A 122,559-nucleotide genomic window follows, 5' to 3' on the forward strand; every position below is an offset into this window, starting at 1 on the left:
TTGGTTAAGGTGTGATGTGTATACCTTTTTTTGAAGCTTCCCAACCTAGAAGCCTTTGGTCTTTCTCTTTGGCCCACCTTCATCAGCTTGTCCTCTATCATGGGTATCACAAACGCCCTTCTTTAGGAATTCAGTATCCTCATTAAGGTTTGCCCCAACATCGTACTGCATGAGTCTGACTCCGATATTGTTAAACTTTGGACATTCAAATTTCATCTTCGTTGTTAGTTGAACTTTCCAACTTATCTAATGATCATCTAGACACTTTAACTTACCACATGTATATATCATGAACACCCGATTCCCGTAAACCTCACATGAAATTTCAATCCTAGGTGACATGTCAAAGTTGAAAAATTGGAAAAGGCTCAAATATGTACGTCATCGAACTTTGAGAAAAGGCTCATTTAAGTCATCCATTAAAAGTTTGGCTCATCTATACCATTTTCGTTTGAGAAAAGGCTCATTGTGTCATTATTTGCTAATTGAAAACAGTTTCGTTTTGCAAAATCATTTTTTATACGTGATCAATTATGATTCGGTCACGTCATTAATTGTAGCATTTTGTAAAGGGAAAAGGCTCAATATGTCATCGAGCTTTGAGAAAAGGCTCATCTATATTATCCGTAAAAAGTTTGGCTCATCTATGTCATTTCAGTTAACAAGTAATGACATGGATGAGTTGTTAACGTCAAAATGCTCAAATATGTCAGTATCGAATATCTACGTGACACAGTAAAAATGAATTAAAATGGTTAGATGATTATTTGATAAGTTAAAATATTCGATTAATAGTTAATGTCAAATTTAAATGTCTATCTATATATTCTGCCTAATTAAAAAGTTGGATACCATTTCGTAGGAGAAGATGAAATTTTTTATTCCTATTTGATCATGGGAAGCTATGCTCTTTAAAAATTGAATTTATTGGATATGAAACCAATTTCTACTGTTGAAAGGAACATCTAGCTAATTTACCACCCTGGCTAGCATCAAATAATTAGAAATATTATTATTTGCTCTGTTATACTCAATGGACGATGTAATAGTTAAATTCAACTAATACTACAAAACTATTGGACATCAATATTGGTATCGAAGTGTGCCTCTTCACAATAATGATTAAAAAGCAACAACATGTTTTAATTAAAGATAAATATAATAATTCGCGGAGTATCTAGGTTACTCATCTTATTCATTCAAACACAATCAGATAGGAATTGTTGACAACCTAATTAAATAAAGACAACCTTAAATAAAAGATTCATCTAAATTGATGCATACTAATATATAAAGAGAGTAATTAATTAGAAGTTCCGAATTTGAGTCTGACCGCAATTATAAAATGTTTTCATATATGAGAAAACGAAATAACGAGATCCATTGAGGTATAGCTATAAAGTTTTCTTCTTAAATTATGTAATTGTCCTTGTGCACAAACACAAAGATGCCTAGAAAACATTCTCTAGCCAAATGGAAACTATACTTCAAATGATGTTAACATATGGAATTTTAATTCCCACAAGAAAGTGTGTGGTTCATTTACAACTCAATATGTTCATGCATTGTGGTGGAGCAATAAGTATTCCTTCATTTTTTAATCAGAGGTATTGGGTTCGAGTTTCTTTGGATAAGGAATTGTCTTTGTTAGAAAGAGTTTTACCCTCTAATGTAGGATTTTTTGGCGCAAATTTGAATCTAGTCGAACTCTAATATAAATATCGAACACCAAACAGCAAAAAAAAAAAAGGAGAATCTAATTGAAGTGTGACACTTTCTGTCCTTTTCGTAGGTACAACTAAGATGTTTGTGGTGATGAATATTTCACAAAAGAAATACTATTATATACTCCTCCGTTTTAATTTATTATTTTAAATTGACATGAATTTTGAATATCACACCATCCCTAGATATAATTTATTACACTTCTTTTGAGCTAAGGCATATTATTATTATTATAAATTATGAATTTAAGTGCATAAAGGGTAAGTTATTCCCTATCCCATATGCTTTAATTTATGTCAGCATATTTTTTAAATTTGTTTAATTTGGAAAAGAATAACTCATTTTAAAATTTAGAAATAATTTTTATGTAGAAAATTTCATTTTACTCTTAATGATTTGTTTTATATTCATTTAAATGTTATAATATATTTAGATTATAAGCTTCAGAAATTTTACAATCAGAGAGCGAAGTTATGGTGGTAATAAATTCGACAGAACCTAAATTGTGCAAGTTATGTATTTGTGTTAAAAATTATCTACAAATAATCTACTTAGAAATTAGTATGTAAAAAAAATTGTGATTTGAAATCCATTAAATAAAAATCCTGTCTTAATTCACCCTCTACATTTTTAACATATGAATAATACACAATATTATATCATGACTCCTCTCCATTTTCTCAAATTCCAACTTGAAAAAGAGACAAGTGTCATAATTACAAATTAAATGTAAAATCTTAACTATCCAAAATAAGATTATAACCATAGTTAAATTAACAAATATTTCTTTTATTTATTCTAATGTTTTTCTCTAGTAATTCCACAATTCGAGCTAAAAATTATCTCATTTATAAATCTATATATTCAAAAAAAAAAAAAAATCCTTTATTTTCCTACTTTATGTTTGTGGCTTATAATATGTGAAACTTTTGAAGAAAATGGATATATGTATTTAAAACAGAATAATATAAACTAATGAAGTATGAACAATCAATTTAAAGCAAATGAATAAATTTCAAATCAATTATCTGTTATTTGTTCCCCATATGCCATATGAAGCATCATTTTCTTTGAATATATACTTTTTTTTCTTGATTATTAATTTGAACCAAACAATTACTTTCTCCGTTCATTTTTATTTGTTATATTTGGATTGGACACATACATTAAGAAAATAATTATTATTTATCATACGATCCATATTAATTGATGTTTAGTATTACATCTTGAAAATAATTTGGGAAATAAGTAATTAATGTTAAGAATAAAACGTAAATTTTTTTCCATTTATGAAATATTAAAAAAAAAATATTGATGAAACAGGTTCAGTTAAACCCTCTAACCCTATGTCTCTATCCTAGGACTATATATATATATATCATTATCATATAAATAATGTATAACTATGTATCGAAGATGAATATACATCTATATACATTGTTGATACAATAAAATATACATTGCGGACCAATTTTTTCTATCCCAACCAACTAAATCATCCTCTAAACCATCTTAAAATTTCAATATGAGCTCATATCAATATTTTGGATCTTTTAATATATTATTCACTCAAAACAATTCATATTTACGGTAGATCAAATTTTAAAATCGAGCTTTGAACATGAAAGGAGGAGGAGGAAGGAAGAAGGAAAGCAGTAAACAAACAAGGAAGAAGAAGGATGGAAGGGAAGAAGTTATTAAAATTGGTCGAATGACCATTTTATGTAATATTTAATGATAATTAAGTTATTTGTGTAAGAAATTTTGACTCAATGAACATTTTACCTAATTTTCTTTTAAGTAATATTCCTCTTTATTTGTAAAAAAAAATAACAATTAAACACCTAAAAATAATCTTTATAATCAAGACAAGATAAAAAGTAGGATGCTCCCACAGTAAAAAATACTTTTGCGGCTGAATTTTAATTATCATTCATTATATGCGGCTATCTAGCACGACTTTTTTGTTCCTGTCTCATCCTTTTGAGAAAAAAAAACATCCGCTTTCTATTTTTTTATTTTTTTTTCATATTCCATTTTCGATATTTGTTTTGGAGTGCTGACTGAATTCGAATCTTTCACTATAAGGTTTATTCTAAGGTTGACACTTTCAACATGATTTTTTTCATATTCAAAACTCAAACTCGTGACCTCTGATTAAGGATGGAGTAGGTATCATTAAAATTTATCATCATAGTTTCTTTATTTTAAAGATATGATGATGTTTGATACATCTTACTTTTATGCACCATTCATGACTTTTAAATTTATTAAACTATTCAAATTTTAAAGTGATGGTTTATTCTCTATCAATATAATTAACCATTTTATATATATTCCCAACACCATTATAAAATATATATATATATATATATAAAATTAAGTTGACTTCTTAAGTAAATTGATACACTTTATTGACTAAATATAAATAATTATGCTTGATTATCGAAAAGCAAAAAGGAATAATATATTTTGAAGTGCATCAAATGGGTGGCATAGTGATTTAATAAGTGAGTGAAAATTATGAGAGATTTATGATTTAAAATCGATTTAAAACAAAATCTTTTTTCATCTATCAAGATCTTCGTAGGCCAAATTATTATTGCATATCCAAATATTGGTAAGCATAATTAAAATAGAATATTTAGAGTGTAAGTTTTAAGATAAATGTGAAAGTGATGTTTGATATATAAGTCATTTTGAGGAAGTTTTAAGTACCTTAGATCTATCATTGAAGGTAATGATGAGATTGACGAAGATATTACACATTGTATTAAACTAGAGTGGGTTAAATGAAACCTCGTTTTTGTCAAACTACATTGAATATATTATTGCTATTATGTATAGCATCTCTCATTTTATATGGGCTAAATGTCTTAATTCCTTTGACGTTGCTCGTCAAGACATGGCAAAGGAGTGTTACGATTTGATCGATTATTTTATAAAATTTATGTAATGAAATTTTTTGAATTATTCTATTTTGAATAATCAAAGTTATAATTTAAAATCATCCTATCATCTTGATTTTCTTCGATATTGATATAATTCAGTTAGTTTTCAATACTTTCAAAAACATCAATTTAGAAACTCAAATAAAATTTAGAACACGATATCGCACATACTTGTATATGATTTTAATATTTTACCCAAATAGCAAATTGAGGCACTACTATTTCAAAAGCAAATATATGCACCATTCCATTCCAAAATACTCTTTATTTTTCTTGCAATACATACATCTATTAGATCTATTAGACCACGACCTAAAGATTCCTTTTCAGCAAAAACTAAAAATTTATGAATAAACATCAAATCATGATTGGAAAAATTAAACAGCATTGTCTGTAAGGTTAAGCAATATATGACCCAAGGATGCGACCTAATAGTCAATGAAGTGGTTCAGAACCCTTAAGGTCTCAAGTTCAAAACTCCACGAAGACAAAAAAAAAACACTAAGGGATGCTTTCCATTTGTCCTAGTCTTGGTGGACAAAGTTACCTTGTACCTGGTTCTAGTGAGAGGCATGTATCTCGTGAAATTAGTCAAGGTGCACGAAAACTGGCCGAAACACCGTGGTCATAAAAAAAGGTTGAGCAATATATGAGCAAACACTAGACCAAGTCGAACATTGTCTGGGAGAATAATTTCCCAAATGATATATTTGGACAATGTTTAAAAATAGGGATACAATCTAGGTGGATGCCTTAAAACAGGCACATCTGCATAAATCAGCCTTCTGAATGTTATATAACAGCAGGCAGGTTTTACTCACTCAGAATATAGCAGACATTATCATACAATTTCACTTGAGATCAAACTAGTAATGAAGACTCAAAATTGATCAACAAGTTGTAAAGTTCAAAAAAGACACTACACTTGACCCTTTTTTTAATGCTCTTCTGGTAAGACTTAACACAAGCAAAACAGTTGACACATTTAGTGCTTCAGGTTAACCGGGAAATAGCGTTATCACCTTCCAACAAAAAAGGAATAGCATATGCTTCACCAAAACAATCATGAAAAAGCGGGGACATTTCCAGCTTGATCACCTGAAGCATAGTGGCTATAATTCCCATCACCACGGCTACCCCTACCACCCCTTCCCCGATAATTAGGATAATTCCTGGGGTAATAATTACCAGGTTGATCATAGTATGGGTTGTGGTCATCATAGTAAGACCGTCCTCTGCCACGGCCTCCACGGCCATTGTTGTATCCACGACGGCCTCCACCACGATTACCCCTGAAATGCTGATTGGACCTCCGGGGAACCGATTGTTGATTATCAACATTTGCATCCTTCGGATCCTCAACACCTTCTCCCTCATGTCCAACTTCTTCTGGTTCAGCACGTTGCTCGGACAAGTTCTCCTCCTGTTCCCCATCAAAGTAATTTTTATATTGGAAAAAATTAACATTTATAGCCTTTTAGGGTATCTTGTGAATAACAACATTCAACTTGCGAAAGCATTCTCCAAGAAGTACACATGCATACCTGGGGGAGATCTTTTGCAGAGCTATCGTGAATTTCGCTAGATTTATCAGCTTGAGAATTTACATGTTCCCCTTCCTGGGAAACAAATAAATATTTGAAGTTGGATTATGCAGGAACATAAGCTACAGCTAGGACTTCTAAAATGACAAGAAAAAACAGAAAAGAAGTGCTAAAAATGTGTACCTATGCATAGTCAATTGACGAGTTACTACCATTACTAAAACACACAAGTGTCCCATCATATTTCAAGACAAGAAATTAAAAGCACAACTATTGATTAAATTCTAGCATTTACACATTAATACATCAGATGTAGTGAATACATGAAAAACAACATAAGACATCAAAATTTTCTCCAAACACATGGGGAAAGACTATAATATTCTGTTTTCAGATAGTGCTGCCCAAAAGATGGTCAAGAGTCGATACATTATTCTTCTCTGATGGTGAAGTGGTTTGGAGAAGAGACAATGTGTAGTTTACCTTCTACCTCATACAAATAAACCTTCAAAAAGAAGCTGGTAAAGATAGAATATTCAGCATTGACGGTTAATAAGCTTTTCTTACTTTTTGCAGATGGTGAAATCAGTGTTTTCAGAGAAGATAGTAAACAACAAACAACAACAGCATACCAGTGTCAATTCCACAAGTGGGATCTAGGGAGGGTAGTGTTTGTGCAGTCCTTACCTCTACCTTGGATGATAGAGAGGTTGTTTCCGATAGACTCTCAGCTCAAGTAAAAGCATTTCGAAAAGAGAAAACAATAGGAGAGAAGACAAGACAAAATGCTGAAGAAAGCATGACAAAGCATACTAAAAAAAGGAACAGTCCCTACAACAGAATAATATGATAGTCGAAGTGCAAGAAACACTAAATAGTAACAGAAATGGAATAACAAAAAACACAAGTTTGTTTATTTAGTTTTGTTATTTGTTTAAGGAGGAGAGGGGGGGGATCAAGGCACAACATCATTCAATTCAAAATAGAGTATTACACTTCAGGGAAATGATTAAAGAAGGTGAAACTGAACTAAAAACAAAGGAATGTATCTATCAATGATCAAAGACATTTGTCTCGGTGCGTGCGCACGCATGTGTGTGTGCATGAGAGATCCACAACCTTAAACCTTATTGCAGCTAATCAGAAACAGATCCCAGCAAATGCAGCTAGTTAAACTATAGCTTAAGTTGTAATCACTTCAGGAACTGTATTCCAAAAACAAATGCAAAGAGGATAAGCTAATTGTCTAGAAAGAGAGACAAAATAAACTTCAAACCAAGTTCAGGTTGCTTCAGGATTTGCATCAAAAATCCACACTTTCTTGATAAATTTGAGAAGAACTCCAAAGGGGCCAAATTTAAAGGCCAATTAAACAAAATAGAAACAAGAAAATGACCCTTCTCCAAAAGTTGAGAACCAAGAAATGTAGAAAAGGGATAGCTTCTTTCTAAGAAACTCAAAAAGAAGGAAAGATCTCAGAATAATACAATCCAGAATCCCGAATTCACTGTTTCACGAGAACCCAAAAGGCAAATTCCTAAATAAAGCTAATTGCCCACATATATCAAAACACCAAGCATATTCTAATATTCCCAACAAATTATTAAAGCAAGAAAGAGAAAGAAAAGGAAAGAAAAATACATACTAGCTGAAACTCAAAATGTGTTTTGGCCTAGATAAAGATGAAGAAGGAACAGGGAAGTCTCACAGACAGCCTTTGGTGTCTTGTTGGGTTAGAAAGATTGATCACAGCAGAAGATAATAAACAACTAACTTATATCTTTTATAAAGGAACACCAATTAAGGAGGCAGGAAAAAGAAAAGCATTCTCAGCAGTGAATGTAAATAAGTTTTTGTTTCCTTCTCATGAAATACTCTGATCACTTGCAACCCAAGGGTTTGGTCTAGTAGTTGATGATGTGGGAAAAGCAGTGGCGTAGCCACATGTAGTGACAACACTCAGGTGGCCAGTCAAACAACCTTGGTCGAAAAATTATATTATGTAACACCCTTAATGAATTTTTTTACTTCGCCACTAGGGAGAAGAATCATGAGGTCCAAGGTCAAATCCAAGTGGAGGCAAGAAAACACTAGATGATTCTTCTCAATTAGTAGGAGGTACCAGGTATCGGTGCCTGATGGAATAGTTGAAGTGCTTACAAGCTGATCCAGACTCCACATTATAAGAAGACACTAGGATTTACTCTCTTACAAATATATAGATTGATTTTAGCAAAAAGCGAGCATACTTGAAGCAACTTTAGGTTCAACTTATGAGCAATTTATCTATTTATGAAACTTTAGAGTTGTCTTATTGAGGACTTCCCAAGTTTATGATGTGTCCGGATAATAGAAATTGTGCATAGTGGGTATCATCCTTCTTTAGAACAGGAATGCATCCATTGTTTATCTGGAATCCTATTTTCTCATCATTTCATGCATTTGCATGCTTTTATCTAGATCTTATTTTGTAACGCACTTGTGGGAATCGAACCACAAATTTTCATTTGGTCCCTTCTACAACCTCGGTAATGTACTAATTTCCCCCCTTTGCAACAAATAACTACAATGTTTCCTAATGACAGAAGAAAAATGTGATAACCCGAACCACCCCAGAGGATCTCGAAACAAGCCTTAGAATACTATTAACTCCTATTCTAAAATTATTAAAGGGAATATAGAAAGGGTATACAGATATGAAGACAACACATCAGGGTGTAGGATAGTTAATTTAGGGCAAAGAGAGTAGCACATAAACCAAAAGGAAAAATTCAATTAGTCCATAATTGGTAAACCCACATGGCTGGAGCAGATATGCTCACCTAATTTATTTAAGCTAGAATCCAAAACTGGAGCAGATATGACTTGCGTCATTGTAGGACATAATTCATTTTCCTCTTCTACCAACTTCACTCTTAATCCATGTCATTTGCTATGATCCATTAAGAATGTTGATACAATTATCACCAAGACACCACTCACAAGCCTTAAGACTTACCTTTATACACAGCCAAACACCAAAACCGATCTAGAACAAAAAATGGAACATTTTCCACAAAAGCATCTTGCATGAAAATACATTATATATCTTACCAAATGCAGTCCGAGCTACCAACCCAGTCATTTACAACCCTCGTCCATGTCACCCCGAAAATATGGCTACCTTTTGTTAATACACTGGGTTATTTGGTTTAGTTGATGGTATCAAATAATTCCTATACTTAACAAAAATAGTGTTTAATAATCACTTCTAATTAGTAACTACAGTAATCATTTTTATTTCACTAGATATCTATTATTGTTCAAGATAGTGCTCTTGGTATCTAAACTAACAAAAGCCTCAATTTTTCACACACAATAAAGTTCAGCAGAAAAATCCACACCACTCACCAATAAAGTTCATGAACTCTTTATCACACAAATAATAACACAAACAACCATTATTTTAGCAAAATAAAGGGAAGGTGTGTTCTGTTAAGGTATAAGTCCTAAATCCCAACCCCAAATAAAACCAAAAAGGGGAGAAGCACGCAATCTAATAGCAAGGATCAGGTCCCAAAAACCTGACCAGTCAAAAGATTGACCTAAATAAAGCCACATAAAAGTATATTCTATTTCCACAAACCAAAAAGAAGTGAAGGTTTGGGCTTTTGAAGTACAAATTTTAGCATTGATCTGAAGTGTGTTTCGGAGTAAGCAGAATCAGTATAGGGCCTAATTCAACAAATACCTAACTGCTATGTTTACTATAATACTATAGGGAAATAGCAAAAGCAAACATGAGTAATCATCGAAAAAGTCAACAAGTTACAACTTCTTGGATATTCTATCTTAGAGGTAGCCCAAAGTAGCAAGTACCTTCTCTTGATAGCGCTCAACTGGACTCTCCACCTGCCCAGTTGCATTGACAGGCAAACCCGTCTCTTCTACTGGCACCTGATAAGACTCATACTCAGCAACAGCCTGTTCCACTCGAAAAACAGGTTCTGTTGTAAAATACAACGAAGACATGATCTTGTTCAACTTGGATCTCAAACCAGCATCTGCAACGAAACAAAAATATAAGTATCTACAAACGATCACCTCAATCTTAACTAAAAAGGGGATATTGCTATTAGTATACTCCCTCCTTTTCAATCTATACCACATTCGTTTTCATGTTCCAAAATGACTCACATTATCTCATTTCTATACAACTTTCAAGAATACAAATATATTATTGTAAACTGATAAGAAGTTCAAAACTTTGATGAAGTATTAAACTTTTTCACTATCAAGCTATCCTTTCACTCATAAATAACAACAACATACCTAGTGTAATCCTACAAGTGGAGTTTGGACTCTAGAGAGTGTAGGGCATACGCAAACCTTACCCTACCTCCTACCTCGTGGACATAGAGAGGCACAGCTCAAGTGCAGCAAGTCAAAGTATTTACGAAAACAGTAACAACAACATATAAAATGGGACGAAAGGAGTAAACTTTGCACTCACAAGTAGCATCTGATTCTGGTGCAATGTGCTGATCAGACTTTGTTATCCACAGCTTGGCATGCTCAAAGCAAGCTTGAAGGGCGTGCTTGTGCGACAAAGTAGAGTTAACAGGACGACAAATGAGTAGCTCACTAAGCATGGAGATCAAATCCAAATCCTTCTCCGACAACATATCCATCACATCCGTCGACTCATCTTCCGGCATGCAATCATAGTTCAAACAACAAGCCCTCTCATGCATAGCCCTTTTCCACATAGTTGAAACAAAATCATTTTTCCCCCAATTCGCATGAGCAAACATGCTACCAAAATAAATAATGTTAAGCAAATCCTCAACCTCAACACAACTGTTATCGTCTTTTCCAGCTAATTTCTCATCTGGGGAATCCGCAGCAGAAACGAGATGGTGTTGAGTAGCAAGGTTGATTTCTTCCGTTACAGCAGCAGCTAGTGGCTGACGAAGCTTCTCGAGCTCGTCTATGGCAGCAACAACGCTGGTTTTTGAGCGGAAAGTTTCTTCTTGCTCCTTGTTAAGGGTTTTTCCATTAGCGAGAGATTCTTCCATCTGGAGAATGCGGTTGTGTTTCTTGCGGAGGGCACGGATGCGCTTGTTGATCACGTTCAAGACAGGTCCATCGGAGGTTTCAGACGCCGCCGTGGCCTCCATCGGAAGATGAGATTAGAGCGGAGGAAAGGAGGAAGAGGATAAACTGAAGGGATTATGCCGCCGCCGTGAACGGTGGTGTTGTGGAGGGTTTGAGAAGTGAAGTGAAGTGAAGCGGCGGGAAGACTTGGAGTTTAAGGAGAGGAATTGGGGTTCTTGACAGAGTGGACTGGTTTTTCCACTTTCCTCGAAGTAACAAAAAGATTTATTTATTTTTTTGGTAGGAATAAAATGAAAATGGGCCAAAACAACGCGGACGGTAAAATTAGCCCATAAAAATATAGTTCGTCTAATAGATTTAAGTTTGAATGGGTCATTAATCTGTTTACTTATTAGCTTAGTCCAACTTATTGCAGCTCGTCTAAAAATTGAACAAATATGATATTGTATACAATAATAACATACTCAATAAAATCTCATAAAGTGGGGTTTGAGAAAGCTAGAGTATATGCAGGTCTTACCACTACCTAAATGAGATAGAGAAGTTGTTTTTGAAAGACCTCGATTCAAGTAACTAAAGGAAAAACATAATAGCTAATAGCAAAGTAGTACGAAGCAAATATGTAAGGAACCACAACAACAACAACAACAAAGTGTGGTCACCAAAATACAATAAACCACAGATGAAATCAAATACCAAAAGTCAAACACTATATGTATATGTTGATACTACGACCGACATGTAGTTCTATACTTCCACCCAGTCAAAGACATGCATGGGCTAGTAATAAGACAACTCTCAACTACGTACTAACCTTTTACCCTTATTGACAACCTTCATATCCTCATATATAAGGTTATGTCCTCGATAAATTGAAGATGTGGCATATCCTGCCTAATCACATCTCCTCAATACTTCTTCGGCATACCTCTAGTTTTATCAATCCCCCTATATCCAACCTCTTTACTGAGGCATTTGCACATTTGCTTTTCACATGTTCAAACTATCTTAGTCTTCCTTCCTCATTGTGTCCAACACGACATTCACTCACACTTCGTTCCAGATCCTCTCATTCCTAGTATGCCTGCACATCCATCTCAACATCCTCATTTTGCCACTTGCATTTTTTGAACTTGGAGTTCTTGATTGGTCAGCACTTCACTTCACCAACAAAGTCGTCTAACCACCACTCTATAAAACTTAGTTTCAAGTTTTAGTGGTACCTTATTTTCACACAAGACTCCAGAAGCAAGCTTCTACTTCATTCATACCGCATCAATATGACATCATCATAGATCTCCCCATTACCTTGGATCAAAGATCCGGGATACTTAAATATCTCTCTCTTGGTGATAATTTGAGTATCAAATTTCACTTTATGCATGTCTCATGTGTCACATCATTAGATTTACACTTCAAATATTTTATCTCTACACCTACAATTTGTCGTTAACTCTTTGCGAGTCTCTTTAATCAAAACAATGTCATATGCAAATAACAAAAACCAAGGCACCTCACCCTTAATGTGCCATGTCAATTTATTCATCACAAAGGCAAATTGATACAGGCTCAACGTAGATCCTTGGTGCAACCTCATCTTGACTGGAAAGTGTTTAGAGTCTCCACTACTTCCCTAAGTCTCAATCGCCTCTAACTTCTCTCCCATTTCCAGGTTCAGGGGTCAAGCCACCCATTTGATCCTCGATCGGTCATACAACGTCTTCTTCTTCCCCTCCCTCTTAATTCCCATGTCCACCACCTGTTTATGTTGAATAGTAAGATTCCCACTTAGGATAGTCTTACGTTCCTTACAAAGACCTATATCACCCTTCAAAATGAGTAAGCAATCAATATGAGTTCTGACCACGCGCTATAAAGATAATCAAGTTGTCCTCTTTTTCTTTTGGAAAGCATGAATTTGTTATAACCAACTCAACAACTTTAGCAAAATCTAGAAGTGACGCTGCTCCTCCACTCCTAACCCCAAAATCTAAACCTTGATGCACACTATCAAAATCACTAGTGATTGACACAATGTGATCATTGAAATTTCTGGCAATGAATAGCTTCTCGAAATGTGGTATATTCCTCACCACCTCGTCCAAATCCTCCTAGAGGCGTTTTTTAACTCCTCCTCTAAATCCACTTGCAACGCATAAGCACTAATCATGTTCAAAGTAGTGCTACGTGAATATATATATATATATGATCCTCCAACACTTGTTTTTTTTTAAATTATTTAATTTAGGTTTAAAAACCTATGTTTTTTCAGTAAACCAAAAATAATCCCATTCTTTTTTTTTTCATCACCTGTTTTTAGCCTCTCGTCAATGATTCTTTCATTTTTTTAACCGGTTAATCACAGTATATTTTCTTTTTGGAACTAACTCTTTTTTTGGTGCTTTGTACACAGACATTAATTTCTTGGTAGATGTTAATGAAAGGAAAAAGGATAGATATTCTAGAGATGTATCCTAGCTATGGTATTGTCTTTTTTTAAAATGATGTGTTGTCTTTACAAAATTTTTTCGACTTAGTTTTCTTTTTTCATACTTTTTTTAATTAGTGAAAATTCCAACTTCTAACACTACTTACTCTGGAATTGCAACTCACATTAACGCAATGTGGATGCTAAATACTACAATGAAAGAGAATAAAAAGCATAATGGTTCAACAAGACATTATTGGATAAAGGTTGCTTCAGCTAGTATAAACCTGGTGTTATTACTACAAGAATATTGCAGCAATGAGCCAGTTACATTCTTATGATTTTGCCTAAACCTCCACCAAGTGAAGATTTAGTACAACTAGAAATGAAGGCACTAAATTTGCACCATGATGGTGAGCAGACCTGTAAAAACAAACATGCTTCCACCGAGGCATAAATTAACCAGCAATATTTAACTCTGTTCTTAAACCTCGCCACTTCAGGAGCCTTATATCTGGATATCTGTGCAAGCAAATGATAACAGTGAGCAACGTCAACACACTACTCGTCATTCTTTTTGGGAACAATTAGTGAAAAACAAGGATGGTACCTGAATCATGATGTTTCCCCAGTGAGGATACAGATTGTTGATGCCATTTTGATCAATGTTCTACATCTTCAGGAAGGATTGTTTTTCCTCTGTAAACATACTGCATCTCTTCCTTCCATGTCTGCAGTATATCAGACGTCATTTTATAGATTTTCTACGAGTAACTTTCAGAGTTCCAACAACATTAACATCTTGCAAGTTATCATCCTAGCAGGATAAAAGATAAAAGGGAGCACAAGCAAAGCTTACCTCATGTCTGAAGGAAATCCTCGTATTGGGTACATTTGATTTGTGAATATCGTTTCCTTGAGGGCCTCTCTTGTAGTATTTATTGCCAAGCCAATGTCTCTGCAACATTTACCATAGGAAGTAAAATTAGAATTAGGGTTACTAACTGCTCAACAGAATACCCCTTTAACCATGAATAAGCTAAACCTCCTTCTCATCATCATATGTAAGGATGCAGTAAGTTGCATCTCAAGCACTTCCATTAACCTCTAAACCTATGTTACTTGAATTTCAATCACCGTCAACTTCCGGGCTAGGTAAATAAAATACAAGTTTCTCAGAGATATGAAATTAGACAAAAGTGGAAACAAAATGAAGTCATCAATACCACTGTAGAAGTTCACAAACAACGAAGTTCAAGAACCAGAATTATGAGAAACCACGGCTATAAAGTTATAATTAGCAGTAAATTTGTGATTTTTCAACCAAAGAAACAGTAATTAGGCCACACAAAAGATTTCTAAGAGAGTTGCATATAAATTTGGCATGAATGCTGTAATCGATCACCTTGTCTGCATGATTGAATCCTGACTGATAGACTGAATTCCTAGCTATCTCACAAAGGTCACAAGAACTCAGCTTCCATACCTGAAAAATATAAGTTGGTTAAGGACATGTTGATATTTTACTGATTGGAAAAAAAAAATGGACTGACCTTAGCTGCAACACTGTATTCTTCCACAAGGGGCTCTTTTGTCAAGTGGATTTGCAAGGGATCATCAGTAGAGAGTGAGACGTTCATGCCACGGTGGAAGAACATAAGGAATGGATTCCGATTATAGTCAAGGAAAAGTGAATTATTGCTCAGGGGAGACATTGCCAGTCCAACCTGAATAATTTTACAGAAACAGTGACAATAAAGTGAATAGACAGGGGAATGGGAAAAAAAAAGGGGGGGAGGGGGAGTAGTAAAATATGATTGCATCTCTGCATAGCTCAACATTACAAATGTAACATGATAATGAATCAAATCGTCAGATGGACCAAATTTATGGGAAGTTAATTGTACATATAAAACACGCTGCATATTGAATAAATAAAATGTAGTTGAATTGCACACCTACCGCTACCTTAGTAACAACAACATACCCAGTGAAATCCCACTAGGTGGGGTCTGGGGAGGGTAGAGTGTACGCAGACCTTGCCACTACCTCGTGGAGGTAGAGAGGTTGTTTCCGAAAGACCCTCATACCGCTATCTTAGTGTATATCAATAAAAAAAAATTATTAGATTTGTTCAAGAAAGTAGAGAAATAAGATGAAGAAAGGTCCCAGGCCAAAGCTAGATGCAAAACTGCTGGTGAATGTGCAACAAAGTGGACATGCAATACAGCAAGAACAGTTGGGAGCTATTCTAGAGAAACATTTTCTTTTTCAAGTCTATGGATAAACTTGCTTACTCTTTATAATTTGACACCTCGATTGACAGCTTGTATAAAATACTAGTACGTTAAGTTGCCCGTACGTTTTTCTTATCCTTTTTCCTCATGATGGTTCTCATTCCAGTGTGTGAATCCCTCTTTTACACCCTCTATATTTTGAAATTAATCATATTAGCAATGTTTCATAAACTTCAACAAGCACCCAATAGGTCATTACAGCCCTTCCACTGTACGCATGTGTAATACAATCTTCCTTAGACCACCCTAAATGATTTAGTAATGTCATCTAATTGCAAGTAATTCAAAAATAGATCTAAACAAAGCTCACTGGCATAAATCAGTTAATGAGGTAAAGGTAATGAGAAGTACCTGAGCAAGGTAGTAAAGATAATGCAGTACAGGGGTCTTCCGCAAATTGATTCCATGAGAAATGTTATGACATAAAAGAAATCCGGCAGCTAAATGATCAACATCACCCGCCTGTATGAACTTGAGAGCATAAATTTGGGGCACTTGTCTGTAGCTAACTAAAAAAATCAGCTGAAGCGAACACTAACCTCCCCACAGTGTGGTCTTAATCTGATTGTTGGCAACCCTTTTGATTCGCGAAGCTAAGGACATAAGAAATAATTACATAAGATATAATCTTGCTCTGGAAAGAAAGACAACAGTCCACACAATCTTTTAGAAAAGATGTTCTCTACCTTACACGGAGAAAAGGGCGATGGTAGACAGGAAGAAGCTCAATGTATGCTAGCAAACATAAATACTAAAAGAGGTTGATAAACATCACACGATAAAGTTGTAAAATTTCCTTCAAAAGTGGAGTTGTTTATTTTTTCAGCTTCTAGCTAAAATTGTTAAGGGAATAGTTGCACACAAACGAATTCTGTGGGTCTGGGCAGTAAAATTTCTTTTAGAACTCATGTGGGGGAAGTGGGAACTTCAATCCATGTGTGGTTGAAGCAAAGAAAGCCTCAAGGCTCTTGGTTATGAGCTTGACCTAAACTCCTAGTCTTTGTTAAGTTACTGAACAACCAACTTTAATTTGAAAGAACTTGATTGGAATTCTTTATCATGAAAATGTCCAGAAAATAAAATAATTTAAACATCTCTTGCACTATCAATTTAATGACAAGATTTATTCTATTTTTATTTTATTTTTATGACCAAGAAATCACTGAGGGCGACTGGCCACGGTCCAAAACCTGGTGGATAATTGATAGCCCCACTTCTACCCTTCTCCACTTAAATATCAAGCTTTGGTCAGCAGGATTCAAACCCGTCACATCTTGAACATTTCTTCTTTTTATTGAGAAGGAATGAATAACACAGAATGTAGTTTGCTCATGGACAAATTTGAAACAGAGAGAAAGAAGAATGAGAAAAGAGATGAAAAGAAAAAGAGGATAGTAAAATAGGACAAAGGATGCAGCCATGCAGGTAATGTAGAGTGACCATCTGGGTATAGAAATGTTCTGTACATGCATTCACTAAATGTCTTAGTCAAATTGGATTCAAATTTCTCACTTATTTCTTGAGTTTTCAACAAGAAGTAGTTTTGGTATTAACTAAATTTATTCAATAGATTAAATCTGCATATGCTCCATCGTCATCGCTAGGACAGTCACTTTCTTCAGTTCTGACTTTTGATTTTAAGGTACTTCAATTAAACCAACTACTGCTATAGATAATTTTTCTGGAACAAAATTAGGCAGCAAAGGAGGACAAAATTTGATAAGTACATTGCAGATGTAAGTCCTGCTAATATTTGGGATCATGAAGCACCACTGACCTTGTTGAGTGTATACAAGTTCGCATAACAGTAATAAGCATAATAAGAAAATGCTGGATTGAATTGATTTGTCCATTCATCGGGCTTCGGCATGTGCTTGGTAGGACGTCTCTCTGGTTTACTTTCATCATCTACCATGTCAAAACCTACTACCTGTCCCCGAAATAATAGAACTTTAGGCTACTTCAATTGGCTAAAATTTTCTAATACTATGCATGCACAGAATGTATTGAATAAATTGGTTCCTGTATGATGGCATTCTAGCAGTGAATAACAAGAAACATAGAAAAGGATGGCCGCCTTCATTAGAAAGAATAATCTACACACAAATGAAGTTATAGACATTAAAAACTAAAGTAGATTCAACTTGTTTCCTAGAACAAGAAAACTACTGAAACTCAAAGCAAATGGTACCTATAATAATAATTATTGACGAGAAGATGACAGATAAATAGTTTAAGATGACTAGGGATAATGCATTCAGAATAGTCGGGCCTCAAAGTTTCAGGGGACCCAGTCAGAGTTGGCAAATACTGGCACTTAAAAGCTAGCTTGCATTTAGCCTCACATCTGATAGGTGCATAAAACCCAAATAACAAAATAATATTGGTCTATCTCCAATATAACTCGACAAATATGGCCATCAGTAAAACTTTCGGTTATCAGAGAATATCAATCTGTTTTTCTTAACACATAGCGTATACAACTGTGTCTATAGAGGCATAGAGGCATAGAGGCAAATATTCATAGGCACTGCACAACCATAAGCACATTGCAGGGACACCTCGCTGACATCGGATAATTGCCCTCAGAAAAGTGAAAGTAGACTCTGAAGGGAACTAAGCTAATTCCAAACGGGTTGCAACTTTAGTTACAGAGGAATGATGAATGAAAAACAGTATCAGGAGAAGAACCTAATAAGATGCACCAATGAGGATGCATTTATCTTCTTTCATATCCCTTGAAGGAAGACTCGGCAACAAGAACTGCCAATTATCAACATCAATTATTACTTGTCAAACATTCTGTGGTCTGAAGAATTTCTAGACTCCAACAATGGACCTTTTGCCTAAAGCAGCTATGGAGGAAAAGGATGAATATAATACCTAGCTCTTCTACACACACCTTGCTTATGATTTGTATCATAATTAGGGGAGAACTTCTTGGTTACAAGGTGTCAATCTAAGTGAGGGTGGATGGATGTTTTAAGGTATCTCATTTAATGATATTGTCAATAAAAGAGGTAAAAGTTCAAAAATAATGGCATTGAAGTGAGCTTTGAAGCAAAAACGTTCCATCCAATTGAAAACAGTGTAGGGAAATGGTAATAGATTCTTTATGGACACTATGTAAAACCTTTGCCCAATTTTGAGGCATGAGAGACTATCAAAAACTTAAAATCAAAATGCAGAAAAAGATTTATTCAATGTTTCTGTTAGCAATAGCTGGCAGTGGGAGTGTTCACAGTTCAGTTTTTATTTTTTTAAAAAGAAAATCAATTAAGTCGTTTATTCAATCGTTAAACCAAACCAATTAAATTGATGTTTTCTCGCTTTGGTTTTCTAAAACACATTGCAGCCTCATCAAATTTCTCAGTCATAACTCCTACAGAGCCCATGAATCATGGTATTGTAGGTAAACACAATGGGCAACTGCCCATTGACAATCATGTCAGTAAATAGTTCCTTAGCTTTAACAAGTTCCCCAGCCACAACATATCACTAAATCAAAAGAACTAATAGTAAACTGGAATACATCCAGAATGGTCAAAACAAAATATGGTCTTACAGTGCATGTCACAGACTCCAGACAACAATTACAAGCTTATTTTAGTTTAAGGGTGGAGGTCCTATAAGACAACAAAGGCAAATTAGATGAAGAAGTTTCTGAAAAGTTTGTTAGACAGGAACAACATCTAATCTAACTTTGAATTACTTGATCGACCAACAATGCATCCTATTTAATATTTATAGGACTGTTAAACATTGCCGACCTCCGTAAAAGAAAGTGTCACCTGAAAGTCAAAAGTAGTTTCACTTTTCAGACCTTCTCTAAAGGACCCAATAGTAATTATTCTAATTGATGCATCATGGATGATGTCATGGTGATATTAAACTAACCACTTTACTAATGCAGTTTAGCTGTTAAGCAAGCAATTGCCACAACATTCATTTGGGAACATGAGATGCATGTATACTTATCCCAAGAAATAGAAATCACAGAGACCACATAAGTCATATAGAAAAACCAAAAATACATATATGTACTTCCATAGCTGCACTCACTAAAACTCTTGTTCCCAAGATTCATACTGAAAGGCTGCAGTAAGCCCTAATGGGTTTCTTTAAGGTCCATATCAAATGTTATCTTGGACAAACTTCATGGAAAGCAATTTGTAGCATAAGAACAAAATTTTTTTAGATAAAAGTAAGAAATGAGGGGCAAAGGAGATGCTGTTTATTGGCTGCAGTGCACAAAATTGAAATCGACAGATTATAAAAGAGAAATCAGAAATTTTCAAAATATAGCTTTGGTGTTTAGGGTAAACAACGCAACTATAAAAGATTAGAAAGGAAACATACCTGCATTAAGAACAGATGCAAATGAGGATGAGACTTTGGATCAACGGTGACCTCAAATAGTGGAATGAACACATTATCTAGAATATTCTGGAAGGACGTGACAGTTCCCATACTCCTGTACACATTGTATAACCGAGGGAGCTGCAAAGTGTAAAAGTGAAATGCATCATATATCCATAAGCAAATATACCGACATAATCACTGAAAGGATCTAAATTAACTAGGAGAACTGATTTTGTGATTAACTATTACATTCAAGTAGAACTTAGAACTTGCTGCACTAAGACGTAAACTAGAAGCACAGGGGCAGAGCAGCAGCCCCATCATTTATCCACCAAACATCCGCTTACTTTCCTCCTTACCTCTTCCTCTTTCCCTCATCCAGATTCCCATATGGGGAAGGGAAAGTTTGTCTCATTCAGCATTTCAAGTCTATTTTGGTGCTCACTTTATCAAGCAAATTCCTAAATATTCCAACATCATGTCTGAACCAATCAAACCGACACCAAATACTAAGCTAACCATGCTCTCGGTTAGTCACCATTACCAAGCTACCAGGATCAACCATTGGGTCCTCCACTTAAGCACTTCAAAAATAGTTTATACTTTAAAAAAATATCAATGCCCTCTAGAAAAACTTCTAGAACATCCCCACCCACCTAACACATTTCTATATTGAAACGTGAGGACAGAAATGTGTAACAAATAGGAGAGTCTTCAAACCAAGGGATGGGTCTGGCAGTGATATGGAGAGCAATGTGTCCGCAAGGCAAAATAGGAAAGAAAAAGTGATGGGAGGTCCTATACATGTTTATGCAAGTATTTGTAGCTAAGAATTCTCTAACTTTTTAGAAATGTGTAATCCTCATATAATTTATCATATTTGTGTAGATGATGAAGTCGGTAAGGACAGTAGCCCAAAAGAAAAGCAAACCAAGTTAACATAGTAGCGATAGGGTGCTATCAATTTTACAATTTATTCTCCAGCCATCAATCTCTTTTTCATGTGATAGCAATAAGCATTCAGTGGTATACACAGAATTTTTAGGAAGCAGTGTCGACTTTTAGGGAAGGAATGATAAAAGTTCATTTATCATCATAGATATAAGTAGGTTATATTATTAAGTTGGAAGAGCTCTTGAGTTCAATTCTATTTAACCACAATTTTAAGCTTAAGTATGATATATTTTGCAAAAAATATGCTTTGATTGGGGTTTGAACCCCCAACCTCAATCAAAAAAATCTGCCAGCAAACCAACGCGCCAGCGGATAAGTTTTATCACATAGGGTCATTTTGTTATATACTTAGTAAGATTTTCCGAGGAAGGGGTGTCGCTTGACACCCCTTCGCTCAACGTGGATCCGCTCTTGTAGGCATTAGCACGTGATGAAATGGGCCAGAAACGGAAGAGAATCACTAATATAATACTGTGATAACGATAAACATGCACCAATATAACAGAGAACACAAGCCTATTGCAACCACAATACTCAGCCAGCTACACTTGGAAATGGAAGTGGAGAAGAATGGCCAATAGTGGATAGTGATGTATCATAAAAAAAGAAGCTTCTGAAATTAAATTGTCTTGGTAATGAGGAGCAAGTCAAGAAAGTTTGAATTTCGGGTTAAAGACATCATATTCGATCAAGTAGATCGTGACCTAACTTCAAAGGTGTCAAACTCTAAATCTATGGTGAATAATATTGTTCTATACAACTTTCAAAAATTCTGACAATTCAAATTTAAAATTGTGAACTAATATTTTCACTATAAAATAAGTATTCAATATTCATCCATTACTTCAATATACTGCTAGTAGAATAAAAAGGTCAACATCTTAAGCTCTGTGTCCAGTCAAATACGAGAATATAAAATGAAAAAAAGTGCTTAATTTACACAAATATTACATGATCAGCATAACACCCACCTGAATCAACCATACTGCATTTTGGCTATAAAGTTCATTGTTCACAAACCAGCTAGCCAGCGTATCCCATTCACTTTGTTTCCTTCCATAGATGGAGATTCTGTATTCAGCCAACTGTTCAAGAAGAAAGGATTGCCATACATTATAACGGCAAATTGTCCCCATACTGAACTATGAAAGAAGTACTCCGCAAATAAGGTGTGTATTAACAATCAGAGCCTAGAATAAAAAAACAGGAGACAAATGCTAATGCGACAGCTACATGTTATATCTTAAGTATTATTAAGTACCCATAGGTCATATTGGAAGAAGTTTTCACTCTTGAGGGCTACAAACTGCCTAAGCCAATCAAACGGCATTCTCACAAGTTGCAAGAACTACAGTCACATGCAGCAAGCAATTTAAAGATATAAAAAGTAGCCGAGCGTGTTCCCAGTGGTCAATGAAACTGGGATGGACCATGAGAGACTGGAACTCATACCCCAGTAGATGCAAAAGAGGGGGGAAAAAAAGAGGAGAAGAAAGAAGTAGTAGTTTGGTAGTTTTTCTATTCATATTTCTAAACCTTGGTGGATAGAGTTATTTGTGAGGTAGAAGGTAACCTGAACACCCCGTAATCAAAAAAATCTTAAGGTACAAACAAAAACTAAAGATTTTTCTAATCACAAAAAACAAACAATAATTTCCAATCAGCATGAAGCTCCAGGAAAATTCCCGGATAAACAAGAAGTTGCACATCAACAGATTGACAATTATGGATCTGGTACTTCTGAGTACAGCAACAAAATTAGACTTCGATAACAGAACCAATTTCTCATGAACAGCTTGTCATGGCAAAGAGATAAAGATTGGAGCAAATATTCAGTCAGCAGAAGTCATATATTTGCAAACAACAGTTGAATCATACACCATTCCAGAAAAGAAGCCATTTGCGTCAAATTCTCCCTGTCCCTGGTTAATTATCCTAATCTAACTTTGACAGCCAACTTGTTTTCAAGTTTGGTCATCCAATCCGTTCAACAAGTTGTTGTTAGATGTGGGAATCACACTTCAATGAGGCATAATTGCAGCAGTTTGGGCTCTTGCAAATGGTATGCTCTTATTAGGTCAAGTTCAAATCAAGGTAATCAGAGCACAAATGATATTGACAATTGGCAGTATCCTTTCAAAATCAATGACAGTAAGCTCTCCCATATACAAGGTCAAGCAAAGTAAAGATTTTTAGTAGTCTCACAGCATTTAATGTAATATTCTTCTATTTATCAAGAAGTATGTAAAGTTGATCAATGTTCAGTAATTTCAGGAAAACTGGGGCAACAACTGAATGAGTAAAATGGAATTATATTCAGTTTTTAAGAAAATATACACATTTCTTGTTAGGAAAAAAGAGTTGCACATGCTTAAGTCGTCACAATACTGATTAAGGTATGTTGTTGTACCTGGTATTTGCTTGCTTCAAGATCTTGCAAGACTTCCTTAGTGACTTCAGCCAAGAAGCGTCCTGAATAAGACAATATTTTGAAAACGAAGAAATTTATTGTGGACTGTTACCGAAAGAATAATTAGGTGTCATCAAGCAACTGTCAACAAAAAAGAAAGTGCAGCTTTAACAGTATGGTAACAGTTGCCTTGATGGAGGTTCCAAATAAAATTACTCGCTGCAGAGATTTTTAATTGAACAAAATTTTAAGTTAACTGCTGCAGAATGTGTTCAATGGAAACTAAATAAAATTCATATCATATGCTTTATTTATGACAGTTGTGTTACAGGAGCTTCAGGATAAAATTGAAGAAAATAAGTTCGAACTGTGATGTCAAATGACAACTCTGTAGGATAGGTAATTCACTGTTAGAAGTTGTGTTTTCAAGGAACGCACCTTGGATAAGGTTGTCTTGCTTTAGAAAGATTTCTCTGAGTCTGCTTTGTCCGCAAGGATTATATTTGAGATTGAATTTGTCAAACCGGTGAAATGTACTCTTATCAGCATGTACGTCCAACAGATCAACATTCATATCATACCTGCAAATAAAGTGCTTAGAAGAGAAAGAATAAATAGTGGACCTCCCACCCTGGGCACAGATAGCAGAATATTAGAACTTATGCAGAAAAAAAAAGAGAGCAGGGAAGGTTGATGCAAACCCTGTCAAGTCCAAACTTTCAAAGACTTCCTTCAGTGTAAGATATTGTCCATCCCGAAATATGACTACCTGTTTAGCGAAGACTCCTATGATTAAGACCAAAAGAATAGGCATGCCTATATACCCACAGAAATCTGCAAGTGAAAGCATATTCCCTGGAAGCAATAATTTTCCTACCTCATCAGGTTCTTTTCTCAGTTTCGACTTGATGAACCGCAGAAGATGCTTCTGATTCATGCAAGCAGAATGATGCACATGAGTATCAACCTTTCTGATATTGTAAAAATCACGATGAGGTGCACTTTTTTGAGCCAGAAATTCCCGGTCAGCATTTACGAGCAAATGGAGGCGAAATTTCTGTACCATATCAAGAAAATGCTATGAAAAAAACAAGAGAATTAACAGGTGGTACAATATCAAGAAAATGTACAATATCAACAAAATTGGACAAAGGGGGGAAATTAAAGAGAATTGCCAAACCCATCACCTCCTCGAGAAATCTCAACCGATGATGACAATAAGAACGAACGTTTCCTACAGCCATTACTTTGAGGACATGGTGCATATCAGTGAAAAATGTTGTTGCGCTAGCAACAGGGAACAGCTCTTCCGTATCTACAACATGCAAGGTAGGACGTGAAGATCCCATGAAGAAGGCAGACAAGAATAAATGATGAAACAATGTCAAACTACTGCATCCAATCAAATGTGCTCCACTTTTGAAACCAAACATACCGTTTTCACTAGCATAAACACGTACAACTCCGTCCTCCATCTTAAAATGGTGCTGTGTGCAATCCAAGAATTATTATTATTAGAAATTGTGCTTGAGACAGCATCCATACTTTGAGATACTGAGAATACGGCAACCTAAAATCAAACCCTTAACGGTCATAAATGAGTTGAGGATCACAACTCACAGAAGATGCTTCAAAGTGGCCAAAGCTAAATGGATCATGTTTCTTATCCGACGCTTTTGATTCACTTATTGTCTCTTTCATCCATGGAGCAATTTCTTCCCTGTAAACATACTTCTCTCTCAAATCTAAACATTCCCGGATCAACTTCAGTACTTCTTCCTCCTCGACGTTTCCAGGATCTGCAAAAGAAATGATAGCAATTGAAAGAATAATATTAAGTATGAATAAGATCACAATAACACAAAAACTTTCTTAAATTTGAGAGATCTCACTAATAGTAGTTGACACATCCCTCATTAGTTTACCACATAATATTGCATGAGAATACATCATAACAACCGACCATCCCCTCCCAATTTATGTTTTTGTGCACCAAGCCATGTAACAAATGCATTTATATGTTGCCTAAATTGTTTATGACTTGTTGGTATGAGTCCCGAGGGGGTTCGGGCATGTTCGGATCAGTTTAGAATTGGACATGGTACAACAGTGATCACAGAGAGCAAGGCCACAAACACGGAAAAGAGGAATCTGAGGAATCGAGGATGCAGGATTGACAACTTCGTTATCGCAATGTAAGACCTTGGCTTACAGCCTCATCCATAATTGCGAAGCAGGGGCTTTGATGGCGACAAGAGCCCGGCTCATCTGGCTCCACAGTAGTAGCAGGGGTTCCGCGATCACATAAACCCTGGTATGTATATTAAGAGTAATGAGACAGACAACTTCTCTTCACAAATCAGAGTTCTGAGCTACGAATTTGAGTTATTCTAAGAGAGGTAATCACTAATTAGCCAAAGGTAACAATGCTAATTCATTTCTAGAGCTCATTACATGATCTGTGTGGATTTTTGCATCCAAATCAAGAGGATTAATGGGTGAAATTCTGGTATTGAGCTCCAAGGGTCATTTGGTGGCTGGTTAGAGTTATGCGGTGATCAGTAATGCAGGTATTAATTATGCGGGGTTAGTTATTTCATCTTTTACCCAGCATAAAATGATATATAAATTCCCTCGTACATGTATTAGTAATGCAGAAAAAAAAAAACATGAACCAAATATTGTGACACCAATGCTATATTTTGTGTGGAAAAAACCAACCAAACATCATATAACTTATGCTAGATTCTATGTGGGGATCATTTTTTTTCTTTTGATGAAGAAATAAATTTCATTAGAGAAGGGCAAAAGCTAGCCCGTACACAGAAGTATACCAAAAAATAAAAAACCTTACAAGAGGGCATCGTTTTCTATATATAACACCCACCCATCTGTACATGTAGGAATCCTATGGGTGCACCAAACAGAAACAAGGGGAAATAGGCTATCCCTCAAAAGCTCTTCTATTCCTCTCTCGCCATATGATCCACGTGCTAGAGCAGCGACATCCCATTCCCTACATCTTCTCCTACTTCTTCTAAATGCCCGATTTCCTTGGCAACATATAAAGTTTTGTTAGTTTTATTACATGAATAACTCCTCTCTAACCTGCAACCAACCGACTCCTAAATTCCTGAAGTAGAAAACTAAGGATTTGAACCAGTTACTACGAATTGAAACATTATCATATATTTGGACTCACTGGACTACTCGTAATCTGTAAACTATTGGGTCACGGGGTTTGACCAAGTTTGCTAATTGGGTTGACTTTGACCGTGGACTATATTTTGAAAATGGGTCCAATAGATTGGTATAACACTAACATCCTTTTGCATAGATCGGGACACTTTGGGATAAACAACGTGGAAAAGAGCTCATGGTAAGTTAAGATTTGACTTCTAAAGGGGTTTTGTCCTTAAAATATAAGCATATAGGGATTACCTGAACTATTTGTTATGACTATGGGGGGTCACATGCCACAGTTCAGTTATTCATTCACATTGTATATGCAAATATGACTATTGAGCATGTCTAATAAATGGTTCCAATTTCCAACATAGTTATTGGGCATTTTATTACATGGCTTGAGATCAATATTTTAGTATGATAGATACATGGCTCCATTGCGTGTGGACGGGATCCTCCCTCATGAGTCAATAACCATGGAGGACCCTTTGGGAGTGACACGCCTTTGATGCATTTTTTAAATGTACCCCTGCAGTGCTCATTTCAGTTCATGATGTTAATTATTATATTAGCGTTTGATGTTACCTGACATGACTAATATGATTTGTGAGTTTCAATGTATGATGTTATATACTGTAGGATGCAAATTCGTTATGCATTGTACTATTCACTATTTTGTAAAGTCTCGCCACAGCCCTTTTTGGTGGTGGGATATATGACTCTGCTCTTATCCTTCTTTTGTTTCAAAGACATATCGAGTACCAGTGGGCTACGTGCTTGATCATAATCAAGACTTGATAGTGCATGATGTTTTGATGGGATCTCAACTCCAACCACTTTCATAGGGGTCGTTTGGTTGGGAACAAGTTATCCTGGAATTAATTATCCCGGGATAAGTTATCCCACACATGGTGGGATAACTTATCCCATCACTATGGTATAATTAATGGGATGAATAATCCAAGGACTACCTAATACCTCCAACCAAATGCAGGATAAAATAATCCTACATTTTATCCCAAGATTATTATACCTTATACCTCACACCAAACGACTCCTTAAGGCTAAATGTTTACTTATGATGTTCAGTTGGGTTAATTTAACCCCTGTATTTAGCACTGGACAATTTCTAGACTTATACTAGTTTGAAGATTGTACAGGAGCTAACAACTTTTGCTTATGCTCTCTGCAATCCCTGTTGCCTATTCTGTAATTCTGCATCTGCTTGATGCTTTTTAATGAAATGCCTTGCTTCATCAAAAAATAAATAAAAAATCAAGACTTGATAGTTGTTCCAGTGGTGAACCAACCATTATCGCTCTAAGATACCTAGGATATCTTCAGGTTGTCCTTTCTATTTCAGGTTGTCGGGTTATGACCCATTTGTACTTTTAGATACTCACAAGTAGTTGCAGCAAGTTGGTGTCAGCTATGGATTATTGGGATTTCGGGTTGAGACAATGATAGTTGTGCATTGGATAATCACACGTATTACGAATTATACATGTTTCACCTTGATTATCAAGGAAAATAATTTATTATGAGATATTCATAAGCAACACTTGCTAGAGGATATAGTCTTCTAAAACCCGTAGAGAACAAGAAGATGAGAATACCATGTGTTGTAGCAGGCAAGGGCAAAATGTTGTTGAAGAAACTGGGATCATTTTCCACAATGTGTATAGATGTTTTGTCTACCTCTCCAACATCATGATCTATGTTAGATCTTGCCTCAGGTACGGCCATTTTATGCTGAAGATGAATATGACTTTCAGTCAAGGCAGAAACAGAAAATTCTTCTTCGGTTGGACCGATATCCTACAAAGTAATGGGAGCAAACGAAGTAACTTCATGAGAGATTTCAGTTTTAATATATCTAATTGTCCTAATCTTAAAACCATAGTGGCTGGTGGGAGGATAGCAATCCGATGCAGCTGAACTACCTTAAGTCAATAAACTGAAAAAAATAATCATCAAATGTTTGTGAAACTAATGACATGCAATTTAACATTTGATCAGTCGAGATGAGAGACTCTAAATATCCACGGCAGGAAGAAATAATAAGTAGAATGCTCAGAAGCTTTGAAAAATTGGAGACAATGCTAGGTTGATTGGAAGCAGCACATATGTCAATTTGGTCAGTATGACAATATACCATATGCAGTCTTTTCTTTATCTTCCTCTTGTATTCTTTTAGCAAATACATTAAACAATTCTCATCATCATGCACTGATGCACACATGCCACACAATATCGAGAATGATTTGACATTCTTATTTTCTCCCTTATTTTAACCACATGAAACACACACCTGAGAGAATACCTAAATTCAGAGAGTCAGAAACAAACTTAACACTTTGGTACAACACCAATGATATACTACTTGAATACACTCAGTGCCTCATTGGCATTGTGGTTCTTTGTGAATATAATTACTTAACCTATAAAAAACACTACTCCTACAAATCCAGTGAAGTGTAACTTCACATTCATATACCTAGAACTTCAGGCTTTATAAATCAACATTAAATGTCAGAAATTAAATATTTAAACGCTAAAACACCATTGGGTGTAAGGAAGAGAAAGTTAGATGAGATTATACTTAGATATGCATATATGTCCATAAATATGGCAAAAGCTTGTCAGAATTCACATTTGAGCAGTTCAAAAATTTTACATTTTCGTAAGAGTAAACAACATCCTCTGCAGCAACATCAAACTCGCCTTTGTCGTCATTAGAGTTGCCAACACCTTCAACTACAGAATCAGCTGAAAGTTTCGAAGTCATTGGCTTCCCAACAGATTCCACTCGCATTGTCGGATTCAAGCTACTCACAACTCTTTCTTCACCTGCAATATGACAAAGTATGGAATATATAATGAATACTCACAAATCTATCTTCACCTCAAATATGACCTGTCTCAATCCATCTCATCCCAACATATTCTCATAATATTACGTATTGTGATTATTGTAAAAAATCCATCATAAATTAACTAATCTTATACTGGCTATCAATCACACAAATAAAATTCAAAAACTCTTGAGTTCAAAGCACGTACCACTCTTGCTTTTGTTTCGAGGAGAAAATGAAGTCGAAGGAACCAAATTAAGTCTCCCCATGGAATTCGACGATAGTATCTTATCAGTCCGATTTAAACTCGAATCCTCATTCATCCACTCATTCGATACACGAACATTAGGCATTGACGACGAAACTCTGTAACTTCCCAACACATTACCATCATTATCATCATAATCATCATCATCATCAATATTATCAATCGAAGTCGATAAGTTACTGGTGTAAACATTCCTAGTGTTAACATTTTCAATCTCATCTTCATTGAAATCAAACTCTTCCGGTTCGGAATCGGAAACAGGGAGACTGTGTCGACGTTTCTGGCGAAGCTTGATGAGGCGGTCGAGAACTTCGTCGACGCTGTATTTATGGAGGTAGACGGCGGCGATAGCCATTACGGAAGCTCCGAAGAATGCTGCTATGGCGAGGTGCATTTGAGAAGCTGATGGGCCTAACATTTTTTGGTTTGTTGAAGCAAGCAAGTGAGAATTTGTGGGAGTGATTAGCGTTTTGGGTTTTATAGGGTTTCACTTCCTGAGGTTTATGTTAAGTTAACCCTGGCTTTATTGTAAGTTCTAATATTGGCCGCATACCATATATACTATATACGATACATTTCAAATTTCCAGATATAAAAAAATATATTACTATAATCTTTTTATATATCTTTTAAATATTTGTAATACATAAAAATAAAAAAAAGGATGTTTGATTTATCGTCAAAATTGAACAGTTTAACTTGTAAAATTTGAATATGTCACATAAACTAAGACAAATGAAAGTGTTTTTATATTTTATAATGTTTAATGGGTAAGTGAAATATTATTCAAAGAATATTTATATATATTCTAGTAAAATATTATAAAAATAAAATACGTAAACGGCTCCGAAGGTGGCGATTGGTGAGGGATGAGATGGTCAAAGCCTCAGGGATGTGGAATGGGGTATGAGGTTCGATGGTTTATAAGGAAGAAATTTTGTAGAGTTGCTATTGGCAGGATTTGTTTTTCTTTTTTTAAGTGGAAGTCCGCATTAGAGTTTCGACTAAATTTGAATCGCGTATTGCAAGGCTTATTCGAGGGTGGCGCTCTCAACAAGATTTTCCTCATATTCAAGATTCGAACCTGAAACCTCTGATTAATGATAGAATAATTTCATCACTACACCATGATCCATTGATAGCGAAATTTGTTTTAAAAGACGCCAAGATTTGTGTTAGGATTTTGCAAACTTAGGTGTTGCATACTATATGGAAAGGCCAATCAACTTTGCACAAATAGTTTTGTCAATAAAAAAATTCAGTGGGTGTCACGGCCTCACGAGCCTGATGTGGTAATGGTATTCACGTGTCTTTTCGGTGCGGGTGTTTATGGTTCGTTTTGAATTGGATTTTGATATAAAAAATTAAAATTAAATTAATCTAACTAGTTTTTAAGTATTAAAATTAAAGTAAATCAAATATAATTTATATCCATTGATTTGGTTTAGTTTTTAAGAAACATAATTATATTATTTTTTTACAATTAAAAATAAATTCTCATCAGTTTTCAACTTATAATTAGTTATTAACATTTAATTGTGTTAAAAAAAATAAAACTTTAAATATAGTGGCTATAATTTTCTTCATTATGGAGAAAATATTTTAAGATTTATAGGCTTTAATTGAATAAAGTTGTTAAGAAATATATGGAGCTTAAGGTGTAACGTTCATTAGCCTATTAAACGGCATTCATTACTCTCTTTTTATTTACGAAATTCTTGAGGAAATTCTCTGCAGTCTAAGGTCCATTTCTTGATTATTATTATTATTTTGTTTACTTACTTTTAATGACATAATAGAATTGTTTGATCTTCCTGCAAATTGCTATCCGATTCATGATTTGAAGTTTATGTTTTATATGAAATATTCACAGAATCACAGTCAAATATTTATAGATATTTAGTGAATATTTTAATATATAGAGAGAGGTTGAGCAAAAGTTATTGTGTTCCCGTGAATCCACACTCAACCTATGTTGCTCGGACGACTCTCCAAATATGTACGTTGGATCCTCCAAGAATACACTGTTTTTGAAGAATTTCCGTCAGCATTTTTGAAGAGTGCGAGCAACATGTTGGATCCGCGCCATACTTATTTTGTTTGGGGTTTGTGGCAGTTATTTGACCAAATTGATTTTGTGTTACGGATTTGGGAGAATGTGAATGATTCTAGGTTTGTTGAATTTGTAACATGATTTGTTTAGGGCATAGCGATTTTAGTGTAGTCCAATTTAATTATGGAATTTAGGCTTCTTCGAGTCTGTTATGTCTCTAGATTTGACAAAATTATGAGTTTTATTTACTTTGTTGGGATACTTTATCGTTTATCAGTAGGTAAGATTTGCATAGACACTACACTTCTTATACCTCATTGTGCGGGAATACACTGAGTATGTAGTTGTTTGGATACTTTATGATAGCTCTATAGTATTCATTCTTTTAAAGACTCCCAATCCATATAAATAGAAGAATCTTTTTAGTTTAAGTGTCTATTGGGCTATATCATGTTTTGAACTTTTGATCATCATTTGTTAAGTTGTTGAGTAACAAAAGTAATGTAGTGCATTCATTGTTGTTCATGGGATGTAGATTGATGTTTTAAGTTCCTCGTTGTTTGGTTTTTTCGACTTCATTACAACAGGGAGATGGAAAGAGTTCTCAAAAAATTGAGGGGATTTGCAATTACTACCATAAAAAGATCAACGAAAAGTATTCAGAATAGACGACAGAGGAAGAAGCATGGGCGTGAGGAAGTACTTGGTACTACGATCATTGAGGAAACAATACCTAACCCCGATTTGAAGTTACAAGTTGGAAATGACATAGTGAAGGAGAATCATGATTTAAGGGTTCATGTTGGAGATGACATAGTATTCGAGATACTAACGTGGCTCCCTTACAAGTCTATCATGCGATTCAAGTGTATTTCTAAAGCTTGGAATACTTTGGCACAACATGATCCCAACTTTATCAAGTTACATATTGTTCGTTCTCATGCGTATTTCCTCAGCCACCCACCTCTTCTTTGACCTAGGTATTCATCACCAAAAAATACCTTAACACATATGAAAAATGCTCTTTGATATCAGATGGTGATGTTGCTATCATTTAGTTTTATGATTGTAATTTGCAAAATGGTGTGAGAAGGCAGACTTTGTTTTAGCAACAACGAACTTGTGTAATGCATACCTCTTTTTTTGTATCGTTGTGTTTATGTGAAGTCCCCAGACCATACGCGTGGGATTACACTGGATATGTTGTTGTTGTGTTTATGTGAAGTTCATGAAGCACTTGATGCAGCTAAGTGACAACTGTTCAGCAAAAATTTGCAGAATGAATTCCCCTGCCTCTTCGAAACTCATAATGCAGACTTATTAAAGCTTCAGGATGTAATATGCTTGATTCTAGTTCAAGGTCATATATGTATATTGTTAGAACAAGAATGATAATAGTACAAGGAATTCAAAATAAAAAAACTTGTTCGGCTTAGAGGCACGTTAATATGTTTCTTGAAGATAGTAGGAGTCTCTCTCACGAGCAAACGAAGAATAAATAACAACTCTATATGTGGGATTCAACTAAGCCACAAAACATGTAGCATTCAAGAATGTTGTTCTTCCATTCTTGACTTGGTGATTTCACCTTTTGATTAACGTCTCACAAATATTTCTCAAGGGAAAGTAGTTATGACTTCTGAGTGCTTATCTTTTCAAACAAAAGAACCTCTATTTTTGGACAAAAGTTTTGAAAGAGAAGACTTTTAATTATATTATATTTATAATGTAAAACTAAACCAAAGATGATTGTTACAATTCACATTCATGTATTTTGTATGTTTTTCGGTAAAAAAGTTTTACAAGATGAATTTGTTTCAAAATTAATTGAAATACTAAGTCTTACATATAACAATACTTGTCTTGCCCCCAAATCTAAACATGTCTATTTTTGCAACATATACAAAAATAGAGAAAAATAAATGAAGGGATAATTATCTAACTAAACAAACTTAAACACTACATTTACCAAACTTAACAAAAGTTTTAAAAATTACCAAATGCAACAAGAGTTTTTTTAAATTCGCTATGTATCAATGATCTATATACCAGAGATATAATAATTTGCTTTGTATCACTGATATAGAGTGAATTTTAAAGACAAGGGGTGTACATTGAGAGAGCTACATCATTCCTATGCCCTAAGAAGTTGTCGCTACGTTTGATAATTAATATACAAACTAAATCGCTATTTTGGTAATTAGGCCTCAAACAATCTCTATTTACGAAAATTCCAAAAGTATGAAGGTGACACTTACATTTTTACGCTTGGAGCTTATGCCCCAAATTCTAGGACTTACTCTCTATGAATCTACGTCTTTAATTTGCACCCTGAAGCATTTTTTGGTACGCCTGCCCCGAGACTCGCCCCAAAAAACGTTTTTGAAAACACTGGGTGACACCTTGAGCAATTTCTTGCTTGGATTGAGGCAAATACATCTCATTTGGGCCTAGATTCCTTTTTGTGGGCTTTCTTCTTAGTTGCTCTAGGCCTTTGTCATCTCTGGCCTACCAGAAATGGTTTTTTTTTTCTAAACAAAAACACTGGTAACCCAAACATCACTTTAGCTACTATTAACCTTTATAATTTCATCTTCTCAATAGAAAAATACTTTAATCTTTTTCTCGTAAGAAAATAATGTGATAAGTATTTATGCATTTTTAATTAGAAGTCTCATATTCAAATTTTGGGTATGAATAGCCCTTGTTAAGGAACATGACTCCTAATCTAATCGAGTTTCAATGCAGATATTGACCTAGAAAAAAAAATGCCGAGAAATTAAGTATAGATTCTTCATTAATATATGGGTCCATTAAGTAATTATAATTTAATGCTAATAAAATTAGATTGGTTTTTAAAAAAATTGAAAATTTGATATATACACTCCCCTAAAACCCCGTGACAAATAATCAATTGTTTTTTTGCACCCTAAATTATGGTCGATATTACTATCACAATTCTAGGGCCCATTGTTATAGGGTTTGTCTCTTTCAAACAAATGACACTTTCCCTTTAAGTACACAAACAAGAAAAAGATAATTTTCTATTATGAGTTTAATTATATTGACTGCTTAAACTTGTAGACGTCTATAATGTTACCAGTCAATTATAGATGTCTAAAAGTGTGTGGCGGGATGAATAAAATCATTATATTTTTAATCAAATATTTCATATTCAAGTCATTCTAATGAAGAAACTTTAATAAGGAGCATTTTCTTTCTTAGTAAATTTTATGTGATATAAATTGTAAATGAAAAAATAAAAATAAAAACAAGTATAATATGTTACAACCCGGTCAAAGAAATCTCCATTTAATTAACTTGATTTCATACGCAAAATACAAACAAGAAATTCATCTTTTATGGTGTAGCTCTTGGGTGTCTGATCAAACGTTTCGAATGTGAGTTTATGTAAATTTAAATTAATTGAACCACTAAATTATTATACAATAGTCTATTTATCAATTTACTTTTTTTAAAAAAAAGCTCTATTACCGGAAGACAAATCACTATTTAATTAACTTGACCACTCATATACACAATCTAGAGTCAAAATTTGAAGTTTATGAGAAAATTCTAATTCTTTAAAATTAATGAGACGTTCTAAATTAATAATATGTACATATTCAATTGCTTACTACAAATTCAAAATTTGAATCAAAATTATTAAATTCATCAAAATTGTAACCAACATACTAACTCCGCCCCTCACACTATATACCAAAAAGATGTTATGTAACATCAATCTTTGTCATTATAATTGGAAAACAGCGTAGCAATTATAAGTGTCATCATGTGCAGGCCTTATTAACCCAATCATATATATATATATATATATGATTGCCAATTTTTCAAGAAAATTAAAATACACAATAACAGTTAAAAACCTCCTACTGGAATTTGATATTTTGACATATAAATATATATATATTCTAAAAACAAGTAAATAATGACAAAAAAAGTCAAAGATTTCATTTTCAGTGGTCCAAATTTAATGGAACTATGAAAGCTAATTAAGCCACTAGAAAAAAATAATTCCATTTTTATTGGTTAGTTCATAAAGTGGGGTGGTATGAGAATTCTAAGTGAAAAACTTAGTGGGAAGAATATATTTGGAATTACTAACAATGCCAAATACAATAAACAAAAGTACATCTTTCCTTTAAGTCAAAGCATTATGATTTTAGACGATACGTGTTAGGATCAAATGCTTATTATTATTATGTCAAAAACTATACTCTAGTTGATAGTAAGAATGTAACTTTTTAATTTTTAATTAAATTAACCAAGCAAACACTATGTTCGATCACGATTTCGACTTGGGATACTTCCAACCCCCCTTATGCAGAGGTTGATATTACCCAACAATTCTCCTCCCAACACCTATCTCATGCAATATGTTTCTTTGGGAATCGAACTCATAACATTCTGTCAAAATTAAGCTATAGCTTATAGTTCAAATTACTACAAAGTACACCTTTACACTCAAATTATTTATCGTTTTAGATGCGTTTTAAAAAATATTAATTAATTTGTTTTTTGATATTTTACTTTTACTTTTGTCTTAAAATATGGTTTTTCTTCATTAAATATTTTTTTTTGTTTATATGTCATCATCCTATCATTAAAATATTTGTAGACTTGGGGAACAATTAAGATCAAAGATAAAATGGGAAAATAATAACTAATTTCATCTTAACCTTTTTAAATGAAAAATACTTTGAAATAACTATTTTAAAAAATCACGACGAATAATTTGAGACAAAGAAATTAAATTATAAATTATATGTTGATGAGATGTAAAAAAAAAATGCCGATAATTTTATTATTTTTATATTTCACTTGAGTGTTCAATACCCTCCTTAAGACTTTAAACAATTTACATTTGTATCGTATAAAATTTATTAAAGAAAGAAAGCATTCTTCTTAAAAAAAAATCATTTTCAAAATTCGAAATCGAGCCCCTAATTTAAAATGGAAGAATTGTATAAAATAGCAAACTATTAATTCAAATTAAATGATATAACCACAATTTCATTTAATTGTAATCCATAGCAAACACTTGCCATTTGCCTCTCTCCCCAGAGAATCTCGCTCGCCACTCTCCCAGATTCGCTCGCCTCTCTCACTTTATACAAACACAAATGTATAAAATGTGTTTGAATAAAGCGAGAGAAAATTGTATATACAAATATAAATACATATATTTTCGTCCTATACACTTATAATTATACAAATTATACAGATCTTTCTCTACCAGTTCTCTTTTGCCTTTCTCTCTTTCTCGCTTTATACAAACACAAATTATACAAATTACAATGTTAATTTGTGTTGTATAAAGCGAGAGAGAGATTTGATATACAAATATTTTATTTCGATTTAATTATATACAAATTCAAATTTTATGCAGATATACAAACACAATCATTGATACATATACATAGTAGGTTCATATATACAATTATCTAACCGATATACATATACAATCGCTGCGCTTTTATACAAATGAGAGGTCTGCCAGCGATTTATACAAATTTGATGCTTCATAGCAAACATAAAATTTGCTATGAAGCGCAATTATGCAAACTATAAATATAGCATACAAATATGATTTTTATGTTTCTAAACCTAAAATTTACTCATGAAAAATTGAGCATTATATCCATCCTACCACATTTTCATCTTAACATTGTACCGTAAACGTAAACAAACAAATTATTGTATAGTGATAGTCTCATTCATGTAAAATTTGGTTTGGATACACGTCACGATATCATCTAAATTTACTACTAGTATTAATCATTTAAATGTGAACATGATATTGTTTGATCTCTTTTCTCTTTTCTTTTTTTCCAATATTTGTTATGGTATCATTATCAATACTTTTTGTTCTTCTGTCTTGATATCAAAAAGAAGGATGTTGTTTAGTGGATGACACTTTTTTTTTTTAATTTAGTTTTGTGTATGAAAAAAAAAAATTGACACCAAATGCTTCCCTCGGCTCTACATGATGCAAATCTAAATTAATAAAACTTTAATAGATACTGAACATCGAATGAAAAATTAAAAATGTTCTTAGTTAATGTTTATATTATTACTATTACTTAACATCTAAGCTTCTTGCATCTGTGTACTGATAATTTGTATCTAAAATAATATTTATATGATTTTTTAGGAGTAAATTAAAGCTTTCTTCATTAAAATTCAATCCCTTAAAAACAGGAAAATCTTTAGAATTCCTACGTAACTGATTGATTAGCTTTCATTTCGTCTCTATTAATCATCAAATAAAAATGTGATTAATTCGTTATCTTTTCCTTAAATTACAATTTTCAAATAGAAATTAATTAAGTGGGAATTTCCTTACGTTAAAATATTACTTCCTTGAAAATTAAAAAAGCATTTGGCAAGTTGTTTCTTCCCAAGATTTGTGAGTTGTCGAGTCATGTTCGATTGGTCAATATATTTAATTTTTTCTTTTTTATGATAATACAAAAATAAGTAAAAATCTCACGTATTTTGTTAGAATTTTTTAAGTTAGTACTTATTAAGTCATAAAACTTAGTAAAGTTAATTTTTCTACACTCAATTCTTATCCTAAGTGAGTCGTGTGAAATGAGTGATCAGCACTGTAAAGCAAAAATACCAAATCAATCAATTGTTGTGGCCATTACTAAAAATAAAAAATATTTCTTGTTAGAAATTTCCTGAAAAGTATTTAGTGATTATTTTTATAGATATTTTAATTGAATAGGTGATGGAAAAAAATAGTAGTGTTTTTGTACGTTGAAAAAATTAGGAAGCTTTTCAGTATTTCGGTGAGAATCTATTTTGCTATTACTATTGTTTTCTTCTTCATTATTTTCAGTATGACTTTTTTGTCACCATATACATTTGCTTTACATACTTGATTTTTTATATGTTTTACTTGAGCCGAATATATCCCTTCTACATTCACAACGGAAGAGTAAAGCTACGTACACACTATCTCTCTTAAACCCCACTCGTAAAATGTTACTCTAGTTCATACATTTTTTTGGAAATGTTTTTTCTGTGTTCGGTAGCATTTTCGAACTATAGTCTAAAGTTTAGAGTAGAAAAAAAAAACAATAAACACAAATCCAATAAAAAGAAAAAAAAAAACATATCTTACTTTTCATTAAGTAGATTAATAATTTCCCTCCTTTATTCTCATATTTATACATACATCTCTTATCTATAATCAAGTAAGTACCACTAATATATGCTAATCAAATACTAGTTACAAATTATGAACTTAATTAAGCACAAATTCCTTAATACTTCATGTCATGAAGTTCATGAACATCAGCATAACCCTTGATTCCATCATCAACAACTATTCTAGTCTTATACTGATATCGACGAGCAACGTATAGAAAATAGAACAAATTCAACACACCTAACCCCGCGATAAGATAGTAGTAATTGTCTACCCGACCCTCATTAATATCATTCGTTAACCAATCTGGATGTCCATGCCCTCCTGTAGTATTATGCAAAAGGTTCACTAGTAAACTGCTTATATAACTTGCACCAGCAACTGTGCAAGAAAACAGAGAATTAGCCACACTGCTCATATTTTCAGGGAATTCCTTATTGTAAAACTCAATCTGTCCAAGTATGTTAAAAGCCTCGGCGAATCCCATTAATACTAGTTGTGGAGCTAACCACATGACTGTAACAGGTGCAATCCCATCAGGACTATTATGAGTTATCGCGGAATTTCTTCTTGCCTTTTCAGTTATCCCTGCTACAACCATTGATAAAATTGAAAAAACCATCCCAATTCCAATTCTCTGTAACAATGTGATCCCACCTTCGATTCGTGTTATTTTTGTAACAGATGGCATGATGAATCGATCGTAGACTGGTAACCATATTCCTACTGTGATCATCGATATTACAGAAAGGGAACCTGGTGGGATCTGGAAATTAGGGCCGAGGTGACGATCCATTTTTAGAGCTCGTGAGATTGTGAATGTGCCCTGTTGTCCAATCGCTGTGAAACATATAATTCCTGCTGACCAAATTGGGATTATTTTGAGTATGCATTTCAATTCTTCGATTTGCTGGATACTGCATAGTCTCCATTTGTTTGAACAAGTACCATCTGTGTTCACTTCATCCTCCATCACTATAGCTGCTTTGTTCAACCACCTGGTTGATCAATAGAACAATAGTATTAACTGCTGCTAATGTGCATGGAGCGGCTCAATAGAATGAGTGACCTAAAGTCAAAATTGTGTAAAGTATATTTATTATTACCTGTACTTATGGGTTAGAGGGAGTTTCTTCACAATGGACCATTCAGGTAGCAACGGATCATAAAAGACCCCGTTACTCTCACATTCATCAGGAAGCATCAGCTTGCGTTTCTTGTAAGACGCGACAAAAACTTGAATGAAGCTCGAGAAAATGCTTCCTTGAGGCTTGACATAAACGTACACTTTTGTCCCGATGAAAAATAAAATGATAGACAGGAAAATGAGTATCGTAGGGATACCGAATCCGAGTACCCAGCTCACAGAATCTTGAATATACACCACAACTGTAACTGCAATTATCAAAACCAATGTAAATGAAGTGTAATACCAGTTAAAGAAACTAGCAATTCCTTTTCTTCCTTCATCTGTTGTTGAATCAAATTGGTCTACACCAAATGGGATACTACAAGGCCTTATTCCAGCAGATCCAATGGATAAACATCCTAGGCCCATTACTAGAAAGCCCATTTGTGAATTGTTGGGCTTCTTGCATTCATGTTGGCCCATTTTGCAAGGAGGAGGGTGTAGCTTAGGTAACCAAGGTATCATGGTTAATGCCAACATTCCCTGTCAAATAATCAAAAAGAAAATTAATTACATATAATGTCGAATGGATACTATGTTGTCTACGCTAGTCTCCTTATGTAATGACTCTTAATTATTAATTACTAAAAATAAATAAATATTTACATAATTAAACTAATATTAATTGATAATAATAATAATAACAGCTAACTTGTAATTGCATATTAAATTTAATAATAATTCTAGTGTCATGTCTCAACCTAACTGAAAAGTATATACTTTTAATAATTGCAAAGTTTCTTTTCTTTTTTTGGGGGGGAAATGGACACTTTGTGCATGAATTGAGTGGTACATACCCTTATCTTCTGGTGAAAGCGCATAAAAAAGCAAGATATTATTTGAGAAATAATATAAAGTAAATATTGTTTCACTTTATATATCCTGGTTGTTATTTAAAGAGTCAAAAAATATTTTTTAAAATATTGGAATTGCTTGTTAATTATTATTATTTATAGTACATATTATGTAGGTTTTAAGTGGGCATTTGAAAATAAAAATATGAAAATTTAAGAAAATAATAATATCTGTTAAGACTTTTTTTATAGTTCAAAACAAAAAAATTATTGAGACTTTTTATCATGTTTACCTTTTATTTAATGAGGCTCGCTCTTAACTACTCTAGAATAATTTAAAAATAATCAGAAGGATAATACCAGAGAAACGTAATATACCAACAATTCATTTAATATGGACTAAAAGGAGCACTAGAGAAAATGTAACGTACCAATTCATTTAAAATGGACTAAAAAGGAGCACTAAAGAAAACGTAACGTACCAACAACAACAATCATACCAGTAGAATTCTAGTGAGGTCTGAAAGGGACAGAAAACGTGACGTACCATCATTTCGAAAACGGAGGCAAAAGCAATAGTCCAAAATCGACCAATATATGCATCGCAAATAAAAGCACCAAGTAATGGTATGAAATTAGTAACGCCACCCCATATATTAAGAACATTGGAGGCAGAAACTTGGTCCAAATGAAACACTTCTAATAAAAATTGCATAAAATTTGCCAACAACCCTATTGATGCCAATCTCTCAAATGTCTCATTTCCTACCAAAAATAATAAAAACGTATTAATAACTCAACATTAACTTCACCTACAAATGAACTAACAACTTAGTCAAATATGTCCACATAAAAAAACGTATACACTTAAATAAACATTTTATTAGCTGTCATTTTGAAAATTTTCTATGTATGCATTAAAAACAAACTTAGATATTTAGGTGTATGAATTATGAATTATGATTAATTTGAGCTTAATTATCATAAATCATATCGATATAAATAGTGTGATCAAGATTCACAAAGAGTTTTTGAAAGCTTCAAGCTTAACAAATAGATTATTTTTTTCATCTATTTAAACTTCGATGGATAAAGTACTTATCGCTACTCTACACTGAAGTCATAAATTTTAATTAAAAAGTTAAAAGACAAAAAAAATGCAAAACTTGTGTAATGAGAGTGTTAATACACCTAACTATTCAAGTGAATCAATAATTTCTATAAACAGAAAAAAAATTATTAATTATTTATATAGTATAACTTTTCGACAAAAGAATTTATTTGAGCTATGTATATATTGACACTATCCATACTTGAGTGGATGAGAAATAATAGGCATCAAATAACCAAAAAATGTGCAAGTTAAATAATTGAGCGTCTAAGTTGATTCGAATATCAGAATTATTATAAAAAGAAAAAGATAGAAGCTTTTGAAAGAAAGATCAATAATAATCACCTAGAACATAAGGCATAGCTCTCCATCCACCGGGCTTTCTCCGGCGTGTTTTGGACGGAGAATCACTACCGGAGGTCTGTTTTTCCTCATCGGAGACACCATTTTCCGGCAAGGGAGAGGACATTGAAGACTTGTTATTTTTTTTGTCCTCCATAATGATATAATATATAGTACTATATCTTTATTTTCTTCTTATTGTGTGTTTTTTTTTCTTATAACTAGCTAGGAGTTATATAAATATATATATAACTACACTAGTACAATATTTTCTTTTAATTGATGACTACTTCATCTCTTGGTATTTATAGACAAAACTTTATTTGATGAGACAATTACATGCATTATTGTGAGAATTAAATGGCGTGTATGATTTTTAGACTTCTGGGAAGGTACAAGATAAATGATTGTGTGGCTTACGTATGTTGAGTAAGGTAGACTGATATTTATGACCACTTTTTCTTTGTATTAATAATAAATTGGTAGAGCGGTGTTGGGTTTAAGTAGGAAAGAAAAAAAAATCTCTCATTAATAGAAGAAAGAAAAAAAATTGTGTTATTATATTAGAAAACACTTGAAAGTTGGCTTTTAAAGGGTTAAGTAGAGGGTATCACCCCTCGTGCCGTCGTCGTTCACTTGGTTTCATTTTGATTTTGACAAATGATGTGATTGACTGAAGGGTTAAGTAGAGGTTTTGTGTGATTTCATTGTTGAGTTTTGAGTTCACTAAAGTTATTGAAGTGTGAGGTATTGTTACTTCGTTAATAGGGATATTTGTTTTATCCTTGGAGGAAATAATCCACAACCCCAGGTTGAGGGGATTGAATTTCTTAAGGACGTGCACACAGTGAATTCTCTAGACTCGGATGATTTTTTTCTTTTCATCCTAAAAATATTTTTGGTTTACTATTATGAAAATAGGAGATTATAGAAACTAATTTTTATATGGTAAGATTGCAACAGTCTATTAAAAACAACTTTTTTATTTTTAAATAAAATTGCATACATATATTATTTTTTAAAAATTTTAGTGAATATATTATTATTATTGTTATTATAGTTGTTATAGAGGGATTTACTATTATACATCTATATAACATCATTCCTTGATATTCTTGTTTCAAGAAAGACGGACGGCATGATTAGAACTAAAGGACTTGAATCAAAAAGTTAATTATGAAATAAAGAATAAAAGCACAAAGAAAGTGACAATAATAAAGTAGAGAATTCATGAACTAATACTATTTTCTCGGTCCCATTTTATGTGAGGTAGTTTGACATGGATTTAAGGAAAAAAATGAAGATTTTTAAAATTTGTGGTCCAAAATGAATGATATAAATTTGTGTTGCTGTAAATCATTTCACTAAAGGTAAAATAGATATTTTATAATTAAATTGTTATTTAAAATAGAAATATTTCATTCTTTTTTAGATTAACTAAAAAAAATAAAAATAAGTCACATAAATTGTCTAAGGAGACCAATTATTAGTGAAGATTGGTTTTAGCCTTTTAGGAATCACGAGAGCAAACTAAAATCAAGAAAAAAAACTAAGGAGTTGGAACTTGAATTAGTCATTTAAATATTTTCAAAAATGAAAATTCCTTCCGTCTCATATTAATTAATCGCATGCATATTAAGAAATCATAAACAAGAAGATAATTTTATTAATTCATCCCTTAAAAAATTTCTTAGAATTTTTACAAACAAATGTGAACACTTTTAAAAGGAATTAATTGCAAGGATAATATAGGAAAAATATAATTAATATTTTCTTAATTCGGTAAGGTGGTCAATTAATATGGGAAAATTATATTTTTAGAAAGATGATCAATTAATATGGGACGGAGGGAGTAGTATGTAACAGTAAGGATAAAATAGATATAATTGATAAATTATCTCTTAATTTTCTAAACTGAACAAATAAAATTGAACATACTATATTTAATATTTTGGAGAAGTAAAATGAACAGAGAAAATATATAATAAAAACATGCACAAAATTTAGTATTTCATTTTTAATATTATAGAAAATACTAACAAAAGATATGCATACTAACTACGAAAATCAAAATTATTTGATATTTTTGGTGGTTGTAACTTAAATCATTTATTTATTTGAAGGGGTGCATATATCACTAAATGCATTTTGCCATTTGAAATTGGAAATTGGAAAATGCTGTTACAACTAAATACATTCCCTTCGCTCATTTTTATTAATTAGTATTTTATATATTTTACACGTTTTTAAAAATATTATACTAATATAAGTATTTTATCATAGTATTTATATCAATTGGTATGTTGTTTCTAGTTCTTAAAAAATGATTTGATAAATAAGTAATATTGAAGGTAAAATAAGAAAAAAAATTATTTTTTTTCTAATATGTTGATGAAGATAAATAAAAGTAAAAATCCAACTTCCAAATACTGAAAAAATAAAAATGAATTAAGGAATATAAATAAATAGTTCGTGTAATAATAACAAATAAAACATTTTTTATTTTACTCGTGCAAACTCAATTAATCATCACCCAATTTGGGGGGGGGGGGGGATAATTACCACAATTTAATAAATACTACTATTAAATTTATATTTTTTTAAATACCTAAATTATACTACTCGAACTACGGTAACATATGACTACCCAACTATCCTAATCGTCGATCAACCTCCATACTTTCCTATCTAGGATTATATCATCAGTCAGTTAAAATTGTGTCATATCCCCCCCTCCCCCCTCCCCCCCCCCCCAACTCGACATACTTTTACATGTTCTAACTCGTGTTATAGTTAGCCTCTTACACTTTTTCACTAACATATTCTCGTATCTCCTTTTCACATGTCTGAATCATTTTAATCTCGCTTTTCTGTTCGACGCGAAGGACATATGCTAATGCCAGACATCCATCTGAAACGATATTTGTCCCATTACATCAACTTTGGAACGACACTAAAACATGCTAACATTTGGATTTTGTTCCATATACTTACTATTAATATAGCTGGCATGCATATATATCTAGAAAGTAGAAATTATATAATATAATATACTGTGGTCCACTTCACATTCCATCTTTCATTCATGATATAATTAATTAATATTCAAAGCAAATATCTTCAAAATGAAATAATGTATAGTTCAAATCTTGAGCAGAATAATTTGAGAATATTATGTATATTATATTTTAATGGAAAGAGCTAACATGTATCAATTGAATACTGATTATTAAGTTAAATTTAGAGTTTTTGCCTAAAATCATTTCTGAAGTATGATCTAAACCTAAAGTACATCCTTGTGTTATATAAGTGAACAAAAAATATTCTTGCACTATTCAAAAAGTTGCAAGATTCATCCTTTTGTCTATTTTTTTTAAGGAACTCATGCCACCAACAAAAAATGTGTCAGGTCGAATGAATATATGTATACATGGTTAAGATAGTCAAGTTGGGTGGTTTTTTTAATCTTTAGAAATTGAGGGCTTAAATCATATTCAGACAAAATATATTCAAATTCTAAATATTCTTTGTAAAAAATATGTCCAAATACAACTCCAACTTCAAAAATTTCAAATAAAGTAAATTATTATTTAATTTTCACAACAAAACGCCTACATAATTTCACTAAATTTTCAGTATTTTTATATATTGTATAAAATGTGAATTGCATTGTATATATAGTATATATGTGCTATATATATTTTTTATTAAAGAGAATCTCTAAATAGTTGCACATAATATTTTTAAAATGAATTTTTCTCATAATCTTTCTAATCATCGGAACCTACTGTATAATAATTCAAAACTTATGTATTGTTGCAAGTCAAATTACTTGATGATGCTAAAAACATATAAACTAACAACACACAAAATTTAAATTATGAGAATAAAATATTTATTTTCTATCCATATCCTTATTCTTTGCAGGTAACATTGATCTTCTCGTCGTAATTAAGACATGATCAAATTAAAAAAATATTTTTTTGATTCAATCAGTTTCTTAATAAAAATAGACTGAAGGATGATTCTTGTTATTTTTTAGATAGTATAAAAATATTTTTTGCTCACTTAGATAATATAAAAATGTACATTATATTTGAATCATAATTGAAGAATAACTTTAGCTAAAAAACTCTTAAATTTACGTAGTATGCAAGTGTAATAAGTAGCCCACAATGTCATTGAATTTGTGATATTTCCCATGCATACATATTATCCAAATTAGGCACACCAGTCAAGGCTTAAAAAAAAAACTATATAGTATTATTATTTGTTATTCATATATGATGTATCACAATCAAAGTTTATCTCTATATGTAAAATCTTTTTTCCTTTCTCTTTTTATAATTTCAAAGAGTTATCTAGAGATTTTGCTCTATAGTATTTACATCGTTGGTGGTTTATGATATTACACGTATCTCTCTTACTTTGGTTTCTGTTTTGTAATCATATTTCTTTAAATCTATTAGAAATCAATATAAAATAATTATGATTTGATAAATATGAAAAAATTGATATAAAGAAGGGTAAATTTGTTAAGTCGTAATTGATTTATATTTATTTTCAAAATGTTTAAAGAATAATTACAAAAAATATCAAAATAATGAAAATAGACGTAATATCGTAAATCATAGAAAAAATAAATATTATAAAGTGTAACCGAAAGAAAGGTCTACGAGATTATCCTTTTAAAAATAAAATAAAAAACTAATTAATTTAACATATTTGGAGTAGTACGTAGTTGACTTACAGTATATTTTATTTTTGAAAAAAAGTCAATTTTAATTGTAAGACATCCAACAAAATAATACACCACAAAAGTATATTAATTCTTTATATATACATATGTATATACATATGATATGCACATGTTATACATAATTTATGTATATTTTTTTGTATACGTGGTTAGCGGTTGTAATTATTTTTGACGAACGCTGTTATTTTTCTAATTTTAAATTACTATACCACGATGTTGAATGCCACGTCGGAACACTTGGAACTTCACTACCCAAATTAGAGAAATTACAATTAACAAATCCATAATCCCATTGACATAATAGTGAATTGGTGATCAACATTCAATCAACATATAGTGGGCTGCTTTTTTAGTAGTCGAAGAAAAAATTTTGCACTAAAATTGCTAATATGTGTTGTTTTGTTGTATTTTCGTAACGTAGGAGTAAGACTGCGTACATTCCACTAATATATTGTTATTATATATATCTTCAAAGGTCAGAGTCAGAGCTACATATATTTAAGGGGTGTCGATTAACACTTCTTTGTCGGGAAATTTTTCTGTGTAGCAAGTTTAATTTATTTTATATATATATATTGCATATTGACACTCCTTGACTTTATGCGATTCTACCTTTTATATTTTAACACCCCTTAATTGAAATGTAGCTAATTACATTGTATCCATGTGTATCAATGATTAATCATAATTGAAATCGCGTGAATATATTGGTCGATTTTGGACTATCGCTTTTGCCTCCATCTTTGAAATGATATTATCTCCGTCTTCATACTTCCTATGTCCCAATTTACATGATTCACTAATTTTTTTGCTTTTTCATAATGGTCTTAAAACTTTATTTGTTGTTTTATTTGATAGGGAATGCTGGCATTGACCATGATACCTTAGTTACCTAAGTTTCACCCTCCTCCTTGCAAAATGGGCCAACAATGCAAGAGGCCCAACAAGTCACAAATGGGCTTTCTAGTAATGGGCCTAGGAATTTTGTCCATTGGGTGTGGTGGAATTGGGCCTTGTAGCATCCCATTTGGTGTGGACCAATTTGATTCAACAAGTCACATATGGGCTTTCATTGGTATTACACTTCATTTATAGTAATTTTGAAGGTGCTTTGTAGTACTGTGCTCATGTTCTTATCTCTCATTTTATTTTTCATCGGGACGAAAGTGCATGTTTATGTGAAGCCTGAAGGAAGTACTTTCATGTGCATCGTTAAAGTTTTTGTCGCGACTCACAAAAAGATGTACACTTAAGCTTTCAGATGAGCGTGAGAGTAATGAGGTCTTTTATGCAATTTGATTAGTATATTGTTCCTTGTTAATTCTAGGGATATGCTTAAGTTGATTTCTTAGAGTAAAAGAAGTTAACAATGTTAAATAAAAGTCATATTTCTTATTTGTATCTGTTGAGATTTTCAATTTAATTCAATTTAAGTAGAAAATTCTCTTTATGAACTTGTAAAAATCACCCCCCCCCCCCCCCCCCCCCCCCCCCATGAAAGTTATCTACATGAGAGATAATTTTCTTTGATAACATAGTCCAAAAACATTTACCAACTTTAGTTAATTAATAAATAAAAGAAATGAAAGTATTTGATCCACGCATTAAATTTGGTATACACTTTTTTTCTTTACAAACATTATCCTCTTAAGTAAAAATATCACATGAGAATGCAGGAATCACACAACACTACACTTCTGATCAATAAAATAAAATAAAATAAATTGAGGTAAAATATTTTTTTTAATGTGAAACTCTATAGAAAATTATAATACATTTTTCCTAAAAAAAAGTTAATCTTTAAACTTATATCTATGTGATATTTTAAATCCTTACATGGCTTGATCAAAAAAGGTAATATTTGTATATTATTTCATTTGACTCCACATTCGTTATTATTCCAATGGCGAGGAAAAGCAGGAGTGGTGCACGAATCCAATATTTATTTATAATTTGTTTTAAAGTGAGGTTCATCAAATAATTTTAAAATTTTAATCTAAAACAAGTTATATATATATTCGTGTGATATTAAATGATTTCATTGACATTAAAATAACTACTTGATAAATATAATTAATATTCGTAAAAATAATTTTAAGAACAATGCCGTTTAATATTAACAATTAATGCAAACCTATGTGTTAGTGAAAAACTTACAAGATAACAAAAATACAAGATTACAATTGAAAATGAAATGAAGAAATAAAAAATTTCTTCAGGTTGAGGTGCGGATATCTCGTTCTCTTTAAGGAGATCCAAGCCCACTGCAACAAATGTTTTTCCCCGATCCAGCAGTAGTCCTCTTTGACTTGTCCCCTCCAGGATACAACAACCTTCACAAAGTATAACTCAACAACTCTGGACAAGAGCTGAGTCCAAAGCTCTACAAAAAAGAACACCTCCCTTCAACTAATAAGAACTCTCTTTTTGACTAATTACTCTTTCACTCTATATTTTTTCTTGCGTGTTGTATGTACCAAACCAAATGAAGAACACCATTATTTATACTAGAAGAAGTCTTCCTAGGAATAAATAGGAAGATAATGGAATGGTAAATAGTGAAGATAAATGGCATTAGGAGTTACATATGTTACATAGGTTACAAAGAATAATGGAGGAATAAAAAATAGATAATGAGAGGGGTAACTAATGTCATCAATAGCTGATGAACATGCTGCCAAGGTTCCAACGTTCACTGGAACGTTTCTGCCAACATTATATGACCACAAAGTCAATGGCCAAATGCAGGAGTAATTAGGCAACATTAAGACACCAAAATAATGAGCAAATTTAATATAAAAAATAATATTAAAATGCTCAATAACCAACCATCCCCCACTCATTTTAATATTAGCCAAGAGAGTCTATCAGTTGAAGAAAGACTACTATGCATAATGAAGGTATGCTCAGCATTGAACCTCCACTTAGTGACACAGTAATTTCTACTCCAGAGTTGTAGTGGTTTCAGACTTGAACTATGACTGCTTAAGGGAAATAAAATATCACTGCTCACACATAATAATCAAGGTGTTGACATAAGCTTTAAAGCCAACACGTTATGGCCATGTGCTATTCCGGTTTCATGAGTGCTTTTGAGAATAAGCCAAATTCTCATAAGAAGCGACCTACTTCCACACGTCACATAGGTGAAATCTATTGAGAGTGCTCCTGTAAGCTTAACACTCCACCCATACGGGCTACATATATTCATTAAGAGTTTTACCAACTCAACCTTCACAAACTACAAGAAACAATGCACTCACATCATAGGGAGGAAAATAAAAAGATAGTGCATTTTTCACAACAAGTCATTATATGATTAGTTTTTCCCTTTGAACCTAGTTATAGGATCTCTAGTCCCCAGGTTGGGTTTCCTTATATATGACTCAAGGATTTGTAGGCTTCAATCCCATCCCCTTCGATGTGCTCCAGACCTTTTTTATTGTTAAGGCCTTAGTAAGAGGATCTGCAAGATTATCACAAGATTTGACATAATCAACATTAATGATACTATTTGTCAAATATGATCTTACATTACTGTGTTTCCTCCTTATAGGTCTGGATTTACCGTTGTAATAACGATTTTGAACTCTACCAATCGCAGCGGTGTTACTACTATCACAATGAATTAAAATAGGAGGAATTGGTTTTTCAAAATAAGGTATTTGAAATAATAAATCTCTTAACCAATTCGCTTCCTCACTAGCTGAAGCTAAAACAATTAGTTCAGCCTCTATGATAGAGTTAGCAATTATAGTTTGCTTTTTTGATCTCCAACAAATAGCACCACCACCTAAAGTAAAGACATAACCGGTGGTAGAACAGGAATTACCTGATAAAGTGTTCCAATCTGCATCACAAAAGCCTTTAAGTACAGCGGTATATTTTTTATAGAACAAACCACAATTTTTTGTTCCAATTAAATATCTCATAACTCTTGTTATAGCATGCCAATGTTCATTACCTGGCTTGCTTGTAAACCTGCCAAGTACTCCTACTGCATATGCAATATCAGGCCTAGTGCAATCAGTCACATATCTCAAACTTCCGATTATTCTAGCATATTCCTTTTGATTTATTACATCATTTTCACTTTCAACAGGAAATAAGTGAACACTTGAATCAAAAGGAGTAGCAACATGCTTGCAATCATGAAAGTTATATTTTTTCAAAATTTTCTCAACATAATGTGACTGGTCAAGGAAAATTCCATCACTTGTTCTTGTTATTTTTATTCCAAGAATAAAATTTGCCTCACCAAGATCTTTTATATCAAAATGGCTTCTAAGAATATTTTTAGCTTCATCAATAACATTTATGTTAGAGCCAAAGATCAATAAATCATCAACATATAGACAAATAATCACATGTGAATTATTCCAAGACTTATGATATATGCACTTATCACACTTATTTGTTTTAAAATCATTTTCAATCATGCAGGAATCAGATTTTTAATGCCATTGCGTATGTGCATGTTTCAAGCCATATAGAGATTTAGTAAGTTTACATACTTTGCTTTCTTGGCCTGCTTCAACAAAAGACTCGGGTTGATCCATATAAATTTCCTCATTTAGATCTCCATTAAAAAAAACAGTTTTTACATCCATTTGATGAATGCAAATAAAAAATTGCAGCCATAACAATTAAAAGTCTTATAGATGTAATTCTTGTTACCGGAGAAAAAGTATCAAAAAATTCTAGACCTTCTAGTTGTTTAAAACCTTTTGCAACTAGTCTAGCCTTATATTTATCAATAGATCTATCCGATTTCAGCTTTTTTCTTAAGACCCATTTGCAACCAATAGTTTTACAACCCGATGGTAAATCAACTAACTTCCAAGTTTTATTAGAAATTAGTGATTCCATTTCATCATTTACAACCTCTTTCCAAAAAATAGAATCATGTGAAGATAATGCTTCTTTCAAAGTGAGAGGGCCATCTCCAACATTAAATACACAAAAATCAGGACCAAAATCTTTTTCTACTCTAGCTCTTTTACTTCTTCTTAACTCAAAATCATTTACTTCTTTATTTTTCAAAGTAAAAGTAGAAGAACTAGATAGTGACAGAACATTTTGTTCAATCCTTTGACCCCCACTATTTTTAGAATCAAAAGGAAACTTATTTTCATGAAAAATAGCATCACCTGATTCTATCACAATATTATCTTTAAGATTAAAAAATTCTATAGGCTGTACTATTTGAAGCATAACCAAGAAAAGCACAAGCAGTAACTTTCTTACCCAATTTTGTAATCTTGGGATCCATTAGCCTCACAAAGGCTAGACAACCCCAAACTCTTAGATATTCCAAACTTGGCTTGTAATTTTTTCACAATTAAAAATGTGTCAATTTAGACTTTTTTATGAGGCACACGATTCAACACATAACAAGCAGTTAAAATAGCTTCATCCCAAAAATTTAAAGGTGCATGTGACTCAATAAGCATGACATTAGTCAATTCAACCAAAATTATATTTTTCCTTTCCGCTACTCCATTAGATGAAGGAGAGTAAGGAGGAGTAGTTTCATGAATTATCCCAATGATCTAACAAAAGAATTAAACTCATTTGACTCATATTCATGGCCTCTATCACTTCTAATTCTTTTTATTTTTCTTCTGAACTGATTTTCAACTTCATGGAGATAAACTTTAAAGTTTTCAAAAGCATCACTTTTATTTTTCATGAAGTAAACATATGTAAACTTAGAAAAATCATCAATGAAAGTGATAAAATATCTATTACCTCCACGTGTTAAAATTCCACCAAGTTCACAAATATCAATATGAACTAATTCTAACAAATCAGTTTTTCTTTCAACTTGAAAATGAGGCCTTTTAGTGATTTTGGCTTTACTACAAGCCTCACACTTTTCAAAATTCTTTTTAACCATTGGATTAATCCTAAACTACTCATGATTCCAACAGAACGGTCATTAATATGACACAAATGAGCATGCCCAAAATTGGTAGAAGAAAGCATGTAAACAAAAGTAGAAGCTTTATTCATTTCAACATTCAGTTTGAACATCCCATCACATGCATACCCCTTTCCCACAAAAGTACCCTTCTTCACTATTACATATTGATCAGATTCAATAATCTGTTTAAAGCCTGCTTTATTAAGAAGAAAACTAGACATCAAATTTTTCCTCATAGAAGGAGTATAAAGTACATCTTTCAAAGTTAATACCCTTCCATAAGTAAAACACAATTCGACATCTCCCGTTCCAAGCACTTGAGTTGTGTGAGAATCACCAAGCATGATGGTTTTGGGCTCCTCAAAATGAGTGTATTTTTTAAACCAGTCTTTGTCATAACAGACATGACGGTTTGCACCAGAATCAGCCCACCATCCATCAAAAATCTCAACCATGTTTATGTCGAAAATCACCACCACAAAAGGTTCTTCGATAACGTTTGCCTGAAGGTTAGGATCACGTTTCCGAAATCTGCAAAATCGAGCAATATGCCCACTCTTGCCACAAACAAAGCACGGCCCCTTATCTTGAACTTGTTGATTTTGTGCTTGGTTATTTTCACCATTATTTTTCTTGGGGGGTCTACCATTATTTTTCTTGAACTTTTTCTTCTTAGGCTTCAAAGAAGTATTTTTGTGAGTTTCAGGAGTAGCATTATTTGAAGTAATTAAATTTACTTTCGTTGTGATGTTGTTCTCTTTTGTTTGTAAAAGTGCTTCTTGGCCTCTTGCCTCTTCTTCCATGCGGATTTTCATTATCAAGGTTTCAAGGTCGGTTTTCTTTTGCTTGTGGCGCATAGTTTTTGAAAATCCTTCCAAGAAAGTGGAAGTTTATCCACTATGCCACAAATAATAAGGTTATCTCCAATTTTAACCTCCTCGGACCTAAGCTCTCCAACAATCATTATAAAGTCTTGAGCTTGGTCTACCACTGATTTATTGTTCACCATTTGGAAATGAAAAAATTTATTGTTGAAGAAGAATGAAGCTGACGATTGGAACATGTCAAAGGAACAGGTCCAACGCAGCTGACTGACGTGTCTACAACAAGTGTTGATGAAGAAGGAAGTTGACATGATGAAGAAGGAAGCTGACGATTGGAACATGTCAAAGGAATAGGTCCAACGAAGCTGACTGACGAGTTTACAACACTGCTGTAGAATTAAAGTCGTACTAGGATTAGACTACTTATATTAATTAGGATTATATTACGACTAGGATTAGATTATGATTAGGATTATAGTACAACTAGGATTAGATTATTTATATTTGCATTATTATTATTATATAGTAATAATAGGTATTGTAGTAGGACTCTAAGTATAGTTAACTTAGGACTCTACAATTCTGTCCTATATAAGGAGGTTGTAACTCAACATTATTTTTATCAATACAATCCTTGATTTCTCTAATCCTAGACGTAAGATTTCTACATCTACTAGCCGCATATTTTTTCGCTCCCGCCTCTTCAGTATCATACTTACTCTGCAATGGTTTCCAAATTTTCTTTGCACTAGAGTAAGTTCTATCATAATAATCATAAAAATTATCAGATTGACAATTAAAAAGATAATACCGACACTTATAGGAATCACCATCATACTTTTCCACTTTCTCATGATGAGAAATAAGTTTATCATCATCCATAGAAGTATCATCAACTTTATTAGGATTCTTCTCAGTTAACACATAAGAAACATTGAGCAGACTTAAGTAGAAAAGTACTTTACCCTTCCATCTTTTGAAATGGTTACCATTGAACCGAAATGGCTTGTTAAGGTCTCCCATCTTGACATCCGCAATTTTTTCAATTGTAGCCATTAGTGAATCTCCTTAAAATTGTTAGTGAAAAACTTACAAGATAACAAAAATACAAGATTACAACTGAAAATGAAATGAAGAAATAAAAATCTCTTCAGGTTGAGGTGCAGATATCTCGCTCTCTTTAAGGAGATTCAAGCCCACTGCAGAAAATGTTTTTCACCGGTCCAACAGTAGTCCTCTTTGACTTGTCCCCTCCAGGATACAACAACCTTCACAAAATATAACTCAACAACTCTAGACAAGAGTTGAGTCCAAAGCTCCACCAAAAAAGAACACCTCCCTTCAACTAATAAGAACTCTCTTTTTGACTAACCCTTTCACTCTATATTTTTTCTTGTGTGTTGTATGTACCAAACCAAATGAAGAACACCACTATTTATACTAGAAGAAGTCTTCCTAATAATAAATAGGAAGATAATAGAGTGGTAAAAAGTGAAGATAAATGATATTAGGAGTAACATAGATTACAAAGAATAATGGAGGAATAAAGAATGAGATAATGAGAGGGGTAACTAATGTCATCAATGACTGATGAACATGTGCCATGCTGCCAAGGTTCCAACGTTCACTGGAACGTTTCTGCCAACATTATGTGACCACAAAGTCAATGGCCAAACGCAGGAGTAATTAGGCAACATTAAGACACCAAAATAATGAGCAAATTTAATATAAAAAATAATATTAAAATGCTCAATAACCAACAATATGTTGCACATAAACTTCATGCGAGACCGATGCCATAGAGTATTCGAATGATTCTCAGAAATACACATGTCGTGTCTTTGGTCCTTAACCTATCGAGGTGATCGAGAAAAACTTTAATCTATTTTTTTTTGGTTGTCTCTTTGATATTTTGCAACATGACAAGTAAATCGATAAAGTTTCCATATATTTCATATTGCCACTCTCTTTCTACTAACCCACTACAAGCCTATTTGGATTGATTTAAACGTTGGTCAAATCTCTTTTAAGTTATTTTTAACTTTTGGAAGTGTTTGACAAAGTTAAAAATAACTTAAAATAAGTTAAAATAAAAAGTAAGACTCTTACTTTTTATTTTTTAATTTAAAAGTCATTAAAATTTGAATTTTTATTTTTTTACTTAAAAATTACCTTTTTTAAGCCAATTCAAACGGCGTCTACTATATGATTGAGTTTTTTCCCCCAAATTGATTGTTATTGTTCATCACAAAAAAATTTGGCAAAGTGCCCCCCAACAAAAGAAAAACAAAAACAAATAAGGAATATAATATTGCTATGTAGTTGGGTTTGGCATAGGAAACACCAAACGTTAAATATGATGTTCATTATTCATGTGAGTTGTGACTATGAGATTGTTTGAATTGACTTAAAAGTTGGTTAAATTTATTTTTAAGTTAATTTTGGGCTTTTGAAAGTGTTTGTCAAATATAAAAAATAACTTAAAATAAGTTAAAAAATATTTGACGAGGTAAAAAATGACTTAACATAAGTCAGAAACCAAAAATAGGTACCCCTACTTTTTATTTTTTGACTTAAAAATCATTTCACTTTCTATTTTTGACTTAAAAGCTACTACCTCCGTCCCTAATTACTTGTCCATATTGACAAATCAAGAAAGGACAATTTTTTCTTTACCGATTATACCCTCAGTTAATTACTTTGAAAAAGGTAGAATTTTTTAAAATATTAGTAAGTTTTTAATTCACCCACTTCATAATTAATAGGGGTAAAATGGTAAACTCATTGTCAATAATTATTTTCTTAATAAGTGTGTCAATTCAAAAGTGGACAAGTAATTAGGGACAGAGAGACTACTTTTTTAAGCCAATCCAAACGGGCACTATATCATAGACAAAAAAAAATTTCCGTTCTTTCATATTTTATAAGTTTTTTCAGGATGAGAGGTGGAGTAGGTGATAGAGATAAAGAATGAAGAAGATGAAAAAAAAAAGCGCTCCTCACGCACTAAAAATCGGTGTAGCACACAAAATGTGTTAAGTCAACACAAAATATCAAAGTGACACAACAAAACTCTAATTGAAATGTTTAAGTGAAAGTTGATGCTAACTTTAAGGGATTACAGATGAATTCTGTCATTTATTTATATTGAACTAAAGAGAATATTAAGTATATACTATTTTTTCAAGGCACACATGTTTTTTTTATTTTTATGACCGAGGTATTCAGGCTAGCTTTCACACATCTCGATTAATTCTACGAGATATTTATCACTTGCATCAAGTAATTATGTCCACTTGTTTGTTTCCATTGATAATTCTTGCCATCTAATACCTTCAAATTCCAATGTTCATAATTTGTGAAATTATAAAGATGCAAATAGTAATCACATGTAATTTAGTGAAATCACTTTTTACTTTTAAAGTGTGAACGAATTTCTTAAGAAATACGATGTCAAAGCTAAAAATACTACATATAATATGGATAGAAAGGAATATTATTTACGTGAAATTTAATTAGAATATTAACTCTAGGCACCAAATAATATACATTGGAGTAGTGATTAGGGGTGTCAAAAATGAACCCAAACATAGGTAACCCGTCCAAAATTTTAAGGGTTGGGCTCAATATAATTTGAATTGGGTTCAATCTCAACTCATTCAAGCCTAACCCATTTTAAGAGAATCCTCAATTGAGCCTAATTCAATCTCCAATTTCAACTAGTTTTAAAATTCTTTACTAAAATATGTTCCTATATTTTAAAGGTATTAATTATTATTTATTTAACATCTTTTAGGATTTTATCTATCCATTTGTTACTTTTTTAAAAAAAAATCGTGAGCTGAAATTCGAATTGTGATTATAAAAGTTAAATATCACTATGTTAAAATTATTGAGATTAATCGGGTCAAATTGGACGGGTCAAGACCCAACCTGCTTTTTAGCCCATTTGAACCCAACCCATTTTAGCCCAAAGTAAACTTGGGCTGATCAAGACCCAACATGATTTCAATTTCAACTCATTTTAATATCTCCAATTTCAACCCAACACACATATCTGACACCCCTCGTAGTGATCTTGGCTGAAAAAAAACTCCTAAATAATACTCCTCCATATAAATTATTACGTGAATATGATTATGATACACTCCTTAAAACAAAATATGTAAGGTTATACTTTAAAGATTACTTTCCACTCAGAGCGTATTCATGATTTTGAGATGATGGACGTACTATTACGAAAAAGTGGATCTAAGATATAAATTTGATCAGTTTAACATTTAGGTTCTTATCACTAAAAATCATTAAAAATTTAAAATTATAGGTCCAAAATTATTCTTTATCTATCCAAACCACTTAGAGAGGCGTTTCCCAATTTTAGAAAGGAAAATAAAACAAGATAAATAAAAGATTTAAATTTCTAGCCTCACTTAGAGAGGTGCACAAAATCATCATCGCACGACATTATATGATGCTTTCAGTGTGGTTCACACATCTATGTTTAAATATTTTTAAAAATATAACACTACTATTTATGATTTCAAGAGGAGAGCATGGTAATAAGTGAACCCGATGACCCCCTCCTGGATACGCCTCTGTTTCCACTATTATATTTTTGATTAATTTCAAATAATTTAAAAAAAATGTAAAATAGTTAAGAAGCTCATTAAATCAAGAATAAATATGAAGAAAAAAAGTCCAATTTTTTTTTAAAACTTCACATAATTCACTTATTTTGAACTATAAAAAAATAATCTCAATAATTCACTTAATATAAACTAAAAAGAATAATCTTGAAAAAATGATAAAAAGAGAAATACAATCAATAATTTAAAACGGAGAATATAACTTTATATGGAGTGCTATCAAACAAGAAACAACTAAAAACAAAAATAGCCATATCATAGAACGTGTTTTCATTGAAAATCATCCACTAAATTACGTTAAATATAAATATTCTTATTAAGACAAAATGGGAAAGTCCCTGCCACTAAATTATTAATTCCAATAAATATTTATTTTAACCTTTTGTGTTGAAAAAACAAAACAATATACTGTACTTGTGTTCTCAACTATTTAATGGACATTGATATAGATGATAAAACTTCCCTTTTTAACTTTGGAGTCTATAAGCAAAATGAGATAATTTGTTGTTGTCAAATATTTTACTTTAAAAAGTAGATTAGAGACCTTCAATTATTGTGGATTATTATTAGAATATATAAATATAATTTCTTATATATAGTTGTACACTAGGATTAGTACATTTTTCTACTTTTTGAAGAAATGATTGTGAAGAGACACTCATGAATCATGGTGATTTTTGATAGGACCTATTTGTGGCAATGTCGGTGAAAATTTATTATAATAATTATTATTATTATTAAAATATTTTCACATTTTTTTCATTATTATATAGGGAGGTTGGGAGAAATGCTAATAAAATACTGATAATTCTTTGTTATTTTAAATTTGTTAGTCGATAGACAAATCATTAAACTGTGATTTTACTTCTTTTTAACTTCACTTAACGAGTCAATAGATGATGAGGCTTTGGACTTACTTAGATCTTTTGAATTTACCTTGTACTCTTCATGAATTGAATTGGAATCATTTTCAACGAATTCATAAGAAGTGATTCCACTATTTTTATCACGTTAGGATAAAAACATAAGATGCTAACAATACTTTTCTTTATCTTCTGAGTTGTTTTGCAGAATCAATTGTCGTAGGTTTTTGATCTTTATTAGAACTCGATGAAGAAAACGAGATATTTTTTATGACCTTGTTGAGAATGATTTGTATATTAAAACTCAATGATGATTATAAATAATAACGTGTCCACGTGAACACATATATACCTTTTAAATACATTATTAACTAGTGCAGGGGGTAAATATCCTCCATAAAGTTTGGTATCGTAACAATAATTTCGGTCAAAATTGAAGTATTTTTCAGACCTTTTTTCCTAAAAATAATAATTAAGGAATATTGTTATAAAAGAACTACTTATTTAAAGGGTATTTTTATTTTTAAATATGCAAACTCAGCTGCTTTTTAGGCTCATCCTTTTACTTTTAGCCCTTGCTAACGAGTTGATGGATCAAATCAAAGCCTTTTTAGATCTATGTATCTTAAACATCAAATCAAATATTATATGAGAAAATAAAGATGCGGGTCCGTTTGAACATGCTATATGAAATCAGATTAATATGAATTTAAACATATAATATAAATTTTTTATGTTGTATTTTTTTTTATAAAATAAAAATCCCACAAACTATGATAAATATCAATTTTTCTCAGTTTTAACATAGTCTGATGAAAAAGATAAAGGGAGAGAGAAAATTGCAAAAAATTGAAATTGAAAATCAAGAGAAGTTTTGTGATGCAATGTAATTATTAAAAAATATTTATATAACATGTAATTAGAACTCTATAATGTTAATAGGGTGTAAAACTCTCTTTTTTTTTTCTTATATGACCAAACAATAATTATTTTTCTAGTGCTACTACATCTTAACAAAATCCATATAACATTATTTATGCAAGATTTTATCCCAAAAATGTTTTCTCAACCCCTTTAGATAATAAATAAATGTGCTTTATAATTTTCCCCAAACTAGTAAATACTAGTATAAAACTAAACACTATCTTAATCCAAATAGTTGCCAACAGGGCCGGCTCTATGTATATTTTAATAAGGCATTGGCCTTAGGCCCCCAATTTCAGGGGGCCTCAATTTTTTACCAAGAATAAATTATGTGTTAATTTTTATAAAAAAATATTGATTATTTACGATAAAAAGTAGTATATATTTAAAATTATTATTTTATTCTCTTCAACCCCATTCAAATAGAAGAAATCAAGAAAATATTGTTTTATTTTCTTCCACTCTCTACTAATACTCACATTATTTTCTTTTTAACTCCTTTTACACTCTCTTCTTTAAATTGTTGATAAGTTAGAGTAATATTCTGTCAAAAACATCAATTAATAGTCGAAAAGTATTGAACAAATTGAATTGTAAATTCTTTTTCCATTTCTTCTTAGATTTTCAAGCATTACAACAACCATAGTAAAATGTGGGGTAACCAAATTATCAACTTCATCAAAGCTATGGTTCTAACTCTTATATTTATTTGAAATCTGTCAACTTATTACTTGTAGAACTATGTTAACAATTCATAAAATGATTGCCCAAGTAAAATAATATTTTTCAACGTTGAATTAATAAAATCTTATTTAAAACTAATAATTGAAAAAGAAATCGAATAAATCATTTATATATAAAAAAAATATTAAGTAATACTTTGCACTTAAAAATGTAAGAAAAATAAATTTTAAATAAATGCATGTGAAGTTTATTTAGATTTTAGGCCTCTAATTAAGATTTCGCTTTAGGCCTCCGATTACGTTGAGCCGCCCCCGGTTGCCAAAGGCCATAGACATATATATGTCAAGGTTCTATTTTCACTTGTTTCCTTCTCCATACTGAGAGACACAGGCCTTACCCTTAGAAAAACCATATCTTGAAAATACTGGTCAGAATTGGGATCTTGGGTAGCTCACATATTGTTATTGGGACGTGTGGGAAAGAATCATTTTTTTAATATAAACTGTGTTGCTCACAGTTATCAACTCTATCAATTGTTTGCATTTTACGCTATTTCTTCTACTGCTGCATTGTTCTTTTCTTGTTTTGCCTTTTTCCTTCTCTCTTTCTTGTTTTAAGTTTATTGGGATTGTTTTGTTCACCATTTGTTTGAAGAAATGCCTGAACGATGGTTTTGACCCAGTTCGCTAGACCTTATAATTTCTGCTCATTTTTGAGTTTACCTGCTACCCCTTGTAAATTTTTTGTCCTAAACCCAAGAAAAAGAGTTCATTTTCAGAGAAAATCTGGGGGTTTTGAACTTGTTTTGGGTAAAAAGATGTGTTCTTTGAAGTTTGTTGAGCTAATTAGAAAGGGAAAAGAAGAGCATAGTGTATGTTGTTGTTGCTGTGGAGAAGGGTCGCTAAGTGAAGGTGATATGAAGTTAGAGGCGGAAATTTTAGCCTTTATGGAGAAGTCTCAGAACCCAGATGCATTTCCAACTAGGAAAGATTTGGAAAAAGCAGGAAGAGTTGATTTGATTGAGGCTATTAGGAATAGGGGTGGATGGTATTCGTTTGGTTGGGACTCAGAAGAGGAACCTCCCACTGACCAAGAAAATGTTCCTGAGGCTGAGGAAATGGATTTTGATATTGAGGAGTTACGAAGAAGAGTTGAGAAATATCAAGAAAGTGATTCTGGTTCCGATTTTTCGTCTGGGGATTCTTCTCAGCCGGCTTCCTCATCTGGTAGATCACTGTGAGGTTTCCTCCTTGCAAAATGTGCTTTTGTTTATTGTTCATAATGTTTTGTCTCTTTTGTGTGTTTGTTTATCTTGGTAATTGTTGATAAAGAATAGTGTGTCACTCTAAGGATTTTGCTATTAGTAGAAAAGTTTTTACTTTGAGCGAAATATAGAAGTTATAAGAAGGATTTTTTTTTGTTTCGAAGTGTTTATTGTGATTCGATTTGTTTGTCATTCATTCATCATGGATTGTTTATTGTATCTGGAATCCTTTGTGATAAGAAGGTGCCACCAAAATTTAAAGGCAAGTTCTACAGAATGGTGGTTAAACATACCATGTTGTATGGAGCGGAGTGTTGTCCAATCAAGAACTCCCACGTTCAGAAGATGAAAGTAGAGATGAAGATGCTGAGATGGATGTGTGGGCATACTAGGAGAGACAAGATTAACAATGAAGATATCTGGGACAAGATAGGAATGGCCTCAATAGATGACAAGATGTGGGAATCGAGGCAGAGATAGTTTGGGCATGTGCAGAGGAGATGCACGGATGCCCCCGTGCGGAGGTGTGAGAAGTTGGCTATGGATGGTTTCAAGAGAGGTAGAGATAGGCCGAAGCATCCGTGCGGAGGTGTGAGAGGTTGGCAATGGATGGTTTCAAGAGAGGTAGAGATAGGCCGAAACAGTATTAGGGAGAGGTGATTAGACATGCCATGTAGCTGCTTCAGCTTTCCGTGGACATGACCTTAGATAGGTGGTTATGGAGGACATATATTAGTGTTGGAGGTTGTCCTTTGAGTTTGGTTATTATTTGTGTTTTTCTTACACTTTGATTATCGTTGTATCTTGCTATGACTATTGTTTAGGATGATTTGTCAGGTTGTATGTTGTGTCTTCATTTCTATTATTTCTTTCTCTATACTTTGGACTGTTTTTTTTTCTTGAGCTGAGGGTATATAGTAAACAACCTCTCTACCTATCTCTACCTATAAGGTAGTGGTAAGGTCTGCATACACTTTATCCTAACCCTATTTTTGAGATTACACCAGGTATGTTGTTGTTGTTATGTGAAAATTTGTTAAGTGCTTCCTGAGTAGAGAAATATCAAGAAAGTGATTCTGGTTCTGATTTTCCGTTTGGGGATTCTTCTCAGCCAGCTTCCTCCTCTGGTAGATCACTGTGAGGTTCCTCCTTGCAAAATGTGCTTTTGCTTATTGTTTATCGTGTTTCCTCTCTTTTGTCCATTTTTTATCTTGGTTCTTGTTGATAAAGAATAGTGTTTGTCACTCGAAAGATTTTGCTATTAGTAGATAAACTTCTACTTTGAGCCAAAAATATAAGGATTCTTTGTTTTCTAAGTGTTTATTGTGATCCAATTTATTTGCCATTCATCGTTGATTACATCGGGTTTATGTGAAAATTTGTTAATTGCTGTAGTATCTTACTTTCCTTTGCCTTGTGTTAGAGAAGCTGTGGTTGAGGAAGATAGCGTGGTTGAAGGGATATTGAACCGATTAGAGAAAGAGAGAATCTCATCTCTTGGTATTAATACTAGCAAATATGGATATGGAGCTAATCATTCAAGTAGGGATAACATTGATGACAGAAGCTCTGGAACCAGTACTACAGGTAGAGATCCATACAGGACTGACCTGGGAAAAAATGGAGGCCTCACGACATGTAGCCCCAAGAAAGGCGGTTTAAGTGATTCAGGAGGTCAGCTTAACCACAAATACACGCCAGATATGTGGAGATCATGGAGCACTCAACGTGCATGCCCTGAAGGCACAGATTTTGAAGGTATTCGCTTCCCTGAATCTAATCATGTTCATAGTTTGTAGCCTCAATTTGACCCCTTCCATGCACAGTTGGTGAGGTAGATTTTGATATGAGACCAAATGGAGGTAAAACTGAAACTTCAAGAGATGATGTATTTACCGTCACAGAGAATAGTTCTGAAACTCCGGAAAGATGGATATATAACAACCATAATGATATAAGTACTCGTCTTCAGCATTTAGAGCTTGAGCTATCCTCAACACTTCGCTCCCTGAGATCCAAGAGCCAAGAGTTCAGTTCAATGGAGGTAGAAATCTGCATCTCCTGTTTGTTCAGAATCGCATCTTTCTTTTGCCATGCATCATAATGTTAATTTTCCTACTACGATATGCTTTTATGTTATGTTTTGTTATGTAGCATGGAGATTTGACTAGCTGTATTTGTTGCTGTAATGCGATTCTTCCACCCAAACAATTGATGTCGGTTGCTTCTGTTAAATATGTTTTTAAGTCTGCCCAGTTCTTGTTCTACCTCAAGATATTTTCTTATAGGACCTCTCAGAACACAGGGAATTCACTCCTATCAGGGATTTGAACTCAATAACCTGATAGGCTGATGCTTCTTCCTTGTACTCCCACATCCTCTCCCAAAGAATAGAAAATGATCTAACAGCAAAATTTTCATTTCACCTGCCACCAAGGAGAGAATTGTATTTGAAGTTTTCTGTTGGTTGGTATTTTTGCGGGATGAAGCTCGTCACTGTTTAGAAATGTTCTCTCAGGTTCTTGGAAAATCCCCTAGTGATTTTCAGAAGCTTTCTGATGCACGGGAGTTCCAGGAGAATGATGTCATAAATGCTCAGAAGAGATTGCGGGCCATACGTGCAAAACTTGCAATACTTGAGGGGAAGGTGGCGTTAACATTGACGTCTGTATCATTTCTCATTCCTTTATCATTCATTTTATACTATATACCCACCAATACTGAATCCCCGCACCCTACTCTTTCAGTGATGCAGAGAAATTGCTGGCAAAGAAGCAGAAGAGGATTGATGGTGCTAGGAAAGCTTTACAGTTTCTTCGTACTACTCAGATTGTTTGGCATAACTCTGCCTCAGAGGTTCTTCTAACAGGCTCTTTTGATGGATGGACAACTCAGGTTTGATCTTATTCCCCATATGTGATAAGAAATACTTGGGAGGCAACATTTTGAAATAGGAGGAAATTTTTTGCTGACAAATAGTTAGAAAATACAAATTTGATGCATTTCTCATTGTTGGTGTCAAGACGTTGTTTCTGTATAAACTTAATTTGGAAGTAGTCAAAACCAGAAATTTTACGAAGGGTGTTCAGGGTTTAATATATATGTATAAGAAGTAATAGTCAACTGGCCGTCCTTGAGCCTATGTGGGTTCTCCTAGCTACTACACAATGTTCTGTACAAGAGCCAAGAAGTCGTCTGTTTAACAGTATAATGTTTTTTTCATTAATTTTTCAAACCACTTGTGTCTCCTAATATTGAAAACTCTGCAGTTCTATAAACCCGCTTTCACAATAAAAACAAAATTTTGTGGTAATAGTTTCAATGGGCTTCTTGTCCTTTGTTAATAGAATGATATGTTGTATTGACTTACAGAGGAAGATGGAGAAATTGCGCACTGGTGTTTTTTCTGTTAGCCTAAAGTTGTACCCAGGCAGCTATGAGGTGTGTAATCCCTGTAATGTAAAGTATGAACTTAATATTAAAGGTTATAGTGTATTTCAAACTTTGAAGTCGTTGCCGTCATCTCATTCTTTTGTTGCAGATCAAATTCATTGTTGATGGCATATGGAAGGTTGATCCTTTGAGGCCTGTTGTTCACAACAATGGACATGAAAATAATCTTCTCATTGTCACATAACAGCAAGTCGCAGAAAAGTTACTCTAGGAACTGATAGATTAGTAACTGATCCTATGTGTTGTTGTCTTGTAATTACTCCCAAGCAGCGAATGTCACGAAAGAATCTGATTGACGTGTAATAGTAGGTTCCATCGTTGAATTTTGTAGTTTCCTTTCATTCTTTGACACACACAACTGGTACAGAATCTGATTCTCAGCCATGTAAAGTGAGCATGTGCTCCAAATATCTGAGCTAATTTGGATCAATTATTCTTTCCAAGGCAGTGATATTCTTTTCTGTATCATGTTTTCCTATCTATTTACTGTACACATTTAGCTGGTTTGTTTGAAACGAGTCTATGAAACAGCCCACAGAGGTATAGGTAAGGTATGCGTACAACCTACCTTCCTTAGACCAACCCCACTCGTGGGGTTACACTAGGTATGTTGTTGTATTCAGCTGGTTTGTTGCTGATTTTTAGAGGAGAAATGTTGCATACACAGATTGTACATTGACATTGCTTGCAACAAGGCAATTGATAAAGAAAATGCCTTGTGATTATTTTGATAAGCAACATAGTGAGCAATTACATTTCAAATACTGAACATCGCTATATTAGAAACTGGACTTCAAGGTATACGTCCTGATAACAAATGTAAAACCACTGCCACAATAAACTCTACCAACACATGGTTTCCTGGACTGTTCATTGCATAAACTTACAACACGAGGGCTAGTTTGATCGTTTGTATCTCCTAAACCAAGCTGACCATGTTCACCCCAACCCCATGTCATTACTGATCCGTCATCTGCTGAAAAGTTGAAATAATACAGAAGTGAAGACGAGTGAATATGCCATTAATGGTTTGTAACAATAAACGTTTGCATCAGATCCTCACCTGTTACCACGGCAGAGTGCTCAGCTCCTGCACCAATTTGGACAACCTTTTTACTATAAAAGTCGAGGACTCTTTGCATGACACCTTCATCTTCTGTGCAAATGAGACAAAGTTGTGTTCAGCTTCAAGAGTGCAAAATGTGTGTGATGGAGCCATGGGCAGATACTTGTTACAATATGATTTGAAAGTTCAAATAGAATAAACCATTAAATAGTTAGGCTTAATTGTTATTACCTTACATTTGGTGTGGATAAGAATAAGTGTTAAGATTTAGAGGACCCTGAATTTGCCTTAAAACTATTTACCAGTACTGAAATGAAACAGACCTATTCAAATGAAATAGATATGGAAGATTCATATCGATCTCAACTAGTTTGTGAGTGAGACCTAATTGGCTGACTGATTAAGCCATCAAATAGCAAAAATCATAGATTTTCAATTTGATAACAAGTCTTAGAGACATTTAAGAGGGTGAAAACTGCAAGTTTGTGTCCAATAAATGAGGCTTGACATTATGTTTTGGAGAGTTGACTCCCACTAAGCCAAATTATTGTTGGACTGCTGTTCTTTTGTATGCAACTGAGCTCAGTAGACTCAGCAAACATTAACTCTTTTAATAGACTTTTGGGTCGACAACTGATATTCTTTCCATTTCAGGTTAAGAAGTCTACTGTTTTTCCTCTTCAAATATTAACTACACACAGGTAACCTTAACTCTTCTGTGGGACTTCTGAATGTATCTGATATTCTTTCCATCATATATTTGGAAAAGTACTTTTCCCCTCTTTTAATATCATTGAATTTGATGAAACACAGCAGGCAGTACTATCCGTATTTTGGTGCTTCCTATAAGTTTATTACTAATAGAGGTCATAGTAATCGGCCAAACCAACAATAACAATATACCCAGTGTAGTCCCACAAGTTGGGGTCTGGGGAGGGTAAGATGTACACAGATCTTACCACTACCTTAGTGGGTTAGAGAGGCTGTTCCCGCTAGACCCTTGACACAGTGACGCATTACCAAAGCAGGCTAGAAAGCAAGGTACCGGGCGAAACAGGGATTTGCAAATGGATGGTCAGTATGACAACTCGTGACCACATATAAACACATGATTTTATGAGAAGTTTAGTATAAAGTATTTGCAGCATCATTTTCACCTTTCAACTTAATTAAGAGAGGTAGATCTACTTCTTTCATACAAGGATTCAATCAAGTTAAGAGTAAAGACCATCCACTGTGAAAATCCAATCTAAAGAAGCAGGAGAAAGAGACGACAGATCCAAAAAATTTTACAAAAGTTTACACAGAAAGGTAATTGAAGATCATTACCAGATATATACTTCATCCCGTTTGCTTTTTGAGCACCAGTAGGAACATTATAATTGTACTTGCCAAGCATGTATACTTCCCCATCACCTATTAAAATGGTAAAGAGGACGTATTTATATTTCTATATACCTTGTAATATTCCCTTCATGTATCTTCAAAGCAATAATTGAGATCTAAAGCCCAGAATACCTGTCAATACAAGAGCGTGATTCCATCCTAATGCGACCTGGCTGAATAATAAGTCTGCAGTAACACGGCGGGGAGTATACACATCGGGGGCTCCATGAAATGCTCTTCCCCATATATATAAATGCCCATTCACTTAAAAAAAAAAAGATAAAAAATCTTAGCAATATATAACAAGTAAAAGTATCACCAACTTGATAAGATTATCATTCATTAACGGGATGAAGCTACAACCATCAAGTAGCCAATGCTGAGACCAGATAAAGGTTGGGCCAGTATCATTTGTATTGGATTACATAAGAGCACTTAGAAACTTACTGGCTATTGCTGTGCTGTGATCTCCATTTGCAGTGACACTCCTGATTTTGACATTTTCAAAACCCAAAGTAACTTGAGGAGTGCTAACTGTCTTCTGTTTGTCATCAGATATACCAAGTTGACCACGTTTTCCGGAACCAAATCCGTAGATAAGATCCTCTGTATCTCCTAAGAAGTTGATTGTAGTGAAAAATCAGCTTCAACAAATTCAATGTACATGCTTATGTTGAGACAAGTGTATGAACAAGCATTGTGGTAAAATTACTTGCTTCCAAATCGATGAGTACAATTTTAAGAAAAACTCTAATCAACCTGTTTTTTCTATCCTAACAAGGTGATAGCCTGATATGAAACCAGATATATAGAAATTATTAAGTATTGTACTATAACGAGCAATCTGTTCTTGAATTGTGTCGTTAACTATGACACACATAATTCATTTATATTATTCTTACTGGCTTATGATATTTGTGATATATCTCATAAAACCAGCTTAATGATATGATGGTGCAGACAGATGTTAAGGTTAGTACAGAACTAGCTAAAGAACTCCGTTTTCCACAACTGTACGAGAGAATGCAGAATTTCGCACTGAATTAATTTATACTAGTTTTGTTGTCACAACGAGAATAAAGAAACTATTGGCATACTCAACTTGATTACTTCACCATGCAGTAATCTCTGGAGTTCTTATGTTAAAAGACCTGATTGCTGTGACTAGTCACAACTCACAACAATTTGATTTCATTTCAAGCTCATCACTCATGGCAATAACCCATCTAATTATAGCTGTATAGTGCTAGCGAGAGTTTTAAGAGAAGCTTCAAAGCACTATCACACTATTATGGAAAATGACAAAACTATGGCCAATTATACAAATGAGAACAGAGATGCAGCACACAGCGTTCTCAGAAAGCAGCAACAGTGTTACAATGTTAATATAACCAGCTAGACAAAAAGTGCAATATTCAGCCTGCTTTACCTTTTAGTAAGACAAGTGAATGACGCATACCACAAGCAATTTGCTCGACATGCCTAGCCTTGAAGTGCAACACTTGTACAGGAGAACATCTTGAGATATAATCCCCATGCCCAAGCTGACCAAATGAACCATCTCCACAAGTGAATACGTAACCAGTATCTGGTAATTGTAAAACATTTACACTCTTAAGGCAAATTAAAACAGGTATTCAACTAAACAAGATTCCTCCAGTTATATACCACAATTATTCAGAGTCAAAATTGCAGCAAGAGAACATATAACATTCAGGAATATACTAAACCAAAATGTAGTTTCAAAAGTTCATATCATCTTTTTTTCCCCCTATTAATGGTCACAAAATATTTCATATCATCTGTTTCCCAAAAGCTTTCAGTTATCATCAGGAAAAGACCTTTACGAGTAACCTAGTGCACAAAGATGGCTTCTAACAAGGATATACAGATTTCTGCTGTAGTATCTGCACATTTCAATGTACCCTAAGCGTCAAGGAGTTAACTTTAACTTGGGAAGCCCAAAAACAACAACATACCCAATGTAATCCCACAAGTGGGTTTGGGAAGGTAGAGAAACAGTTTCGAAAGACCCTCGGCTCAAGTGCAACAAATCAAAGTAGTTTTGAAAAAGGAATTATGGCAGTGAAGAAAACATGTCAATTAATACAAAACATAATTGAAATGTCAGTGCACGAACTTTCAATTACAATATAATTAATAATATCCAAATAAGACCAACTGAGTAATAAAGTATTTCGGAACCAAACAACTGATAGTATGAAAAATAACAATCCAATGTCATATTAGATTCATAGCTGAAGCAGAAAGAATGAAACCTGAAACAAATCCTGAGTGATTCCATCCAGCAGAAGCATGTGTAATGAAGGCGCCTTCCAAAGACTCTACTGACTTTGGATGTAAACAGTTAACCATCTCCCCATGGCCTAACTGACCAGAATTACCCCTCCCCCATGTTAGCACTCTTCCACCTGCAAAACCCCAACAAACATGTTTTTACTTTGAACTTCATCAAAAAACATGTTTTTACTTTGAAAAGTAAAAATCTTTCTATTGAATCTCACACCAATGATGATATCTTTACCCAACAAGCTTGTTCGTTTTCTGTTTCCCTTTCTGTGAAAGTTCATCTAACCACCATCAAGTATTTTCCTTTTTATTAAAAAAAATCTAAGTCGCAATCTTTCCATTGAAGCTCACACCAAGATAGTACCATCTTTACATCAGAACCCCATCAAGATCTCTTCTTATCTTTTTCTGATATAATATTTCAATTGAAGCTCAACTCCAAATACTATGTCATCCTTTACTTCCTTGTTTAAAAAAATCTATATTTTTCCAATGAATTTGAATCTCACACCAAAAAGGTGTCATCTTAACTGCATGACACTATCAAATTTTTCATTTTTCCTTCTTAAAAAAGTCAATAGCTTTTCATTGAAATATCACATGAAAAAGGTGTCAATTTTACTGCAAAACCTTAAACCCTGCTAAATCTTAGTAGCTCAATTAGTTGGATACATGAACTTTCACCTTGTTGGTAAGGGTTCGATTCTCTATCTTGTAATTCTTTCCCCATTTTCCCTTCTTCTAACCCCACCCTCCAAAATAAAACTTAAACCCCATCAAGTAGAAAATACACATATTGAATCTCTCCCGAAAAAAAAGTGTCAACTTTACTGCAAAACCTTAAACCCTGCTAAATCTTAGTAGCTTAATTAGTTGGATACATGAACTTTCACATTGTTGGTAAGGGTTTGATTCTCTATCTTGTAATTCTTTCCCCATTTTCCTTTCTCCTAACTCCACCCTCCAAAATAAAACTTAAAACCCCATCAAGTAGAAAATACACAGATTGAATCTCACACGAAAAAGGTGTCAACTTTACTGCAAAACCTTAAAACACGAGAAATCTTAATAGCTTAGTTAGTTGTCTACGTGAACTTTCACCTTGTTGACAAGGGTTCGATTCTCCATCTAGTAATTCTTTCCCTTTCTCCTAATCCCACCCAAAAAAAGAAAACTTAAACCCCATCAAGTAAAAAACACATAAATACACAGATTTGAATCTCACACGAAAAAGGTGTCATCTTTACTGAAAAACCATAAACCCCATCAAGAATATAAGTTTTGAGAGTAGATTAACAGAGCATACCAGGGGTAAGGGCAATGACATGAGCTCCACCACAAGAGAGATGAGAAATAGGACCAAAAGAGGAAAGAGAATGGATGAGTTGAGGTTTGTGTTCATCTTGGAGTTTTCCTGTTCCTAATTGTCCCTCTGTTCCTGCTCCCCAGCTCCATATTTCTTCTTCTTCTTCTTCTCTGCTTTTAATTCTTTCGGTTTCTTCCATCACTTTGGACATATCATCAATCGTGTACTTTTATCTACTTTGATTTTGCAGTAAATGAGATGATTATGATAATCTTAAAAGATAGATAATTATTTGTAAATCTATACTATTTAATTTAAATTATCAAATAGAGTTTCTTTCTACATAAAAACTAATTATTAATTTTAACTTTAAATTATTGACACACTTAAAAATACCTCAATACTTAAATAACTAAACTTAATTTATCCACAATCGGTCACACACATCAAATAGTTTCTGAAAAGTGTTAAAACCTCCTAAACTTGGTGAAAATTTAGAGGTATATATCACTCATATTGCTAGATCGGACTATTTCAAAACTGTCAATAGTTCGAAGATGAAACTAATAATTCCTGTCGAATTTAGAATATATATATTAGAAGTGTACTATTTGATTGTACAAGTACAATGATAAGGTTGTATTAAATTAAAAAATAAAAGTTAATTATCTAAAATTTAAAAGTTTAATCCTATAAAAAAAATCAATTTATATTTTTCAAATTAATATATTTTAATTAAATTAATGGTAAAAACTAAAGTACAAAAAATTTATATGAACATAAAATGCATGTTTGACAAAAATAAATTTATTAAATTTAGATTTAAAAAAAAAAAATACTAAAACAAATGAAAAAACAAAATATAACAGAAATTCAAAGCAAAAAATTCACTTTCCAAACAGGTCCTAAATGTGGTGTTTGAGGAGTTCTCTAAGCAAAGCAAAGGGAATTACCAGTGATCGACGGCAACGATGATGGTGGATCTGAGTTCCTTCTCCGACGAGAAATTTGATCCCAAAAAATGGATAAACTCAGCGTGTCAGTCACGACATCCACAGGATCCACTGGACAAACACTTGATGGATCTGGAAATGAAGCTTCAGATGGTGTCCGAAGAGATCGCCGCTTCCCTGGAGGAGCAAAGCGCCGCCGCACTCCTCCGTGTCCCCCGCGCCAATCGAGATGTCATCCGCCTTCGTGACGATGCTCTCTCCCTTCGCTCCTCTCTCTCTGCCATCCTCCTAAAACTTAAAAAAGTTCTCTCTCTTTTCCCTACATTTACATTTTCTGTTATTGCATCATTTGCTTCACAGAAATTAAAGCAATGACACATTTCCTATCTCACAACTTTGATTCCATTGCAGGCTGAGGGATCGTCTGCTGAATCTGTAGCTACACTAGCAAAAGTTGATACTGTCAAGCGGAGAATGGAAGCTGCATATGAGACATTGCAGGTAATACTTTTGTTGAAGTAATGTTCAACCTAAATCATAACTCTACCTACATTAGCAATTATTGCAGTTTCATGCTAATTTTCTGATTTTATGACCTCGAAATACTTGAATTTTATTGTTCAAAGGATGCTGCTGGTTTAACTCAATTAAGTTCAACAGTGGAGGAAGTATTTGCTAGTGGTGACCTTCTACGAGCTGCAGAAACTCTGGCTAATATGAGGCACTGCTTGTCTGCCGTTGGAGAGGTGAGTTTCGACTCACTTGTTTTTACATAGCATGCCAATGTGTGTGGCATGTGCAGTGAAATTGTTCTTGCTTTATTAAGTCTCCTGCAATTTTCAGGTTGCTGAATTTGCCAATATTAGGAGGCAACTTGAAGTTTTAGAAGATAGACTAGACTCAGTGGTTCAACCTCGATTAACAGATGCTCTAAGCAATCGAAAGGTGACTTTAGCTCTCTTTCTCCTTTGTAATCCTTTTCTAAAGGTTATATTTTATGTTTACAAATGAATGCATTCTTCCACCATGAACCAGTAAGGAAAAAGTAAAAGACCCTTGTTGCTATTTCGTAGGTTGATGTTGCCCAAGAAATGCGTGCAATTCTACTGAGAATTGGGAGATTCAAGTCGTTAGAGCTGCACTACACCATGGTCCACCTCAAACCAATAAAGCGGCTTTGGGAAGATTTTGACTTGAGGCAGCAAGCTAATAAAGTTGCAAATGAGAAAAGTGAAATGGATAGACTATCAAATTCTCAGGATTTTCAACCGTCCATGATATCATTCTCAAGTTGGCTGACTAGTTTCTACGATGAATTGTTGCTTTATCTTGAACAGGAGTGGAAGTGGTACGAATCGCTTTTCTGCAACTTTTTCTTAGATATTTCTACTTAGTTTTGCACCTATGGCTTTGGTTCAGTGGGAAGGACACAATGTGAGACGTGTGAATGGGGTGCACGTCACGAGTTAGAATCCTGCCACTGACTAGTTGCCTGGAATTTAAGTGAAAGCAGGGTAGAGGGAAAGCTATATTCTCCAGAGTTTTGAACTGTGGACCAACTAATGTTGGGCCAGCTAACTCACTTGGTATTTTTTTTATGAAAAAAGAAAGAAAAAATCTACTTTGTTTTCCTCCTAGAGATTGGAAGTCATATGCTCTCTTGCTTTCAGATTTTTTAATTTTGTCTTAATTGAGTTTACTGATTAAGCATGCTTATATTCTAGACTGACATCTAGATATCGGTTCTTATTCGAGTACAACTTAGGAATAAAAAAGATTACTATCAGAAGAATGAAATGGATAAACGTCCCAAAAGGAGTTATTGGGTGGGTTTAGGCATTAGAGTAAGAACCTGGAGGTCCTAGGGTTTAAACAATGTCTTTAAAGGCTTCCTTGAGGCACCAGGCGCACCTAAGTACTGAAACTTAGGTGCTCCTGGTGCCTCAAGGAAGCCTTTAAAGACATTGTTTAAACCCTGGGACCTTAGGTCAAAAAAGCACTGAAACTTAGGTGCATTGCAGGTTGGGAGCTTCATTTCAGTTAAGTGGTACTTCATTGCAGTCATGAAAGTGCTTAGGTGTGCTTCTCATTGCTCATGGTATCTTGAAGTGGCAGGCACTATATGTGAAATCGTAATAAATAAATCATTATCGATGTATATGTTATTGACTAGGAATAGGAAATTAATGGTTTTTGTGTAAGAGATTAGTTACCAAATTTGGATAAGAAACATAATAAGACATCTTTGTATCTGAATCAGAAATTTGAAACAATTTTACCACTTATTTGACATTACTTTTACTTCATGACTCCAAAATATGTGTTCAAGCCTTAGTGATTTTTACTTCATATATTTCAGTAGTTGCTTCATATTTATTCATATATTGCTGTCTGTATTCATAGTATATTTTGATAAATCAAAATAATGTTTTGGTACACCAAGAAATAACTATGACTAGCTTCACGCCCAAAAATAGAATCAACTATTAATGCAACATGCAACACTGTTTGACCGTGTGCAGATTTAAAGAAACAAAGAAAGACTTTTGAAATTTATGGTCTAAAAGAACTCCTTAGACATTTGTGTGGCTATAAATAATCTCATTAAGGTTAAATGAGAATTTTAAGTCAAATTATATCTATAATATTATGACATTCTTTTTGGGATGAACTAAAAAGAAAACTATGCCACATGTATTGGGACAAGGAACTATTTGTTTTCTCACTCCTAAAATTGAAAAGAAACAAGTGAAGTGCTTGACAATATGCATGGAATTCTCAATTCTATTAGAAGGTTCTCTGCTTAGATTTTTTTCCTTCGTAGTATCCAAAAAGAAATAAGGAGGCAATCGTGTAAACCATAGGTCTTGGTTTCGAGCCCTGGAAATAAAGTTGTCATTGCTAGGGAGCGGTTACCCCCATAGTGGGACTTTATGGTGCAAGTCTGGATCAGCTGGGCACCAAAACAGAAAGCCGGACATTGGGTGGGAAACCAAAAGCAAAATGTTACTGGTGAAGCAACCAGGCTGGTGTTTCAACTGCACTCTTACACCTTTCCAACTGATTACATGCTGGAAAACAGTTCATGAAGAAGTTAAAATACAAAAGATATTATGTTTGCCACATTCTAGTAAGGTAAAAAAGAGAAGAGGAGGAGAGGGATTCTTCTAACTTTGCTTGTCTCGATTTATGAGGAAAATGCCTTTGATACAATACCAACCTACCTCTTGCTTTATAACCAAAACACGCCCTTTACCACCCAACCCCCTCCCCCCCTCAAAAAAAAAGGTCAAGAAAATAAAAAATGAGGAGACAACCTGATATCTCCATTTAATGATCCTCTAGTGAACAATAGATTTTTTGTTGCAGGTGTATGTTTGCCTTTCCAGAAGAATACAGAACTCTTGTACCAAACCTACTAATTGAAGCAATGTCAACTATTGGTGTGAGCTTTGCATCACTGATCAACCTTGCCATTGGGGATGCCGTGCCTGAGACAAAAGCCTTGGCCAAAGGTGAGGTTTTATTATTCTTTAGGAGTTTTTGAGAACCATGATCTGAATAACTTCTTGTTCTCTTGCACAGTTGCATGTAGTTTCATCTAAGCATAAGTTTATCATGTTTTCTGATCTTTCTGTTATGATGCTGCCTTCTCTGTTTCATCAAACATTCTGAAGAATCGGTGTCCAACTAGTTCACAAGCATATAAATGGCTTAAAGTAGTTATATACATGGAGTGTTGAAATTGACGTTTTGAGTGTGCAAATCAACCATTTGGATGTCAGTATCACCAATTTATGCATGGAAAGATTCAGCTCTAATTTCCCTATTTTGTTGTTTTTGGATGTCACTATCACTATACTTGGATAACAAAGTTCTTGGATGTTTTCCATCCATTCTGCCTCAGATTTTGCATTGACTTTCAGGTATAATTGACATTTCAAATGGAGATTTGCCAAAAGGTGCCAAGATTCAGACTAAACATTTGGAAGCCCTTATTGAACTTCATAATACAACAGGGAGCTTTGCTAGGAACATTCAACACCTGTTTTCAGATGCTGATCCTCAAGTTTTTTTGGATGCTCTGAAGGCAGTGTACCTTCCTTATGAATCTTTCAAAAGGCGGTAAGCATACAAAAAGCAAATATTCTTGTTTATCCCTTTTGACTTCTCAAATTCACATTTTTTCCCGGCTGCATATGGCATCCCCTTGTCCAGATACCAATTTTTTTCTATTCATTTTTCTTGGTGCTTTCTCTTGAGGAGCAGTACACTTGCTCTCACGCGAAGGTCTTTTATTTGATTGAACGCATTTATGTGGTGTGATTGAGTTGAGTACCATCATTATGTAAGTAGTATATATAGCCTTAGTCCTTTCAAGTCTTGTATTATTGAGTTGAGTACCATCTTCACGTAAGTTGTATACATAGCCGTAGTCCTTTCAAGTTTTGGATTATTGAGTTGGAGAAGTTCGTTCTCTTCTAGGTGACTGAGTTGCAAAAATTTAGTGCTTTTGATGAGGGTAGCAATATGGGTCTGTTGATTCTTCTTTCATTTCTTTTCTGCAAGCGTTTTTAGAAATAATGACTACTCAGTATCTTGTGATATGCGATATTACATCACTCTGTTTTCTCTCTCACATCCTTGACCTTTAGCTAGATGAAGCATAGCTGGAGCTGGTTGTAATAGATAAGTATCAACTTGTAGGTCAATAACTTGAAGTTTCCTGCTTAAATATCATCATCCTGGTACGATCAGACGTGTTGACTATTTACATGTAAAGATAATGTGTTGGGTGGTTTTGTTAGACCCTTGAGCATGTTTTTCAAGCACTTCATCTGGTGTCATTGGAGGATCTGGAGCGTAATTGCAAGGTTATCTGCTTTTCAGTATCAAGCATGTGTATCCTAAATGCTTCTAAATTTGTGATCTAGATATGGACAGATGGAGCGTGCAGTTCTCTCTAGTGAGATTGCAGGACTCGATCTCAGAGGAGCTGCTGTTACTCTTGTGGGAGTCCAGGGAGTTGAACTTAGTGAAACTGTACGAAGGATGGAAGAGTCAATTCCACAAGTCATTTTGCTTCTTGAAGCAGCAGTTGAAAGATGCATCAACTTTACTGGTGGTTCTGAGGTGGATGAGTTAATTCTCGTGCTGGATGATGTCATGCTACAGTATATTTCCACTTTGCAGGAGAACGTAAAATCATTGAGAGCTGTTTGTGGACTGGAAGTGGACGCTATTAGTACAAAGAAAGATACAGGAGCAGAAAGAAGGGAAGCAGCTTCAAATGCACGTAAAGTTGACTTCACATCAAGTGACGAGGAGTGGTCATTTGTTCAAGGTGCACTGCAGATCCTCACAGTTGCTGATTGTTTAACCAGCAGATCTTCAGTCTTTGAAGCTTCCCTCAAGGCTACTCTTGCTAGGTTGAGTACAAACCTCTCTCTCTCAGTTTTTGGGTCAAGTATTGATCAAAACAAGCCAGATGTAGTCAATGATGATGGAAATGGGCAATTATCTGTGGCTCGAAAGGCTGCCTTGGATGTGGCAGCTGTGAGACTGGTCGATATTCCTGAAAAGGCTCGGAAGCTTCTTAATTTATTGGAGCAGGTCAGTGGTTCCCACAATAGTTATACATATCTGGAAGTTTGTCTTTCTTTTGAGTTCCTTAGCAATTATATTCCTTCAATGCATCCTTGCCAAATCTTCTACAATGGCAATTTGATCTCACATTGACAACTTCTTTGTTGTGCCTTTTGCAGTCTAAAGATCCCAGGTTCCACGCACTTCCAGTAGCATCACAACGAGTTACAGCTTTCACAGACGCAGTCAATGAGCTTGTTTATGATGTTCTCATTTCAAAAATACGGCAGCACTTCAATGATTTGTCACGGCTGCCCATATGGTCATCTATTGAAGAACATAGTCTAAGGCCCCTCCCAACCTTCAGTGCATACCCCCAATCTTATGTGACTGGCGTTGGTGAATATCTCCTTACTTTACCCCAACAGCTAGAGCCTCTTGTAGAGAATATCTCCAACAGCGATCCCAATGCTGATGAGGCTCAGTACTTTGCAACTGAATGGATGTTCAAGGTATATATGTATTAGTTAAATATTTTATGATCAAGTGTTGAGCATTTACCTACAAATATCTGTGCTATCAACTGAATACTCAATAAAAAATCGAAAATATGAGGAGGCAACATGTAGAAGCGGAGTTTGATTAGGATCTACTTGTGTCTCCAAGTGTATTTCTTCTCACAATTATTTCCTTTGCCTTTGTTTTTGAAAAGGTTGCTGAAGGTGCCACGGCACTTTACATGGAACAGCTTCGAGGGATCCAGTATATAACAGATCGTGGAGCACAACAACTTTCTGTTGATATTGAGTATCTAAGCAATGTACTTTCAGCTCTATCAATGCCAATTCCTACATGTCTTGCTACATTCCAGACATGTTTTTCAACACCTAAAGATCAGCTCAAGGATCTTATAAAATCAGATTCAGGGAATCAGCTTGATCTTCCTACTGCTAACCTCGTCTGCAAGATGCGACGTATCAGTTTAGAATAATGACTACTTCTTAGTCATGCTGTGTTATTACAAGAAGGCATCTCACTTGTGCTGCAGCAATGGTACAACACTATACCCATTTGTTGTAGAGAGTTTAGTTTTCTCCTTTCTCCATAGATAACAATTGTGTTTACTTTCTGGACCTTGACACATTTTTGTACAAGTGCGTTCTCAAGTTATATGTGAAAGATAAACAGATAGATACTTGGATAGCTATGATTTTTGTCAGTAATTCTGAAAGAAAGATCCAAATTTCAATCAAAGGGTAATTTAATTCAAAAAGAAGATAAATACTCGTAGGGAAACAAAAGTAGGGAAAGAAAGAAAAGCTCATTATGTATTTATGGACAAGATAATATATTGTTATGATTATGGGTATTGCTAATTTGTTTATGAAATATTAATTATCTAAATTATGATTAGAATATTGATTAATCAATTGAACTTAAGTCATTAATTTCCTCATATTAATCCAAGAAAGAATTTGGGGAAAATAAAAAGAAGAGAAATGAAGAGAAGCAGGATCGTTTATATAGTTTGTGGGGGAGTATCTAAGCAATGTACTTGCATGCAATGGCGGATTTAGGGGTTGTCACTTGACAAGGTGTTCACTTGAACTTGTTCTACATATAAAGTATTTTTTTTATAGTTTATATATAGATTTTGAATCTCTTAATTTCAAGCGTAGATGTTGATTCAGTGGGTTAGGGAGTTCAAACTTCACCTTGAAGTTTCAAGTTCAAATTAGAAATAAGTATCAAAAACACACCTAAACTATCCTTTTTTTTAGTTTCATACCTAAACTATTGAGAGTGTGAGTTTCATACCTAAACTATCACTTTTTAGTTTGAGAAACACACCTCTCTTTAATTTTAAAAAATTGTCACATCACACTTCACATGGACAAAACATTCAACCTTGATGAGAGTGGTATAACACTCTCAATAGTTTAGGTATGAAACTCAAAAAAATAGTATAGTTTAGGTGTGTTTTGAAACTTATCTCTTCAAATTATATGCACTATATTTTTATTTTTCGAATCCTTTTAATGAAAATTCTAGATCTACCACTGACGGCATTCCATTAATTATATATCAACGTTGCAACAAAAATACTTGTATGTATGGCTCCTCTGGAAAATGGCAAAATTAGCCCTCAAGTACATATATTATATCCCAAAACAGATAAAAGAATTTCAAATTCAACTATGAATCTTTAAGAGGTATCTACATTTCCTGAACTTCTTGTTCAATGACAAAAATGGAATATCTAGGCTCCTCTTGACTTCTAAACAAGATGATTACATTCATTAAAAAACAAAGATTGGTCTAAAGCCTGGAACATATTGGTTGGTCATTCACTTGGAGACTTGGGATCTCTTCACGAAAAGGGAAGGTTGATTAAAGAGTTCTGATCTGAGTAGGCTCATAATACGGACTATCCTAACCCTGAGAACTGACCTGACCATCCTCGTTTGCAGTCGGTATCCCATAATCAGGAAAAAGCAGCTCTCCTGAAAGTACATGATCAATTTCAGATCATCAGATTCCACTTGGCGGTTGTAGGCTTCTATGGTAAGATAATTCCCAAATAGGAGTACCATAGGCTTGAAAGTGAAGTACTTATGTTGAATCCTAGCAACAATACTGTTAATCCTTAGGTATTATTTACAATAAGCTGAAGAAGATTGCACCGCATAGCAGGCCGTGTGAATCTCTAAAAAGACTAGCAATCAACACAGCTCTGTCAATAGAAGTACATCTTGCCCATGAGTTCCATTAGCTGTACAATCCACCTAACCTTACATTCTTTCTTTTTCCTTTTTTTGATGACCATGTTGTCTATGTCAGTTATACATACCTCAACTATTCCACAGAATACCAGCTACCTCCCACTAGCACTGATATCAGCAGCCCAAATAAGGCAGTTTTACCCACTTCAAACCAGCTGATTGGTGATCTACATTTTCTACCATATAAAGCTTCATAAGGTGCCATTTTAATGCTTGAATACTCAAACAGATGGAAATAAATCATCTAGTTTACTCTAGCAAAATTTATAGAGCAACTACTCCATTATCCTCTCAGTCTTAGTACAACAAGGTGAAATAACATCAACATGTATTGTCATCTCATATTCTCATAAGTCGTATGTCTTACAGGTTAAGTATGATTTGATATTAGCTCAAAAATAATTTCTTTACCTTGAAGCCCTTTGATACTAGCTCAAAAATAACTTCTTTGCCTTGAAGCCCTTCTTACCCCTGATTCTCTAGTTCATTCCCAGAGAAAGCCTTATGATGATCATACCTGTTGAGCAAAGGGTGAACAGTGGTACCTTCTAATTGATGTTAATGCAAATCATTCTATATAAAATTCTGCAAAAGATAAATAGCAAATCTGTAGCAGAATAGAGACAGTAAGTTTAAGATATTCCTCTTGTCAAGTTATCTTGCAATGAACCTTCCCAGCTAAATTGGTACTGTTACGGCAGGATTCTAGGGAAGAAAACGTTGAAAGAATATAAATCATTTATGCTTGAAACAAAATGACATTTCTTCCTATGGGGAAGAGAGATTACCAAATCAGCGACGAAGCAAGAAGCTGGGTGGGGGAGGCCCATACCAAACTACAAGAAACCTGTAATCAAGCATCATCTTCATTTACATCATATGATACATTGATACTGTTCAGAAAATGAGTGTAAGAAAATTTGAGATAGCTCCCGTCACTAGGATTCAAGATGGACATCTTATCATTCCTTAGATGCACAATTTCAAGAACAAAATTAAATGCTCCAACTCTTGTAACCACTCAATATCAATGTAGTGCATTATTATTAGTAAAAACTGTTCAACATCGAGACAATAACATCATCCACAAACATCTGATCAACATTTACAGACATCATGCACAACTCTCATAACCCATATAACAACTTTTTGTGTCATAGTTACATGTCTCCAAAATAGTCAACAAGAAGGTTTCAAATGTGCCATCAGTACTTACCAGAAAAGATAATTAACACAGGGTGAATTAGCTCTACAAGATTATGTGGCATGGGGCTGCCTTCTATATATTACACAAGCTAAAAGCCATGACAGAAAAAGCAGATTCTTCTACATCCCCTTTACGTAGGAGAATCCTAAAAATGTAATGTGAAAACTCATCAACGCTGCAAACTTCTTCCAAGTGGTATGCTGCAAGTACAAGTATTGAGGAACCCAAGTGTAGTAACATCTATCTTTTCAACAAAATCCAAATCAAGGACCAGCATCTTATTTGCTAAGACAGAAGCCTACATGAATTACATACTCAAATGGAAAAAAAAATCTTACGTACATGATCATTTTTTAGTGCTAGTATTACACACAGAAGAAAAACAAACAAGATAGGAAACTTATTTGAAAGAACAGCTAGAACTGAAAATCACCCAACCAATCTGCAATAAAAACTCAACATTTGCCTAAAGCCATATAGCTAATGTTACAAGTGAGGCAATCCCTCAAACAACGACCTTAAGTTACAAAATATCATCATAGGCAACAATTTCCCTACCCTTGTAAGGCTCAACCAGCCTTGTACTAACATGTGCACGAACATTACCGCCAGCATTATCATTATCCTCATCTCGGGGGTTCACAATTGCTGATCCCAGTCGATTACTTCTTCCGTGCCTACTTAGTGGCACTTCTGCTTTAACTAGCTTCGATGCAACCGTTGATGTGGATAGTTCATCCTTTCGCATCACACCTTCTTTCCACTGTGATGCATGGTCAGTTGCCCATATTACCTGAACCTGTCATCCCCAACAAAAGTAATGCCGCAATACATCAGCTCTCAATTTTACTTTAAAAAACCATACACAAATTATACATCTTGGATGGTAATTAACATGCTACAACGTGTTACTCTACCTTGATTGTCCAAAAATTATGTACATTGTCTGTGTATACATGCTACAACCTGTTATACTACACTGATTGTACAAAAACTATTTACATTGTCCATATATGTAATTTAAATCAATTGTACCAGCTAAAGTAACACCCACATACCAAAATTCTTGGCCGAGCTAAGACCAAGAATATAGCTAGCGTTTGGCCATAGATTTTGGGACTATCTGTTTGATCATGAAATTTGAATCTGACCTTCAACTATTTTCAGGTTCCCAAATTTTTGAGACTTCCACTCACAGAACTTCAATTTTTTTCCAAGAAAAATCATGTCCAAACACAACATCAAATTCCAAAAATCACAACTTTTTTTTGTGACCGTGATGTCCAGGCCAGCTGCTCGACATTTCATATGAGATATCTGCGAACTCCCACTAGCAACTTTCACACGGGATACCTGCCACCTCCCACTAGCAACTTTCACACAGGTTACCTGCCACCTCTCGCTAGCAACTTTCCCACAGGAGACCTGCCACCTCCTACTACCAGGTAACTCTGTCCACCAAAGCTACGACAGATGGAAACAATCCCCTAGTGTTTTTTTGTCTCAACTGAGATCTCACGGCTCTCAACTACTTTAATGACCACTAGGAACACCCTTGGGTGCCAAAAATCACAAGTTCAAAAACTCAATTTTGCAAACATCTAACAGACCCACAAATTCAAAAGGTACACAAAAAGTAGCAATCTTGACACAAATTTCTACAATTAGAAGATATTAGAAAAATAGAGAAGAAAGGGACATACAGGCTTGGAGTGGAGAGTTATGGGGAAAGATGAATCTTCGGCAGCTTCAACAGCAGATTGAGCAGAATCAGTGGAACGGAAAGTGATATGAGCGAGACCATTAGGGTCCATACGAGTTCGAGAGATGGATCCATAAATCTCAAAACGAGATTTAATGTCGAGCACAGAGCATTCAGAAGGAACCCCAATAACCACCACAGTAACCGGCTGTTGCTTGGTGGACGATGAGTTGTCTTCCGGCACCGGCAATGGATCGTCGGTGATTGGTGTTGGACGGCGGCGCTTGGGGAAGGAGTACGGGACGTGGCGATTGAAGTGGGTTCTGTCTCTCTTGCGGCCCATGATTTTGGGTTCTACTTGGCTTGGGAAAAGTTGGACAAGAGATTTGGACTATTTATTCTTTTCTTTTTTTTTTCACTTTTCCCGTTGGTAAATCACATAAAAGATAAAGGCTTAAGTCATCTGTAGCCACTTAAAGTTGTCCGCATATTTCACTTGAACAGAGACTTATATCTATTGGACACCTCTACTAGTTTAAATTGATACCGCTTGAACACTTTTTGCCTACATGACACTTTTAAGTGTGATTCACCATTGTTGAATGCGTGAAAACAGATAATTAGACAATTTCTAATTTTTTTTTTAAAAGTCTCTTTCTTCTTCCTTGGGTTGGTTATCATTACTTTCTCCAGCAGCCGTCATCGCCGCCATCATACACCTTTTTTCTTTCATTTTTTTCTCTAGCCACTTCACTTTCTTTACCATTGCGATCATTTTATTTTTTCAGATTTTTCATTATCGCCGCCTGCACATTCGTCTGTTCCTCCTCATTTAAGCAGCTACTATTATCTATGCCATTAATGTCGCTGCTTAGTCGTTGTTTTCTCTTCAGATCTAGAATAGCGTGGTCGTGTTTTCTTCTTCATATTTAGGATGACTTGGTCGTAATTTTTATTCTTTAAATCTAGGACTGAATTAATCTACAGAACATTATTTTACTCTCAAAAATTTATTTCTTTTTTTAAAATAATATTTTTGAATCTAAAACTTCCATGTTGATTTAAGTTAAAGAACAAGGAAAAAAGAAGAAGAGAAAAATGTTGTCGGTGGTAGTCGACGATTCGATGGGTAGCAGGGAAAGAATTTAAGTGGCTGAAATGTATAACAATGTTTATTTTTGAATCACAATAAGCAACATTGTTCAATCCAAAGAAGAAGAAGAAAATTAGAGAGCAAGAAATGATAGGGTGGATGGTTCCGATGAGCAGCAGCAGGGGAAGAGTGTTTGGTGGGTCGGTGGGTGAGTTGTATAAGGGTTCACATAATAATTATTTTTTAATTTTAAAATATCTTTTTTCTTTTCCTTATTTTTTTAATAATATTTTTGACCCACATGACATATGTCATAATTTAATTTGTTATTGTGCCATGTTATCGAGAGTGTATCTCACTCACTTAATATTTGGGGCTGATTATTAAAAAAATATCAAATAGGTATCAATCTGAAGTATTAGAGGTGTTCAATAGGTACAAGTCTCAATTGAGGTGTTCAAGTAAAAAATATGCGGACAACTTTAAGTGGCTGCAAATGACTTAAGCCAAAGATAAAAGATGTAAATTGTATTAAGCAAGCTTATCGGGTTCTTTTGAAATAAATTAAAAAGAAAATTATGTTAGAGACCTAAAGAATAATTAAATACTGTAATTAATTATTTTCATTTTGTGGAATATTTGATTATTTATAACAAAACTTGTGTATAACTAGAAAGATTGTTTTGAATAAAGATATATTATTTAGTAGCATTTGGGACTTGTTTTTTTTTTATTGAGATTAATATGTCTGAATTTTAATATACGTTTATATATTAAGAAAATTTAATTATTTGAATTTAAATATTAAGATTTGAATTTGACTAATTAAGACAATTTGTTTATTTCAACAATTAAAATGTTCTTGAGTTTTGGTTGGTGAAATTTTTTTAAATCAACAACAATTGTAGTTGAGTGATAAATACTTATTCATTTTTAATTAGACGTTTTGAATTTGAATTCTAGATATAAAATTGCCTCTTCTTTTTTAGGAGACTTTACCTTAAAGTGTTTTTTTTGGACACAAATTCAAATTTGATCAGATCACAATACAAATATATGTAAGCTAGATGATACTTATTTTTTTTATAATTGCCTCATTCAAGTATCAACAATCAAATACACATCCTCGTGAAATCATTCTTCTTATTCACAAATAAAATAGAAGTATCTCAAAGGAAGACACTCGTCTAATATAACCCTTTACTTAAAAGATCTTGTAATTGTTTCTTCAATTCCTTCAATTTTGTTGGCACCATCCAATATGAAGGAATTGTTGACCTTAGTCGATAAGCTGAATAAAAATGAGCTAAATATTTGATTCTAAATTAATATCTTATATTTTTATTGGGCGAATTATCAAGAAGATTCATATAAACTCTCTCCATCCATTTTAAAAGATATTAAGCGAGAAATCAATTTTTTTATTTTGAAATAATTAACTTAATTGGACGATTTTTTAAGATATTAACTCAAGAAATTTTGACCAATTAATGTACAAAGATTAAACACCTAGTTTACTCCTCCCTAATGGTATTTCCTATGCTTTCAAGGCCATATTAAAATGTACTTAAATCTTCAAAACCCTATCAAAATACCAAATCCAAAATCCAAAGTTCTCCTCCTTCTGTTCATTATTCACCATGAAAATGCACCTCAATAGTGTGCTGAGCTCAAACAAATGAGGTAAAATCTCTGTATTTTACACTTTACAGTACATTTTCCATCCCCCAATATGGCCACTTCTTTATCCCACTCTCCACAGCTATTGACTTTCTCTTATAGAAAGTCTAACCCATCTTTCTCATTCCCCAAGATTCACTCTTTCTTGCATCAAAATCGACAAATTCACTTAAAGACTCAATCTTTTCCAATATTACAAACTTTTAGCCATCTGGGTCGTGTTCAAAGGATAATTAGAGCTTCTTCTGATAGTTTTCTTGAAGTAATTGAAGAGGAAGAGGGTTTATTACTTACTGAGGAGAAACCATTGAAATTCCTGTTTTGGGTGTTGTTTTGGGCGTCTGTATCTGTTGGTTTGTTTGCAGTTTCTGGGGATGCAAAAGCTGCTGCTGACTCTATTCGGGCTTCGGGTTTTGGTGTAAAAGTTGCTAATGCTTTGAGGAGTTCAGGATGGCCTGATGAGGCTGTTGTGTTTGCTTTGGCTACACTTCCTGTTATTGAGCTTCGTGGGGCAATTCCTGTTGGTTATTGGTTGCAACTTAAGCCTACTGTGTTGACTGTTTTATCTGTTCTTGGGTAAGTTTCAGTTTCTCTTTAAATTCAGTAATTTGGATGAAAGATTGCACATTTGCTATACTGTCCTGATTTGAAGTCCTTGAATTGAATGTCTGTTTCGAGCCGAGGGTCTATTAGAAACCGTCTCTCTACCTCTAAGGTAGAGGTAAGGTCTGCGACACTTTACCCTCCACAGACTTCACTTTGTAGGAGTACACTGGGTATGCTGTAGTTGAATTGAATGTCTGTTTCGAGCTGAGGGTCTATAGGAAACTACTTTTCTATCTATGAGGTAGAGGTAGGTGGTAAGGTCTGTGTATACTCTACCTTTACCAGGCCTCACATTATAGGAGCACACTGGGTTTGTTGTTGTTGTTGAATTGAATGTCTGTTATCCTTAGAAGTATTTTTTTGGTACTGTTCTTGAGTTTGTATTATGTTGCTTGCAGTTAAGAGGAATGTTGTGGTGCTGTAACTTGAATGTTAGTTACTGGTATTTCAGATGTTTTATTGAAAATGTGTATACAAACAAGCATCCAGTTGTTAGTTACTGGTAGCTGGAGTATCAATTACTGTGAAACTGATGTCTATTGATGTCTTTTTTCCCGATGGTTTAGATTTCAGAAGCTATAGGGTCTGTGTAATCTTATATGAGAGTGAAAGGTAGTGTTTTGATGAGTAGCTAATTCTTGAAAAGAGATGTAACTTTAGTTCCTTGAGACTCGTTAGTCAATCCTGTTCTCTATAGGGACAGTTGACAATTGAATCCGATTTGACCATTGTCAGCTGATAATCAAGCTGGTGTTGCATTGGCGAGAACATAATTTTTTGGAAGTCTGATGTCTGTGAAAAACATGAAGGTGAAGAACATGTACCAATGACTGAGGGGTCGTTTGGTAGGATGTATTCGAGAAAACAATACATGTATTAGTTCTGGTATTATTTAATCCTTTGTTTGATAGGATTTCCAACCTATATAAAACTAATACTACATGTATTGGTTATACACCCTATCCACTTATCCAGTATTATACATATGGTGTATAATTAATAGATAGCAAATCATGATAGTAGGAATGCAAGGGTTACCAATTCATGGATAGGTATGTTAAAGACAAAACCACCTTTTGATACACCAAACCAAACAATCAATAAGAAATAATCTCAACATTACTAATATACTCTATTCAATACTGTTCTTATACACTCTACCAAACGACCCCCAAGTAACTATCAAACAATCTCTATAGCCACTGTTTTACATTTGTTAGACTTCGGAAGCTATAGTGACAATGTTAACCTTACATGAGTGGAAATGGTAGCACTTGGAGTGTGTCTTATTTTCTGTTTGCTAATGATCAAGAACTGGTGCTCCATATGTAGGAACATGGTTCCTGTCCCCTTCATTGTGCTCTACTTAAAGAAGTTAGCAATTTTCCTTGCTGGAACGAACAAGTCAGCATCGAAGCTTTTGGATTTGTTGTTTGAGAGGGCCAAAGACAAGGCAGGCCCTGTGAAAGAGTTTCAATGGCTTGGTTTAATGCTCTTTGTGGCAGTTCCGTTTCCTGGAACCGGAGCTTGGACCGGAGCCATCATAGCTTCTGTGCTCGACATGCCTTTCTGGTCCGCTGTTTCAGCAAACTTTGTTGGTGTTGTCTTGGCTGGCCTTCTAGTGAACTTGTTGGTGAATCTTGGACTCAAGTATGCCATCATAACCGGCATAATACTATTCATTATTTCGACGTTCATGTGGAGTATCCTTCGAAGTCTTAAAAGCTCTATGAGCTCATCAAGCTGATATCAAATACTGTTGAAGTTTTGAGGTTATTGGTATAACCCGTTATGTATAAAACAGAAATGGAGAAGAGAAAGAGAAGTCCTTTTTCTTTCTTTAATCGATCAGTAATTTATTTTTTTTGTTTGCATGACCATGGTGTCTGGCCAGCTTTCGCGTATCTCGACTAATTCCACGGGGTACCTCCCACCAGCAATATGTACCAGGTAACTCTGTCCACCAAGGCTTAGGACAGATCAGTACTATAACTTTTTCTTCACACATTGTTACTGTTTGTACTGGGATCCATCGTATCATCTCTTCAATCAAGAATGGCTCAACAAGACAAATTCAGCTGTCTAACACAATTCTTTTGGTTTTGTTTTTTCCTCTTTACTTTCTATATGCAGTAAGAGTGATGTACTCACTACACAAAAAACAATCTTTTGGCAGCCATTAATTAACGGCAATACCTTAATTGCCACTAAATATGTTTTTTTAGAGGCAATTACTAGTGACAACTACATTTTAGCACTTTTTGTAAATGTCCCTAAAGCCTATAGTAGCATAATGAATGCCGATAAAAGCTTTATCACTCTTTCTTAATATGTATATTTATTATTGTTAGAAGTTATTTTTGTGGTAGTGACTTTGGATCAACCAAATTCTAAAACTATCTGAACCAACTGGCACATCAATAACATGTCCTTGCCAGTAAATTTGATCTGTTTCATGTAAGCGTGGCAAGGCCCATAGTAACAACAACGAACGTGCTAAACTATTAGTTCGATAAAACCTGTGGATGGTATGTCACACAACCCACTGTATGTATGTTCTTTATATGTATCATCAGTATAAACTAAATCAAGGACCTTATACCAGCCACCTTGTGCTTCTAGTTTTGTGTGTGTTGAGTGTTGAGACCTACATATTGCTCGGACTTTTCAAAATTGTTGTCGCAAAACTTCTTGTAGTAACATATGTGAGTCTGAATAAACACATGCGTCCAATGTCCATCCAATTTTATTAGACGAGTCAAGATATCGATTAGACACCTTGCAATAGCTCATTTAGTCAAGAAAATAAAAGGGAACTTTAGAACCAAAATGATAAAAAGCAGGATAATATTGAACTCTTTTTTTTTAGTCTATTTAAAAATATATATGATCTTTTTATGACGGAAGGATAAACATTGAAATTTTGTGGGACTCTACAAGACGTGTTCAATTCGAGTTGGGAGTCCATAAGGTGTGTTCAATTCCAATTAGAAGTCTTGGAGGCTACTCAATCATATACCCTAGTTCAGTATCCTTATATAAAGGGTACTATATTCCTTTGAGAAGACATCTCGAAAATTCCATAAAGAGATCGAGATTTCGAATATTTCATAAACTCTTGGGTATTTTTAAAGATCAAGATCTCAAATATTTCACAAAGTCATGGAATCTTCATAAATAGATTAAATCCAAATCATCTTAATTCGAGAAATACGCCACTAACGGCCCTCGAATTATGTAGATCAAGTCCAAATCATCATAGTTTGAGAAATACGTCACTAACGTCCCTCAAATTATGTAGATCAAGTCCAAAGTATCCTAAATTGAGAAATATGCCACAAACGGCCCTCAAATCATGGATATATATCTTATGAGAAAAGAATCAAGGGATCAACATAATTGTACCCACAATATTCATCAATAAAATTCACGTTTCTTCATATTTTATTGTGATTGTAATTTATTTTCTGTCAGCTTTAAAATTTATTGCAAACAGGAAGATAATTTGCTTTTAAAATTTTCTTTTTATTCTTATAAAGTGATTTATAATCACACAACTAATCAAGAAATACCTTAAATCACAAATTTTAGAACTCCTTGAAGGCGTTTGGTTATGAATTTGTTTTTACATTACTCCAGAAGATACATTCGATCGTAAGATTCCTAAAAAATCCAAAATTCAACAATCATTTTTTACAGAAATTTAAAAACATCTAAAAAAATAGTTTCACTTTATATAACTCACCAAAATTCGACAATCAATTTCAATTAGCATTCATGACCGAACACAACTCTAATTTTTCACTTTATAAACAAAAGGACAGCTCATGAACACACGAAATGACAAAATACAGTTGGGTTGTTTGGTAGGACAAACTAAGGTATTCATATACTAATTTTCGTATAACTTGTACGATATTTAATAAATAGATTAAAAAAAAAAAAAGTTATTTGTGTATAAAATTACTACGGTATTTGGTTGACACTTTAAAAATCAGCTACCAAACGACCCTTGTGAATAGAATGTTCTCTTTCTTTGTGACACGCGGTACACACACAGGTAGTGGTGTCCCTAGAGATGGCAATGGGGCAGTGCAGGGTGGGTTGAACATAATCCGCAAAAATTTTAACCCGTCCCACATAATTTTTTTAATATTTTCCTTTTCTAGTTAAGTTTAATACTAAAAATAAAATTCATAAAAATAAATTCATTTTCTCATTAAGTTGTATTAATTTAATAGATGATGACTTAAAATTTTATTTTTTTAGAGGTCAATTGAGAAAACCATGTAAGAAGTTGTATTAATTTTGATTGAACCATCTGTCACTCTTATAACATTTAAAAGGTTTAAATTAAATTTGAACTCGCATAGACCAACAATCTGCCCCGTCCTGCATTAGTTTTTAAAAAAATCACTTCAACTCGCCCGCACAACCTTAAAACCTCCCCACCCCTCATAGCTTTAAACTCATCCCGCATCCGTTCCGCCCCATTGTCAATCCCTAGGTGTCCCATGAGACCGACCTTACACGTGTGATAAAAATAGGCCCCTTCCACTTTTGGACACTTTCACGTCTTGTCAAAACCAATGCCCAAATTTTTAATCAATAATGGGCCCCCAACTTACAGTAATATCTACATTCTTATCCGCATCGCCTTGTAAAAGAATAACTGAAAGCGACTTTTGGGCTCCATAGGCCCACTAACTCCATGTGTTGCCCGCCACGTTGCTCGGCCCATCAACATCAACTCTGGCATCTTATTGTAGGGCCCATTGGGCTTTCATTTGTTTAAGTGGCATTTGTTTGACGACAAATTGGTACTGGACACGTGTAAGATCCTGTTACCGACCTTGTTTCTGACTTGTCGATATTTCATTTGTTTTCCAAAGTATATGATATTTTGGTTCTTAAGGTTCTATTGTAGTGAAAGTTAAACAATATAAAAAGAGAAAATGGTTTGATATATCCTTAACTTTGTCATATAGAGCTAATATATCTGTCATTCAAAAAGTGCTTTATATATACCCCTAATGTTACACAAATAACTCACATATACCTTTTTTCTCTAACATAAGTAATTATTATCTCAAAAAATCAATTTTTTTTTTATTGAAAAGGGTTGAAATCATGAAGAAAGCTGACTATTGAGATCATTAATGATTGTTAGTTGAGTGACATATGAGAAATTAACTGTAGAAATAATTCATTCAGAACCTGTTAATCTGTCTTTTCTAAAATTCAGAACTCATAAACTCAAATTTGCAGAGACATGAGGCCGTCGATTATGCTATTTGGTTAATAGGTCCATTGAGATCGCATATGTGATCTATTTAGCCTTTTAAAGTTATCATTTATGATGCAGTCCTTTTTCAGACTCTACCATCATGAAGTACACTTATGCTGCCTCACGCAACTGTATATATTCATTCAATCGAGTAAAGAGAGCAATTGAATCACTCGTCTTCGTGAGATCACACGTGTTCTATTTAAATTTCTCAAGATATCATTTAGGATGCGGTCCTTTTCCAAACCTTACTAATATTGGTTTCAATTTCACTCTTAATTCCACATGGTCTAGAAGTTCTTTGAACATGAAGACAAAAGGGACATTTCATGGTTCTTTAAGTCACGCAAGCTCATTAAGGCGGCTCTTCTTAAATAAAGAAATTACTACAAAGTTGTTCCTCATCCACAAAACTTGCATCAACAAAGAAAGATAACTTGTTGATTTGAAGTAAGCAAATGCAATTAAAAGATATCTTAATTTGCTCAATCAATTAACTTAAGAGACACATATTTGAATACCAACAATGACTTGTCATAAAAGTATAGATATGATATATGCCTAATGCAAGTGGGTACCATGAGTTGCAAGTATCATCAATTGAGGGCTTTCTCTAACCCCCCCCCCCCCCCCCCCCCCCCCCCCCCCCCCCCCATCCACTTTATTATAAGCTAATATTATCGAGGTCACACCATTTCAAGTCATAGTGTCTTTAATGTTTCACTCTTTTACCTTTTTGGGGAGGTAAAATTTTGACCAAGAAAATTCATATTTTAAAAATATATACACAAAAACTTAAGGCATAATACATAAATATGTCTTTTAACTTGGCTTCAGCTAACATCTATGTCCTCCAACTTTAGGTGTGCACAAGTTGACACTTCAACTTGTATTAAATTGAACAAGTAGACACACGTGTTCTATGCGATATAATACGCGTAGGACGCCATGTAGAACACAAAATTATCATGTACGATGAACATATCTATTTTATTTTGATCCTCTAAAATTTAATCCAACCCATATATTTTTAACCATTCAAATTCAGTTCAGTCCGTTCATTTAAACTAAAAATTAACAAATAGGTTGACGGACTTGAGAATATAAATATTTCATTAGATTTGTTCCTTCAAAGCTACGTGCTTTCTATCCTTTTAAAAAAAAAGATTAAAATAAACACCATGATTAAATTTTAGCAATTAAAATATGTTTTCAGAATTAAAAAAATATGAAAAAGTCATTGTACAAATTACACATGTTAACATGTAACAAGAAATACATCATCAAAGATATTCATGTTAAAAAAAATCGTTGATTCCTTTAATTAAAAAAATATTTAAAGTTATGGGGTGTGTCACAACGTCCATTTTATAAAGTTAATTAAAGTAAAAGAAATTGTCAACATCTGAGCTAAAAAGTCATTGCCTATATTAAAATACACTTTTGAATCCAATCATCCACAAAATTTGACTTTAAGAGGGTATTGCCTGCCTTTTACTTTTCCCAAGCTAAAAATTTTGATATAAAAATAATAATTTCGTGATAAAATTTAATTTTTTTTTTATTGAGTTTGAAAGGTTAGCTAATTTTGAAATTATTTTATTTTATTATTTGTACTAAAATAATAAAATTATTTTAAAGAAAAATCATGAAAGGTTAGCTTTTTCTGTTAAGTGTTAACTTCTTTTTGGTGTTTTCCGTTTCTAGAAATTAAATAATATATACATGCTTGGAAGGTTTATGAAGAAAATGAAAAATTAATCTTTTCTGTTTCATTGTATATGTATATAATTTTTGTTTTAGTTTATTTAAGTCTGCCGTCTTTTTGTAATTGAAAATTTGTGATTATGTATAGTCCAGCGTTAAAACGTTAATTTTATCTTATAATTTCAAATTACAGAATAAAAATTACATATACAAACGCCTACTAAATATTTTCAAAACCAGAAACACACAACCATTAAGTGGTGTGGACTAATTTCAAAATAGGGTGCAACAACACCATATGACCAATCGGCTAGGACTTTAGATTGTATGTGCCTCCTAAATATCATGATATATTTAAAATCTTGAGTTATAATAGTAAGTATATTTAGTTTGTTTCAGTTTTGGTTTTTTCTCTCTTTAACTTTGCTTTGTGATAGATACTTTTACCACCACAGAAATGTCTTAGACATATTTAAAAGATATAATAAATAAACGTGTTTTACAATTTGATCTTAAGTGAAATGTATGTTTTTCAATTTTGAGACAGTTAAATTAGTATAAAGTTGAACAATTAGATACACACGTTTTATATGACAGAATACAAATAGCTCGATTGTATCTTACGCGAATTGCCATGTAGGAGTGCGTACCTGCTTGTTCAACATTATATAAATTTAAGTGTCTACTTGTGCACATTCAAAGTTGAAGGACATGAATACCATATGAGACCAAATTAAATAGGCATAATACATAAATATGTCATTTAATTTGGCTTCAACTGACATCTATACCCTCAACTTTGAGTGTAAACAAGTATATACTGAAACTTGTACAAAATTGAACAAGTAGACATACACGTCGTACGTGACATTATACATGTAGGACGCCACATAGGACACAAAATTGTCATGTAAGACACCACATAAGACACAAAATTGTCAGTAGGACGCCACATAGGACGAATGTGTCAATTTATTCAATTTTATACAAGTTTAATTGCATACTTGCACACACTCAAAGTTAGAAGGTGCAGATGACAACTGAAGTCCAGTTAAAAGGCATGTTTATGCGCTATCCAATTAAATAATATGCCTATTCAAACCACAAGTTTTAATGACACTTTTAATACATTATCCAAAAATCTTTTTCTAATTTCTTTTTAATCCCTAGTCAAACAAGATCATATAAAATGAACTCGAAGGAATATTTATTAGACTAAAAGCAAAAAATGTCTTAAATACTATACTTATTTTTTATACATGACCAATACCTAATAATCCAATGGTTTTTCCCATTGTAGAAGGGGTTTATTTTTAGACCATAGTTTCCCATTCAAAACCCCTTTCTTTCCCACTAGAAGGAAAATGCACATGCTTTTGTTTACTTTTGTTCATATACTAGAAAATGACTTGTCATGATATAACCTTTTCTAAATAAGGCCAAAGGATTCTAACTTTAATTTTTTTTTAAAAACAAACTAAATCACTTGCAGTACCTATGCTTAATTCATCATAATTAACTGAAAAGAAGAAGAAGAAGAAAAAAAGGCAATAGTACCATTTGTTTTTTAGCTAAAGTAAAAAAAAAAGGCCAATCACAACTTTTTTTGGAACAAAGCTAATAAAGAGTCAAAAGATACCTCATATAGTCAAACTAGTAGTACTTAGTAATCCTATGTACAACATATTATTGTTCAAAGAAATTTAGCAAATGCCTTGGACCTCTAAATTCGTACGAGGGTCTATCGGAAATAGTCTCTCTACCTGTACCACAAGATAGAGATAAGACTGTGTACGTGTATGTGTACACACAATTGTCTTCAGACTCTATTTGTGAAATTATACTGATTGCTTTGGAACGCTAAAGTAGGATTGAGCCAATCTTGAAACCTAATAACTCAATATTGCCAGAACCAACAAGGCTGATCTTCAATTTGGAAACTCAAATTGCATGAATTAGCTTGAATTTGATCTCCAATTTCTGGGAAACATAAAAAGCTCTTGCTTAGATTGTCATCTTCATCTTGAGAAAAATCAGATGGCTCTTGTTCAAATACATTTGATGAATGATTCCCATCTGTATAATGTGGGCTATCTGAATCAATAACATCACTTTTTGCTGAAGTTGCATCTTCTTGTTTGCACATTAACTTTGGCATACTTGGTACATCTGAGGTAACAACTATTGGAGTTGTTGTCTTTTGAGCCTCTTGTGTATCTATTGGACTAATTGGTACACTTTGTTCTGAGTTTTCCTTCCCTTTCTCCTTCCTATGCAATTTTTGTGTAAGCAAATGGACCTATTCAACAAAATCAAAGAATATATTAGAAATCCCGCTAAGAAAATGGACGTTATGTGTAACTCAACTCAACCCCAGAAGCTATCTCTAGAGGTGAAGATTGTTGAAAGACCAGTAGGGAGACAACAAGCTATTCGCTTAACTTATAACACTCTAACACACCTACGGATAAACCAAGAATACGGATGAGTCTGACTCTAATACCATGTTAAGAAAATAAAGGTGAGCCCTAACTTACTCTCAGAACTAGCCTCTCGGACGAGGATTGTTCAAAGATCATTAAGGAGACAACAAGACAACAATCTATTTCCTCAACTTTTAACACCCCGACACAACTAGGTTGGACAAATCAAGAATACGGATGAGTCTGACTCTAATACCAAATGAAGTTCAAGACCATGTAAGGGACAACAACTCATTTCTTCAAGGCTACATAACAAACCCCTTGGAAGTTCTAATGCTAATGAAGAATGCTGGTTTTACAAGAAGTATGATCAAGATACCTCATTTCTCAAATCCTCATTCTCTTTGAAAAGGGTGTCATAATCAGCTTTAAGTTTATCAAAGCTAGCTTTCAAAACATCATAGTCCTTCTCAAGTACTTTAGTCTTGTATCGAGCACGCCTATTTTGAAACCAAATAGCAATTTGCCTAGGCTGCAAGCCAAGTTCATTAGCCAATTGAACTTTCCTCTCTGGTTCAAGCTTGTTGTCTACCTCAAAACTCTTCTCAAGAAACTGCACTTGATTAGGCAAAAGTCTTCTCTTCTTTTCTGGCTGATGATAACAACTATCATAATCATCATTGCTAGTTTCTTCTTTGTCAATTGCTGGGAAAAATGGCCTCTCTTTAGTGACTTCTCCTCGACCAACATCTTCGAAATTAACCATTGATGCAGAGCCTAAAACAGAGCAAATCAAGAAAAGAACAAGGTCACGAATGTATCAAAATCTTGAATACACTAAGTTTCTTCACTTCAATTCAAGTAAACTAAACCATGTAGCGTTCATTTATCATATGATCCCTCAACTAATAGTTATTTACTCAGAACGTAACCTTTCTTCTTGATTCCAATTTTTTCAACAAAAGAAGTGACTTTCTGAGATAATAAATACTAGTTGAGCGACCATACGAGAAATCAACTAGCCAAATCAAAGTTTTTATACTTCTAAAGCTAAAAAAGACTCAAACTTTGACCAAAAATTGAACAAAACAAGTGTCCAAATTCTACTCATTCAATTGAGCAAAATCTGATCTTTTCAAGGAAAAGTTAGAGAGTTAAATAATGTTAGTAACAAACCATACACTTGTCATAAAAAATTCAACCTTTGAGCTAAAATAAACTAAAAGGCGAAGTACTATAACCTTGATATAACATTAAAGTTCAAAGACTCTATATTTGTATTAAAAATCCACTTAGTAAAAAAGGGTTGTGGTCGAAAAATCATAAATTTAAAATCTTGAATCCGCCATGGATAAAATTACATGAAAAAGAACATATTTTTAGCAGGATGGAGAAGAATTATTTACCATGAAAAGAGGGGGAAGAATTGGACATCCAGAGACAATGAGAAAGTTTTTCATTTGGAACCAAAACAGTATTAGAACTTTCATTAATAACCCTTCCAACTTCCATATCTTTTTTACTTTCAACCCTGAAGTTTTCTAGGGTGCAAGAATTGTGAAAAAAACTATATGGGGTTTGTTTAAGCAGTGAGAAATGGGGTTTCTTGATTGAATCTTGAAATTTGAAAAAAGGTTATGTCATAAGCAAAGGAACAATGAAGAAGGGTCAGTGCCATTTGAGTGAAGAAAATAAGTATAAGTAGATGAAAGAGGAAATAAGTGAAAGAGAAAAAGAGATTCTTCCTTGGGAAGAGGAGATTGATGGGGTTTATAAGCAAGCTAGTTGAAAGTGGTAAGAAGAGCTTTCTTCTTGCAATGGAAGATGGGCTCATTTTAAATTTCCTATTTTGCCCTTGGAGTTTTTTTTTTTTTTTTTTGGTTTCCCACCAGAGTCTTGTACTCGTATTTTTATTTTTATTTTGGGCTTTTAGTATAGTGATCGATATTTACATGTTACGATCTAAACTCATCGGGACGTGCAAATACTTACTCAAATACCTAGGTAGGAGAATCCTTATCAAACCAACTTTAAAAATGGGCAACAGGGAAATAAATAAAACATAAGGAAACTCCTTTACTAATATACCATGTGTATGTTCAGTTTTAGACAATTGTTACACTCACCTATTTTACATATTGTACATTTTATGTGCTAACGTCATTCAACATTGCATCATTTTAAAATGATGCAGATTCAGGTATTCAGGATCGATCATAGACACATCATTAGGATCACCTTCATCCAACTTTGGTGCGACCTCCTTGTTTTCGGAGGTCTCCAATCTATCTTAAGAATTAATAGTTTGCTTATGTCATTAGTAAACTATTCATGTAGTTTGGGGTCTTGTTCCGATAACCTATCTTCGATATGTTAGAGGCTTCATAGACGAGTCAGATGAGTTACGATATTAGTTATTTTACAAACATATGCTTATTGCATATTTTTAACTATGAAGTATTGCATTGCATGCTCATCTTTTATAAACTTCCGCATATGTTTTTATAGCCTTCAATGTAGTAGTAAGGCAGGCCAAAGGTACGCTTGAGATCAACAATGGTTCAGAGTGTCGGTCACGCCTAGAGTATGAGCTCGAGACATGACAAACTTGGTATTAGAGCACAAAGTTCAAGTGTCCTAGAGAGTTTATGAAACCGTGTCATTAGGATCTTATTGATGGTTATGAGGGCCCACTTCTATAAATAAGGGACTACAGATATACATTTAAGAAAAAAATTCATTTTTGTATTGATACTACTCTTGTTATGTGGTGGATTCGATGATGCCTATCAATACGTGTTGTTTGTACTGATACTACTCTTGCTATGCCACTTGGCATAGTCTGGTTGCAAGATTCAATAACATTTCATAGGTGAAGTCGATGGTGATCTCCAACAACTTCTACTTGTCTCTTCCTTATGCTGGTGGGAGTTGTGTTTGTTTTCCTATTGTTCATATTCTTAGAAGTTGTTATACCTGTTTAGACTAATTCCTAAGAAAGGTTTTCATGGCATTCTCAAAAGGCTTTCATTGTATCTTCAAGGATTTTCTATTGGAACTTGAGGTTGAGAAGTTTTCAGTCATTATTTTAAGAGTTATAGCATGTTTGGATTTTCTTCCGCAATATCTATTTTAAATTGAATGGTAAGGATTCTCCTATTTAGGTGTTAGAGTAGGTATTCACACGGTTCGATCGTGGATAATGGATTGTAACAATTAAAGAGAACTAAAATCTACCCATTAATTAGCGTGTAATACATCATCCCAGCAATTAATGCAAGAGTATAAATATAACATATAAACTTAAACACTAGGGCATCAATAAAAAATAGCTAAAACAATCGATATTTTTTTGTGCTAATTTTAATGTATTAACTTGGTGTACGTGTTATACACGTAAATAATATGTCATTGAATAATAAATATTTATATAAAAGATATTTATATAAAATATAATGTTATATGCGTACCTAATACTATATTAAGTATTAAAAAATAACATATATTATTAAACAACATATTTGAGATATAAATAAATATCAAAAGGAAAAAAGAAATAAGTTATTTATTTGATGTTCTCTATGATAAGAAATGTTTTACTAACAAAGTGAAAATTCGTGTAAGACGAATTCAGACTAATCAAATTTTAGATATCGAGTAGGAGTGAAAATAAAAAATAAAAAATAATTTGTGGTCCAAAATTATGAAAGATATATATAGTCGATTAGGACTTCTCATCATAAAAAAAGGGTTAATTGATGTATTAGAACATCGTACGTTAAGTAATTTTTGTTGAACTAATATTCTCTTCAAATTTTCATGTGATGTGATATATGTATTATCCACCTATACAATCTTTATTGCTTTATTTTACTAGCATTACGTAACTAGGTATTATTTGTTTATAGGTTTCCCAAACCTGTTAGTCAATGAAATCCTTTATTATTAATATGATTATTATATTTTTTCTAAAAGGGAAACTTCGTCTAGTCAATATCTTTTAGATGCACATTGAATAAATTTTACTCAAATATGATAGTCTGTAAATCACATTAAAAAGGTAAAACATGTTAAGTAAGTTCGTGCAATCAACACAATCGAAAAAATATAAGCATAATTCATTTAAACTAACATAACTAATTTTATCTAGATAAATATGTTTAACCAAAATCCTTGCAAGTTGCTAGAGATATTTCCACTAATGGATTTGGGGTTTTATTAATTAGCGCACTAAAATCCTCCAAACACAATATAATATTAGTGATTCTATTTGAAATCAAGTGTTAAATTTGACAAGGTTTGATTCTAACCAAATACTTAGTTTTTGTTCTTGTACTTCCTAATACCCTGAGCTTTTGCCACGAATTTTTTTTAAAAAAATCGATCATATTTTGTTTTTGTTTGGATTAAAATATTCGAAATTTGAAATTTTCATTCGTTTGATTTGAATTCATGTTGCATATGACAACACTAACGAGGAAAAGCTTTATACCAAGAACTTCTCTATTCACACCCCTTGAATTGAACTCTAGACATGTATATGATTAAGTGTCAAGACCCAGACCATCGTGATTGGCAACCACACTAACCCTCCGGTACTACAATGTAAACCAAGCAACTAAACTAAAAACTAAAGCATTTAAGGATACGAAAACATGAATAATACCTAAAAACTGAAGTTCCCATAAACTTCCAAAAGATCTAACAACTAACAAAACAAATAAGGAAGAAATAACCTAGAACCTGAAAGTCAATGTACCAAAACTTCTTAAGTTCAACAAGTCTAAACAAGAAGGGATACAACCCCATACTAATGAACTAAAACTTAATTAGAAAGTCTAAGTTCGAAATGGTGGACATAGACGAAATGAGAACTCATGGCAGCTTGGAAGAACTAGCTCACCCTTGTATTCGATCGGCGATCACTGATCTTCTAAGCGATGTCTGTCAATAGCCGCTTAAAGATTCCCTGTACTCAACAAAGAAAGAGCAAGTGCAGTATCAGTACACAACCACAGTGTACTGATAGGATCACACGACTATCCCACTAAGTGTAACATACATAAGTCAATACAACAGTATAATCACATGCATATATCGAACATATATAATATTATCAACATTTACGAACAACGAACAACTTCACATTTCTCAAAATACACAATTATGACAAGTCATTGGTCCTCTCATGGAACCCAAACAGTTAGCATATCGGAACGTGGTACCCGATCCAATGATTATGCCGGAACGTGGCAACCGATCCCATAATTATGCCGGAACGTGGCAACCGATCCAAGTTATGTATGTCGAAATGTGGCAACCGATCCATTCAACACACCACAATCACAAGTATATCCTCAAGATCATACATTTAAGTCATGATGTCATGGTAATCATCATTCATCTATCTCATTTACAACAAGTGTGATCAATAATGCAACATTCATATACATATATGTATCATAATGAAGCAAGAACAAACATACATCACACAATCATAGAATCACAACCATCACCTACCTCGAAACAAGCTTTGAAACCCTAAGAAACTTGATCCTTCCCTTTTCCGAATTCGTTCCGCTTGTTCTTGGTCTACAAACAATCATAATAACACGGAAATCAATAAGCAATCACTAATTACCCGAATCACTAATAATTCTATGAACCATAGATCAAACTCATGATCCCAAGTACCCAAAATAGGGTTGTTTCCACCATAGAATCTAGATCAAAACCCTTCCCCATCGATAATTACTCATTCTATTATGTTCTACGGATCGAAAAATGGATTCGAGGAGTGAAAAACTTACATTTAGCCTCAAGAATTGTGGAAAACTGTCAAGAGTCACCTCGGGTTCGTTCCTTAGCTCTACAAGTTGAAAAGTGCAGAATAAAGTCATTTTGGGGTTTATTTACGACTTTAAATCGCGTCGAACCCGCCACATCGGTCCTAACCCCGCTACAGTGGCCCCGCCCTGGCGGCAGAAATCCCGCCCCAGCGGCTTGCACAGAACCAGTGAGCTATTTTAATAATTCCAAGACCCCCATTTCACAACACACCTTTAACCAACGACGCTCAGAATATACCGTTCAATGCTAAGATCGATTTCGAGAGTTCTACTCACCTGAATTCAATTTCGTAAAGTCGTACGGGTTCCTTAACGACTTATCTAACTATGCATGTAATCAAAATCACAAATAAGTCACTCGATTGCTACTAGATTTTCCTACACCTCAATGACTCCGGTTTCATCCAAATCTGGATTAGGTTGGAAAATTTCAAGTTACTACGAAAATGTTTTCCGACCTAAAATTTTTCTCCGTTGGATTTTCTATAACAACGGAACCCGATCGTTACATTAAGTGTACAAGAATCTCATTCATGACTCTGACAAAAATAAGATTTTCATTTACGTGGTTTATGATCTTCTATAGATACATAAAAAAAAGTTCATACTTATGTACAACCAAAGGTGTAACTACCCTTAAGGTAGGGAGGTCACGGATAACCTCAGAAAATTATATGTATATATGTGTATATTTCGTAAATTGTACGTATACATATATTCACACACCAAGCAACAATTATCACTTTAGCTTCTTTTTTTCAAATTTTATTTCTTTTGTTGTTTTAATAGTATTAGCTCTTTTTTTTTTTTATAGTATTCAAAGAGTTCCACCCAATTTTTTTAATAAGTAATTAACGTGTTTATATTATTTAAAGATTAAAAAAATTAACATATCTATATTTAAAAAATAGTAGTACTCTCATTTGGATTCTTAAATTTGTCTTTGCATGCAACGTAATTTTCTAATTAATAAATCCCTTTCTACCCTTTTAACTCCAGCTCTTCATGCATGCATCCATCCTACCCACATACATGTTTATTTAATTTTGAATGTGCACAAGTATACACTTAAATTTGTATAAGTAGACACACGTCCTACGTGGAATTTCGTGTGAGACGTCATGTAGGTTGTGTGTATTTACTTGTTTGACTTTATATAAGTTTAATTGTTTACGTGTGTGAGACGTCATGTAGGTTGTGTGTATCTACTTGTTTGATTTTATATAAGTTTAATTGTTTACGTGTGCACATCCAAAATTAATGAAGTGCATATATATCAATTGAAGTCAAGTTAAAATATATATTTATGTGTTATGATAACTTGAACTTCACCTCAAGGATTAGAGATGAAGTATACTTACTTACGATCCGAACAACACTCCCTTTTATCACCCATACATACATATAATATCACACATAAAGTAGTTGTGCTAAACAATTATTAGTAAGGAATGAAAGTTCCATATGCCTAAAAAAACCCTCCATAAAATGCCTAGCTAAAAATTAAATATCTACTAAAACCTTTGGTAAAGATAAATCCAGCTTTCAAATTCTGAAAATTGTGCTGCCATTTTTGTACTATTATTGGAAAATAAAATGAATTAAAATAAGATTTTCATTCCTTATTCATTGAACTACTAGATATAAGTATCCGTGCTAACACGGGCCCAAAATCTGTTACTTCTTCCGTTTAAAAAAGAATGACCTTATTTTCTGTTTAGTCTGTTTAAAAAAAGAATGACCTCTTTCTTTTTTAGTAATATTTTAATTTCAGTTTTCCACGTGGCATGTTTAAGGCCACAAGATTAAAGGACAGTTTTGTACATTTGACATAACATTAATTTAGGACCACAAGATTCAAAAATCTTCTTTATTTTCTTAAACTTCGTGCCAAGTCAATTGAGGTCATTCTTTGTGAAACGGACGGAGTATTTTTTTGTCTCACTTTATGTGACAAAGATAAAATTTAGAGAGTCAATTAAATTTTGATATGATTTTTAAATATTTTAAGTTATTAATTATTGTAATTTTTACGTAATTTTTAAATAATATATGTTACTTTTTTTGTCCTAATATATGTAGCACAAAAAAGAATTTCAAGAGTTGTTCATTATTGAGATTTACAATACTTTTTACGTAGTATTCAAATTAAATAATACATGTTACTTCTTTTGTCCCGTTTATGTGACACAGATTTATTAATTTTAATTGTCAATTATCATGATTTATAGTATTTTTTATACAATTTTTAAATATATAAAAAATAAAAAAAAAATAAAACAAACAAATTATAAGGGAGAAGTGTGGAACCACACAGGTGAAACAGTCATGTTGACCGCTACCTTTGTGGTTATCCACACTTATATAGAAGTACTCCCTCCGTCCCTATTTAGTTGTCCACTTTAGAAATGACACACAGATTAAGGCAATAATAATTAACATAGTGAAGTTACAATTTTACCCTTATAGTACAATTTACTTCCAAAATAAATTCACTCAAGATAACTAATCAATGATGGAAAGTTCATAAGTTTATTTACTTTATTTATGACAACTTTTCACTTTAAATAAGGATATAATAGGAAAAAAATTATTGTCCTTTCTTGATTTGTTAAAATGGACAACTAAATAGGAACAACTAAAAAAAGAAATATGGACAACTAAAGAGAGACGGAGGGAGTAGTAGACTGTCACCTGTATGGTTATCCACACTTATATAGAAGTATAGATATACTAAAAAATCATCTCATTCATTGGCTGCATTGTGTGGTTGATTTACAAGATCTCAATTTGCCCTATATACCATTTTTAAAAAGTTAGCAAAAAAGTTTGTGCCCTGTTGATGAGAAATTTCAGTTTCCTAAATTGAATACCACAATTTTTAAAATATCTTCCTTTCCTTTTTTTATTCTTTCAAATTCATTATCATGACTCATGAGAATCAAGTTGGCAGTTGTTCGGGATCGAAATAACAAGGCGTTATATATTTTATTTATTTTAAAATAAGTGAATTATTGAGGTAATGTACATTTATTATAAAAAAAAGTTTAAGACATAAATTAAATATTATTTTTCACTTTGCCCTTTTAGTTATTCTCAATTTATTTTTGAATATATAAATAATTTAATGTAAAATCAATAATATGAACAATTTAATCACTTGAAATTATCACCTAGAAAATGTAAATGAGAGGCAAAAATGAAAGAAATTTCCAACAACTTTCTTAAACTTAGAACAATTCACTGATTTTGAACAGCAAAAAGAGAGAGTCAATAATAATTAACTTATTTTGAAATGGAAAGATTAGAAATTAATAATAGTAAATTATAGCATTGATAAGTTAGACAACAAAGAAAAACTATATTTAAAAGCATATTATTTGATATAATTTGGTAAATTGATCTATATATTGAAAATTAAATTTACAAAACATAAAATTTATAATAAAAATGATGAAAATTATCTACTTCTTCAACTTTATTTTAAAAATCAAATTTCCCTCTCAATTTCAAAAACATTCTTCTTTTAATCCTAATAAACTTTTCTAAATATATTTTCTGTTCTTGCGTTATTAGCTTTTAATTTTAAAATATTTATATATAATTTAGATAAAATATATTATTCCATTTGTGTCACGACTCAAATATGGATGTGTTGGCACTCGTCTTATCCCACCAAGACAAGTCAGCCTAAAACCCAAATATCACAAATTGCGGAAGTAAGGCAAATTGAAATCTCAAAATATCATAAGTGCGGATAACTAAGTCAACTTAATAAAACCCCCAAAATTTGGTTGTCACGTGTACAGGCCCCTAAAGTATTACAATTGATTCAAAAGAAAAACACAAGTCTCAAATGACATTGTTTCTAGAATAGAACAAGATCATAAATAGGAGTAAGAAGGTCCGCTGAGATGACAAACAACTACCTCACAATCTCCAAGAAGCCTCGGAAAAGAAGAGAATGGAAAGTATCACAAAAATCCGGGATAATTGTAGAAGCAAGGGGTCAGTACCAAACCACACGGTACTCAGCAAGTAAACTTCTAAACACAAGCTAAGGGAATAAAATACGGGTACTCCTTACCACCCCAACCGAACCTCCACAATTACAACCTGCATAAAACCAGTCCAACCTTACAGTTCACAATTTACATAGCTCAACAGCAACACTTTAACAATTACATATCCTCAACAACAAATTCAATATTCATCAATCACAAGTTCCACATAAAGGCACTCACAAGATCACCAACACACAAGATCACCAACACACAAGATCATGTTCACCAATGATAAAGATGTGCAATGCAATGAAATGCAATGTCAAGTATAGTGATGCATGTCTGACCTAACGATACACACCCGTTGTCTCTCAGTTCGGGACCCATGGGGGACATATCTGTCCATGCATCCATTGCGGCGTGCGACACGATCCTCGATAATAAAATTTGTCGCGGTGTGCGACACGTCCCTCGATAATAGACGTCGCGGCGTGCGACACTTTCCTCGATAATAGTATCCGTCGCGGCGCGCAACACGTCCCTCGAAATGGTACATCCTCTTCAATTCACATAACACTCATCACAACCATGTCTCAAAACCAATGCAAATGACATGTTCACACAAATAATGAGGAGATGACCATTTTCATAACAATGCGCAAGTCACGACAACACAATTGTGATACATCATAAAAAATGAATCAATAAGTCTTTCAAACCACTCTTAACACATCATACACCAATAATTAATCGCATTGCCTTTTATTACTCCTTTTTCATCATTAGAATTATTCAATATGACACGTCAACGCATCACCAAGTTTCATTGCTCTCCAACACATACCACAAGAATATACACGATTCTATACACTTAACAAGGGTTGAGAAATCCACTTGCATCAAATAATCGAACAATCACTCCGGAACTTGAGCCTTCCCTTTTTGTTGTTCTTCCAACTCAAAGCAATCTATTCACATTAATAATCACAATAAGATTTCGAAACTAACAACACCCATTACTATAAGCCTAGACCCAAAAACTCACTCAATTTATAATCAAGTTCCTAATTTTGATGTCAATTCTCATATTTTTCAAATTTCAAGCCTAGAATTAAATCTTAATTTTTTCAAATAACATAACTCGAAATAAAACTAAAAATATACATGTAACCGTATATAAGGAACAATATATAAGACCTTAACGTAGTTATCAACCATTCCACTAATAGATTAACTTTATAATTGGCAATCAATGGCATCCATATCCAATGATGGCCAGCAAACCGTATAAAAATATATAATTACAACCCTTTGCAATTTCAAACCTAACTTTCTTTTTTTGTTTACAATTCATTATATTAATAATAAAATAAGGTGACCTCTGACATATACAACCAAATAGACAGGTTGAGGCATGAAGAACTTTTACCTAATTTAAATGAGACATTACTTTGTTCTCGCCTTGCTGCAGGTATGTTTCTCGCCAACCGTTATTCTTCTTTTATTTTTCTTTAGAAATAATTATGAATTTAAAAGTTAAAATCTCCATTATATCATTTTTTATTTATGGGCCAAGTAAAATAAGATATTAAATAAATTTAAGATTTGACCCATTAAATATTCAACTAAATTAATTATTTAAAAGAATACACATTAATTATGTAACCATAGTTAAATAGTTCAAAATTCTCAACTAACTTCACAAACTAATCAAATGTGATTCGGGTCAACTATTAAAAGGGGTAAACGATAATTTTATTAAAAAAATTCAAAAATGACCTTTCGAGTCATTACAATTTATTGATTATTTTTCACTCGATAATTTCTAATACAGAACCTAGTAATTTATTGTTAGTTTTCATTGTACTCATTTTATTGCAAAAGATACAATATCATTACAATATTTAATGTTATATTTTGATATTTATCCTATAATTAAATTATTTATCATAGGAGTGTGAAATCGAAGTCACTGAGATTACATTACAATCTTACTAATACACTTCCCCACCCCAAGCATATGTGATATTTTTAAAAATTTCAGAATTACAGTTTTGTAGCTATTTGAAAAAAATCGTTTTGTTTTTTTAAAAAAAAATTCAGAAATTTCACTTCAAAGACTACTTAATAGAATATGTGATCTAAAACTAAAATTTAGAAAAGAGACCTTAAATTTATTTAATAAATTTCTTATATGTTTCATTTGATGCTTGTTTTCATAGTTTCTTAAAAACATGATAGATAAATAATATAATAAATTAATTAATTATTTAGTTGACGGAAGAACATTTCATGTATTTATAATAAAAGCATTAATATGCATATATACATTATTGGGCGCCATACAATATCATACATGTTTAGATTTTAGGTAATGTTCTTGATTTTAGTTTACAAAATTCTTTTTAATTAAGTCAATTGTTACCTAAATTATAAAAAAATGTTTTAGAAGAAACAAAAATATTTAAAAATAGAATTAAGACTTCACATGATAGAATATGATAGTTAAAATATCATTTTTTATTTATATAAACATGTATTACTTTTAATTATAAAATAGGTCTAAAAACATCAAGTGATTGTTACATTTTAAAAGACATTCAAAGTTAAGAAATATCTTTTTAAAATTAATGATCTTATATTTGATTAGTTTGATTTTGAAACGTCTAAAGAAAGATTAAAAAAAAGTGAAGTAAAATCTTACAAAGTCAATATTCAAAACATAATTGATTCAAACTAAAATGAATCAATCAAAATTAAGAAATAGAAAGTAACTACAAATTTAATTACTTACAATTTTCGATCAAAATTACCAATGTTGATTAAGAAAATTTCAGCTAACATTAATACTAAATACATAATAACTATTCTATGTATTTAAAACTACATAAGTTTCGACAGCCAGTAGATTATTTTTTTTAACTATATTTTACCCTTAAAAATTATAAATCAAACATCTTAATTACTACACATAAATAAAATAAATATTTAATGAACATATATTATACTGTAAGAGATAAGTAAAAATAAAATAATCAAATCATTTTTCAATAAATAATTTTCTTAAAAGAGATATATTTATAAAAATTCACGATAAATATATTCAGACGGCAGAAATATATCTTTTTGGTCCACAACTTTTTGGGCACGGAAGATTTTGATGTGTACACTTCACGTTACGACCTAACAATTAAAAAAGGGAAAAAGTATAAGCTTATATAGTTAACTTAATTAATTTGCTACGGTTGTGATTATTAGAAATTTATTTAGAATTAATAAGAAAAAAACAAGTTGTGTTTCGATTTTTCTTTTCCACAAGCTTGAAAGTTAGAAACTTACGTGATGCAGTGGTACACTCGAACTATTTAGTTTCATCTTAGAATTTGGGATATAAATTTAAAGTTTTGATTTGAAATTAATGTTTTGTTTATAAGACGTGAACTAATTGTTACATCACTTTCATATTATTATTTTCAAACTTTCATAAAGTAGAATTTTAAATTGTGAATTCGATCTTTTTAAAAAAGCTCATCATTTAATTTATGGCAAAAGTAATTATTCAACCCTACTTTACTTTTTGTTTCATCCAAAACTTTTAAAGGTTGAAAATGTAGATTCATAGTATTTAGATAAGACATGAACCCTTATGATATTCACATGCAAATGACCATTGTTAAAACTTGTGCTACATTACATATTTTTCGTGGGGATATAAAAAATGTTAAAAGTATCACGAAATATGAATATGTTGATACAATTGTTAATGACTCTAACCAATAATTGATTAAAAGTAGCAATGTTATTTCGTCTTCTCAATTTTGATCGAAAAACGCATGCTCAACATGAAGAGATTGTCCGTATCATGTGAAGAATAGAGTAGTTACACTTCAACTCATATTCAATTTTTTTATTGAATAAAACTCGATTGATAAATATGTATTTGTTAGAAAGACCTTCTGATAGTGTACTACAATACTTTGTTATGATTTATGATCAGATTGTAATATTTGATTTTTTTTGTTGATAATTTTCATAAAATGTGGGATTTTTATGTTAATGGAAAAAGTAAGCTTTGCGACTCAAATTGCATGTCCAAATAAAATTTTAATTTTAATTTAAAATCGTGTCCAAACAGGCCCTTATAAGGTTACAAATTTAGTTCTACTCTGTCTGTTCATCTTTACTTATCGAGTATTAAACTTGACACACCTTTTAGGAGCAATAAACGGAATGACAATTTATATAATGTCTCTCTTTGAATATAATAAATTCAATGCTTCAAAATGTATTGCAAAATTATTATAGCTGATATAATAAGAATAAATGATAAATTATTTATTAATTTTTTAAACTGAACAAGTAAAAATAAATATCTATTTTCTTCGTATAACGGATAAAACAAAAGTGGACGGAGGAGATAGTTAGTTTCCTATTGTTATTACATATTAAAATAGTTAGGAATATTTTCCCTACAAAATAAATTAGTGAAGGACATAAATGAGAACAATTAACTTTAATAGAATAATTATCATTAATGTCGCTTTGGCCGAGTGGTTAAGGCGTGTGCATGATAAATTATTTTTCGGTTCGACTTTGCGATTTTTTATAAATTTTATTTTTAATTTTATATTTTTCTAATACGAGATTTTTACTTTTACTCATACTAAATCTGAAAATAAAATTCATAAAATTGTAAATAACCAAAGACTTCAAAAGAAAAACTTTTTAAACTAAGCGAATTTAAAAGAAAAATTTCCAAGTCATGACTTATTTGCATATCATACAATATGTCAAATTATATTAAGGTGATTTTGGGTTTGAATTTATTTGAACTAATAGTTTAAGATACTAATGTAAAATCTTAATAATGAGTATAATATTGAAAATCTTAAAAACTAAACTCATTTAATTTATATAATTAATCCTACAAAAATCAATATCTTCTTCTACTTTCTCTTCCTAAATGAGAAGTCCTCCCAATCAAAACATATTAGTATTATTTTTTTAGAAGAAAATTATTTTGATGGAATAAAAAGAAAAATTAGAAGAGCAAAAAGGTAAATGGGGTAGTAAATATAGATGACAAAGAGGAGAAGAAGAAGAAAACAAAACCTATATGTACAATCAATCACTTTCTTAAGGTTGATGACTCAGCTGCATCTAATTATTTTTTATTTACAAACTTTTTATATGAGTTTATTATTTGTAAAAATTATTTCATCTGTCCTAGCAAACATAGTAAAATTAGTTCACGATATCATTCTGTTATTTTCATACTCGTCTCATCAAGCTTAATATAAACTATGTTATCAATTTGTTGGGTTAAATCAATTGAAATTACACTCATTATAATGAGATATTTGTTTAGATCACGTTCACGTAATACTTCCTCAAAAGCCTCACATCTTATACGTTGCTTTGTTTTCTTTGTGTTTTACAAACTTGATTATGCATATTTTTTTTTTGTTATCTTCATGTGTGCCACAAATTATAATTAGTTTCTATATAACCAACGTCAACACTATAAGTACTAATTTGAATACTTAATGTTATTATCAGACAATTAGAGTGGAAGACAAAACAAAATTTGAATCATCAGAATTATAAGATACGTGAATTTTTCGATGATATATAAGAAGACTAAGAAGACATACTATTTGAAATAACGTTTTTTTCATTGCGAAATTTATATTAAAAAATATGTTTTTTAATTTATATTTGATCGAATCAGCTCATTAAATATAAGAAACAGAGATTACATCATGGATGATAAAAATTTGATGAATTTAAGAAGCAAACAGACTTTGCCTCCCATATTTGATACCTTTTATTAATAGAAAATAGCAGATCTTGTTCTCAATATACTATATACTATACAATAAATATAATAAAATTACTCAATTTTATAATCATCTGCCTTACATTTCTGCTTATTTTTCTGCCACATAATAACTTGTATAATGATCAGTAACTTCTTGGCATTGGGTTCTAAACTTTTACTGTGAATCTGTGATCCTTTAATTTGAGGTATTATAATTAAATTGTAAAGTCATATACCTGATAAATCTCAATTTATATGACACGTTTCACTTTTAAAGACTTAAATTTAATTAATATTTAATTTTTTTCTTAAAATCATACTGGTACAAGAAGAACGTCAATTTATACTAATTTTTTTTATTTTGAATATTTAAACTCTAATTTTAAATATTAAATTATTTATTTTTTATAATAAGGAAAACCCGTAATTGTTGGGTTTTATTTGCCTTGAATTTCTTACCATAAATAGGTTTTCCTTTTAGGAAAAGGTTTTAATATTTTACTAGTCCTTTTCTTGTAGGAAAGGTTTAGGACTCTATAAATATAGGCTTGTTCTTTCTAACTTAGTTAGCATTCACAATGTAGTCTTAAGGGCTTTGAGAGTTTTGGTTAGGGGGAGAATTTGTGGGTCACAAGCTTGATACGTTATCACTTGTGTGAACCTCCCATGTATTCCGAGTGAATTGGTTGAGGTTGTTTCTCTCTATATTTTGTACTCTCATATTTATAGTGGATTGCTCATCTCCTTTGTGGATGTAGGTCGATTGACCGAACCACATTAAATCTGTCTCTTTTGGTGTGTTTCTCGTTTGTCTTCTTACTTGTGGTCTTTTGAGGTTTGCTTTGCTAGCTTCCACATTACACCTGCTTATTTTCAGTCCTAACAGTAATCGCTATCTTTTGAGTATGCACATGGTAAAACCACCACTCCTGCAATAGCTCGTAAACCACATAGGAGAGGTAACCCCGCACCAGACGACGAGCTCAACCCAAAAGGTAAACCTCTTGCTTTCGCTCGCAAACCACATAGGAGAGGTAACCCGCACCAGAGCTTGACCCAGAAGACAAACCTCTTGCTTTCGCTGGTAAGGGGTTTTGAACTTGAGACCTCTAGCATGCATGAAAGTCCCAAGTCCAAACCACCGGGTCACCCCAAAGTGTAAATTGTTTTTTATTTAACTTGACTTTTAAGGTTAGTCAAATTGACTATGATAAATAAAAAATATCACATTAATTAAGACCAAAAAAGATATAATTATATTGTTATTTTTGAGTTTACCTGATGACAGGGACCGAAGGAGATTCCTCCTAAGCTTTTTCATCAGAAATTCTGACTCCATCAATATAGCGCATATTAGATAGTAGCAAAATATGAACAAGAAATTGGTAAAACTATGTTCAATAATAATATATTCAATGAAATTTGAAAAAAATAGAGTGTGCATTGACCTTTATTGCTATTTTTCTGAGATAAAAAGGTTATTTTAAAAAGATCGGAGTGTATAATTACTGTTCCTTTAATAAAGACATTTGTCTGTGAACGAATCTTCAGCTAACTTTTTTCATAGAAAAAATTGCCCGTGTGCACCTGAATTATGAAAGAAAAAGATGCAACTTTTCTTGGGAAAATCAAATTGCCCTCTCAATTATTTTTTTTCAGTTTCTGTTTTTTTTTTTGCTTTTTTTTTTGTTAATTGAAAAAAGTAGCACATGTAAAACAACGGCTATGATATAATCTAGGAATATACAAAATTATGAAACTCAGATACATTGTGGAATATAGATACATTGTGAAACACAAATACATAAAAGTGGAGGGACGAAAAAGAACAACGATGAGTGAGAGAGAAGAGAAACGAGATATATTCACCGGATACAATGTATTTAGAGGCAAATACATTGTATTTAAAGACAAATAAAATATATCCAAAGGTAACTTTGACAAGATATAGTAATTACATTAATTAAAATTATTGATGCATTGAATAATAAAAAAATTACGTGGTGAAGCAAACTTATACTACTTAATTACTCATCATAGTTATAGTTTGCTATAATTAACACTCACGACTAACATTATAGGCTGATTTCGAATTTGTATAATTAGTCACTTTTGTATATGTATAATTTGCCACATTTGTATAATTCACACCTAACAATTCTTTGTTAGATTTGTATTTGTATACGATTGTTTGTATTTATATACGATTGTTTGTATTTGTATATGACGATGATTTCCTTTGGTTTTTCAATTTTGTCATCATATACATTCAATCTTTTTGTGTATAACTTTTTAAATTTTGTATAAACATGTAGTTTTTGGATTTAATTGAATAATATAATTTATATAATGTAATTTGTATAATATATTTTGTATAATTGTTTAAAGTTCATATGTTTATGTTTGTATCAATTTGTTATTTTGAGTTTTATTATATTTGTATAATTTCAAACTTTATATTACCCAATTATACAAAAACACGTGAATTATACAAACGTACCTGCAAATTATACAAACGAGATGCGAATTATACAAATTATTGTCCTCTCTTGCTCGCCTCTCTCCTCCCTCTCCCAATATCTCGTGCCAAAATATACAAATACATATGTATACATATACAATTCACCTCTCTCCCACTCTCTTCCCTCTCTCGCTCGCCTCTCTTCTCCCTCTTCCAGTCTCGCTCGCCACTCTCCTCCCTATAACATGTAGCTACGAATCGTAATTAGCAAACTATAACTATGAAGTGTAATTAAGTTATTTTTGAGTAGTTATATGCGAAAGTTCCTCACTTACTAGCGTACTTCATGAAAGTTGCTCATACTATTCTCCTTGCTATATATAGAGGCCCAATGGCCCAGTTGTCAGTAGAAATTGGATCCATGAATCGTGGCCCATTGTCTAGAAAGTGCGATAGCCCAATAGACGATGATTGCTAAACAGTATTTGTTCATTTAAGGCCCACCTACAACACTGGGCCATGCTTTATAGGCCCACTAAGATTCTGGCCCAATGATAATTTTTGTGATATTCCAAAGCTACAGTACAGTTTGAACAAGAATAAAGAACCACCATTAAACTTCAAGATAACTATTTAATTTATTTCTAGATCGATTGAGTAGTATGTCCATAATATAGGTGTAAAATATCAGTATTGGCATCTGACTAATTTGGATTCACACCCACATAGGGTTTCATTCGGGGAAAAGGCTCCATGCCTAAGATTTTTCTTTACTAAGGACTCGAATAAAAGACCTCTACGTAAGGGAGAAATACCCTGCACCACATCCGTTGATAATAATTATTTATTAAATATAATTCTGAAGGTTATGACCCAAAGTTTATCTACTCTATACCAAGATGTGTTGTAAGACTTGTTTGTTTGACTATTTAGATAGATAGACTTAGGGGTGTTCACGGATTGGATAAAAACCGATTCAAACCGAAAAATCGAACCAATCGATAAAATAAAACCGATTTTATTTGGATTTGGTTTGGTTTGGTTTTAGATTTTTGAAAACCGATATTATTTGGTTTGGTTATGGTTTTATTCGAAATAAATCATAGAAATAACTGAACCGAACCGATGAATTATATACATATATTTTATTAATATACATATTTAATATATTATTTTTATAAACAATTTTATAGATCTTATACATACTTTCATTAAAATTTCTTTATAATTTACTTATTGAAAGCAAAAATGTCCAAGATGAAACATTTATCTTATTGATTTCACGTATATGAGTGTCTATGACAATTCTTTGTGGGACTGAAAATGTTATTGTCTCTTCTGTCTAGGCCAATAGAGTGAATTTTAAAGCTTTATTGATAGTAAATTTAGTGATCGAAAGTTCAGTAATTTAAGTCATTCTAACTATTTTTCGTTTTGAATGGATTGTTGTCACTTTTTTCACATTTTGAATGAATTGTTTCTTTTATTTTTGTGTATGGTTAATAACCGAATAACCGAACCAAACCAAACCGAAACCGATAACCACCAAACCGATAAATGTATATTATATTTGGTTTGGTTTGGTTTTGATAATCTTAAAACCGATTAAGTTGGTTTGGTTTTGATTTTGATCAATAACCGATCCAAACCGACCCGTGAACACCCTAGATAGACTTTGGGTCTTCACCTTTGGAATTTTATATTCCTCATATTCATTTTTATTTGTCATCTTTTGAAATTCGAGAATAAAAAAGGATGAACTTTGATTAATATTTTAAGATATAAGAAGAATTATCTCATAGTATTTTTTGTATAGTGTTCGAGTATCTAAATTAAAAATTAAAAATCCTGAATTAATCTGATATAATTTAGCCTAGAAGATTAGTCAAATTGATTCTATTGAAGCGAATCGAAACGTGAAAGGTAAAAATAAATGGAACTATGGAAGGAGTATTTGGAAAATCATTTTCTGACCTTTTCCAACAAACCGCGTTTCCTATGGTTTACTTGGGAAAATTTATCTTGATTAAAGAGTTAATCACGATATTTATCATATCTAATTGACGTGCTAAAGTGATCCTAACAATTAATTGATTGATAATGACTTATCTTAGTGTGTGAAAGAGATGACAAAGAAGACCTTTAATTGTTAATTCAGATTTTATTTCATGCATTCAATTAGGTAAGATTTCTTTCAATCTTTTTTTTATTTTTTTATTTTTTATGTTTTTACATGTAAATAAAAAGGCTCGAAAACAAAATCAGATATTGTTTGTTGACTAGATCAGAGATAGATCCAAAATTTGAAAGTATGGGGATTCAGGAGTACCACTTTTTCTAATATAGGCGTGTTAATTTTTTTCTTCGAATAACATAGATATATCAATTATTTAATTACTACAAAGATTGGCGTGAAGCTCTTTAAAAACTAAAGAAAAAAAGCAACAAAACAAGGGGGAGATAATTACGACTCTAAACCCTCCGATCAACTAATTTACAAAATATATACTAGTTTTTATGCTAATTATATATACTTCAAATGTTGTTGGCATATAATGGAAAAAAGAAAAAGAATTTATAATACTAAATCTCCTTATCAATAAAAGAAAGAAAAGAACCATCTGGACATTTGTTGACCATAAGTGTATTTCTCTAAATCTTAGTTAATCCTACTTTATTATCATGGTAGATTTCCCACTAACTTATGTACCTATCACAACAGCCATATATAATACATTTGACAAATCATAAATCATAAATATAATGAAAAAAAAAACTCTGATTTTTTTGCAACCTTTAAAATGAATATGATATTTTACTCTTAATTAAAAATTTCGAGTTTAAGTTTTATAAACATATTATTATATTTTGGTAAGAAACAATTTTGACATAGATCAAAATACGAATACTGAACACTGAGTAATAAAAATAAGTGTTGATGTAATATGTCACAAATATAATAAATTACAATTGGAAATAAAATGAATAAGATAATCACTCAGGCTAAGACGCGGATATCTCGCTCTCTTTAAGGAGATTCAAGCCCACTGCGACATAATCTACACCAATTCAGCAGTATATATCTCTTGACTTGTTCCCTCCAGGATACAACAGCCCAACAACGTCGTACAACTCAAGCAACTCCGGAGTTCGTTGAAGAGTCCAAAGCTCTACATAAGAACACCTTCCTTCAACATATAAAATAACTCTTTTGTATATAGTGAATATAGTTGAAGACTTAGAATGTTTTTTTTGTCTCAACTCTCTTTCACAGCTACTATACACTACGATATTTTTTACACTTCTCATATTTCTTGTCCCTTTCACAAACGAAGAAACACCACTATTTATAGGTAAAGAGGTCTTTCATTTAATCAATAAGTAGAATATGGGACAATAATGTGGTTAGATGAATGTGATAGATGTTACATAAGTTACAAAAAACTAATGGTCATATGAGTTACAAGAAACGAATGACCATGAGAGTTACAAGAACTAATGATTATATAAGTTACAAGAACCAATAGTCATCTTCTACCACAATTGTATACCCACTAACATATACATTTAATATTTTATTTTAATAATAAAATGCATATACACCAACAATAAATTCCATGTAGGGGCTGTAATTAGCATCAAATGCAGGAGCGGACCCACTGTTATCCTAGGAGTGTCAAGCGACACTCCTTAGTCGAAAAATTATATTATATATAGAGGTCAGATTTTGATTTAATAAATATATACATACAAGTATTGACACCTCTTGACACAAGTTAAAAGTTTAGTCTAGCTAGTGGTTAAGGTGTTGTGAAAATTTCTTGAGGTCGTGTGTTTTCGTTCTACTAGCTTCATAATTATATTTTTATTACAATCATTAACACTTCTTAACGACAATTCAGGATCCGCTACGGATTAAATAGTATATACTTTGGTTTATATTATGTATATAATGGTACATTTAATTATTTGCACTTTCAAAGTGGCCCTCACGTTCAATCCTCACCCAATAAAATCAAACTCCACTTACAATAATTTTATAACTTTTTTCTACATTCTGTTGATTAGTGATCCTATCTCTATCAAATGATGCCTACCTTTATATATTTATCAGTCTACGCATGAATTAAGAATATCTTCATGTCATTTTCTCATATCTACTTTTAACTTGCAAGATTTATGTTTTGGTATTATTATTTCAAACATGTGTTGATAACATGACAAATGTTTTGCAATTTGTGGTGAATTGGAATTTTTTTAAAAGAACATAACTTTTCTTGTGGTCATAATATTTCAATTTTCCAAAAGCAGGAGCATTCAAGTATTTTTTGAATGTGTTTAATGTTTATCTATTAACAGTGAAAAAGTTCAACATACATTAAATATCTTAATCTTAATTATTCGTTTTGTTTCAATTTATTTGACCTGCTTTCTTTTTTAATATGTTTTAAAAGGGATGTTCCTTTCCTTTGTTAGCAACTTTTTAATATTAATTTTACACATGACATATTTAAGACCACCAGATTGAAAGATACTTTGATCATACATTTGACATATCTCTAATTTTTTATCTCAAAATTCAAATAAGTGATTGATGATAGTGGTTGATGGTATATAGTGATAGTTAAGATGGTAGATGTGATTGACGATATGAATGCAGTGTTGGTAGTTATTGTTGATGATGGTGGTTGAAAGTGGTGGTCTTACTTGACGTAGTGACTTGTGATAATGAATGACAATAGTGATAGTAAAAATGATTAGATGTAGTAGTGATTAGTGATGACGGTTGAAAGCGAATATTGATTGGTGGAATATTGATCGGTGATGACAGTTGGAAGCGATAGTGATTGGTGGTGATTCTGATGATATATATATATATGCAGGTTGACGGTTTGTGATGATCGGTGGTGATTTATAGATATATGGTGGTGGACGGTGGTGGTTTGACAACTTTTATAGTAATTATTGTGTAGTGGTAGACGATGATGATTATGGTAAGAGTGATTGTGAAAGGTCATTTTAGCATCAAAGACGGATCTAAAATTTGAAGTTTATTTATTCCTATATCAATCTCAATTCATATTATTATAATAATAATAATAATAATAATAATAATAATAATAAACTTTAAATTAATATAATAATAATAATACTCATAATGAATATTTATTACAACAATAACTTTTTAAATATATATACGCAAAAGTTTTAATAATTTCAAGACTTTAATTATTTAATATTTATTGAAACCCATTAATTTATCAAATTTATAAAAATACAAATAAACCTTAATAGTTTGTAATATATTTATTTTACTTTTCCCTAAAAATTAAATTAAATTCTTGTTCACATTAGCTAGGCATTGAATGATATCCTTATCAGATAGGATAAAAAGGAGTTCAAAGTCAAAAGATGACTTTTTTCCTTTAAAATGCATAAAAGATCATTCAATTCTTATTTTAATTAAAAGGGACAATTTGTTGGTGAGGAAGTAAGAGATATTGTGATTTTAACAGCTATTTACTCTGGTTGAACAACGAGAAGAAAGTTTTTTTTACGTCGTAAACAACTGTTAAAATCACAATATATCTCATTCCCTCATCAGTGAATTGTTCCTTTTGATTAAAATAAAAATTAAATGCCCCTTTATATATTTTGGAGGAAAAAAAATGATCCTTTAAACTTCGAACTCCTATAAAAAGGTAGAAATTACGAAATGATGATATCATCTCATAATTATCCATTGAAAAAAAATATAAATATTACTGTTAATTTAGATAAAGTGTGACTCTTTTTTTTCTTCTTCATATAGGTTGGTTAACTATTCCTTTCATGATCAACAATAATATTTTTTTGTAACATGATCATTATGTAAAGTGAATACTATAGAGTAAAACCAAAAAAAAAAGATCGATACTCATTATCCTATATTTGAAAAATAAAAAAAAGTGTAAGATGCGAGCGTGCTTCTCAATAGCGTCTGAATATTAGTACTAAAGACAAACAAAAAAGATAGAATAAAGTTTTGCATGAGAAAATAATTATGACGAATAATTTGAGACGGAGGGAATAGTTCTTTCTAACATTAATTATGGTAAGCATTTGTTTAAAAGATAATTTTTTATTTATTTTTTAAATAAGTGTCGCTTTAACTAATTTCATACATTTATTCAAAAATATTTAGTAGTAATTACATTAATTGTCATTGCATATTGAGTCATTAAAGTCTTTAATAGTAACATTTAAATAGAGTGTTGGCTATAAATACTCAATATACAAACACAATATATAAATAGAGTATTATATTATTGTCTCCAAATATAAAATAGCAAGAATTATATTATTGCTGCTAAACAATTGTCACAAAGTCATTTATTTGTCATTGTGAGTACGTACATCTTTAAAATAAGGATACAATTGGAAATCATTACTATTTTTTGTCTTAAATTTTTAAAGCTAACACTTATTTTGATATTGATCGTTGTATGATTAGTTGACTTTTAAACTTAAAACATCCACCATTAAACAAAAACAATATACAAAAACAAATAATTAAGCAACATAATCCTTTGTTAATCATTGATTAATTAAAGCAAATTAAATAAGCTGTCTGCCAGTTTACTCAATAATTAAATAATTCAGGTGTGTATCTTCAAGGAGAACACTCGTAATTCTGAAAACTTGTTTAGTTGACTTGAACATTATTAAACTTTATTAATTATTGTTGTTAAGTAAAGATAAACTTCCTCAACTACTAAACCATCAAACAAAATCAACATAAAATTGATCAGCTTATAACATTTTCTTAAAAGATAAAATTACATTTCTTTTTTTCTAATATTTAATTATCAAAAATATTTTAAGGATCAAATAAATTAAAACAAAAGGAATATTCTTTAAGTGCAACTTAATGAGTCAAAATAAAAAATTTAATCGTTTTTGCAACAAGATTTTAAGGCAATATTTGTTTGTTGAAAGATCAAACGTGGTTTTTAAAAATTAAAAATTAAAATAAAAATTTAGGGGTGGGGGAAGGGGAATGGGGAAGGGAATTACAATATGGAGAATCGAACCCTCACCAATAAGATAAAATTTCAAATAGTCAATCAACTAAGCTATTAAGATTCTTCGATCAGATAGAAATTTGATTGATAAGAATAGTATAGTGGGACAAATTCCAACGTTATTCCAACCTTAGCCATTGTCCATTTATTTAATAAAATATATACTGTAAAATGAT

The 122,559-nt window shown here is 32.7% G+C and overlaps 9 protein-coding genes across 13 annotated transcripts; 3 read left to right on the top strand and 6 right to left on the bottom strand.

Moving 5' to 3' along the window:
- Positions 1-5,506: 5,506 nt before the first annotated feature.
- LOC125830783 (uncharacterized) lies at positions 5,507-11,532 on the bottom strand. 2 transcript variants are annotated; one of them, XM_049509953.1, is made up of 4 exons: positions 10,713-11,532; positions 10,079-10,263; positions 6,221-6,295; positions 5,507-6,096 (listed from the first exon to the last, which is right to left on the bottom strand). In XM_049509953.1, exons 1-4 carry the CDS (start codon positions 11,377-11,379, stop codon positions 5,740-5,742), a joined length of 1,284 nt encoding a protein of 427 aa, XP_049365910.1. In that variant the 5' UTR covers positions 11,380-11,532; the 3' UTR covers positions 5,507-5,739. The 2 variants fall into 2 exon arrangements, with proteins under 2 accessions (XP_049365910.1, XP_049365909.1); XM_049509952.1 differs by having other exon boundaries at positions 5,507-6,099; positions 10,713-11,523.
- A 2,468-nt stretch (positions 11,533-14,000) lies between these two features.
- LOC125830733 (probable AMP deaminase) lies at positions 14,001-30,599 on the bottom strand. The gene is made up of 20 exons (XM_049509900.1): positions 30,018-30,599; positions 29,632-29,804; positions 28,571-28,772; positions 25,389-25,567; positions 25,204-25,255; positions 24,956-25,083; positions 24,646-24,825; positions 24,470-24,537; positions 24,207-24,349; positions 23,769-23,830; positions 22,330-22,443; positions 20,402-20,542; positions 17,820-17,972; positions 16,582-16,635; positions 16,394-16,504; positions 15,299-15,472; positions 15,151-15,231; positions 14,605-14,703; positions 14,356-14,476; positions 14,001-14,267 (listed from the first exon to the last, which is right to left on the bottom strand). Exons 1-19 carry the CDS (start codon positions 30,493-30,495, stop codon positions 14,408-14,410), a joined length of 2,661 nt encoding a protein of 886 aa, XP_049365857.1. The 5' UTR covers positions 30,496-30,599; the 3' UTR covers positions 14,001-14,267; positions 14,356-14,407.
- Positions 30,600-39,390: 8,791 nt separating this feature from the next.
- Positions 39,391-43,022, bottom strand: LOC125830731 (protein NRT1/ PTR FAMILY 2.13). The gene is made up of 4 exons (XM_049509898.1): positions 42,750-43,022; positions 41,841-42,058; positions 40,417-40,982; positions 39,391-40,308 (listed from the first exon to the last, which is right to left on the bottom strand). The coding sequence occupies exons 1-4, from the start codon at positions 42,901-42,903 to the stop codon at positions 39,426-39,428; spliced, it is 1,821 nt and encodes a 606-aa protein (XP_049365855.1). The 5' UTR covers positions 42,904-43,022; the 3' UTR covers positions 39,391-39,425.
- An 18,931-nt stretch (positions 43,023-61,953) lies between these two features.
- On the top strand, positions 61,954-66,381 carry LOC125830838 (protein PTST homolog 2, chloroplastic-like). The gene is made up of 7 exons (XM_049510016.1): positions 61,954-62,608; positions 64,060-64,394; positions 64,463-64,680; positions 65,155-65,300; positions 65,384-65,531; positions 66,009-66,077; positions 66,178-66,381. The coding sequence occupies exons 1-7, from the start codon at positions 62,040-62,042 to the stop codon at positions 66,271-66,273; spliced, it is 1,581 nt and encodes a 526-aa protein (XP_049365973.1). The 5' UTR covers positions 61,954-62,039; the 3' UTR covers positions 66,274-66,381.
- A 407-nt stretch (positions 66,382-66,788) lies between these two features.
- On the bottom strand, positions 66,789-72,407 carry LOC125830836 (ultraviolet-B receptor UVR8). 2 transcript variants are annotated; one of them, XM_049510014.1, is made up of 8 exons: positions 72,158-72,407; positions 70,821-70,973; positions 69,971-70,129; positions 68,989-69,156; positions 68,674-68,805; positions 68,485-68,571; positions 67,153-67,245; positions 66,789-67,062 (listed from the first exon to the last, which is right to left on the bottom strand). In XM_049510014.1, exons 1-8 carry the CDS (start codon positions 72,366-72,368, stop codon positions 66,869-66,871), a joined length of 1,197 nt encoding a protein of 398 aa, XP_049365971.1. In that variant the 5' UTR covers positions 72,369-72,407; the 3' UTR covers positions 66,789-66,868. The 2 variants fall into 2 exon arrangements, with proteins under 2 accessions (XP_049365971.1, XP_049365970.1); XM_049510013.1 differs by having other exon boundaries at positions 66,789-67,065.
- Positions 72,408-73,068: 661 nt separating this feature from the next.
- On the top strand, positions 73,069-79,879 carry LOC125830835 (conserved oligomeric Golgi complex subunit 7). The gene is made up of 10 exons (XM_049510012.1): positions 73,069-73,413; positions 73,522-73,611; positions 73,737-73,856; positions 73,954-74,055; positions 74,184-74,458; positions 76,480-76,625; positions 77,037-77,235; positions 78,045-78,723; positions 78,876-79,208; positions 79,409-79,879. The coding sequence occupies exons 1-10, from the start codon at positions 73,129-73,131 to the stop codon at positions 79,685-79,687; spliced, it is 2,508 nt and encodes an 835-aa protein (XP_049365969.1). The 5' UTR covers positions 73,069-73,128; the 3' UTR covers positions 79,688-79,879.
- A 3,064-nt stretch (positions 79,880-82,943) lies between these two features.
- On the bottom strand, positions 82,944-84,792 carry LOC125830837 (uncharacterized protein At1g27050). Its single transcript, XM_049510015.1, has 2 exons — positions 84,390-84,792; positions 82,944-83,485 (listed from the first exon to the last, which is right to left on the bottom strand). Exons 1-2 carry the CDS (start codon positions 84,729-84,731, stop codon positions 83,210-83,212), a joined length of 618 nt encoding a protein of 205 aa, XP_049365972.1. The 5' UTR covers positions 84,732-84,792; the 3' UTR covers positions 82,944-83,209.
- Positions 84,793-87,009: 2,217 nt separating this feature from the next.
- LOC125830819 (uncharacterized) lies at positions 87,010-89,858 on the top strand. The gene is made up of 2 exons (XM_049509994.1): positions 87,010-87,737; positions 89,100-89,858. The coding sequence occupies exons 1-2, from the start codon at positions 87,214-87,216 to the stop codon at positions 89,512-89,514; spliced, it is 939 nt and encodes a 312-aa protein (XP_049365951.1). The 5' UTR covers positions 87,010-87,213; the 3' UTR covers positions 89,515-89,858.
- A 6,525-nt stretch (positions 89,859-96,383) lies between these two features.
- LOC125830815 (homeobox-leucine zipper protein HAT5) lies at positions 96,384-98,931 on the bottom strand. Of its 3 annotated transcripts, none has more exons than XM_049509990.1 (4): positions 98,669-98,858; positions 98,591-98,638; positions 97,564-97,961; positions 96,384-97,060 (listed from the first exon to the last, which is right to left on the bottom strand). In XM_049509990.1, the coding sequence occupies exons 1-4, from the start codon at positions 98,694-98,696 to the stop codon at positions 96,659-96,661; spliced, it is 876 nt and encodes a 291-aa protein (XP_049365947.1). In that variant the 5' UTR covers positions 98,697-98,858; the 3' UTR covers positions 96,384-96,658. The 3 variants fall into 3 exon arrangements, with proteins under 3 accessions (XP_049365947.1, XP_049365948.1, XP_049365946.1); XM_049509991.1 differs by having other exon boundaries at positions 97,564-97,876; positions 97,907-97,961; positions 98,591-98,858; XM_049509989.1 differs by having other exon boundaries at positions 98,591-98,931.
- Positions 98,932-122,559: the final 23,628 nt, after the last annotated feature.

The sequence above is a fragment of the Solanum verrucosum genome, unplaced genomic scaffold (genome assembly GCF_900185275.1).
Source record: "Solanum verrucosum unplaced genomic scaffold, falcon-dt-bn FXZP01000154.1, whole genome shotgun sequence".
Taxonomy (NCBI): Eukaryota; Viridiplantae; Streptophyta; class Magnoliopsida; order Solanales; family Solanaceae; genus Solanum; species Solanum verrucosum.

Excerpts from the sequence above, each read along its gene's own strand:
- LOC125830835 (XM_049510012.1), top strand. The coding sequence starts at position 73,129 with ATGATGGTGGATCTGAGTTCCTTCTCCGACGAGAAATTTGATCCCAAA. Across the intron at positions 78,724-78,875 it reads TTCTTAATTTATTGGAGCAG|TCTAAAGATCCCAGGTTCCA; the intron begins GTCAGTGGTTCC and ends TGCCTTTTGCAG. Across the intron at positions 79,209-79,408 it reads CAACTGAATGGATGTTCAAG|GTTGCTGAAGGTGCCACGGC; the intron begins GTATATATGTAT and ends GTTTTTGAAAAG.
- LOC125830819 (XM_049509994.1), top strand. The coding sequence starts at position 87,214 with ATGGCCACTTCTTTATCCCACTCTCCACAGCTATTGACTTTCTCTTAT. Across the intron at positions 87,738-89,099 it reads ACTGTTTTATCTGTTCTTGG|GAACATGGTTCCTGTCCCCT; the intron begins GTAAGTTTCAGT and ends CTCCATATGTAG.
- LOC125830836 (XM_049510013.1), bottom strand. The coding sequence starts at position 72,368 with ATGTCCAAAGTGATGGAAGAAACCGAAAGAATTAAAAGCAGAGAAGAA. Across the intron at positions 70,974-72,157 it reads TGTCATTGCCCTTACCCCTG|GTGGAAGAGTGCTAACATGG; the intron begins GTATGCTCTGTT and ends GGGGTTTTGCAG. Across the intron at positions 68,806-68,988 it reads TCACAGCACAGCAATAGCCA|TGAATGGGCATTTATATATA; the intron begins GTAAGTTTCTAA and ends TTTTTTTTTAAG.
- LOC125830838 (XM_049510016.1), top strand. The coding sequence starts at position 62,040 with ATGGTTTTGACCCAGTTCGCTAGACCTTATAATTTCTGCTCATTTTTG. Across the intron at positions 62,609-64,059 it reads TCCTCATCTGGTAGATCACT|AGAAGCTGTGGTTGAGGAAG; the intron begins GTGAGGTTTCCT and ends GCCTTGTGTTAG. Across the intron at positions 66,078-66,177 it reads TGTACCCAGGCAGCTATGAG|ATCAAATTCATTGTTGATGG; the intron begins GTGTGTAATCCC and ends CTTTTGTTGCAG.
- LOC125830731 (XM_049509898.1), bottom strand. The coding sequence starts at position 42,903 with ATGGAGGACAAAAAAAATAACAAGTCTTCAATGTCCTCTCCCTTGCCG. Across the intron at positions 42,059-42,749 it reads AGCTATGCCTTATGTTCTAG|GAAATGAGACATTTGAGAGA; the intron begins GTGATTATTATT and ends TATTTTTGGTAG. Across the intron at positions 40,983-41,840 it reads CCTCCGTTTTCGAAATGATG|GGAATGTTGGCATTAACCAT; the intron begins GTACGTCACGTT and ends ATTATTTGACAG.
- LOC125830783 (XM_049509952.1), bottom strand. The coding sequence starts at position 11,379 with ATGGAGGCCACGGCGGCGTCTGAAACCTCCGATGGACCTGTCTTGAAC. Across the intron at positions 10,264-10,712 it reads ACCAGAATCAGATGCTACTT|ATGCTGGTTTGAGATCCAAG; the intron begins GTGAGTGCAAAG and ends GTTTCGTTGCAG. Across the intron at positions 6,296-10,078 it reads TTGAGCGCTATCAAGAGAAG|GAAGGGGAACATGTAAATTC; the intron begins GTACTTGCTACT and ends TTTGTTTCCCAG.
- LOC125830815 (XM_049509989.1), bottom strand. The coding sequence starts at position 98,696 with ATGGAAGTTGGAAGGGTTATTAATGAAAGTTCTAATACTGTTTTGGTT. Across the intron at positions 97,962-98,590 it reads TTCTTCCCCCTCTTTTCATG|GCTCTGCATCAATGGTTAAT; the intron begins GTAAATAATTCT and ends GCTCTGTTTTAG. Across the intron at positions 97,061-97,563 it reads ATGAGGATTTGAGAAATGAG|GTCCATTTGCTTACACAAAA; the intron begins GTATCTTGATCA and ends TTTGTTGAATAG.
- LOC125830837 (XM_049510015.1), bottom strand. The coding sequence starts at position 84,731 with ATGGGCCGCAAGAGAGACAGAACCCACTTCAATCGCCACGTCCCGTAC. Across the intron at positions 83,486-84,389 it reads TAACTCTCCACTCCAAGCCT|GTTCAGGTAATATGGGCAAC; the intron begins GTATGTCCCTTT and ends TGGGGATGACAG.
- LOC125830733 (XM_049509900.1), bottom strand. The coding sequence starts at position 30,495 with ATGTTAGGCCCATCAGCTTCTCAAATGCACCTCGCCATAGCAGCATTC. Across the intron at positions 28,773-29,631 it reads TTGTTTACTCTTACGAAAAT|GATATCGGTCCAACCGAAGA; the intron begins GTAAAATTTTTG and ends ATTACTTTGTAG. Across the intron at positions 15,473-16,393 it reads ATCTTTACTACCTTGCTCAG|GTTGGACTGGCAATGTCTCC; the intron begins GTACTTCTCATT and ends AAAATTATTCAG.